Source organism: Schistocerca gregaria, chromosome 3 (assembly GCF_023897955.1).
Source record: "Schistocerca gregaria isolate iqSchGreg1 chromosome 3, iqSchGreg1.2, whole genome shotgun sequence".
Taxonomy (NCBI): Eukaryota; Metazoa; Arthropoda; class Insecta; order Orthoptera; family Acrididae; genus Schistocerca; species Schistocerca gregaria.
Genome location: NC_064922.1, coordinates 955,278,640 through 955,422,818, shown reverse-complemented (window position 1 = coordinate 955,422,818; position 144,179 = coordinate 955,278,640). Strand labels below are relative to the sequence as shown.

General features: G+C 39.3%; 1 protein-coding gene and 1 long non-coding RNA gene across 5 annotated transcripts in view; one reads left to right on the top strand and one right to left on the bottom strand.

The window, feature by feature from the left end:
• Positions 1–47,233: 47,233 nt before the first annotated feature.
• LOC126355931 (uncharacterized) lies at positions 47,234–68,452 on the bottom strand. 4 transcript variants are annotated; one of them, XR_007565554.1, is made up of 5 exons: positions 67,741–68,452; positions 66,236–66,538; positions 61,256–61,428; positions 57,937–60,143; positions 47,234–50,349 (listed from the first exon to the last, which is right to left on the bottom strand). It is a non-coding gene; the product is annotated as an uncharacterized LOC126355931 (long non-coding RNA). The 4 variants fall into 4 exon arrangements; XR_007565555.1 differs by lacking the exon at positions 66,236–66,538 and having other exon boundaries at positions 67,741–68,441; XR_007565553.1 differs by lacking the exons at positions 61,256–61,428; positions 66,236–66,538 and having other exon boundaries at positions 67,741–68,421.
• Positions 68,453–132,921: 64,469 nt separating this feature from the next.
• The window catches only part of LOC126355725 (WD repeat-containing protein 91), a 219,661-nt gene continuing 208,403 nt past the window's right edge, over positions 132,922–144,179 (top strand). The window contains exon 1 of the mRNA XM_050006093.1: positions 132,922–133,213. Within this exon, the coding sequence (XP_049862050.1) occupies positions 133,094–133,213 (120 nt within the window). The 5' untranslated portion in view covers positions 132,922–133,093. The remainder of the gene's footprint in view (positions 133,214–144,179) is intronic.

Genomic DNA, 144,179 nt, shown 5'->3' with positions numbered 1-144,179 from the left:
CTGCAACATATTAAGTAATCTGCACCAATTGCAAAATCATAGTAACCTCTATTTTTCATTAGAAACATTTTCAAATTTCATGCAGTGTCTTAATTCCACATAAATATCACAATAACTATGACCACTAACAAAGTGATTGGCACACCATAATGAACCTGACATATAAAGCTGTAAGTAATGCAAAAATGAATTCTTTTCACCAAATAGTTTTTGTGAAATCATCCGAGAAAGATTGGAGGGCATGCACCTCCATTCTGTCATCACTGACTGGCCGAAAGGTTTCAGACACTGTCGGACTCCCAATCTGAACAAACAAATGAACTCGCCCAGTGCTTTGGATGAAAATTGGTAACTATGCATCAGCCACTGTATCCTGCATGGGCTATATCAATCTTCAAATGCAGTGTTGATGTGACCTCCCAGTTCTGGTATGGAGGAGGTGTAAACAGTGAATCTCCCACACAACACTAGGCAAAAATATCGCATGGAGTTATACTGGTAGGTCATGGAAGCCACGACAAATTGCTGCTCATCAACCCCACCACAACCAATCCATCGGTTTTTCTGTTTCCTGTTTAAGAATCCCCAAACATCATGATGAAAGTGGGGTGGAGCACCATCCTGCTGGTAGATGTACGAGGTGGAATCCAAAATTTTCGAGACTGATACTGCCATCTGAAAAGTAGGAGTAGAAGATCTTTGCACCGCCAGGTGGCAAGAGCTGCATATGTGATGAGTCAGTGTGCAGAGTGGCGTTCAGATGGAGCATGTGTTGTGTGTCCACAGTGATTTCCGTAGTACTCTGTGTTTGGTGTGTGGCGATTTTACGATGGATCCGTGAACAGAACAGTGCAAGTGTATCAAATTCTGTGTAAATCTTGGGAAGAGGGCTAAGGAGACCCTTGCAATGATTCAACAAGTGTTTGGGGGACAGAGAATGAGCCATACGAGTATGTTTGAGTGGTATACAGAAGTCAAAGATGATGCTCACACTGGAAGGCCCTTTAGCAGCACAATGCCAGACATTGTTACCAAACTTCAACAATTGGTTCCTGCGGATCGACATCGAACCATTCAAGACCTTGCGGATGAAATTAGTATTGTTTATGGGACATGTCAACAAACGTTGACTGATGAATAGGGCATGTATCATGTCGCACAAAATTTGTGCCAAGGATCTTGAGTGTCGATCAGAAGGCACAGCGTGTTGAAGTGTGCACGTACCTTTGTCAGACCGCATTTGGTGATCCGACCTTCTTTTCACGGGTTATCACTGGCAACGAGAGCTGGATTTATGGTTATGACCAAGAGACAAAGCAACAATCATCTCAGTGGAAGAGCCTGGGCTCTCCAAGACCCAAAATAGCGAGACAGGTGAAGAGCAAAGTGAACAACATGATCATCTTTTTTTTTGATACCAAAGGAATTGTGCACAAAGAATTCATCCCACCCAACCAAACAGTGAATTCTGCATACTGCTGTGACGTTTTGCGATGCTCCCGTGAAAATGTGCAGTGACAACGCCCAGAACTTTGGCGTCGAGGGAACTGGCTCCTGCATCTCACCAACGTGCTCTGTCACATGACCTTGCGCACCATGGCCCTTTTGGCAAAAAACAACATGGCGGTTGTATCTCACTCATCGTACTCACCAGATTTGGCACCTTGCAACTTAGCACTATTCCTAAAACTGAAACTCAAGTTGAAAGGTCGTCAGTTCGACACTGTAGAGAGAATTCAAGAAGCATTTCTGGCGGTGATAAACATCACCAAAGAACAGGACTTCCAGAAAACGTCTGACCAGTGGCAGAAATGCTGGAACCGGTGTGTACGTGCAGATGGGAACTACTTCGAGGGTGATGGTGACCATTAGTCCAATGGTAAAGTTTTCAACAGATGGCAGCACCAGTCCCAAAAATTTTGGATAGCACCTCATAGTCTACGCTGTTGTTCTCCATTTGTGGCATGAGCCAATTTTCCATCATGTACAGATAGATGTTTCCTGTAACGGTCTTTTTGCAAAAGAAAAAGCAACTGTAAACAGTAAACTGTGAGACTGCACAGAACACATTAACTTTTGGTGAATCTAGAATGTGGTGCACAACAGCATGGGGATTCTATCCCAGTGAATCATACACTGTGCTTGTTCACTGTGTCAGTCACAAGGCTCCATATTAGACTAAGTCCTACTTCTACATCTACATCTACATCTACATCCATAATCCGCAAGCCACCTGTCGGTGTGTGGCGGAGGGTACCCTGAGTACCTCTATCGGTTCTCCCTTCTATTCCAGTCTCGTATTGTACGTGGAAAGAAGGATTGTCGGTATGCTTCTGTGTGGGCTCTAATCTCTCTGATTTTATCCTCATGGTCTCTCTGTGAAATATGCGTAGGAGGGAGCAATATACTGCTTGACTCTTCGGTGAAGGTATGTTCTCGAAACTTTAACAAAAGCCCGTACCGAGCTACTGAGCGTCTCTCCTGAAGAGTCTTCCACTGGAGTTTATCTATCATCTCCGTAACGCTTTCGTGATTACTAAATGATCCTGTAACGAAGCGCGCTGCTCTCCGTTGGATCTTCTCTATCTCTTCTATCAACCCTATCTGGTGCGGATCCCACACTGCTGAGCAGTATTCAAGCAGTGGGCGAACAAGCATATTGTAACCTACTTCCTTTGTTGTCGGATTGCATTTCCTTAGGATTCTTCCAATGAATCTCAGTCTGGTATCTGCTTTACCGACGATCAACTTTATATGATCATTCCATTTTAAATCACTCCTAATGCGTACTCCCAGATAATTTATGGAATTAACTGCTTCCAGTTGCTGACCTGCTATTTTGTAGCTAAATGATAAGGGACCTATCTTTCTATGTATTCGCATTACATTACACTTGTCTACATTGAGATTCAATTGCTATTCCGTGCACCATGCGTTAATTCGCTGCAGATCCTCCTGCATGTCAGTACAATTTTCCATTGTTGCAACCTCTCGATACACCACAGCATCATCTGCAAAAAGCCTCAGTGAACTTCCGATGTCATCCACCAGGTCATTTCTGTATATTGTGAATAGCAACGGTCCTATGACACTTCCCTGCGGCACACCTGACATGCTGCGTTCTGTTATCTAGGAACTCCTCAATCCAATCACACAATTGATCTGATAGTCCGCATGCTCTTACTTTGTTCATTAAACGACTGTGGGGAACTGTGTCAAACGCCTTGCGGAAGTCAAGAAACACGGCATCTACCTGTGAACCCGTGTCTAAGGCCCTCTGAGTCTCGTGGACGAATAGTGCGAGCTGGGTTTCACACGACCGTCTTTTTCGAAACCCATTCTGATTCCTACAGAGTAGATTTCTAGTCTCCAGAAAAGCCATTATACTCAAACATAATATGTGTTCCAAAATTCTACAACTGATCGACGTTAGAGATATAGGTCTATAGTTCCGCACATCTGTTCGATGTCCCTTCTTGAAAACGGGGATGACCTGTGCCCTTTTCCAATCCTTTGGAACGCTTCGCTCTTCTAGAGACCTGAGGTACACCGCTGCAAGAAGGGGGCCAAGTTCCTTCGCGTACTCTGTGTAAAATCGAACTGGTATCCCATCAGGACCAGCGGCCTGTCCTCTTTTGAGCGATTTTAATTGTTTCTCTATCCCTCTGTCATCTATTTCAATATCAACCATTTTGTCAACTGTGTGACAATCTAGAGAAGGAAGCACAGTGCAGTCTTCCTCTGTGAAACAGCTTTGGAAGAAGACATTTAGTATTTCGGCCTTTAGTCTGTCATCCTCTGTTTCAGTACCATTTTGGTCACAGTGTCTGGACATTTTGTTTTGATCCACCTACCGCTTTGACATAGGACCAAAATTTCTTAGGATTTTCTGCGAAGTCAGTACATAGAACTTTACTTTCGAATTCATTGAAAGCCTCTCGCATAGCCCTCCTCACATTACATTTCGCTTCGCGTATTTTTTGTTTGTCTGCAAGGCTTTGGTTATGTTTATGTTTGCTGTGAAGTTCCCTTTGCTTCCGCAGCAGTTTTCTAACTCGGTTGTTGTACCACGGTGGCTCTTTCTCATCTCTTACGATCTTGCTTGGCACATACTCATCTAACGCATATTGTACGATGGTTTTGAACTTTGTCCACTGATCCTCAACACTATCTGTACTTGAGGCAAAACTTTTGTGTTGAGCCGTCAGGTACTCTGTAATCTGCTTTTTGTCACTTTTGCTAAACAGAAAAATCTTCCTATCTTTTTTAATATTTCTATTTACGTTTATGTTTATTGACTTGTCATTAAATATCAGCTCAGTTCTGTTTGCAGACGATACTTCTGTCTTAGCTGAACACCAGGATGCAGAAAAAATTCCCAAATCTGTGATCAGTACCCTCAGTACCTTAGAAACTTGGCTTCAGCTAAATTTTTTGAATCTGAACATATCTAGGACTCACATGATTGCAGTTCAAACCGAAACAGTCAAAATGTGATCGGATTAAGATTGTACACAACCACCAAGGTGTAGAAGAAGTTGACTCAGTCAGATTCTTAGGTTTGAATAAATATAGAAATTTGAACTGGTAGGAACACATTGAATACTTGGCAAACAAACTGAGCAGCTTTGCATTTGCAATGCAAATATTATCAACTGCAACTGACATGGACACATGAAAAGTAGCATATATAAGCTACTTTGTATCCATTATAGGTATGGTATTGTTTTTTGGGGTAACTCGACAAACATAGTGCGCATACTAAAAATACAGAAAACAATCATTCGAAATATGTGCACTGCAAATCGCAAAGAACCATGTCATTCATTATTTAGGCAACTTAAAATATTAACTCTGCCAACTTTATGCATACATGTCATTATTATATTTTTGTACACCAGACAGGAATTATTTAGTCCATTCACAAAATACTACAAACAAAGAAAATTTTTTGCTCCCCACCCACCACCTCAGACTGTATGTGTAGGGGCCTCAATACAATCGGAATGAAAATTCATAATAAATTAAAAGGGAACAAGTTGATGAAGATGAATTTAGGTTCACTTAAAAGAAAACTGTATGAGGTACTGACACTGAAGTTTAATTACTCAGTGGATGAATTCATGGAGGACAAACTGGAAATTTTAGCTGGATACAAAGTGTTACACATTCCAAGAAATACCCTTGTAGTGTTATTATTTATTGTAGTGCTATTATTTATTAATGTAAAAATCATTGTGACCACATTATAAATTTTTGACATGTCTCCTGTACACAAATCATATGGATTGCAAATGTACATCATGTTGTTGTTGTTGTTGTCTTCAGTCCTGAGACTGGTTTGATGCAGCTCTCCATGCTACTCTATCCTGTGCAAGCTTCTTCATCTCCCAGTATCTACTGCAACCTACATCCTTTTGAATCTGCTTAGAGTATTCATCTCTTGGTCTCCCTCTACGATTTTTACCCACCACGTTGCCCTCCAATACTAAATTGGTGATCCCTTGATGCCTCAGAACATGTCTTACCAACCGATCCCTTCTTCTGGTCAAGTTGTGCCACAAACTTCTCTTCTCCCCAATCCTATTTAATACCTCCTCGTTAGTTATGTGATCTACCCATCTAATCTTCAGCATTCTTCTGTAGCACCACATTTCAAAAGCTTCTATTCTCTTCTTGTCCAAACTAGTTATCGTCCATGTTTCACTTCCATACATGGCTACACCCCATACAAATACTTTCAGGAAAGACTTCCTGACACTTAAATCTATACTCGATGTTAACAAATTTCTCTTCTTCAGAAACGCTTTTCTTGCCATTGCCAGTCTACATTTTATGTCCTCTCTACTTTGACCTTCATCAGTTATTTTGCTCCCCAAATAGCAAAACTCCTTTACTACTTTAAGTGTCTCATTTCCTCTTCTAATTCCCTCAGCATCACCAGAGTTCATTCGACTACATTCCATTATCCCCGTTTTGCTTTTGTTGATGTTCATCTTATATACTACTCTCAAGACACTATCCATTCCATTCAACTGCTCTTCCAAGTCCTTTGCTGTCTCTGACAGAATTACAGTGTCATCGGTGAACCTCAAAGTTTTTATTTCTTCTCCATGGATTTTAATACCTACTCCGAATTTTTCTTTTGTTTCCTTTACTGCTTGCTCAATATACAGATTGAATAACATTGGGGAGAGGCTACAACCTTGTCTTACTCCCTTCCCAACCACTGCTTCCCTTTCATGTCCCTCAACTCTTATAACTGCCGTCTGGTTTCTGTACAAATTGTAAATAGCCTTTCGCCCCCTGTATTTTACCCCTGCCACCTTTAGAATTTGAAAGAGAGTATTCCAGTCAACATTGTCAAAAGCTTTCTCTAAGTCTACAAATGCTAGAAACGTAGGTTTTGCCTTTCCTTAATCTTTCTTCTAAGATAAGTCGTAAGGTCAGTATTACCTCACGTGTTCCAGTATTTCTACGGAATCCAAATTGATCTTCCCCGCGGTCGGCTTCTACTAGTTTTTCTATTTGTCTGTAAAGAATTCGTGTTAGTATTTTGCAGCTATGGGTTATTAAACAGATTGTTCAGTAATTTTCACATCTGTCAACACCTGCTTTCTTTGGGATTGGAATCATTATATTCTTCTTGAAGTCTGAGGGTATTTCGCCTGTTTCATACATCTTGCTCACCAGATGGTAGAGTTTTGTCAGGACTGGCTCTCCCAAGGCCGTCAGTAGTTCTAATGGAATGTTGTCTACTCCGGGGGCCTTGTTTCAACTTAGGTCTTTCAGTGTTCTGTCAAACTCTTCACGCAGTATCATATCTCCCATTTCATCTTCATCTACATCCTCTTCCATTTCCATAACATTGTCCTCAAGTACATCGCCCTTGTATAGACCCTCTATATACTCCTTCCACCTTTCTGCTTTCCCTTCTTTGCTTAGCACTGGGTTTCCATCTGAGCTCTTGGTGTTCATACAAGTGGTTCTCTTATCTCCAAAGGTCTCTCTAATTTTCCTGTAGGCAGTATCTATCTTACCTCTAGTGAGATAAGCCTCTATATCGTTACATTTGTCCTCTAGCCATCCCTGCTTAGCCATTTTGCTGTCGATCTCATTTTTGAGACGTTTATATTCCTTTTTGCCTGCTTCATTTAATGCATTTTTATATTTTCTCCTTTCATCAATTAAATTCAATATTTCTTCTGTTACCCAAGGATTTCTACTAGCCCTCATCTTTTTACCTACTTGATTCTCTGCTGCCTTCACTACTTCATCCCTCAAAGCTACACATTCTTCTTCTGCTGTATTTCTTTCCCCCATTCCTGTCAAATGTTCCCTTATGCTCTCCCTGAAACTCTGTACAACCTCTGGTTCTTTCAGTTTATCCAGGTCCCATCTCCTTAAATTCTCACCTTTTTGCAGTTTCTTCAGTTTTAATCTACAGGTCATAACCAATAGATTGTGGTCAGAGTCCACATTTGCCCCTGGAAATGTCTTACAATTTAAAACCTGGTTCCTAAATCTCTGTCTTACCATTATATAATCTATCTGATACCTTTTAGTATCTCCAGGGTTCTTCCATGTATACAACCTTCTTTCATGATTCTTAAACCAAGTGTTAGCTATGATTAAGTTGTGCTCTGTGCAAAATTCTACCAGGCGGCTTCCTCTTTCATTTCTTATCCCCAATCCATATCCACCTACTAAGTTTCCTTTTCTCCCTTTTCCTACACTCGAATTCCAGTCACCCATGATTATTAAATTTTCATCTCCCTTCACTATCTGAATAATTTCTTTTATTTCATCATACACTTCTTCAATTTCTTCGTCATCTGCAGAGCTAGTTGGTGTATAAACTTGTACTACTGTAGTAGGTGTGGGCTTCGTATCTATCTTGGCCACAATAATGCGTTCACTATGCTGTTTGTAGTAGCTTACCCGCATTCCTATTTTCCTATTCATTATTAAACTTACTCCTGCATTACCCCTATTTGATTTTATGTTTATAACCCTGTAGTCACCTGACCAGAAGTCTTGTTCCTCCTGCCACCGAACGTTACTAATTCCCACTATATCTAACTTTAACCTATCCATTTCCCTTTTTAAATTTTCTAACCTACCTGCCCGATTAAGGGATCTGACATTCCACGCTCCGATCCGTAGTACAGAACAAATTGGATCGCAAGGCTCCATAAATCAAGCCACTAGTTTTCTGCAAGCCAGCGTACCTGGCACAGTACCACAAATCAAAATAACAACAGTCACTATTCCAGAAATTGAAAGAATAATTAGATCCCTGAAAAGTAAAAACTCCACTGGAGTTGACAACATATCTAGCAAATTATTAAAATACTGCTGCGGCCACTTAAGTAGAATCCTTTGCCACATTTTTGATGCGTCACTTAAGCAAGGAATAGTGCCCGAAAGACTTAAGTATGCAGTTGTGAAACCTCTGTATAAAAAGGGAGATAAGGCAGATACTGCTAACTATCGGCCAATCTCACTACTGACGAGTTTTTCTAAGGTTTTAGAAACTAATGCATGCCAGGATTGTTTATCACCTCATTGAATATAAGATCATCAGTAAAAGTCAGTTTGGATTTCAGAAGGGGTTATCAACAGAAGATGCAATATTTGCATTTGCTGCCAATGTTTTGGAGTCCATTAACAAAAAGATGAAGATAGTTGGAATATTTTGTGACCTCTCAAAAGCGTTTGACTGCGTTAGTCACCAAATACTTTTGCATAAAGCTTCATATCTAGGCATAAGTGGGGCAGCAGGGAAGTGGCTCCATTCTTATCTTTCAAACAGAAAACAGAAAGTTGTATTGGATAGTCAAGAAGGTGCATCAGCATCATCGGAATGGGGAACAATCACCTGTGGAGTGCCTCAAGGCTCCATTCTGGGCCCCCAACTTTTTATTATTTTTATTAATGATCTTCCTCTATGTACAGATTTTTGTAAATTCACCATCTTTGCTGATGACACTACGCTACTGGTTGATAACTCAGTGGATGAACTTGAGGTGACAGCTAATAAGGTTTTTAGTGATATTGTGAACTGGTTTAATGTAAATGGTCTTTCTATTTATCACAGTAAAACAAACTATGTCCAGTTTCAGACAGTCTCTAAAGAAGATGAACAAGAACAAAAACTAGGTGACATGCAGATAGCTAAGGTCGATAGTACAAAGTACCTTGGCTTACATATAGATAGCAAACTAAACTGGTCAAACCACATCTTGGATCTCTGCAAAAGGCTGAATTCGGCAACTTATGCTTTACGCATTATCTGCTCTTACAGAAATACGGAAACCAGTAAATCAGCTTATTATGGTTATTTTCATGCCATTATGGCATATGGAATCATATTCTGGGGAAATAAGCCACTTGCTAGGAAAGTGCTATCTGCACAGAAAAGAGCCATAAGAATTACGAGTGGAGCCCACCCTAGAGCCACATGCAGAAATCTTTTTAAAGAACTTCAAATCTTCACATCCATTGCACAATATATATTCTCCTTGATGTGTTTCATAAGGAAAAAAAAGCCCCTCTTCAAACCTAATAGTGTTTATCATAATCATGATACTAGAAGAAAAGATGATATCCACTATGAGCATGCAAACCTGAGTAAGGTACAGAAGGGGGTCCACTTCAGTGGTTGTAAGATTTTTAATGCCCTCCCTTCACAAATTAAGTGTTTAGTAGATGATGAGTTCTCGTTTAAGAAAAGCTTAAGGCAGTTCCTATTGCAAGGGTCATTTTATACTATAGAAGAGTTCCTGAACCACGATGAATAGTACCCTAGTACCTGTACGGATAAGTCTCAGATACATTTCCCACTCTTCATTTGTGATCCTGTATATCTATTACTTGTAAACATCTTAAGTTTTCAGTAGTATATTTTCTGTATGTACGTGTATAGAGTCTGTAATACTTAACTTTGTAACATTTTTTTTTTTTTTGTGATTTTAATTTGTAATGTTAATCTAAGCCATATAATTTTAATATGAATAATAGCAATGCTTACAAAATACCATAAAAAGTTTGTAAAACTGACACGTTCCATATCCTGTGATGTATTCACAACATGGATCACCGGAACACGAAATAAATAAATAAATAATAAATAAATTCACACAATCAACAGAACAGGCTCTGCTAACAGTTTACTACACCTTCCACATCGCTGGCAACGAGTTCTACACAACGCTGGTGACTACTTTGAAGGACAGTAGCAGGTGCAAATAGTGTTGCTAAAAATGAATTAAGTATTTTATTCTCGTAAAACAACATAATGAATCTTATTCACAAACATTTGTCAGGCATAGCTAGGCTGTTAAGCCTTCAACTGATTTCCTCCATAATAATGTGACACAGTTGGAGAGTTGATTGACTCCTGCGGCAGCCGAGTATGAGTTTATTATTTATTGATCATTTACACATATATACTACACAGTATAGATTTCAAATGAGAGCTTGTTTCAGGTTCTTCACTTACTGTTTTACTTCTTGCATGGATGGCCCAACTGCCCTCTACAGATTTATGAATCATGGCAACTGGCCCCACATAGCCCAGTTGCCTCCTACAGATTCATGAAATGAGGCAACTGGACAAGTGGAGCCAGTTGCCCCACAAAGGGTCCACACAAGAAGGGGCTGGATTTACTAACTGCAAGCATTAGATGATGTGAAAAATGGACATAAGGCTACCAGTGTTGTGGCAGTTTTGAATAACAAGCCCTGCTCCACATTTAAATGCTGCATTATCGATACACGAGGGAAGGGCACACACCACAAGGTGGCAGTGGCAGTGTGCTGTTATCTGTCTCCAAAAGATGAAGGAGAAGTGGCAAATGTAATCTGAACAATGGACAAAAATGGATTTCAGCTGCCATCAGATGTACTGGATATTGCGGAGTGTTAACCCAGACAAAACAACAACCACCACAATTCAAAAACAGAGTGGGTATGGTTTGGCTTTCTCTGACACGAAAAAGCATTCACTTTCTATAAATATTATGTGAAGAGGATAATGGCTTCTGAGGCAGGTGGATGCATTAATCTCAATGGAAAAGAAGCCAGATGAGTCATTTTCTCCTGGACGTGACACCTCCATGGTGATAAAGGTGGAGAGGATGGACCTCAGTACGTTGGACTGAGCAGAACAAAAGTCCACATTGTATCTGACTTGCAACAAGCAGCTATGTGGTCAGTGTCTGCCTACATGTTGATGGCTGCTGCAAAAATCAGAACATCTGTTACCAAATTGGATGGATACGAAAAGTGTGTGTTCCCATATTGGGCTGTATGCTATGTCCCATTTGGTGATTCTATCACATATGTAACATCCCATGAAGAGGATCACAATTCTACCTAACTTACTTTAAGCCAAGACAGGATGGTAAACACTGAAGGGAAAAGCACTCCAGGAGGTATACAATTAGTTGTAATCAATGGAAACAGTGATGCAACTAGGCCATCAGAGTCCGGAAAGACCAGAACATCATGTAAAGAAGAGCCAGAGTTTCCTGGAACTTCTCACATAAGGCCTATGAAAAAACATCTGCTGGCACATGGAACATCAACATTTTACTAAACACTAGGAAACTTACACAACTGACAGATGTATTAAATAGATGCTACATACTCATGCTAGCACATCAGGAAACCAGATAGAGAGACGTGAACACATTTGAATTTGAGGATAACAGCATTTGTAAATGGAAACCAGCCATAGAGAACAAACAGAAAGTCACTATGCTTGAAACAGCTTTCATGGTCAAATGGAATGTAACAGAAGCCATAACAGATGTTGTATACCCACTGGAGGAAATACCACTTCCCTCATTTGGATCACCAAACAATGTCCATACCACCATAAATGCACATGCACTTACCATCAGTGACGACAGGAAAAATCCAGAAAGAGTCAAAAAGTTTTGGAAACATTAGAAAATTGGACTATATGAAACTACTTGCAGGATTTTTCAACACACAGATTGGCAGAGAAGAGAAGTACAAGGCAACAGTAGGAAATTCTCTGGCACACAAACAAACCAATAATAATGGAGAAGGGCTCATCCACTTTTGGAGACAAATTGACTTAAAACTAATATCAGCAAAATTCTTCAAAAAACTTCTAAACTCTGACAAACCACCAACACAACCAATTTTCAGACAGCCTTAAAAGGAAAACCACCTTCTGAATCAAATGTCACTGCATCAAACTGAATGATACATTGGTCAGCTGAAAAACAACAGAGTGCCAGGTGAAGCTGGGATATTAACTGAGATGTGGAAACTGGGATGGAAGTGGGCAGCTTATACCAATTGTGAGGTTGTTAAAGATTTCTGGGAGAAAGAAAGAACACCAGATGACAATCCACAACCCATTTGTTTTGTAAGAAGGAAGACAGGACAGACACCAACAACTATTGAGACATATCTCTACTTCCAGTCGCCTACAAAAATTATATCTAAAGCTCAACTGCACAAGGTGCAAACAACAAATGAACTAGAACAACCACAAAAGAGAAAAACATATTGATCGTTGAATAAGATATGTGATGAAGTGATAGGATGTAGGTTAACAGTTTGGAAGAGATGGAACTCTTTCAAATAGGAAAAAAGACTGGACGATATTCACAGAGAGCAGAAAAGTGACAACAAAAATTATTTATCAGAGAAATGGAAATAAAGACAAAGCAAAACTACAGGAAGTAAGATACAAATTTCAGACAGAGAAACACTAGGCACTTCTAAAATGTTTTCAAAGAAGAAATAATAGGGTACAAGTCAGCAAGCCTTCACTTCAGAGATTCAACAGGGAAACTGATTACCAACAACAAAGAACATTGTTGGTCACTGGTAAAATACTTCAAAAATCTTCTAAACTGATAGAAACTAATACAATAACTAATTTTCAGACAGCCTCAAAAGAAAACCACCTCAAGAACCATTATCATTGCATCAAATTGAATGATACATTGGCCAGCTGAAAAACAACACAGCACCTGGTGAAAATGGGGTATTAACTGAGATGTGGAAACCAGGAGGGAAGTGGGCAGCCAAAATCATTTATGAGGTTATTAAAGATGCTGGGTGAAAGGAAAAATACCGGATGACTGGCATCAAGCCACAATCCATACACCACATTAAGAAGGAAGACAGGACTGATACCAACAATTACCAACACAATTCTGTACATATAGTCAATCAAAAGAATTATATCCAAAGCACTACTGAATAAGATATATGAGCACCACACAGAAACATGAAAACATTTGACAAATTTAAATATTTGGGAGAATGGATATAATTAAATGAATTAGATAACAACACAAGTAAGGAATGCTAAAAAAAATCAAACATCAGTATTATTCCAAATAAAAATTATGTACTATGCAACAGTACTTAAACTGACAAATCCTAAGTAATGTGTGCACAAGCAGGCACCTTGACAGGAAATTGGTCAGTAAATCAAGTATCAATCCTGATGTACTGAGAGATTCTAATTTAACACCCATAAACTGCAACTTTAAATCTGTACTGAAAGATAAATTCTGTATATTCCACAAAAATATTATGAGCCTTAGAGGAAAATTGGAGCTTTTGGGTCTCACATTAAATGAAAAGCAACCTCATATATTGTGCTTTACAGAAAACCATGTAAGGTCTGCCACGCTGATGCCCCATCTGGAAGGTTATGTTATAGCTGATAGTTAATGTAGATCAAACAGAGATAGGTGGATCTGTAACTTATGTCAAAGAGGGTATACCTCATAAATCACTTGACTTAAGTATGTATCGTGAAGATTTTAGTTTTGAAGCATGTGGATCTGAATTTTTTTCTGATAATAAGCCTATTATAGTGGTAGGGCTCCTGCAGGGGAAATCTGTATTTTCTTAAAACAGCTTGAATCGGTTTTGGTAAAAATATATTCAAAGGCTAAGCAGTTTGTCATGATGGTGACTTTAATGTAAACTTCCTTACAGGCAACACCAGTAGAAGAGAATTGGAACATTTATTGGAAACCTTTAATTTAACTCCAATAGTTCAATTTCCTACCCGAGTGACAGATACCAGTGTAAGCCTTATCTTTATTGATAAGTTTAGTAGTAGTCTTAATACTGTATGTCCAATTCTTAATGGTCTGTCAGACCATGATGGGCAGTTGCTAACTCTTAATGACTTATGTTCTGGCATTAAAAAAATATAAACCAGTTTTTAGATCCTTCAGAACAATCAGTGTGGACACTAGAAAAATGTCAATCAGCTCTTGCAGCAGACTGACTGGAGCCCAATATACAAAGAAAGAAATGTCAATTTTAAATTCAACCTATTCACAGATGAATTCATGTTCCTCTTTGAAGCAGTATTTCAGAAGAAAACTATTAAAATTAACCCCCAGAATTGCAAAATCAAACCCTGGATTACAAAAGGGATAAGAATTTCATGTAGTACAAAAAAATGGTTATATATGTCACAAAGATGTTCTGAAGATCCTGCAATGAAAGAACACTACAGATTATATTGTAAAATCCTAAAAAGAATTATAAAGTGCTCCAAAACCTTACACATTAAAAGTGAAATAGACAACTCTAACAACAAAATAAAAACCATCTGGAATGTCATCAAAAGGGAGCTGGAAAAAAAAGAGGAGAGTGTATCTAGCATAGAAATGAGACAGTGTGATAATTTAATTAAAGATACTTTGCCATATATTTAATGAATCCCTTCGACAATGTATTGTCCCTGATAGAAAGAAGTATGCCGCTGTGAAACCACTGTTCAAGAAGGGGGAAAAACTGATGCTTCTAACCACCGCCCTATATCCCTTTTAACATTCTTCTCCAAAGTTCTCGAGAAACTGGTGCATGGGAGAATTGTAGAACACCTGAATTTCCACAAGGCTCTTAGTCAATGCCAATTTGGTTTCCAATCAGGCCTGTCGACTGATGATGCTATATTCTGCTTTACTAATAATGTTCTAGAAGCACTGAACAATAAATTGGCTTCAGTTGGTATTTTTTGCGGCTTAACGCAAGTCTTTGACTGTGTGAGCCATGAAATCCTCCTTACAAAGCAGCCTATTATGGTTTAACTGACACAGTGGGAATGTGGCTCAGATTGTACCTGACTGACAGAAAGCAGAGGGTATTGCTGAATCATGAAGATGGCTCAATAGCTTCATCTGGCTGGGGAGCAGTTAGTGTAGGCATGCCGCAAGGTTCGGTGCTTGGCCCTTTGCTCTTTCTTATTTTTATTAATGACCTTCCTCACTTTTCTAAGGCTACCATCAAATTTACTCTTTTCACAGATGATACATCCCTTGTAATTGAAAAACACCTGAAAATGATATTGAATCATCTGCCAACTTGGTGTTCCATGACCTCCATAAGTGGTTCAGATGCAATGGCCCAACTTAAAAACAGTTCACACATTTCCATGGGTCCCACAAAGTTCAGGATGACATAAGTCTAAGCTGTAATGATCAAGATATACATGAAGTTAATTCAAAGAAGTTTTTAGGCCTCCACATTGACAATAAATTAAATTGGTCTTGCCATATTTTGAACTTGAGAAAAAGACTTAATTCAGCAACTTATGCTCTACTCATTATAGCAACAACTGCTAACAGTGATGCTGTTAAGGCTGCTTATTTTGGCTATTTCCATTCACTGTTATCCTATGGCTTAATATTCTGGGGTAACCAACCAATGGCAGATAAAGTATTTGTAACTCAGAAAAGAGCAATTCGAATTATAAGTGGAGTTAACAGCAATCATTCATGCAGAAATCTTTTTAAAACACACAAAATATTAAGAATGACCTTACGATATATCCTATCCCCTATGTGTTTTTCAGCAAAGAACCTACACATCTAAAAATGCAATACTTCTTATCATGACTATGACACAAGAACAAAACATGACTTTCAAGTTGACAGAAAAAAACTTGAGTCTGATACAAAAGGGAGTATACTACTCAAGCATAAAGGTGTTTAATGCACTCCCATCTGACACAAAAAATCTTACCAGTGAAATGCCAAAATTTAAGAGTAAATCGAAGCAATATCTTCTGGAAAAAGCATTTTACTCTCTCAATCAATTCTTTAATGTAATATTGTAACTCAGATGTAATACTTTACTTGTAATATTTGCTATTGCCACTTTGTAGCTTAATACATCTTACACCAGTATGGGTATTAGTGTTCAGGCAATTGGCACTATCAAATTCCTGCTAACGTATAGTTTGTAATATGGAAAATTTTAATTTATTATTTTATCATTTTATACCTCTGTTATACCATAGAAAATGCTTACGACTATAACTATTAACATACTTTGTTTCTTATACACCCATTGCAATTTACATTTGCAAGCATATATCCCCCACCCTCATGAACCATGGACCTTGCCGTTGATGTGGAGGCTTGCATGCCTCAGCGATACAGATGGCTGTACCGTAGGTGCAACCACAATGGAGGGGTGTCTGTTGAGAGGCCAGATAAACATGTGGTTCCTGAAGACGGACAGCACCCTTTTCAGTAGTTGCAGGGGCAACAGTCTAGATGACTGACTGATCTGGCCTTGTAACACTAACCAAAACGGCCTTGCTGTGCTGGTACTGTGAACGGCTGAAAGCAAGGGGAAAATACAGCTGTAATTTTTCTTGAGGGTATGCAGCTTTACTGTATGGTTAAATGATGATGGCGTCCTCTTGGGTAAAATATTCCGGAGGTAAAATAGTCCCCCATTCGGATCTCCTGGCGGGAACTACTCAGGAGGATGTCGTTATCAGGAAAAAGAAAAGTGGCGTTCTACAGATCGGAGTGAGGAATGTCAGATCCCTTAATTGGGCAGGTAGGTTAGAAAATGTAAAAAGGGAAATGGATAGGTTAAAGTTGGATATAGTGGGAGAAGGAACAAGACTTATGATCAGGTGAATACAGTGTTATAAATACAAAATCAAATAGGGGTAATGCAGGAGTAGGTTTAATAATGAATAAAAAAATAGGAGTGCGGGTAAGCTACTACAAACAGCATCGTCAACGCATTATTGTGGTCAAGATACACACGAAGCCCACACCCTACAGTAGTACAAATTTATATGCCAAGTAACACTGCAGATGACGAATAAATTGATGAAATGTATGATGAGATAAAAGAAATTATTCAGTTAGTGAAGGGACACACACACACACACACACACACACACACACACACACACACAAAGTGAATTTTATGCTGCAAACATACCAATTGAAATTACGGACAAAGACTCCACAGATCATGGGGATTCCACTGGGATTGCAAAGGCAACGTTAGACTAATTACAGCTTACACAAGGGCATTCGAGTGATAATTCTTCCTGCAAACCATACATACATGAATGGAATGGGAGAAAGCCCTAACAACTGGTACAATGAAATGTACTCGCTCCCACTTCAAAGAGGTTTTTTGAGTATACATGAAAACATACAGGGTGATTCAAAATTCCTATTACAGGCTTCTAGCGGCTGTCGAGGAGGCTTAGTAGATGAAGTTCTGATGAAGAACACATGTCCAGAAATGCCATTTTTATACAAAATAAGTTTGAATATTGGATCACTTTCAAATCCTCCACCTCACAGAATGCACACAAGCTGAGACGAATGTGTCATTGCCAGTCCCTGCTGTAACAATGACATGACACAAGACCTTTGGCTGACTACAACAATTGATGAGAAATCTGAATGTTTGAAACTATGAGGATTGGCTGTGGTGCTCCATGAACAAACATCACTCTTTGACTTAAAAGATAATATCCTTCATTACATGGAAGACAAAATGAGGACAAGTATTTGAAACATTGCCCATGCCATGTGCTCCTACAGCACACAAGTCAGAGCTCATTATCTCCACTGTGTGGATTCCATAAAAGGGGGGGGGGGGGGGGATTTCAAAGTGATCCAATCTTCAAACTGATTTTAAATCGAAAAAGTACATTTCCCCAGGTGGGTGCCAAATCGAAACTTCACCTACTAAGCCCCCATTGCAACCCCTAGACTCTGTAATACAAATTTTGAATCTTCCTGTATAATAAATTAATGAGCAAAAAAATACTTAGTATGAAGCCACAGATTACAAAATTTCACATTCTGTAGGAGAATTCATGGAGCATGAAATTATAATTTGAGCTAAGATTAACATAGTACCAGACATAACAACGGAAACCCTAAGTTGGAATATCAACAGTATAAGGAAAAGAGAGATTGCCACTTACCATAAAGGTGACACGTTAAGCTGCACGACAGGCTCAACAAAAAGACGTTCACACATTAGCTTTCAGGCAAAGCTTTCACCAGAAAAGGGAACACAAGCACACACATTCATTAACACAAGCAAGCACACTCACCGCACGCACACAACCACCATTTCTGGCAGTTCGGACCGGAATGGGTGTGTGTTTTTTGTTGTTGTTGCTGCTGTTGTAGAGACGATGGTCTTCAGTCTGAAGACTGGTTTCATGCAGCTCTCTACGCTACTCTACCCTGTGTAAGCCTCATCATCTCCAGTTCCATTCTTCTGAATCTGCTTACTGTATTCTCTTACTCTCCCTCTACCATTTTATCCACTACACTCTGCCCCCTTCCCCTTCCAATAATAAAGTGGTCATCTCTCAATGTCTCAGAATGTGTCCTATAAACCAATCCCATCTTCTAGTCAGGGCATGCCATAAATTTCTTCTCTCCCCAGTTCTGTTCAATACTCCCTCATTAGTAACATGATACACACATACAGTCTTCAGCATTCTTCTGTAGTGCCACATTTCAAAAGCCTTCAGTCTCTTCTTGCCTAAACTGTTTATTGTCCATGTTTGACTTCCATACATTGCTACGTTCCACACAAATACATTCAGATAAGACTGTTATCAAATTTCTCTTCTTCAGAAATGCTTTTTTTTACCATTGTCACTCTACATTTTATATTCTCTCTACTTTGGCCATTATCAGTTATTTTGCTGCCCAAATAACAAAACTCATCTATTACTTTAAGTGTCTCATTTCCTAATCTAATACCCTCAGCATTACATAATTTAATTCAACTACATTCCATTATTGTTGCTTTGCTTTCGTTGATGTTCATCTTATAAACTCCTTTCAAACCACTGTCCATTACATTCAGCTCCTCAGTCCTTTGCTGTCTCTGACTGAATTACAAAGCCATCAGCAAATTTGAAAGTGTATATTTCTCCTCCCTGAAATTTAATTCCGGCTCCAAATTTTTCTTTAGCTTCTATATCTATATCTACATCTGCGTCTACACGGATATCCTGTAAATCACACTCAAGCGCCCGGCAAAGTGTTCATCGAACCACCTTCACAATATTTCTCTATTATTCCAATCACGAACAGTGCACAGAGAAAACGAACACCTATATCTCTGTGTGAAAAATCTGATTTCCGTTATTTTATTGCCATTGTCATTTCTCCCTTCCTTTATTGTTTGCTCGATGTACAGATTGAATAACATCAGTGATAAGCTACAACCCTCTCTCACTCCCTTCTCAACCACTGCTTCACTTTCACGCTCCTCAAATCTTATGGCTGTCATCTATTTCTGTACACATTACAAATAGCCTTTTACTCCCTATATTTTATGCCTGATACCTTCCAGAATTTCAAAGAGAGTATTCTAGTCAACATTATAAAAAACTTTCTTTTAAGTCTACAAATGCTATAAACATAGGTTTGCCTTTCCTTAAACTATCTTCTAAGATAAGTTGCAGAGCCAGTATTGCCTGATGTGTTCTTATATTTCTCCAGAATCCAAACTGATCGTCCCCGAGGTCAGCTTCTACCTTAACATGATAGGTGTCCGATATAAACATGTCCCAACATACAACAACATTTTTTCATGTGTTTTGCAGAGTGGGTGCTGTGCAGGAGATATCTCTCCAGGGTCCAATGTCATATATCGAGTCTGAATTATTCAATACTGTGAGAAAATTAAATATGTCTCCATTTCAAAAACTGCAAATACAAAAGTTAATTCCTTCTTTTTTCTGTAAGGATGCATATATTTTGCTACTTTTAGTAATACATATATTTTAGAAAAATGTTTTCAATTTTACTGAAGATCATATACATTATGATTTTAAAGTTATGTAGTGGTGTCATGAAAATGAAAGGTATTGACAAATATTCAGGAATTATGTTTTATGACCTCTCATTATGTTGCTGTCCACAGCCAATAAAAAACATGGAATGGTTTACAAGATTTATTGCTATGAAAGTAGACACAATGCACCTAGAAATTATCACTATCATAATTAATTGTATTTTATGACCTCTCATTATGTTGCTGTCCATAACCAATAAAAGATAAAATGGTTTACAAGATTTACTGCTATGAAAGTAGACACAATGCACCCAGCAATTTACACTACAATAATTAAGCAGTACATTAAAAGTGATAACTGATTATGTAATACATAATTTTCCTACTAATGTACAAGCTCTCGTATGGTAATATATGTATTTTTAATTTGGCATTGTTAACTGACACCTTTTTTTGTGTACAAATGACCTGATTTTCCAATATTACACTATGTCACTCATCACACCTCTCAATAAATATCTAATACAATTGAATCAAAGATTCTGAATGGCTTTTAGTCACTAAATGAGAAAAACTGGGTTATGTTACTTAATGTGATATACATATTTAAATAAACATTTTCATATAGAAGAACAGAAGTCCATGGAATCTCTATGCAATTTATCACTGAACGAATGTTATAATTATTTTGAAATAGAGGCAAGCCATTGACATGTGTCAAACAAAGGTAAACATTGCCCCTCTGGTTGGAAATACACAACTATTAATGACTTGATTACCATTAAACTGAAGGTTCATTGTTTTTTATGGCACTATTTGTAGTACTCGTTTCTATGTGGATGCTTACAGTATTGTCACATATTAACATTGTACTGAAATAATGTTTTCAATTAGTGTTACTGAAACTGTCTCTTCAATAGGGTCTAATGATTTGTCGAAGGAAAGAAAGAGTTATTTGAAGACATAAGTCATAAGGTGGATAGATCACGTAACTAATGAGGAGGTATTGAATAGGATTGGGGAGAAGAGAAGTTTGTGGCACAACTTGACTAGAAGAAGGGATCGGTTGGTAGGACATGTTTTGAGGCATCAAGGGATCACAAATTTAGCATTGGAGGGCAGCGTGGAGGGTAAAAATCGTAGAGGGAGACCGAGAGATGGGTACACTAAGCAAATTCAGAAGGATGTAGGTTGCAGTAGGTACTGGGAGATGAAGCAGCTTGCACAGGATAGAGTAGCATGGAGAGCTGCATCAAACCAGTCTCAGGACTGAAGACAACAACAACAAGTCATATAAATAGCCTATTACTAATAAGGCTAAGCTTCAAGGTGAACCACAAATATCCTGTGACTTCTGAAATTTTCCCGGCGTATTTGTTCTTCTAATAATTTCCGGGTATGCAGCCGGATCCCGCCGACATTCTGCCACGATATTTCAGCCCAGAGACGTCCGGCCATCATCAGGTGAGTACACAACTACTGAAGAGCCCAGGTGCAGTCGCGGTATTTATACCGATTCTCGCGCACGTGCGCGAGAATCGGTATAAATACCGCGACTGCACCTGGGCTCTTCAGTAGTTGTGTACTCACCTGATGATGGCCGGACGTCTCTGGGCCGAAATATCGTGGCAGAATGTCGAAGGGATCCAGCTGCATACCCGGAAATTATTAGAAGCACAAATATCCTATTCAGGTACAACAGTTTGTGACAGAAGCTCAGACTTGTCAACAAGCATACCCCTGGAAAACCTGCAAAATATATGAGGCTGCTTGTACAGCAATCCTCATTAAAATCAACAAATTCAGAAGTAAAACCAAACAATGGAAAATCCAGGATGGAATAATGACAATACTGTGAAAAGTACGAGGTGGGATCCAAAATTTTCGGGACTGCTGCTGCCCTCTGGAAAGTAGGAGTAGTACACCTTTGCCCCGCTAGGTGGCGAGAGCTGCATATGTGATGAGTCAGTGTGCGGAGTGGCATTCACCTGAGAGGACGTGTTGTGTGTCCACAGTGATTTCCGCAATACTCTGTGCTTGGTGTGTGGCGATTTTAAGATGGATCCGCAAACAGAATAGCGCACACGTATCAATTTCTGCACGAATCTCAGGAAAAGTGCTACGGAGACCCTTGCAATGATTCGACAAGTGTTTGGGGGATTCAACAAGTGTTTGGGGGACAGAGCACGAGCCATACGAGTGTGTTTGAGTGGCATGCTCAGTTCAGGGCCGGCCGTACAGAAGTCAAAGATGATGCTAGCACTGGAAGGCCCGTTAGCTGCACAGCGCCAGACATTGTTGTCAAACTTCAATAATCGGTTCGTGCGGATTTACGTCGAACCATTCCATACCGTGCGTATGTAGTGGGTATTGGTTACGGGACATGTCAACGAATGTTTACTGATGAATTGGGCACGTATTGTGTCCCCACAAAATTTGTGCCAAAGACCTCGACTGCTGACCAGAAGGCACAGCATGTCGAATTGCGCACGGAACTTCGTCAGACTGCATTTGATGATCAAACCATCTTGCCACGGGTTATCAACAGCGACGAGAGCTGGATTCGCGGTTATGACCCGAGAGACAAATCAACAATCGTCCCAGTGCAAGAGCCTGGGCTCTCCGAGACCCAAAAAAGCGAGACAGATGAGGAGTAAAGTGAAGAGCACGATCATAGTTTTCTTTGATATCGAGGGAATTGTGCACAAAGAATTCATCCCACACAAACAAACAGTGAATTCCACGTACTACTGTGACGTTTTGCGACGGCTCCGTGAAAACGTACAGCGGTGAAGGCCCGAACTTTGGCATCAAGGGAACTGGTTGCCGCATCATGACAACGTGCCCTGTCACACGCCCTTCCTCACCAGGACCTTTTTGGCGTAAAACAACACGGCAGTTGTACACCACCCACCGTACTCGCCAGATTTGGCACCTTGTGACTTCGCACTATTTCCAAAACTGAAACTCGAGTTGAATGGCCGTCGGTTTGACATTCTAGAGAGGGTTCGAGAAGCACCTCTGGCGGTGATGAACACCCACAAAGAACAGGACTTGCAGAAAACGTCTGACCAGTGGCAGAAGTGCTGGAACCGGTGTGTACGTGGGGATGGGAACAACTTCGAGGGTGATGGTGACCACCAGTCCAAAGGTGAGGTTTTCAACAGGTAGTAGCGCCAGTACCGAATGGCTACTCAACTCACCACATAGTGGGAATGTTGAGTTGCAGACAGGAACAGCAAAAAGACTGTACACACACACACACACACACGACCCGCAAATGCAGCTCATTTGTGTGGGAGTTGTGTTTGGTGTGTGTGTGTGTGTGTCTACGTAACCTAATTCAGAAGCAAGTCTTTTGGCTGAAAGCTTACTTATTTAGCAGTCTTTCTGTTGTGCCTATATGCAACTTAGCACCTTCACTATATGATGAGTAGCTCTCTATCCCTTTAATAATACTGTCAACTTGGGAAGTAAAAACTAGCAATGCCTATCTTCATGCTTTGGTTCAATGAGTATCATTTAAAAGACAAAAGCCAAACTAAGAAGAAGAGTCAATACCCAGAACATTTTCAGTATTTTACTGTACCAAGAAAGATGTTAAAAAAGTTCAAAGGTGTAATAAAGTTTTGCATTCACCTTGCAGTACCAACAGAAATGCAAAGACTAACATCAGTATTGAAAGTTGCAGATGTACCTAACAACAGATGAGCGGAACAATGTAAATTATAGAACTGCGGCTACACCTGCAGAAGTACGTGAATAAGTAGCTCAGCATTTATAGTCGTCTGAAGTTATGCACTGTATGGCAATGGAGTTCCAAAAGAAATGTGGATGCCATTTCAAATTTATAATTATTATATGTTTGAACACGACAGCTTGATTCCAGGTGTTGTAAAAACTTGAGACTTCAGCAACAGGCTAAAAGACTTCAGACTCACCTCCTTAGCAGGAAGAGTACCATCCCTGGCAATATAGAAATGCTATGGTGATAAACCTCAGTGATATGACTACAAAGCAGATACACCATCAAGCTCCTGCAGTATGTCCGCAATGAGTACATGACATTCTACAGAAACGTCATTAAATGGAAAACTGTTGAACGAATGAACCACATTAACCTTATTAAATAGAAGGTATGTTGTCAGAGATTCATTATAGCTGGAAGAGTCACTTCTTATACAGTTAATGTATTATTTAGTGTGGTTACGATGAAACTTGTACTGTTTAAAGCTTAGTTAAGTGGGTAAAATTACAAACTTAAGCTGTTTAAAATGAGCATTATTTAAAATACTACCAATAGTGTGATGATCTTGTATGTTTGGTGCTCTGCAGCTTGTAAGTATTTGTTAAAATATATATTACTGCTCACCATGCGCTGAATGTACAAATATTTCATGGCCAGACTGGGATGCGGGTATATAGCAGGGAAGCTGGTTATCAATGAAATTACCAGTCTATGGTTACACTGGTTCTTTTAATCTCCAGTTTAACTCCAGTGTCAAAACTGCTCATAATAAATGGCTCTTGAATTTTTTTTTTTTTTTTTTTTTTTTTTTTTTGTTTCTATTACTTCAAATAATAAACTAGGACCTAGAGCAAAATTCTAATGAAGGTGAAGGAGTAGGAATCACAACTGATTTAGGATTCAGACTGCAGCAGAAATTGGTCTCATGACTCCTGCAAAGATGGCAAAGGTGAAGGAGATGGGCATGACAACAGCGTGAGTTGGAAGTCACAAGCTGATGATTTCCCTGCTTCGTCACTTTTGGATGGTGTCAATTTGTCACCCTGAAACAACCATAAAATGAAGGGTTCAGTTATTGTCCAGAGTTTTTAGCACATCAATGAAATTGTAGGTACATCAATAAAATTAACTTCTCTTCCAAGGTTCATTGTGGATGTTTTCACCTTTCCTGCTGTTGCAAGTTTGTTGGGTCATCATGTTTTTAATCTTTTAAAGCAAATGGAGCACTGTACTTCAGATCTACCGCACTTTGTAGAGTAGTTCCAAACTTGGGATAGAACCCTTCCACAATACAACTGACGTGTAAGAACGGCACTGAGAAAATACTTTATGGAGCAGGTAGGAAGGAGGTAGTCTTGCACACTACATGTACTCTTGCACCATCTTGGGCCATGCCACATGGCAGCTGGCGCATTACTGTCTCTGCAATGCTGTACTGATTCTCATGTCATGTGTTTGCTGCTAGTTTCTTAAGGCAACGAGAATTTTACAAATAAACATTACTCACTCATTTAAAAAATGTTTTATTTAAAAACCAAACATTTTATCACTACTGCTATGGCAAATTGATGAGCCAGTTTTTGCCACACTTATTAGCAAAAATGAAAGAAATTAACTGTTATAACCATGATCGAACAAATACTGATTATCAGTTTTAACCAGTCAGTTTTTTCCACCACTAACATATAGACTATCATCAGGAGTGTACATTTTGTACGTCTGTATCAAATAACGTGTGTCCAGTATGTAATCTTTCTGATGTCAAAATAGATGTGGATCTTTTAGTACACACAGTTGTGTGCACGTGTTATAGCTGTTTTCATCCTGTGACAGTAGTGTCCAACATGAGCAAGTATTACGGTTGTTTAGTATTTGGTGGCTATAAAATGTACACAGAACAACCTGTGTACCACAAAGATCCATATCAATTTTAACATCACAAAGATTTCACACTTGACACACACATCATTTGGTATCCAACACTTACAGCATATGTCACTGGTGATGTGCTATAGGCCCAAACACTTGTCTGGCAATTACATATTTTCACATTCAGGTCACGATGTATTGCAAGAAGCCTTTTTTATAAAACAGATGTACTTATCAGTTTCCTGTATTGTTTTTTTTTCTCCACAACAATTTGACGAATGTACTGATTCTTTGTTACCTCTCGGCAGTTTCTTAAGGGTGCTGCAAAAAATCTTTTTTGTGAATCTGAAAATAATGTAATTGATATTGTTTGCCAGATATCTGTATTCTATGGCAAATTCAAATATAGGGTGGTGCACGATAAGTCATCCAATTGAATTTTGATACTGCAAATATACTATCAGGGTAATAGCTTTCATATTGTGCACTCAACTCCATACAATTCATTGAAATTACACCAGATGTCATAGCACGTTCATCGCTTTTGTTGTGAGTCTGCCATTTAAGTTTGCCGCAATGGCGGACAAAGGACGGTTGACCTTTGCACAAAAGCCGAAGATGGTGTTACTGTTCACAGTGACAAACAGCGTTACACTGACACAGAGAAGATTTCGTGCTCATTTCGGCACACAGTGGGCTCACAGTCCACACACAATATGCAGATTACATCAAAAATTTGAAGGTACTGGATCTGTTTTGGAGGGTTAGCAGCCACATGCACGTAACGTACGTTTGCCGCAAAACAATGAAGCAGTTTGAGTGGCTTTGACTCGTAGTCCGAGTAAATCAACAAGAAGGCCCAGTGCCGAGGTGGGAATTTCACGCTAATCTGTACACAGAATTATTCTATCCAACCTTCATTTCTATCCATACAAGATGACTGTAGCGCATAAGCTTACTGCGAGAGATAATGAGCGGATACTGCTGTCTTCAAGGTGGGCAATCTAGCAAGACCAAGAGGCAGTGCTACACAACCCATGGTTTCCTGACGAAGCTTATTTTTACGTGAACGGTGCTGTGAACAAACAGGAGGTTCGACTGGGGCATATGAACCTCCAAGAATAATTCATATGAAAGACACCAACGAGGAGAAAGTGTGCATGTGGGTTGTGATGTCAATCCACGAAATCAGCAGTTCATTCTTCTTTCCTCAGTTCATGGCCTCATGTCTTCCATTGCAGACACAATGGTTCATGTCGTAGTGTGTATGTGTGAGAGTTCAACTTTAGAGGAGAAACGACTTTGTACTTCTAGTATTGTTCTTTGTTATGCCTGTCTGACACTCAACACATCTTCTATGTGATGAGTAGCAATATTTTTAAACTAAGAAGGAAGGGGGGTGGGGTGTTGTCTGATTTCTCAGCAACACAGAATGTGCAGACATGGACAATAAAGATATGTGCAACAACATTTCTTCAATCTGAGTGGCATTAGATGCACAGATGCCAATTTATTAATAATATAATTGAAATGAAGACACACACTCTTCTCTGGTCAGTTTGAGTTACACAGAATCATGTCCAACACATGATGTTATCTTTAACAATTACTTTTGCCCAGATGTGCAAAGCAGACGACTAATTCAATCTCCACCAGGTTATTATGCCAGCCATTTCTTCTCAAAAATATTTTTCCTTGAATTTATAAAGAAAGAACTAACATAGCTTGACATTACAAGAAATATACTGACACACAGAATGATACTTTTTCACAGCTTTCTGTTACATGTATTAAAAAAAATTGCACAAACTCACTATATTAATGCTCCTAAAATCATTTACACTATTTAACTGTTATCCAGCTGTGTGGATGAAAGGTGAACTTTACGCTGATGTCGCATTAAAATGTGATTCCGAAGTGTACCCCTTTGCTTTGCTCTGTATGGACATTTAGGACAAGCAAACTGTGGCTCTTTGCCACATTCAAATGCAGTGTGCCGATAAAGACTGCTGTAGTAACGGTATGATTTACCACAGACATTGCATGGATAGTGACCTGGTTGTATCCAGTGGTTTCTTGCATATGCAGTGCCTGGAAAAAAAGGGCAGATCAGCTATTAACGACAAACAATATGGTATGGATTACTGTTTCTTGCTGAATTATTAGAATCATAAAGTGAACAAGACATGACTAAGAATTTGGGACTCACGAGAAAAATGAAATTAACAACTATGATAATCAAGTATTACGAGGCATTTACTGAATAAAATTACATAACTTCAACACAGTGAGTGCCAGCTAAATTTGTACATGAAACCAGGTACAAAAACAATCACCGAAAATATAAGCTACTTATAAAGATAGTGCCTGCCCGATACGAGTGTTGCACATTAAGTAAGTGTCATATGACAGCTTTATTATTTATATACTGAGGATAAAGCAATTATTTTTTACAAAAAGTATATTACTAACAGTAGTAACAGTAACACATTTTATTGAGAAGATACAGAGTGAATATAATTGAAATGAAAAATTAAAAAACTGTAAACTAGTTGCAAACTACAGCATGCACACACTTCATTCAACATGTAAACATAACTACAGATATTCAGATTTAGGTTATGACATGTCTGACATGCCTGCCATCATTGGCGATGATGTAGCGCAGATGAATACCAAAATTTTGCATGACCCGCTGAAGTGCTGGGACATCGATGATGTCGATGACCTCCTGAAAGGCTGTTTTCAGCTAAGCAATGGTTTTGGGGTTATTGCGTACACCGTGTCTTTAACATAGCCTCACAAAAAGGAGTCACATGTGTTCAGATCCAGAAAATATGGCAGCCAGTCGATGCCCATGCCAGTATGCTCTTGTTAGCCCTGAGCCAGAATGCAGTCCCCAATGTGTTCCTTCCAATCTACGACAATTTTTTTAACAGAAGGCTACAGGTTTTACAGCTGATGCAGATCTTAAAAGTAAACAATCATGTTGATCACTGACAACACACTTGATAAATTTATACCACTCAAATTTATTCATGTTAGCAAAGCCTACAGCACTCAACTTGTACTAATTATTAATCATTTCATGAAAAAATTAACACCATTCACAACTGATTGAAAGACAATACTAAAAATTCTCCTACCCCTTTCTTTGTAAAGTTTCCCACCAGCCAAATAAATTTATTAATTAAAGGGTATGAATCATTTAGCATCCTTTGGCATCAAAACTCTTATTTTGCACATGGTAGTGAGGGCTGTACAAGAACTGCATCATATGAATCTCATAAATTTCTCTCGTTATACAACTAGAACCATTCTGGAGTGAATAATGTCATGTCAAGCTCAGAAAACATTCTTTCTCAAGAGAATGACATGTAAGCCTCCTTCACTTCAGAGACATATTTAATACACAATTATCTTTGGAGTAACAAAAGTTTTACAACATTAAAGATGATAACAGCCTGCCAAGCACTGACAGAAAATTCAGTTAATGTTAAATAGTTTTATATATTAAACACATTTAGCATTTTATGGAATCAAAATGTAGATGAACTGTGGGTTTGTGTTGACACAGTATAAGTGACAACAAGCAAATTTCTATGGAGCTGTTGCCATTAAAACAGCATCAAAAAGATAAAACTGAAATGACAATATATTCAGTGCAACAGTAGTAATAACTTTTCAGCATTTGGTTTAGTACCACCTGCACATGATATTGATAAATTCAATACACTTAGTTGGTAGAGAGGGCTCGTTCTGCATTGCAATGACTCTGTCAATGTGTAATCTTGTCTGCAATGGATAACATATGGCAAAATATCATTATTGTTGCAAGTTATGGATGAATTTTTGGCTGAGATGAGAACATGATGGGTTCAATAAGATGATACTTGCAGAAGGGTATGTGTCATGCAGGATAGAGAAATGAGTGGCCTGAAATTGATGATGATCTGGAGTTTGGCAGTAAAACGTGAGAACAGGAAAAGATGGTAGCGTGGGTGGGTATTTAATTCCTGCTATGTTTCTAGAATGAATTAAGTATCTTAGTTTTGTGAAACAATACAGTGAATCTTATTCACAAGCATTTGTCAAACACAGCTAGGGTGTTAAGTTTTCATCTGATTTCCTCCATAATAATGTGGTGCAGTGGGAGATAAAATTGATTCCACATAGCTCAGTAAGTCTCCATTTATTATTGATTGTTTATTTATTTTCGTGTTCTATAGATCCTTGATGCGAGTGTATCATTACGGTGTAGAACGTATCAGATTATTACAATAACAACCATATTTAAATGGTCAAGAGGCTTACAAACTAAATCATATATAAACAGATACATGAGGTTCAAGTGTTTAAACAATGACACAGATAATAGTAGTAATAATCATTACATAAACAAATTATAAGTCTTACATTCTAATACATAAAAAAGCACTCTGTCATCAATTGATACATTCTGAGTTCTTATGGGAATGCTTAAAATTAAACACATAGTATTAATTTTTAAACACTGTCAAAAAATTCCTGTGCAGAATAGAAAGAACTAATCAAGAGATAAAGTTTCAACTGTTTTTTGAATCTAGTTATATCCCCAATGACCGATTTAACATGAAATGGAAGTTTATTGTATACTTTTATGCTTGAATAATGCACTCCTTTCTGTACCAAGCTCAGATTTTTTTAATATTTTTGTAAAGATCATGTTTACTTCTTGTATCATGATCATGGTATTTACCGTTTGTTTTGTAAATTGTATGATTATTGTTCACAAAGCACATTAGTGAAAAAATGTACCATGGTGAGGATATCGAGCTGTTTGAATAAGTTTCTGCAAAAGCATCTCAGGTGCACTCTAGCCATAATTCTGAAGACTGTTTTCTGTGCAATAAAGACTTTGTTTGCTCGTGACTGGTTACCGCAAAATATGATGCCATATGTCATAAGTGAATGGAAATATCCTAGGTTGTTGTTGTTGTTTTTGTTGTGGTCTTCATTCCAGAGAATGGTTTGATACAGCTTTCCATGCTACTCTATCCTGTGCAAGCTGCTTCATCACCCCGTACCCACTGCAACCTACATCCTTCTGAATCTGTTTAGTGTATTCATCTCTTGGTCTCCCTCTATGATTTTTACCCTCCAATACTAAATTGGCGATCCCTTGATGCCTCAAAATATGTCCTACCAACCGATCCCCTATTCTAGTCAAGTTGTGCCACAAATTTCTCTTCTCCCCAATTCTATTCAATACCTCCTCATTAGTTATGTGATCTACCCATCTAATCTTCAGCATTCTTCTGTAGCACCACATTTCGAAAGCTTCTATTCTCTTCTTGTCCAAACTATTTATCGTCCATGTTTCACTTCCATACATGCCTACACTCCATACAAATACTTTCAGAAACGACTTCCTGACACTTAAATCTATACTCCATGTTAACAAATTTCTCTTCTTCAGAAATGTTTTCCTTGCCATTGCCAGTCTGTATTTTGTATCCTCTCTACTTCGACCATCATCAGTTATTTTGCTCCCCAAGTAATAAAACTCATTTACTACTTTAAGAGTCTCATTTCCTAATCTAATATCCTCAGCATCACCAGAGTTCATTCGACTACATTCCATTATCCTCGTTTTGCTTTTGTTGATGTTCATCTTATATCCTCCTTTCAAGACACTGCTTTATTTCCAAGTCACGAACAGATGAAACTGAGCAACTGTAGGACTAGTTATTCTGAGCAAGAAAATGCTACAGTCTCACTGTGTCAAGCTGATGATGAAATTACACTGAATGCTTAGAATATTTAGAGAAAAGTACACAATGCGTAACTGGATGCCAGAAAGGTGCTTACACAGACTCAATGCTAGTAACTGAATATGGCTGGAAGGAGAAAATGCTATTTGTCAACTGATGCACAGATGGCTTTTTAAAAAATATTGGCTCATAGAGGCCAGCATTATTAATTTATGACGGACATTTCAATTAAACTGGGTATCACGGGAACATAATGTTGCCAGAACAAAGATGTCACCTCACACTATCCATATTTTACAACTCCTGTATTTTTTATTGCTACATACATCTTTCAATAACACAACTCACCTGACATTGGCAATAATGGAACTACTGAAGTAAATGTGAATTTTCTGTGTGACTTTAATGTTCATCGACAAGCACAGACACTTCAAATCAGACTAACAGAGCTTATGTGAAGTACAAACCGAAATGGATGAACCCGTTACTACATCTACATATTCTGCAAGAAACTGTGAAGTGGATCCGAAGTATTGCACCACATACAAGGGTTTCCTCCTGTTCCAATTACACATGGAGTATGAGAGGAATGGCTGCTTAGTTATCTCTCTGTGCACTGTAATTAGACCAATCTTGTCTTCGCACACCCTTCAGGAACAGGACCTTGGGGCTGAGATGTATCTCTAGATTCTTCACTTAACCCAATAAGTTCATATCTAAATACCCTAATGGCTGCTGTGAAACCAGATTTAATAAATCTGAAATATAATTGATGACATGAATATAATAGAGGGAAACATTGCACGTGGGAAAAATATATCTAAAAACAAAGATGATGTAACTTACCAAAAAAAAGTGCTGGCAGGTTGATAGACACATAAATAAACACACACACACACACACACACACACACACACACACACACACACACAAAATTTAAGATTTCGCAACCCATGGTTGCTTCATCAGGAAAGAGGGAAGGAGAGGGAAAGATGAAAGGATGCAGGTTTTAAGGGAGAGGGTAAGGAGTCATTCCCATCCCGGGAGCAGAAAGACTTACCTTAGGGGGAAAAAAAGGACAGGTATAGACTCGCACACACACACATATCCATCCGCACATACACAGACACAAGCAGACATTTGTAAAGGCAAAGAGTTCGGGCAGAGATGTCAGCTGAGGTGGAAGTACAGAGGCAAAGATGTTGTTGAGTGACAGGTGAGGAATTAGTGGTGGCAACTTGAAATTAGCGGAGGTTGAGGCCTGGTGGGTAACGGGAAGAGAGGATATACTGAAGGGCAAGTTCCCATCTCCAGAGTTCTGATAGGTTGGTGTTAGTGGGAAGTATCCAGATAACCTGGACAGTGCAAAAAAAACCACTCCCTGGGCAGCAGCAGCAGGAGAACACACACACACACACACACACACACACAAGGTTTTACTTATGCAAGCTCACAGAGCCAGTGACTCCTTCTTCCAGCAGAAGGGCTGAAGGTGAAGGAAGAGTGGTGAAGGAAACATACTGGAGAGGTTTAGGAAAAGGGATAGAGTTTGGAAAAGTCAGCTTTGGGTCAGGGGAGATTCACCAAACAGAATGAGAAGGAAACATTGGTTGTTGAAGAATCAGTGTTTCCTTCTCACCCGTCCAGTAAGTCTCCCCTGACCCGGGGTCCTGAATGACTTCTACACATTCTATCCCTTTTCCTAAACCTCTCTAGTCATTTCCCTTCACCCATCTTACTCCCCCTTCAATCCTTCTGCCAGAAGAGGGGGCCACTGACTCCAAAATCTTGCACACATAAAATAGTTTTTTATGTGTGTGTTCTCCTGCTGCCACTTAGTGAGTAGATTTTTTTTATCTATCCAATTACATTTCACATAAGCTAGCATGATTGTTGGGTATGGTAGAACTCAAAACAGCAAAGTCTCCCTGAGAGCCAAACAAAGCACTTTGGTGAACAACAAAATAAGACTATTTATAAAACAACAAAGAAGATCAAAGAATGTTTCAGACGGGAAAGGGATCCACCTGCAGTGTCAGGAATAAGCTGTATACCGTGTACATGCACAAAAGTCTATGTTGGAATGCCTGAATGATCAGTCCATGCCAGGATCACTGAACATAAGCAGCATTGCAGGCTGGGGCAGGTGGAGTAATCAGTCACGGTGCAGCATACACTGTGTGAGACCCAGTACACAGAAAAATTTGCTGATACAGAAGTTCTTGCTGAAGAGGAGAGCTATCACATCCACGTGTTCATAGCAGCTGTAGAAACACAGCATAGCTTCAGCAAGAAAAAAGAAAGCCTCTGGGTGAACGAATCCATGGTTCCCATGCTGCAGTGAATGGCTGTTGCACGCAGCAATGGGAGAACCACAATGGAAATAACCACAGAAAAGCCCTTGGACGTTGGCGTGCCAGGTACATACTATCTGCGGCCGCAAGTTCGACTCCAGTCCACCAAGAGCAGTGGAAGGTGAAGCTTTGACAATGCAAGCCACTTGTGCTGGTGAAGCGCCAGAAAAATTAATCAAACTATGTCGGTTGCAGAAAACAAGACAGAAGCCAACAGGCAGTTTGTCACCCTCTTGCCGCAAAATTAGATTTAGCACATATCAGCTAGTATGTTTGTTATACGTATCAGACAGTACGACTGTTGGGTATGGTAGATCTCAAAACAGCTATCTGAATGTAGAGCAACACAACATTTTTAGTGTCATGTGCTTTCACCTTTTGAGAAGCACGCAACACACATTTTTGTGAAATATTCTTTCTGCTCAGTTGGGGCATTACAAAATGAACAGAGTTATCGGGTAGCTGTGAACTCTTTAATATGTGCTGTATAACATTGGCCCTGAAGAGGTAAGAGGTTTTTTCTTTCCATGTGACACACACGGCCTGTGCTTCTTTTTACAAAGCATTTAAGAGCTTTTTTTTTTTTTTTTTACAAATTGATCTCCTTGCATTCGTATAGCAAAGGGTGCACTTCTGAGCTGAGCTTGTCGCATAATCTTATAGCAATTGCAGGCAACTACAACTCGTTGTTCGATACCATCGGGTTATTATAAATTCTTGAATTTTTTTAAAATACATTATCACAGGGTAATTGGCATCAACCTTCAAGCATCTACCAGTTTAAGTCACTCAGGATTTCTGTGACAGTCTCCAGAGAGGCAAACAAACCTGTGAACATTCATGCTGCTCATGTTTGTACACATATAATATCCCCAGTTATTCCTATACGGTATATGGCTCACATACCTGAACAATATTCTAAATTGGGATGCACAACTGTTTTATAAGCAATCTCCGCTATAGACTGACAGCATTTTCTCCGTATTCTCACAACGAACCAAAGTCTGCACCCTGCTTTTGCTATGACTAAGCTTATGTGATCATTCCATTTAATACGCTCAGATATTTGTAAGAGTTGACCGATTCCAACTATGACTCACTGACAGCGTAGTCACCTTTTTGCATTTTGTGAGAATCTTTGCACCACTTTCAAACCTTATAAATATTGGATACTTGTGCAGCTTTCTTCAGACAGTACTCCCTTACAAACAACTGCACCTTTTGCAAAAGAGTGAGTTTACCAATAACATTGTCCACCAGGTCCTTGATATAGAACACAAACAGCAAAGATCTCAGTTCACCTCCCTGGACCACCCTTGATGTTACTTCTACTTCTGTCGACAACTCCATGCAAGACAATATTCTGGATTCTTCAAACCAGGAAATCGGTGCACCCACAAATTTTGTTTGATGTCCCATACAGTCGTACTCTTGTTAATAAACTGACTCAAATGCTTTTTGAAAGTCAAGTAATACCGCATCCATCTGACTACCTCGATCGTAGTTTTCGCGATCTCATGTGAGGAAAGTGCAAGTTGCATTTAGTATGACCACTGTTTTCGGACTCAATGCAGTTTGGCATGGAGAAGATCATTCTGTCTGAGATAACTTGCACTCTTTTACAAAAACTTTGAAACTTGCACTATATGACGAGTATATTCAGAAACATGTGAAAAGCAAAATAAGAAACAAAAGATGTGAAAAACAAAATAAGAAATACAAATTACTGCAAGTTAACATATTCCTAGAGAGGCCTTAGGAGTACTGACATTTCATACATCAGCGAAGCAGATACAGAAGTAAAAGTAAGTTATATGCTTTATCAGTGCCCTTCACCTTGGGCGGTATACTTCACCTGCAGGGTGACACTATCCTGTGAGATACATCAAATGCAAATCTCCAGTGAGACAGCCCCTGCACCCAGACCACAGCCTACCAGTGCTAACACTGAGACCAATATGACAGGCACAAACAAAGAGATACGGCTCTCAATGAAGAAGCCCTTGTATTTGATCCCTCACATGCTGACACAAAGTTCATGCAGAACACTCACGCACAACACAAAAACACTAATTTCTGATACAAAACATATTCCAGCACTGAACACGGAGCCTATAAATCCAGACATTGCATTGAAATAGTCACACATTAATGACTCAGCAAATTAGAGCCTACAGACATGTAACAAACAGTACAGAGGCATATCTGACTGGAAAAACAGACAAAATGACAAGTAGGGTGAAAAAAAAAGTCATAATGGCTAACGTTAATGCCTACTTCAGGATCTCGCACTCGCCACAAGATAAACACGCTACTTGATGAATCATACTTATTCACTGTGAACAAAGAGGGGCTACTGCTAACATACAACTGCAGAGCAGATTTTCAATAAGAACCCCGTCGATCAACAAAAAGTGTGAGAAATACTATCAAATATGACACTAAGTGACTGCAATGCAATGCACATAATCAGTAGACACAGATGGACACATAACAAAAGATAGATTGCTCCTCCTACTACCTAAAGCAAACTTGCTCAAATTTAGAGACAGAATTGAGCAGTTTCATCACTGCAACATACATGGAAGTGTAGACTTCAAAATTCATGTACTTACTGATGTTATACAAAAAGCCCAAGATGTAATGCTATGGACCAAAGCCACATGTAAACAAAAAATCCCTGGGGGCAGAGACTTAAAAGACATGAGGCAAATATTAACTGGACCGAAAAGAATTAACTGCGAGAGACAGAGAAATCAGACTACAACAATGTAGAAACAGTAAAGCAAGAGACCAGATACCTTTACTGACCAGAAGAAAAACAATATTAGTCTGATGATATACAGACACAATATCCGGGGGTTTCACACACAGTGCCAGCTTGACAGTATGACGATGCAGAGATGGTGGACAGAAGAATATATGCAGTTTAAACTCCTGCTTGATGATGACCAACAAACTGACTCTCAAGAACACAAGTGTCTGTGCTTAGAGCTGATCAGGGAACATACAAGAGGGATTGTGACCTGCCCCTTCGCAAATGAAGAGGTTGCACTTGCAATTGCTACACTAAAACATAAAAAAATCATACAGACCTGATGGTATCTATGCTGAAACCCAACAAAAGGTATCACCAAAGACAATCCCATACTTAATGAAGTGATAAATGGAGCCTTACAACTGGGACAGGTGCATGCAAATTGGAAAACTGAGAGCACAGTTATACTTAAGAAATCTGTAGATAATATTAAGTCAGACCCAAATGTCAATAGGCCTTTTAAATATCCTAGTTAAAGCTCACGGGTAGCTCCTGTGCATCCCACAGGCTCACATGGGAACTCCTACACCTTAATCCAAATCAGTCTAACTTTAGGAAAAACAAATTGATAGAGGACATGATAAATCAGCTCCAATGAAATATTCAAAACTCTAACTGAAAATATGCAATTACTATAATGATTGACATAGTGAGCGTCTTCTGTAATAGGCTATAAATGATGCTGATATATCTAGAAAGCAAATAACTAGTTATATTGGAGTATATATTGGCCAGAAATTATCATTTAATGAACGTATCGGAGAGACGACAGGAAAAGCAAGAAAACTGTTTCACAAAATAGTCAGAATTAGATTACATTAGCTTAGATTAGATTCAGTTTTCGTTCCATCGACCCAAAAAATGAGATGATTCTCGTGGGTGTGGAACCTGTCAGAAAGTATAACATAAAACATTTGAATATAATACTTACTACCCTGATCATCTGTCACAAGATTGTCGAAACAGGTGAATACAATGCAGTAAACTGGAACAGCTAATATTTACAGAATTAACATGCTATCAGAATGATACATTGTTGTGCACTATTAATACATTTATCATACACAAAATACCTAATCTTGACTGTTGTGACCACATGGTGTCAAAACTGTAAACTAACAGGATTTTTTTTTTTTTTTTTTTTTTCTGGCTTAGCAGTCTCTCTTAAGGTATTCATCTATAGAATAGGAGAAGTTGCCAATCAAAAAGGCTTTCAACCTCTGTTTAAACTGTGCTTTATCTGAAACCAAGTTTTCAATGGTTGCTGGCAATTTATTGAAAATGTGTGTTCTTGAATATTGGAGCCCTTTTTGGACCAAGGTAAGTGATTTTGGATCTTTATGAAGATTGTTCTTTTTCCTGGTATTAATACTATGTAGTAGCACTGATGAATACCAACAGCCATTACAAACACTAATGAACTACTGTGTGCAGCCGGTACATGGGAATGCTGTCTTCGTATCTTGACCGGCACCACAACTGTTAGAAGGGGACAGAGGGGGCATCCTATTACATATTTCAGGGGTTTCCAGGCCTACAACAGGGGATGCACTACAAGTGGTGCTCAGAATATCCTTGGAAAAAGAAATGGCATTCCACTTAACGAGATCAGTGACTGACTCATTATAAAGTTCTATATTTTTTTAACAATCTCTTTTTTATGACGCAATTATAATTGTGTTGCGACAATGATGAAAAAAAAATTGTGCCCAAGGAGTTGTACATGTAAGGGACACACAAAACTGTACACAAGAATAAATAGGATACGATATTGGCAATGCAATGTTGGAACTCCAAAAATAAAAAAGCTTATATTAAGACTTTCAACCAAGTAAAAATAATTTTATTAGCTCAACCTTGATTCAAGCAAACTGCAATCAAATAGCAAGAGGATCAATACCACCCACTGATATGTCCCACATGTATTTTAATTGCATATTACTTAACTCACAAGAAATATAGTAAAAATATATTTACTTGCTTTGAGGTCGTAATACAAGCTTTTGTTTATTTTATCCTATTGTAGCCTCTAAAGACGGCGACTGCGCGCAAAAAGCCGTTATGACTGTGTTATGAAAAGTTATTAAGTCATAAACAAAGAGAACTTTACAAGGAATCTTTCCTTGTTTAATGCTGTTAAAAAAGTTAATAAACTAATTTGCCCCATATATCTGGTACCTCTTGGGGCAGAATTGAAGAGGCCTGGTTGATGTCAAGTGCTTTGTCCTGCACTAAGAGTTGAATAACGCAGGAAACAAAACTCTAGGGAATACATAGGTTGATTTGATAAGGGCCCTAAAAGATATCTCTCATAAACACTGAGACTGGAAATCTTCTAAAATCTTAAATCATGTTTCATTGGTCCAAATTACTCTGACCTAGGCCAGACTAGTGCACTTGTCCACTCTATGTACCCAAAAACACTCAAGGTACAAACAAAGTGGCATCTCTAGATGCCTTTCAAAACCTGTAAGCTAAATCCTTTGACTCCATACTCATAGCTTCCCATTCCCTTTAATTTCAAAGATGCAGCTCCTTCAATGCAGTAAGTCTGGCTTTCCTAAAGGGAGGAAGATTTGAATTTCACACCTTGTTGATGATTAGCTGGAGCACAAGCTCCGGTTGGGGAAGCACGAGGAAGAAAATTAGTGTCCTTTTCACAGAAACTATCATTGCATTAGTATTCTTGTCATGTTTGATGCCGAATATGAAATCAACTGACACCAACTTGTAACTTATTATGTAAATAACACAAAAACAATTTTATATAGCAGTTACTGTCTTAGCATGTGAAGTGCCTTTGTGAACAAGTCAAAATAGTGTGTTCGCAGCTGGAGAAGACACGACACATGTGCTTACACAACACAACATCTATCACAGCTCTGTCTACACTATACTTACTATGAACTAGTCAGTCTTGTAATGATGCATACATAAGAGCATCAGCTCCATGTAAATGTGTAGTGCCTTTGTGAACAAGTCAAAATAGTGTGTTCGCAGCTGGAGAAGACACGACACATGTGCTTACACAACACAACATCTATCACAGCTCTGTCTACACTATACTTACTATGAACTAGTCAGTCTTGTAATGATGCATACATAAGAGCATCAGCTCCATGTAAATCTAAGTTTCAAGTCATATAACATTCAATGAATTCTCTATGCTGTGTCCCAGAACATACTTATTGATGTAACCTACATCATAATTTACATATATTCTGTCTGCCAGAATGCCCATAAAAATATACGTGGTAAGTAGTCTTTGTATTTAACTCAATGTGCACAGTGGAAGATTTAAATTCTGATTCTTTTCTCCTGAAATTCACATGTTGATAAATGTTGCTGGAACAGAAATAAGATTTACTGCAAGCACTGCATGTATAGCACCCTAGCTCACATACTTTTCTCAATGGCACTTTATTAATGCAGAATCTGAAAATACAGTATTATCTTGGTTTCTTGCAAAAGACAATTAATTCTTACAGAGGCATTTCAATACAATATTAAAAGCTGTTGAATATGAAAACAGAAAACAAAAAAGGACACAGTGTAGGATCATTTTTACATTATACAACAAGGATAACCAGGTCTGTTTATCTGCAACATTTTCCCTTCTTTTCAACATACCTGAAAGACTTTGCACACCATGAATTAAAAATCTTAATACAATAAAACACACTTACTTAAAAATTTCTATGCTACTGATATGTCAAATTTTGCTGCACAAAATTCCTGAATGTATTCTTGGATCGCTGCAAAAGATTGTGGTAGTGTTATATTTGCCAAAGCAGATTCCCCAAGCATTTTGGGTAAGTCAGCCAACTATTTTGTTCTACAATTACAGGATGCTGTTGGTCTTTACATACCAGTCTAGTATGATAATTATACAGGATATGACAGTCTTAAACTGTTTTCCACTTTCCAATAATATCCAGGCTGAAAATGGACAAGCAGTAAATACTGATCAGGTTGGAAGCCAAAACTGTAGATTTTCTCTAACAACTGAGCCCAACCCAGCACCTTGAAAATAAAGATTATACAGGAATAGAGAAAATGGCTACTTTAAAAAGAGAGAGAGAGAGAGAGAGAGAGAGAGAGAGAGAGAGAGAGAGAGAGAGAGAGAGAGGTGCTCAGGCAAAAACAAAACATGTCGCAAATATGTAGAAGGGGGGTGGGGGAATGTAAAATGGAGATCAGCGACATTTTGAGAAGGCCAGAGTTTCAGGTAAGTAATAACACATTAAATGATAGAATATTCTGAACTATGCAAAACTATTCAGAAATGTCTAAGAGAGAATGCGACGATATGAAAAACAAATGGAGATCATAAGCGTATAAAGAAAACAAAACAGATGATTGTGCTGAGTAAGACTTCACATTTCAACAGTTAACAAGTCAGATCCCATCATGACTTAAGATGTACTAGTATTTTAGGATTTGACTAAGTATTCTTACAGCCTAAGACATTAATCAGACACACAAACAATTAAAGAAAACAACCATGTTCTTAAAGTATTATTAATAAATAATGGAAGGAGTAATGATAATAGCTATCACATAGAGGCAGTGAGTGGTCGGTAGGCACATAAACTAGGCTGAAAGCATTGCTTAGCTTTCAAACATGTCCTTCAGCAAGTTACATAGTACAGAACATGTGTGCACATCCCCCCCCCCCCCCCCCTCCACACACACACACAGATGAATAAATTTAAATGTGCTCCACACTTTTCTAGCCAACTCATTGTGCTGGCACTACAGCTTGACTGGTCGAGAGTGACACTGTAGCTGTACAGGTGAATGTTATTCTTTACGAGTTAGCTCTGAAGGGGACACTGTCCAAAAGCTCAGAAGCATTTTCAGTCTTGTTTACGTGCCTATCGATCACTCAATGCCTCAACTATAGGGTGAGTTACATGTGCTCCAATTATTTATATTCCGCCAAAGATTTTCCATTATCACATAAAAGCAATATTAGATGAGTAAAGCTACACAATGTAGTTACATCTACATACACTGCAAACTACTGTGCAATGTGTTGCAGACTGCAGACAATTCCTCACGCCAATAATGAAAACTTTCATATTACATTAACATTCTCATTAACCCAAAACAAAACATACAATGATGGCACCAGAAAAGTTACACAGTACTCATCGAAAACCAGTTTTCTAAATTTACCCTTCAAAAAAATTCCTATTTAAGGTCCCTCACATCTCTCTTATAGTTTCAAACAGACTGCTTGACCTGTTACAAGGTCCTCACAGCACAGCTCTAAATGCTGGAGTAGTACTCAAGAATTGTTTTCCTGGCATCTGATATTTGATTTCATTTACAAATGCTTTACACTTCACCATAGCCCTTCCCACTAACGTAACTCTTTCTTTTGCCATGCAAACTACAGATTTCCATGTTCTAAGCATCTCATCCAACTTCTTAATGTTATCCCTAAACATCTGAACAACACAGTGTGCTCCAGGTGCTCACCACTAATTTTGTAACTGGATATTATTGGATTCTTTCTCTTTGTTCTGGGCATTATCATATAATTATCTGCATTTGAAACAAGTTGGTGTTCATTACAAGTGAACATTTTTGTCATAATCTTTTTGCATTTGCTTCCTATCATCAAACCTCAATATTTTTCAGTAGGCAACAGAATCATCAAAGAACATTATAGTGCTACTGATGCTATATGATATATTATTTGCCTGAAGCAATTTAGGACAATCACGGGAAACCTAAATAAGGATGGTCCTCCCGAATGTAAGTCCAGTGTGTTTACCACTGCACCACCTTGCTCGGTAAAGATAACCTGTATTATGGTATATTGAGGTGTAACAGATCAATTTGGCTTAAAGTTATTTGTTAAACCTTGGTCTTTCAAGCCAACGAATGATGTCTGAGGTTTTTAAAAGGAATTTTCTAGTTAACTTAGAAGACTGTAAAGAAGAAGATTTCAAGATCACTGAGTAGTAGCTGGTTTTCTAAAAAGTGTACAACTTTGCTTCCGCTGTTTGCCGATAGGTGGTGACAACGGTAAGTAGCGGTCGAAACGCACAGATCGCAGACATCAGGCAGTTAGCCTGGACCTCGGTCGACATAACCTCATTCAAACATTAGCCGATTTGTGTCTGCATCAGAAAGTTGTCCTTGATTGAAAATGTCAGTTTACGAGCCTAATTCTCATCATTTTGGGGGGGGGGGGGGGGAGGAGGTTACTGTTTTGTTTTAATATGAAGAAAACAGCGGCTGAGTCTCATCGAATGCTCTCAAGTATGTATGCTAAGGACGCTATTAATGAAAGAATGTATCGTAAGTGGTATCAACACTTCAAGAACAGTGATTTGAACGTCGTAGACCAGCATAGTGGTGGAAGAGAGAATATTTTTGGAGATGCAGAATAGGAGACATTGTAAAGTGAAGACTCGCGTCAAACTCAAGAAGAATTGGCACGATTAATGGGAGTGACACAGCAAGCCATTTCAAAATGTCTCGAGGCTATGAGCATGATTCAGAAAGAAGGAACTTGGGTCCCGTGTGAGCTGAAACCAAGAGACGTTGAACGGCGTTTGTGTGTTTGTGAATAGTTGCTTCAGAAGGGATTTCTGCATCACATTGTGACTGGGGATGAAAAATGGGTTCATTAAGATAATCCTAAATGCAAAAAACCATGAGGATATCCCGGTCTTGCTTCCACGTCAACGGCCAAGATCATACTCTGCATTTGGTGGGACCATCTCGGCATCGTGTACTATGAGGTGTTAAAACCAAGTGAAACAATCACAGGTGCTCGTTATCGAACACAATTAATGCATTTGAGCAGAACATTAAAAGACAAATGGCCGCAATACAGTGAGAGGCACAATAAAGTGATTTTGCAGCATGACAATGACAATTCGTATGTCTCCCAGTACCTGCAAAAAGATAATCCATTTGTAATATGTCAGTATCACCATCTCATCAACTGACATTGACAGTGCCATCATGAGTGATAACTTGGACCCTACTGTAGACGTACTCTAACCAAATCTCAGGATCTGGTGGACTATTTCTCCCAAGGTACACACCAAATGCCCATTTCACTTGTTCCTCTCTTATGATACCATCATTATCCTGATGCATAAATTGATTACAGCCCCCGCCCCTCCCTCTTCTCCTCTGTGGTGGACTGAACATTGACAGAGGAGAGACCACTATTAGAGCTGCGAAGTCAGGTCCACTCACTGTCTCATTGTCTGTGGAAGACACCACCTCAGACCCATCCACAGTAAATAAAACTGCTATCCTATGTCTCTCAGAATCTGCAAAGATAATGTATTTGTAATATGTCAGTATCACCATCTCATCATGTTTCGAGGTGAAGATGAATGATGACATTCATGTGATTGCTATTTAATTTCAGCTTACAAATAAAGTTCTAACTTATTTGGATTATTTAGTAGTTGGCAAATGAACATTTCCGCTTCTCCCATTTATGTGGCCAGGTCTTTATGTTAACATGTGACACACAGCTGTCAGATAAGTAGGCATCAGCCATCCCAAGTCCAAGCAAATATTCAACCACTTCTTTATGGCTATCTGTTGCAGTACAAAGACGTCTTCTGTAATGTTATTGAGCAGTCTTTCACAGCTACTTTCAAACTCCTTTGCCCATTTTGCAACGATACATAACAGTACAGCTGTTGTGCATTTCATGTAACAACCATGAAAACAAGGTAAGCGAAATTAGGGCTCATACACAGGGATGCAGACAGTCATTTTTTCCCTTGCTCCATTTGTGAGTGGAACAGGAAAAGAAATGACTAGCAGTGATGCAAGGTGCACTCTGCAACACACTGTACAGTTGCTCACGGAGTATGTAATAGATGTAGATGCATTATCAAATGCCTCCTCAATTCCTAGAAAATTTAACTTGCATATTTTCCAAGTTGAACTTACAACACTGTGCATATTCTCTTTTTCTGATTTGAAAGTTTGTGTCTATCATCAACACAAACCTCATTAACCTCGTTCTATGTGCTTCTTATACACTGAAATAGTATAAATAACCATAAATTGTAACATAAACGCCATCACAGAACTCTTTATAACAAACTAAGTTCGTAATTTGTGATGCATCAATGAGATGAACATTTTCTACGAGTTTTGTCAATCACAATGTATTCCCATTTTTAAATGCAACTATTCATGATGGCGGACACCTCATACAACAACAATGTAACCAGTTGCACTTCAAAATGGGAACAAATTCCTAAAATGTGCCTGCTATGCATGGAAAAACTAACTGGTGTAGTATTATGTACGCCATTAATGACACAGTTGCAGGCTTAAAAATAACATTGATTATGATGAATGAAATTATTTTTTTTGGAAGCTTTAGATTTTCACCTACATACAGTGTCACTATTTGTGACAATGGTGGAAAATGACTGTTTGTTTGATATTCCACAATCTGTGAATGGGTTTGTTATAAAGACTTCCATGATTGCATCTAACTATATTACTCCACTGTAACTGAAACACTTAGAAAGAGGTTTATGTTGATGTCAGTCACAAAAATTGTTACATCAGGAAAGAGAATATACATAATAATTTCTACTTAGAAAATATGCAAGTTAAATTTTCAAGAAATTGCAAGAGGCTTGTGATGTCACAGCTCTATTGTTCTGCATCATTACAAAATGGGTGATGGGAGTTCAAAAATGACTGTGGAACAAGTGCTCAATAGAACAACATAAGATATCTTTGTACAGCAACTGATATGGTCATGTCAATGCTATCACATTGTTGAAAATAGCTGTTTAGCACTCTAAGGTACTAATTTGAGGAATGGAAATAAATGAGTCATACACAGTCAACATTTCACTGTAAAAACTTCAATATTTTAATGTGATTTCTTTGCACAAGTTTTGTATATTGAACAATGCATCAATTTTCCCACATTTGTGGTCTTTCTGTTCTTTCAAATCAATGTGTGTGTGTGTGTGTGTGTGTGTGTGTGTGTGTGTGTGTGTTACAATTTATTCATTTAAACTTCCTATGGCACATACACATATGTCGCAAAAGATTGCATTCTCGTTTTGCAGCATATGGGCACTCAGGGCAATAGTATGCTGTCTCCATGTGACATTCCACTTTACTGTCTCTGGGAGTTTGAGGATCTTTGGTTGTTCTAGACACTGAACCCTGTGATAACCTTGGCAAATTTGTGGGAAGAACACAAGGCACCTGTGACACTGGAATGAGTGTGTGTGACTCAGTGGAGTGTATATATGCTTTGTGAGACATATGAGGTTGGCTAGAAATACCAGCAGTCTCTGTACAAACAGGTTGTGGCTGGTTACTTAATCCAGTGGATGTAGTGTACAAAGGTTGTGGCAAAGAGGAGTTGCTTGGCAAGTCAGCAGACTGTCCGACTGAAGGCTGTAGCACAGTAAAGTACCACAGCTTTCCAGCACCTGAAAAACACAGAAAAGATTAACAGAGCATCATGTATACTGTCTTTCAAAATCAGTAACCTTTTTATAATTACTTTGAAGCAAATTACTGCCTCACGACTGAGAACATGTGATAATATAACAACTAGTACAATATTATTCTATAAAAGCAATACACGAATTGTGTCAGGAAATCCAAATTATAAACATGTTTTACATATAATTATATATTAATCATATATAGAAACTCACATTATACAATTCAAAATCATCCTTTATAAGCCCTAATCTTATATAATAGTCAAAAAGCACACTTCACGCTGTCTTTTTGCAGACTGCAACAGATCCTGCTGGAAATGCTGCCTGTGTAAGCCAAAGATGGTATAGATTTAGGTGCTACCTCATTATTTTCATCACTCACCCAGTTTACAGTTGGCTGACAGCTGAACATGCACCTGATACATTTCATTATAGCCACTCTGGCAAAAAGTTACTTTGAGGAGGACTAGATCAGATGACACACTTCCAGGGCCCTGAGATTATGTCAGCCCTATGAACCAAAGTCAAAGCACCCCATCATATTGATCCAGATGGTGACAAGTATCACCTTGAAGATACAAATCAGCAAGAGCTGTCTTCCTATAAATGGCATGTCCCAACATTAAACTTCCTCCTGAACAAAACATCAAGGAAAGGATGGGGATCATCTTTTCCCACCTCTATAGTGACACAAACATTCCGATGGATTAAATTCAAATGTTACAGAAAGCTATCACACAACATTGCCTTTGTGCCAGACATCCTATAGGATGTAACAACACACAGATTCTGGTGCCACTTCCAGCTAATGAGATAGTGTTATTGGGGAAATAGTTACTGGAGAATTAAATTAGCAAGTAACCCTATAAAAAGAGGAGGTGGTTTTTGCTTTTTTTATGCTTGGAATTCTGTCCTCTCCCCCTAACCAAACAACAAAATGACATCGTTAATGCTATTTGCTCACCCATTGGAGGCTAACACTCATATTGATAAATTCTGATGTTTGTCATCTGAGGTTGCATAGTTTCACTAGTTGTTTAGTGTGTGTGTGTGTGTGTGTGTGTGTGTGTGTGTGTGTGTGAGAGAGAGAGAGAGAGAGAGAGAGAGAGAGAGAGAGAGAGAGACTGGACTTTGTATAATAGAAATGTTGTGTCAAAGAAGAGTCACTAGGCATTTCAGCAGGCTGTCCGTGGGAAGTCTGCAGCGTGGCAGAGTTGCATAACCTTCCAGCATCTGAAAAACAAGGAAAACATTAAAAGGGCATCATGTACACTATCTTTGAAAATCAGTAACCTTTTTTACAGACAGTATGGTATGCAAGTGAAGTCAGAGCTGCGAGAAACTTACATGCCTAACGCACCACGAAGAGCTGCCGCTGGATGGTGAGAGGCAGCTCCCCAACCTCGGCACAGAGACTGTGTATGGGGCTGGTCCTGTGAGCATCTGCTCCCCAAGGCATGTGGCAAAGGCACTTTACGATATTTAGTGCCTTCTGAGTTCTGGCTTTCAGGTCTCTCAGGTATGGGAACCATGACAGTTTGAAGTAAAAAATGATGTCTAAAAACTTCACTGAGTTTTCCAAATGTATAATAATGTCCTTCATACGCAAGCCAGGTAAATTAAAAGTATGAAAGGAACTTATCTGCAAAAAACTGAGAATACGTCTTTGCAACCCACTCCTCTAACCTCCGCACTGTAAGTTGCAACTGATGAGTCGCCATTGCAATTCTGGACGAGGAACAGAAAAAAGCAAAATCACCCACAAATAAAGAGAACTGTACAGGATTCCTTGCTGTAGACCTGATGTATGGCCATGGCAAAGAGGTTAACACTTAAAACACTGCCTTGAGGAATATCACTGTCTTACTCAAAACAATCCAACACAAGTCTCTAATTCGGGACATAAAAAAAGGACTTAGACAGAAAGGACCGTATGAAGATGGGGAGAAAGCCTCCAAAGCCCCATTGACTGAGTTGCATGAGAATACTGTGTCTCCAAGTATGTCATAAACCTTAATGATATAAAAGAATATACCGAGACAGTGATGTTTACACACGAAAGGCCTCTAGTAGGATCAGTTTGTCAACAATGACCGAAGTCGTCGGAATCCACACTGAGAGCAGCTAAGGAGTTGCCTGGCTTCTATCAACCAGACCAAACAACAATTAACCACTTGTTCCAAAAGACTTTCCTACACAGTTCGTCAAGGAGACACTCCAGTAACTACTGGGGCATGTGCAGTCCTTCCATTGCTTGAGGAGAGATATCAGGATTGCCTCTCTCCACGAGTTGGGGAAGTTGTCCATCTGCCAAATAACATTAAAACATTTGAGGAGGATTCCCTTTGATGCTGTCGGGAAATGTCTAAGCTTGCAGTACCGCTACTGGTTGTGACCAGGTGCAGTATCAAGAGTCTCAGACAGCGCCAATTCAAGCTCCTGTATGGAGAAAGAGTGGTTGCAAGACAAAGAACGTGGGATCTGAAGTCCAACTTGCCCCTCTCTGCAGTTGCACGGCAGCAGCGGAACACCAGATCCTTGTTGACATTGGCTTTAGTTGTTGCTGCCATCATCTGAGCAACATCTCTGAGCATTGTTTGGAGACACCCCTATTTCAGCACTGCTGCTATTGGTTAACAACTGTGTTCACCGGAAATTCTCTGGATGACTTCAAATACTTTTGTAGAACAAGTAGGTCAATTGATAGAGGCCAGGCACCCTTGCCATGAACTTTTCTTGCTCTCCTTAACAACACATTGAGCCTTGGCCCTCACGAAAGATCATATCAGAATCTAGGAGTGTAGAGGGATAGTGTCAAATAGCATGGCAAAACTTTTATTTGAGTCTAGATCCTCGCAATTCTAAGTGAAACATTTTCTTACTTCAGGCCATTAAGCCTAAAATCTTTCGTTTCCTCGTTAAAAACAATCAAAATGTCAACCTGTTTCAACTAGCTGAGAGAAGAAAAATGTAGACCCAATCCCACCCCCAACAACACTCAAACTGGATTATAAAAGTGCTGAATGTACTAATTCACAGTTCACTTTATGTAAATCCTACTCAGAGTGAACAAGTTACACTGAAAATAATTTAGACCATAAGTTAATGTGACCAATGTTTATGTAGCATCAAGTATTATTTGAATCAATTTATCAACAAACACATTTTACACAAATAAATAACATACTTAACACCAGTTATAAGTGTATTTCATTGCTATCATATACGCACCACTTCAAAAATTATGCAATGTATGTTAGCTAAATAAACCAGTCCAGTCTGCCTGGCATTTTCTATCCACCAACTCAACCACATGCAAAATGAATGAGTCATTTCATCTGAGATTTTAATTTTTCAACTTTATGCCATGGAAAGAAGAAAAGAAATCAAACCAAACAGGAATGCTGTTTAACTTCTTGCTCTAAAAAGATGAAATTAAGTGCATAAATTATGATAAAAAAACTGAATAAATGTACATAATGTACTTCACTTTAATAACCATCCAAAACAGAACATCAGACACATTTACTTTTAAGACTCCAACAACAAAAGATAGTTCAAGCATACAAGGTTTCAATTATTTTAATTTTTATTTAGTACTATAGAACATACACAATTCTGTGCTTTTCATTTCTAATTATGAAGTCGTTCTACCAACAAGTAATAGAATATCAGTTAACATAATCAAACATTATTTTAGAGTCTATTTCTGATGAACACTTAAGGTTTATCCTTATCATGAATCACACTAAATAATATACAAATAAAATCAGATCTGCCTTTCACAGGAGCCTAATATTAACAGTATTTTTGTAACTGTGACAGAAAAAAGGAAACTGAACTGAATGTCGTAAACAAAACTAGAAACAGTATGCAACAAAATTTGAAAATGATGTCACATCACAATTAATTTGTGAGTGTTCTAAGGCTAATTTAGTGTATAAGCTGTTTTGAACATGGGCCTACAGTCAAAGGCCAGTATGCCTAGCAATTATGTGCTGCTGCAGATTACTTTTTTGTTTAGACCGATGTGGGCAATACGGACAGCTAAACTGCGGCTTTTTATCACACTCTAATTTCACATGTCTATTGAGAGTTTTCTTCTGCATGTAAGATTTTCCACACTTTGTGCATTCAAATCTGCGAGTATATGGAGACTTAGATCCTGCAGTTTGTGTCCATGGATCACGAAAACACATTTGAGACAGCAGGAGGTCTGAAATATACACATACAAAGTAAGTAGATTTTCTGGCACAATTAAGAAATAATTCAGTTCTCTATGCTATAAATATTTTGCCAGCACTCATGAAAATTTTTACACTTCACAGCTTGTCACCTTTTTATGCATCAACATTGAAAATTAGCTATCTCAAATAAGTGTGACAAACAAATCTGTTCTGTAAAATTCTCTCTGGAACAGGAAATACATTGCGTAAAGGGGCATGTTCATTACATGACTAAATTATAACAGCATCTTCTCCATCCAGTTCTTTTTTAAAGTTACTACAGATATGTACTCAAAAGCTGGCTTTTTATACTATATAATTTTTAGTTGCAATATGTTTCCTAACCTTGCTGACACACACAATTACTCTACAATCTAGAGCTTACTGTAACCACTTCTCACCTATCCTCACACTGTTATCATCTTCTGATAATATGATATTCTGTCACAATTATCACACTCAACATCGAACGAAATGCTTTTTTTTTTTAAAAAAAAAAAAAAATAGGAAATGCACATATTAAAGATTAAGCAATCTTCCTCAACAAACAAATTTTGCTCTGGGTATGAAATGCTCTATCTTCAACAATCAAGTGAACATTAACTCTGACACGCCTGTAACAAAGTGGACAAATCTTTTCAATAAGCTATGAAAATGCATATAACATTTTTAAATTAGATTTACTAATTATATGACTGCGCACTATTATTTCACCATAAACTTACAGAATCATCACTCACATACTTTATGACAATCTTAACAGGCATGGGGAGTGGTGAAAGTATCACAAAAGATTTCATACACATTCTAAGAGTAAAATGCCCACACAAATATTTCCTAATAGGACTCAGCAGTTTATGAAAAGGTAAATACTCTCTATGAAAGATTCTGAACAATTAAACCTATATACCAGATCTTGACTGAAATGTGTATCCTTGTCTTTTGTGAGTCACGTTCTCCCAGAATGTTCACACAGACAGAAAATGCATGACCTCTGTACACTGTACAAATCATCTAGACGTCACATTTTCAGAGAAAATTATACCAGTACAGAACAAAGATTGATTCACTAGGATAGTCAGCAAATGTGGGCTGCACTTTCTGGAATCTCATTAATAAATAGCATACGTCATGTATGAACACAGAAGGGGAAGAAATAAATATCAGACATGAAGGTCAACTGACACAAGATCAAAAACTGTAACATTCTTAACAAGCATTTTGTTTTCCCGAGTGGCACCATAATTCCAGACACAGATCCAACACAATATACTGCAATACAACAGGTAACTCCTCTGAATTTGAGGAAGCAAAGGAATGAGATAAGCAAGATAGCTCTAAGGCTCAAAAAATTAAACACTCAAATTGTTGGAACGGCCTTTCCATCTCAGCAATTAAAAAATGCATTAATGTTGTGGTTAAACTAATTGGATATAGCAATCAACTGTAGCATCAAAAATACAGCAAATGCACTGAAAAGGAAGTCAGACAAATTCATAAAAAAAGGTCAAAGGAGGAAGTATCAAATTACAGACCAATATCACTGAGTCCTACATGCTGGCACTGCCTAGTGCCTTTTTTTTTTAAATAAAAAAAATAGATTTCAAAAAAGATCACAACACCACAACAGCTGTCACAGAATTTCTGCACGAAGTCTATAGCTATACATATGAAGAAAAGAATATTGTGGGCATATTTATAGACCTCACAAAGGCATTTGGTCCAGACAAGCAACTACTTCTGCAGAAACTGAAGGCATGCAATATCACATAAATATCTCTTGAACTTCTATCTACATAATCAGAATGCCATAAACAGAACACAAATATAAATTACCAAGGTGGCACAACAAAAATTAACATTCAGTGACAACAAACGGCAACGTAAAGGTGTGCCACAGGGGTCAATATTGGGATTATTTCTTTTTCTTGTATATGTAAATGATTTTTGAACAAGTTTCCTATTCCCATATAATTACTTAACACTGATGACAGCTCTCTGATGTTTTATGGTGACAATGATCATGAGTGACTAAATATTTTAGTGACCTAGGCCTAAAAGTGAGTACCACAACATCACAGTTCCTGGAGTTCAAAGCAGGTAGATATGTACAAAATATTTGTGGAATTTCATGTACTAACAATCAAGACTGTAAATTTCTTGGTCTGCACTCAGATGGCAATCTTTGATAGAAAAACCATATTAACTTTGTATGCAGAAAAATAAGTGTACTGTAACTGCTTAGCCAAAAGTCTGACATTGTATGTAACAAAATCCTGAAAACGGTGTACTATAGGACAATTTTCTGATTTGTTAAGTTCACTAAGCTATTTACAGAATAGAGATGTGGGGTTAGGCTGATACATGGTCTGGGATACAGGGACATCTGTTGCATTGTTCTTATCAAAAATAAATATCTCACTGTATACTCAAGTGTGTGGGTGTGTCTGTGTGTTTTGACAGGGTGATAAATCCAAATGTTATGATGTACATAATCATAACACAAGAAATTAGCATAGTTAATACAGCAAGGAATAAAGTTTAAAGCAACAGACCACAGTATACATATCTGTGGTTTCAATGTGGTACAACAAACTGCCACAGTCCATAAGAGCACATACTGAGGACCCATTTAAAACAAAATTAAAATCTTTTCTTGCATATAAATGTCTTTAGTCACTGAAAGAACTCTTAAGCTGCAGTGTGTGTTAACATTTGTAACTAGTTATGTTGTGTATTAACATTTGTACACAAATGTGATACATACTATTTCTTTGTAAACTACATGATACTTGCAAAAGTCATCATTACACACAAAAATAAAAATAAACACCAAGTTCAGAAGGCACAGCACACAGTTTCAGTTTGTTAGAAAAGAAGCACTGGCAGACAGAAGATGTGAGGCACAGTAGGACACATCTCTGGATAGTATTATACTGTGTAGACCCTGTGAAAGACAGGTGTCCAGGTCCAAGTCTCAGACCAGCACCTAGTTTCAATCTGCTGGGAAACTTTGAAATTCTACCTGTTTACTTACCCATTCAATTCACCAGCATTTTGCAAATTACCTTGAAAGTGTATTATATATAAGACACATCTTATCAACTAACTTAGTACTATAACGATGAGAAACTTATGAGCTGAACTGCCACATCATGATGGATGACGTTACAATCTGAGTATAGAATAAAAGTGTCAAATGTCACTCGGGACACCTAAACTCCAAATTAAGAAACACTGATGAAGAAACAACAAATGCACCAAACTGATGCAGAAAACATGAGATTACAAATAATTTAATAATTTTCTTTTGCCAAAATCAGCTCTCTAACTTCACAAATGATGTACAAGTTGTATAAATGAAAATGTATTGGGGGGAGGGACTGTGAGTGACTTTTGTTTGCTTTAAGTATCCAGTGATGACTCTCAATGTGAGAAATTTAAGGTGTTGATAACATTTGTATTAAAAGATAGATAGATAGATAGATAGATAGAGAGAGAGAGAGAGAGAGAGAGAGAGAGAGAGAGAGAACCCACACATAGCTTGACCAAGCAAGTCCCATTTCCCTTAAACAGCACCATAATACAGCACAGTACTGCCCTCACATACTAATGCCTTCCGCGACGACATTATAGCCACTTTACTTTTGAAACTACATCTTTTATATCTCTTGACGGATACAGCAACTTATTCCAAATATTATTCTGAAATGAGTTACAGGTCATTTAAACAGTTTCACCACTGCCACATATACATATAACTGACTTTTTATTACAAATGATTCCAGTTTGATAATATATGGCACGTAAACACTTGTTTTTTTTTTCCCCAATTATCATGAAAGGGTATTAGGTTACATGTGACATTAGAAGTATAACCTGTTTATATTAACAGGGCTGAATTGTACCTCAATCAAGTGAAACTGAAATATGTGACTGTTGCGCATTGCTACACCAGTTTACTTAGATGGTACGGAATGTTAGAGTTTACAGCTTTGTCAACATGATCACTGGTCAACTGGATTACCTGAGCCTGAACATAGCGAGAGGTGGCTTGGGAAAGAAATCAGATGTGGAGGGAAAAAAAAATCATACAAAACTTAAATATTGATTACTTGATAAGGGTTTGTACCATTCACTTTGTCAAGGAACTTTAGAAATTGCAGGTCAATGGAAAGTGTGACATAAGGAACAAAATTTGACAATCAACAACCTTTTCCGAAAAATTTATACAATAAGAAACAAAAATATGATTAATCCATGTAGCACCAACTGGCAGTAACTCCAGAAATTCAATGCAATAATCCTTAGTTGAATTATTTACCTAGTTATTTAAACATTAATAACAACAGAAATCTTAAATGATATAATGAAATGAAATTAATTTAATTATGAATTCAAGCACCACTGTAGATACTCTTCATTCCTCTCATGTGAAATTTGAGATGCACTAGATATTCTTCATGTGCTTGCAAACAAATCTTCAGGCAGAAAGCTGGTTATGATATGGACCTTGGAACAGGGTTTCGCTCACCCTCTCTAGCAACTGATTCCCATGTACTCAATTCATTTAGAGATTTCAGTTGGGTTGGAGAGAGCAAGCCTGTTGCCACAGGCAATGGAATAGATTGGCACATTATATGACTGGCGCACTGTCAGACCTGCTATTGGAAATCCGCACCACGTGTGAAGACAGGACGGACATGATGTATGATGATATATTTTGTTGCACCACTATCAGGTTGAGGAAGCAGTGTTTTTACACTACACATTGCCAAGGACGTACTACAAATATCTCAACACACAGAAAAATGTAATGGCTCAAGTCAAAGACAAGGGGCAACAATGTGTTGTTGACAGGGGTTGCCACTGAATACTATAGATTGTCATAGCCGATAACATGGGCCACAGTGCAGTTATTCGCTCAGCATTTCAATACGAGACAACAGCAATTGGTGAGAAACTGTACCATCCACAACCGCATAGCGGTGGGTGTCCCAACAGATGCTTAACATTTACAAACCTTGACACAACTTCCAGAAATTCTACAGGGCACATAGATTGGAATGGGCAAAGGAAAACAGCCACTGGAGGCATGAAGCATAGAAAAGACCATGTAGACAGTGGAATTGTGGTACAGGTTCATAAATGTCAAGTACAAAGTGCTTAGAAACCACATGAGCTGATGCACCTTGACTGCCAGTCAGGTACACCTTTCAGGCAGATGGCGGGGGTATTTTTGTGTGAGTAGTGATTACACAGGAGTAAAAGTGGGCTTGATTCATCTGCCAATGTATTTCACCAGCAAAGGACACATCACTTTGCTATCTGATCTGCAAAAACATTTGTTCACTTACAGAACCATTTTGGTGACTTCCACTTTCAGCAAGCAAGTGCTCCATTCTAACAGTCCACGATTGTGTGAGAATAGTTTTAGAAACCCTCCGTGGATATGGGGGTGCTTGTGTGGCCCCTCACTTTAACAGACCTTACTTCTGTTGAGAATATTCTAGGATGCCATCATGTGATATGTCTGTGACTTGTAGATGGCAGTTGAATGGTTTTGGAATCAAGATGGCTACCCATGGCTATCAGTCTTTCACAGAGTCCGCAACATAATATGTCGTGAATCCATTAAGACAAAAGGGAGGGGAAGTTAGTAGCTATGTCTAATTTAATTGCTCATGAGTGTTTATGTTCTACAGATCTGATAGCATCCGCTATAGAGTATTTCATCGAAACAAATGAAAATTTATGCCAAACTGGGACTAAAAACCGTTATTTCCCACCTGTCAAGAGCAGTCCCCTTAACCATTTCGGCTATCCAAGCACACTTTCAGGAACAGCCCAAATCTCCATTTGTCTCAGGTCTACTCTCCCTTGTGCTCACACAATGTTACCACGATTACCACTCAGGGTGAGACACTGTTTTCTCTCGTCATTGTCTTGCTAGTGCAAAATACTGCAGTGCAGCCAGCAACAGACCTGGCACATTCATCTATTCTGAAATATTCTACAGCTTATTTGGAAATATAACTACATTTTGCAAGTTCAATATTATCAAATCCAACTGTCAATCAGCAACGCAGTGTCTCAGACACTGCGCTGCGGTACCGTGTTTTTGCCTGCAACCACCAGAGCTTAACAATTGACAGCCAGCAAGAGCTCCATTACCTGTCAGGGATCTTCTGTTGCTGCCTCTGCTATACCAGAATAACAAAGTAATTGACATTTAGTTGTTTACCGTCAGCTACCACAGCAACAACAAATCGGAGCACGAGTTTGGTTGCAGCATCTGTTCTGTGCACAGTTGTCATATTGTTCTGCTAACTGCCACCTAGCAGTAAGTTGCAGACAATGATCACGGTACATAATTGTTGTGATTTATTCTTACATTTGTTTCTCGTGCAGTATGTTTCTTTTCCAGAATGCAGTACACAAGCTGTGAAATGGCTTAAGAAAGTGATAAGGCTGCTGGGATCCTGCAAAGTGAACTCAATAGTGCACATTTAGAGGGAATGTATGAACCTACTCAGTGCATATCCACATAGCCGCTGCTACCAAAACCATACTGCAACTGTGTGTAATGGCAAATCAACATGTCCCCCTTCCTTGCTCAACTGCCAATATCTTTGTTATTCTGATTCAGGTATCTTGGTAAAAGTGCAGTGGTGCATCATGCCTCTTTGTGTCAGGAGGGCATTCTACGAAAGGAATGGGATGTTCTGGAGAACGTAATATGCTGCTACATTCACAATGTTTAGGACAATGATAGGTTCCAGCAGGTGGTCAACAACTGCAAGCTCTGTTTCAAGAACTACACAAGTCCACAACAAAAATGAAAAAACAAACTTGGACTCTAGTCACAGGGATCACTTGTTTGAAATCTTTAAAACAAATTGTGTTCATTAACATGGCATGTTTTGACTGACTTGTTAGAAAAGGACATATTGCACTGATTAATTTCGGCTCAAAATCACAAAGAGATGGAATGGCTGGTAAGTCTGCCATCAGAAGTTGCAATTCCTATTTCTGCCAATAGCACATTTAGAATAGAAAACAGAGGAGATGTTGAATTGCACACAAGCACAACAAAAAGACTGGTATAAATATGAGCTTTTGGTCGAAAGACCACCTACTAATGTAGAGAACACACATACATTCATCAAGCCACAACTCACACACATATGACCACCATCTCTGGTCACCAAGGTTGGATAGCAAAACACAAGAAATTGTCAGAAGTTGGGGTTTAAAGTTAGTCCACTGATATATATTGTGTCAGTTTAAGTTTAGAGATGATGGAAGGTACAGAATGATTAAATGCAGGTCTGCAACTGAAAAAAATTAATGAAATTAAGAAACAGAAATAGAGAGAGAATGGTGGGGGGGACACTTGAAAAGTCTGAATGCTATGCCTACGGACCAGGAAAAAGGAGAGGTAAGACAATAGATGAGAAAGTAAGTTCCCATTTCCATGGTTCACTAATTAGTACTGGGTAAGAAGATACAAATGGTTCTCATTGTATAATAAAGTCTCACACGTATTTTGAATCATACTGAAGAGTATGCTCACCAAATTGATTCTTGGTGGTCCCAAGACAAACCCTTCTTCTGCATGCATTGATGCATTGGTCCAATTCAGTGAAGTTGTTGCTCTGTAAACAACCATGCAGTGAACACATTCAACTGGTGAACAACACGGGTGGTTTCACATGTGTTTAAATATTCCAGTATTTATCAGCTGTGGGGCTGGAGTACGAGGCAGTTTTCCCAGTTGTAATGATTCTGGGATAGGAACTGTGGAGTAGGGGTAATGGTGTGGGAATGTGAGATAAACAAAGTTTATTGTGAAGGATTGGAAAATGAAGAAAGAGGATAGTGGGGAACGTGGAAAGGATACCAAGGAGAGATGATCACATCTGAGAGTTTAACTTGAAAAAAGTTATATCCCGTGTGCAGTATTCAAGGCCTGGGTTGTGCTGGGTGACATGGTAGGCCCTACAAGGGTTAGAGGGTCAAATGAAGAGACTGCCCAGGAGATTTATTTGTGGTTAAGATCTGTGTGGTACTTGCGCAAGGGGCAAGGTGAGAGATGTACACATTCACAATTTTGGTGTTGGAGTGGATAGGTTTACCACAGATGGCTAGACTGTAGAGTAGGGAGTAGTTGACATGTCTTTAATGTCATACTAACAAAGAGCATATAAAATGTACATTATTTTTTGTATTAAAGCCACATGACGTTAACAGTAGCCCATTGTATAGTTTGAACAAATACAAACTCATGTTGCCACATAGCTCTCATTTTATTAAATAAATAGTCAATCATTTCAAAATATATTTTAATCAAATACTCCGTAAGATATATAACAGTCAAATGTTATAAAGATTCAAATTACCATAACTAAAAGTTATAAGTGGGTTCATCTCATTGCTTTAACTTACTGTTTTACTCTGATTTTCCTGAACTAACTTCATTTTTTGAGTTGTTGTTTCTCATAGAAATCTGTGTCTCCTATCACAATACACTTCATGTCTTCATATTTAGCTTCCTTGACAAGTAAAAGCATATAACAGTATACAGTAATTCCTCCCGAAAACCGAGACGCACTATTTTTCTTGCTCTTGCAGTATATATTTCTTTCAGGGGTACAAGCACAGATAAAACAGTTGTTTGTTGATCATTTCTTACCTTAAAAACGTATTTGCCATCACAAGTGCGCTGCTCAACATTATACCAAGAAATTTTAATAACATTTGGATTAGTCTTCATAGGTGTGAAATAGTCTTTATAGTTCTTGAACATGTTCACATCACTAGAACAACTTAAAAAAAATTAGATGATTTCATGACTACAGAATACAATTTCTCGTGAATATAAAATATGCTTGGGGGCACCAAGCGGAGATGGGTGCTAGAGGAATTGCAACTGAAAGATTTCTATACAGTTTGTTGTATTACAATAATTAGTGGCCGTTTGGGGCATCAATCAAGAGCAAGATTTGTGTACAGCTTGAATCACAATTAGCAGTGAAAACTGACTTAGCTGAAAGTGTATGAGGGAGAAACAAGTGAGGGGGGGGGGGGGGGGGACAAATGATAAGTTTCTTGTGTGGAAAACATTTTCAAAGAGGTCCTGTATGCAAGGGTATACGGTTAGTAACTCTATTTTTATTTGGTGAAACAAAAAAAATGACAAAAAATCAGATTCTGAAAAGCACAAAAGAGTGAAAGGAGGACACAAAATTTATCTGACATCTGGTAGTTCATCCTCCATTATGAATCCCATCTGCCACCAAATTGTTCAACTGTGTACGTGAAAAAATTATGCAGACTTCATTTCATGATTATGTTACAAGTTATGAAAGTGCACATCATAACCATAATTTCTTAAGAAGTCATTGTTTTTTAAGATACAACTGCATAAGCAAAAAGATCTGACACATTCTTTCCAATTACAATCACTTTTCCAGAACAACTGTATCAAATTAATGCAGCAATACAAGAAATGGCAGAGGATACCACAATTTTAATGTTTCATATGTTTTTTAAGAAAGTGTCTCTTTACATCATGTTTCTGTTTTGATTTGTACGAACATAACGAACAACTGAATAGTGGTTCTTTTCCACATTCTAATCTAAGATGTCGACTGAGAGAACCTTTATGCTGATACCAATTTCCACACTGACAACACTGGAAATGGAGAAAAGCTTGACGAGGCTTCAAAATGTTTAATTCTCTGGAACGGAATGGTAGTTGTTCCAAATGATGTATGGTATCTGGAAAGAATAAAAACCAAATATTTGTTTTAACTGAAAACACAGTTAATACACGTTTATTTATTTAATTTGGTCCATCATCTGAATACATAAGGTTTCAATCTATAATAGCCTTATTATTGAATGCCGAAACTTTTCAGTTGGACAGCTATGCCTGAAGTAACATATATTCAGGACCACAATTGAGTGTAATTTACACATTCAAAAAAACTATACATTTAACTTTTGTCACACTAAATGTAAGCAAAATTATAAAAAACATCAATACATACGGCTAAATACTTTTCTGTCATTCGTACAATAAACCATTTTTATCATCACATTACTACACCCTGAGAAATTTAGCATGCGTTTACTGTCATAGATGTAATAAAAAGATCTTAAAAAATTGTGATCTGTTTAAAAAATAATGAATATTTAAGCAAATATGTCTTTTACTTCATTCTCTCTTTTCGAAGAATTTCAAGTTTTTTTTTTTTTTTTTAATTTGTTTTTACACATGATATTCACAAGTGAGGTCACAAACATGTTCACAGGGACAATAAATGTAGGGTGAATTCTAAATGTTTCTTGGGTAGTGGTAGGGCGAACAAAACAAAATTTGCGTGCTGTAAATTAGCATGAAAAATTACTGTAGATAAGACACATCAAAACACATATTTATTATAAATGTTAGCAACACAACAATGACAATAATACTAAACAGCTCTAGTGACTTTTAACTGTTATCAACAAATAATGGCAGTTGTTTTTCACCAAAAATTTGAAGACTTTTTCTCACATATTATTTGTTAAATATGCAACATGAGATATAAAAAACATTGATCACCTAAATTCCTCATATACAAGTAGTTAACTATGAAACATTCTCTATAACAATCAATTTCAATTTATAATGAAATGACGAGAAGCAATCACTCACCTTGTAGAAAGTGCACCAATTAGCCTATATGTACATACACAAGAATTTGAAAATTATGGTTCAGGTTTCAAGCTTTTACTCTTCTGCAGTCACGGGATTGGGAGAATGTGTGCATGCATATTTTTTTCTGTTTAGGACCAGAAATTTCAAGATGGGTCAAGATTCATCACTGCTTTTTTTATATATTTACCTACTTGCCTAGACTTCCTTTGTGATGCGAATAGTTGTCTGTCTCCAAGCCATTATTTTATCTTCTGTTCATGATATTTTAATGACAATAAACAAGTAGATTGTACAGCATTCTTTGCGCAGCTATGAGTTCTCACTGAAGCTGTGTAGACTGTCTGTGCAACACTAAGTTATCTGATGATGGAAAAAGAAGCCAAAAGCCAGTTCATAATGAACTAGTAAATATTATTGTGGAACATCAACATGTTGCATTCAAGTTATTAACTTGTGATAAATGTTGATCGCCCTCTTGTCAGAAGGCTGTGGAAAAAGTACGAAATGCAGTAAACACTAACCTAATGGTAAATGAAGTATTTAGTTTTTCCATTTCCTGCATAGCACCTGAAAATGGTTACTAAGTCCAACATAACCATCAACAAATGAATTTAAAATGTATTAAGCAACCTATGAAACCCTGTATATTCAACATAACAAATATTTTAAACAATGAAAACTGTAAATGAGATGTATCAATTTAAGAAAAAAGATAGTAACATGTAATAATGAAAACAATAATGAGATTCTCCTATGCTGAATAAAATAATTACTTGTTAGTCCTAGATACAGTAGAGATAGAAATTGAAACTCAACAGTTTTGATAATGCTTAATGAAGAAACAAAGACAGAGATAATAAATTACAAAAAATCAGTACTCACATATCCACCAATGCTATATTAGATTGTATATTGTTGTAACAACTACAAAAAATGTAAGTATGGTAAATGAGCATATCTTAAGTTATCTACATAGAGTTTACAACCAAAAGTTACATTTTCTGACGACAGAGAGAGAGTGTGAGTGTGTGTGTGTGTGTGTGTGTGTGTGTGTGTGTGTGTGTGTGTGAGAGAGAGAGAGAGAGAGAGAGAGAGAGAGAGAGAGAGAGAGAGAGAGAGAGAGACAAATTTACGTACTCTTATGGAAGCATATGCAGATTTTCAGCTCATACATTAAGTAATCACCTTTTCACCTAATGAAGGAAGTTGTTTGCCACATAATGCTTACTGAATGTATAAACCAATTAGTTGATCTTTTTATTATTTACTGATAACATTCACAGCACAAAATTGTTAAATTACATGATTAACTTCTTACTAATTTAACTGTTAAAAATCGAAGTGCTGTCTTTACGTCCTTACAGGACACTGTCCACATACAAAACATTTACCTGATTAAACCTGCAATACTAAATATTAGTGTAGCTTAATTATATTAACAATTATGGCATTCTTTACTAAATAAGATCCTTCAAAAAATAAACAGTCCTAATACATTTTAGCAAGATTTTCCTATTAACAGATGTCAGAGTCACAAATAAAATATTTTTTCAGTGTTTGACCTGAACATAATTTGAGGCCAGGTATTAGAAATACTTAATATGTGGAATATCCACTTTATTACTTAATTCATACCAATGTTAGGCCCTTTATATCAGGGGACCAGTAGGGGATATTTCCACACACATCCAGCAGCACTGGAAGTGAAGCTACTGCTTTATCTCTATACCTGCTTTACTGATGATGCTTCATGGAGAGCAATAAATTACAGGTGAAACAGACCTGATGAACCACAGATTTCATGAATAGAGAACAGATGCTGCCCACAAAGTGGAGTAACTTGTTTTAAACAATTGAATTAGTGAAAGTGCATCCGCACTAACAACAAGCTACCACATAATTACAGCACCCCTTTTTAATATAGATCAACATTTTGTAACATATTTTCAATAACTGACCAGTATAAAAGAGATGGTGATGATGATGATATTTAATTTTATTTACAGCCCACAGAACCAAGAGCAGGACAGCAATTCTTGAAAACAAAAACTTCAATAATAAAACAGCAAATCTGATTCAGTAGTCAAACCACATTAAAAAATTTGCGCTACACAACATATACATGAACTCGTCTATGATGTGTATGACATATTTACCACATTAGTGTTTTTCATATCTTAATAGTTTTCACTGTTTTACTCTTGTTAAATAGGACTCAAAACAAGCAAACAAAACACTTCAGGCAATTTGCTGACGATAACAGAACTGCTTGGGTGTTTGAGATATATGCATTTAGCATCAGTACACAAATATCATGAAACAAGTGTGATATAAGACTAAATTACAAAAACTTCAAAGAAAATAAAATAAAAGTATTTGTCTAAAATGTACAAAAACTTAATCACACATGCAACACTAGAAACTCCATAAACTGGAGTACCATTCTCTAGTGTATGACGCTACCCAGTTAAACATGAACATAACTAATCTGGTACACAGTGTTAATCTGCAGGAAGCACCACATTAGTTTTAAGTGTACTGCGTAATGGGTATATATCACTAGTTTCTTTTAAGTATTTGAGCTACTGTAAAATACACTCCTGGAAATGGAAAAAAGAAGACATTGACACCGGTGTGTTAGACCCACCATACTTGCTCCGGACACTGCGAGAGGGCTGTACAAGCAATGATCACACGCACGGCACAGCGGACACACCAGGAACCGCGGTGTTGGCCATCGAATGGCGCTAGCTGCACAGCATTTGTGCACCGCCGCCGTCAGTGTCAGCCAGTTTGCCGTGGCATACGGAGCTCCATCGCAGTCTTTAACACTGGTAGCATGCCGCGACAGCGTGGACGTGAACCGTATGTGCAGTTGACGGACTTTGAGTGAGGGCGTATAGTGGGCATGCGGGAGGCCGGGTGGACGTACCGCCGAATTGCTCAACACGTGGGGTGTGAGGTCTCCACAGTACATCGATGTTGTCGCCAGTGGTCGGCAGAAGCTGCACGTGCCTGTCGACCTTGGACCGGACCGCAGCGACGCACGCCAAGACCGTAGGATCCTACGCATTGCCGTAGGGGACCGCACCGCCACTTCCCAGCAAATTAGGGACACTGTTGCTCCTGGGGTATCGGCGAGGACCATTCGCAACCGTCTCCATGAAGCTGGGCTGCGGTCCCGCACACCGTTAGGCCGTCTTCCGCTCACGCCCCAACATCGTGCAGCCCGACTCCAGTGGTGTCGCGACAGGCGTGAATGGAGGGACAAATGGAAACGTGTCGTCTTCAGCGATGAGAGTCGCTTCTGCCTTGGTGCCAATGATGGTCGTATGCGTGTTTGGCGCCGTGCAGGTGAGCGCCACAATCAGGACTGCATACAACCGAGGCACACAGGGCCAACACCCGGCATCATGGTGTGGGGAGCGATCTCCTACACTGGCCGTACACCTCTGGTGATCGTCGAGGGGACACTGAATAGTGCACGGTACATCAAACCGTCATCGAACCCATCGTTCTACCATTCCTAGACCAGCAAGGGAACTTGCTGTTCCAACAGGACAATGCACGTCCGCATGTATCCCGTGCCACCCAACGTGCTCTAGAAGGTGTAAGTCAACTACCCTGGCCAGCAAGATCTCCGGATCTGTCCCCCATTGAGCATGTTTGGGACTTGATGAAGCGTCGTCTCACGCGGTCTGCACGTCCAGTACGAACGCTGGTCCAACTGAGGCGCCAGGTGGAAATGGCATGGCAAGCCGTTCCACAGGACTACATCCAGCATCTCTACGATCGTCTCCATGGGAGAATAGCAGCCTGCATTGCTGCGAAAGGTGGATATACACTGTACTAGTTCCGACATTGTGCATGCTCTGTTGCCTGTGTCTATGTGCCTGTGGTTCTGTCAGTATGATCATGTGATATATCTGACCCCAGTAATGTGTCAATAAAGTTTCCCCTTCCTGGGACAATGAATTCACGGTGTTCTTATTTCAATTTCCAGGAGTGTAGAACTGAACAGTTCGTTTCACCAACTAAAATATTAAGAATATCAAAACTAATATATATGTATACAAATGTTTTTAGTATAAATATGCAGGCATTATGGTGGTTCTAAATTTGAATAACTGGGGCATCAGACCAAACTTTTTTTTTTTTTAACTAAATATGAGTTACGAACAAAAAGCAAGAATTTTCAGAATGGATTGTCCAGTTGCCTGAGACGATGGGGTTATGTGAGCACATAGTCAGTCATAGCTTGTGCTACTCTAGAGGGTAATTGGCAGGCAGCAACAAATCAACAACTTGCTTCCAGCAGCTAGATATCTGAACCACACAATCAAACAGTTTGCTTTTTGTCAAAAGTTTTCATTTAGTTGTATAGAATAATGTAGCATAATTCCCAATATGATTTTATTCAAAAAGTTCTACAGTATTTCAACTGCTTAAGAAAACTGATGATATATGCCAGTACACAACTAGGAGAATGGCTTATGCAGCATTTCCTAAGAGATTAACACTCTGTACCAGATCAGACTTGAAGTCAGAATCTTGATTTTCATTGGTAATACTCTTACTGAGTCATTTCATGGAATTGGGTGTACTGCCGGTGGTCAGCATCTTCCCAAATCAGCTATTTCCAGCAGCTGTAAACACATGCAAAGAAGCCATGTTACGACGTTAAAATATTGTGTTGGGAACAGGCAGATCACCAGCGGGACACCTGATTCCATGAGATGACACTGAATCACCGGAAAGTCTAAGAAATTAGAATGCTCTTACTAACTGAGCTCACAGCTTCAGTTCTTCCATTACCTCTCTCTTACTTTTCAAGTTTCTAACAAACTCTAACACTTTGCAGAACATACACTTCAGGATGGAAGTGCTAATCTTGAAAGGCATGCAGGAGACCTGCAAAGTTCAGAATGCTGGAAAGAGGTCCTGGCAAAGTTGAAGGATGGGTTTTGAGTGATACCTGGATAGTTATGCACGGATCTACATCTGCTTACATACTCTGCAAGCTACCATATGGTGATTGGCGGAGGGTACCTTGTACCACTAAGTCATTTCCTTAGCTGTTCCACTCGCATACAGAGCCCGGGAGAAACCGAACATCTATATGTCTCTGTAAGAGCCTTAATTTATATCTTATATTTGTGGCCCTTACATGAAATGTAGGTGGCAGTAAAATTGTTCTGCAGTGAGCATCAAATTCTGGTTCTCTAAATTTCCTCAATAATGTTTCATGAAGAGATCTTCGTCTTCCCTCCAGGGATTCCCTTTGAGTTCAGAAAGTATCTCCATACTACCTGTGTGCTGATCACATCTACTGGTAACAATTCTAATGGCTTGCTTCAGAATTCCATTGGTATGCCCAGAAGCCACAAAAAGAAAGTTCTCATTTTCAAGTCATTGTCTGTCACACAGTTTTAATCTCCTGGGAAGAGCCAAAGCAATGCATATGCCACTGCTGTAACAAGGATTCATTCTGTAACTGAAGGGGTATTTTTGCAAACATGAGACCTACAAATTAATGACCATTAGTGACGCTACACAACAAAATTCAAAGAACTGCAGAAAGTCATTAATTTAACCAAACAATAAACTGACATTCTATTCAAATTGCATTCAAAGGTAAGAGATATGTAGTAACCCTCCTTACATCTCATAGTTTATGTACGATATGTGTACAAAATATGCAATAAAATACAATCTTGTCCACAAAAAAATAAAAGATTATTCCAAGTGCATTACATAAGGATTAAATGTAGATATCAGACTATCCTTCAGATCAATTATCTTACATAAACATTTGCTAGTTTCATCAACTAACAGTCAAACCGTCACATTTGAATAAAACCAAGACCCAGAGCTGTACTACTGACCAGTATCCCCATGACCAATATCTACAACTGAAACATACAAACAAAAATATTCCAGATGCAATCTACATAATATATGTAATCACACTTCAAACAATAAACCAATGGCTCCGTTTTTTCACTAGACCCAATCAATTTGGAATCATGACAGCTTTCCCGCAAAAATGAGTTTACAATTTGACTGGTGCCATAACGTTAAGCAATGAAAATGTTTGTACAACACATCTACTGAAACAAATCAGAGAGCACAGTTTTATATCCCAGCTAAAAGCGTACCATCCTTTAAGCAAACAAACTCAGAAACCTGGATAACAATTGTACAATGAAAAGTATCAACAATCACAAGCTGGTTTAAGCTTTGCATGAATTCATTTAGATTTGGAGTAATTTTAAGGACGTGTACTTGAGTAAATGTTTCATTCAATGTAATTATCGCCGACCACGGTCGGTGGTCATCATTTGGAATAAATGCAGCAAGTTTCATTCATTTACCTCGTTAAAATGTCGATACGATAATCACATGTTCCAAAAACATTGTGCTTGTTACAGCTAAAGAAAGGAAAAAAAAAACTGAAGTTGGTTTCTATTAAATTTCTACTTACATCACACATTTTTATTGGCATTTACCATCAAAACACTCATATTTGCTATTATTATATAACTCCTAGCATCCCTACTGAACGCTAGTACAATGGGATTTTTTTCTTTCATCATGCTTCCAAAATACACAATTGTTTCAAACAATTCACTCTAAACAATCATAAAAACATCAACAACAAATAACACTTACCATGTGATGTTAGGTTCTCACAGTACATGTCAGATTGTAGACAATAGATATAGAGTGGTGCATCAAAACTTAGTAAAATGAGTTTTCTTTTATTTATCGGCTTCTCACTATGGCACTAAAAGACTCACTCTTGTCCATCGCTTTATTTAGATGTCACACAAGTGTAAGCAAATTCAAATACACATTACTATACAAGATGAAACTACCAACACTTCGTTTCTGAAAGAAATTGGTGTCATCAAGTCTTTAAGTTCATCACGCAATAATAAAAAAATCATTTAATTGAGACGGCCGTAAAAACTCTGACGAAAATGTCGAAAAGAGAATGGACGCACTAGTAGACTCTGAACTTACTATAAAAACTGTCAAACCAGCGACAAACAAAATAAAGTAAATCAATAAATAAATGGGTTCATTACAAAGACGTTGTAAAAAATTACAATGACTATTCTTAATATAATGCATCAACAACACTATAAATAATATTGTGCGAAACTACAGAAAATAAAATTTATATATGTTTCGCCGGTTAGTCCTGCAACGATAAACATGGGCAGCTTTGGAGTTCTATACATTCTAGTCATTCAAACACAAACAAAACTTCTTGTTTGAAAACTTCATGGCAATATAAACAAACGGCTACAAACAAACAAAGTTAAGAAACATCTGAGATCTGATAGTATACACGCTGCCAACCTATCAATACAAAAATACGCAGCTTACGAGTAGTACCAATCTACCTCCTTGCTAGTACCGGATGAAGAGAAATTTATTAACAGTAACGTAGCAAAACTGACAATCGTGGGGTGAGGCAGCTTGTGGGAAGGTTAACTACATGTGTCAGATTGCTTGATGTAGCCTAATTTAAATTAAAAAAAAAATACGGATTAGTAACTCTTAAAATGCTCTCTTCGGAAATACTTATAACAGCAAGCGAAAACGCATCTAACAATGCTGTATAACAGACGGCACAACATGACATAAAGGTAGTCACGATATTAGAGGGGACATTGTGCTGATAAACAATAAGTGTCAAGAAAAAAATTGGCTATGTTGCTCCGTTTCTGAGTTACTTAAGTTTGAAGTTAGCCAATGGGATCGCTGCCCCCGCAAATTCAAGCACTTGCACGCTCTAAAATGTGATAACACACAGTCAGTGAGTTACCACTTGTTTAAATGCTCATTACCAGCTGAGAAGTGCCTCTTTGGGAAGTGACAAATTTGAGCTACGTGAGGAAAAGCTAAACGAAGAACAAGTTTAGCGACAATGTCTCTGGCAATCTGCTTAAATATGCGGTCGCGTCAACCTGATTGGCTAACGTCAATCCTAAAAGACTATGAAACGGCGGAACGTATCGCATTTTTCTTAACAATTACTGCACCAGCACAACTTCCCCTGCAACACGCTTACAAGCTTTTCAGACTGTTTCTGCCCACCCTCACACTGCATGTTGCGTTGTGTCGTCTGTTGTATAGGGTTGTTAGGTGTTGTGTGTTTGCTTGCTGTCTTAAGTATTTCTGGAGAGAACATTAACAGTTACTAATCGATATTTAACTTTTATAAATTTAAATTAGGCTACAATCGTACGCTCTCACTCACGAAGTTCACCCTACCCACTTTTTCCCTGAAAAACAGGTTAGAAGTGGCAGCGAACTGTCGAGTTGTTATCTGTGTACCAAGCTGAGGACTGCTGGCGGAATATACGAAGCAATCGGAACACATACAAAAAAAAAAAAAAAAGCAAAAAAAAAACAGAAGCTATTCAGAGAGTTGATGCTAAATTTGGTAGAGTACTGCAAATATGCATAGAAACTAGAAACGGTTGGTGGTCTTAGCTTGCTTCTTAACTATGAACATCATTTTAGCATGGCGGCAGCTAGTGATAATTTCAGCGAGACTAGTGAAACAACGCTGTTAAACAGTAAAAAATGGAAAAAGCGCAAGAAAACAGTAAAGAATGGCGTATTGTGCGTAATATGTAACAGCACATATCACTTTCGTTGTGGCGGTTTTGACCTTTCCGTGAAAGATCACTGCTTCGTAACGAGTAACTGGAAATGTAAACAGTATTGCTTCGTAACAACAGCGAAAAATGTGAACACCAAAACTTGTGAATGTAAATGTAAACTACCTTCTTTAGCTCAATATTGAATCAGTGAAAATGGATGTCTCAAGAGAGAAGTAAGTGATCTACAGATCAGACTAGACCACTTGGAACAGTCAAGTGCCGACAAAGTGACCAAATAAAATGAAAACACATTAATTATGGCATGCAACGAAACCTTTTGTTAAACTGACACGTACCACATCATTACGAAATATCGTATTCATGATCTGTGGGCCAAGTATTAATCTAACCTAACCTACTAAATAACCAGGAAAACAAAGTAAATTAGAACAATGCAATCTGTTGCAAGTGTATTTAGACAACAAAGAAGTGAATATTGTGATTCAAACATAAAAACAGCGACAAATAGAGAACATTTTTATCCAAGTGTCAAAACAGAAACTAATAGTGTGAAGTAAACAATCACCAGTACAATGCATCATTCTCGCCGAATCGCTTGGGCAAACGTAATGAAGAAGGTATGGAGAGCTGCACTAAGTGGACTGTTCTAAGGACATATACATGTTAGATCACTAAAGGTGATGTATACGGGAATCAAAAATGTTACTGATAATCCTTATAAATGAGCTTACCCCTCTAAAGAAAATTGGCAACAAGAAAAAGTGAAGACTTACCATAACGTCTCAAACGAACAATAATACCAAAATGACAATTAGTCTATGGCAAGTTTTCACAGTCTAGGTGATACGATTGTGAATTATTATCAACCACGTTAGATTTATTTATTTATTTATTCTTTGCTTATGGACTCCAGCTGAGAGTATTGGGTGTGTTATACAATAGGCTATTAACATCAAACTTTATTTCATTATATATAAATGCAACAATAATTAAACAGAAATAGTCTACAAGCATACAGGTATTACATGTTTCACATTATACATACACACAATCCAAACAACATACAGAAATGATAATTTTAAAGGTACATTTCAGTAATGATATAACATATTTAAACACCATCTTAGTATTCACTCAAACTGTATATACATTTCCCTGTGAGATATAGTTTCAAATGATTTTTAAAACATTTTAGGTCTGTTTCTTTTTTAATGATTTTGGGCAGTTTATTAAAGAACCTTTTGCATGCTTCTTCAGGGGCAGTCATGGACCGTTTTAGATTTCTGTTTATCATGTAGTAATTTTCATTTCCACTTGTATCATATTTGTGTAGATCTTTATTCAGGAGGTGTTTATCGCTTGACCTTACCGCCATTATGCTTTGGTATATGTACAGTGAATATACTGTCATAATATTATAGTATACAAAAGCTTGCCTACAGGTCTGTCTTGGTGGTATTTTTGCAATGCATCTCACTGCCCTTTTCTAAATTGTGAATATTCTTTTTAAGTAGCCAGCTTGTGCACTTCCCCATATATGGACTGAATAAGACAAATGTGGGAAGACAAGTCCATAATACATTGATCTGAGGACTTTATCATCCACAGTCTTAGCTGTTTTATGCATGATGAAGATCTGTTTGTTTATCTTTTTACACAGTGCATCTATGTGCTCCCCCCATGCCAAATGTTTGTCTATTATAGTACCTAGAAAGTTTGTGCTGGTTACTTCTTTAATAGTCTTTCCATTTATATTAACATTTATATTATAGTTTTCACTATGCTTGGTTTGAAATACTACATTCATTGTTTTAGACTGATTCATAAACAGGTTGTTTTGTGTTAAATATTTATTTGCATTTTCGATATTCAGGAGTACTTCCTTCTCAAGTTCCTCCTTTGTGTCAGCTGTGCAAATGATTGTTGTGTCATCAGCATACATTATAAGTTTCTGATTTACGTAGCTAGGGAAGTCATTTACATAGAGTATAAATAGTATTGGCCCAAGTACCGACCCTTGCGGCACACCGTGTTTAACTGTTTGCAATTCTGATCTGTAGTTTGTTATATTTCCCCCACTAGTATGTCTGATGTCCGTGCATTGTTTCCTATTTGTAATGTATGATTTAAGTATGTCATAGCATTTTCCTCTAATTCCATACTGATATAATTTCATCATTAATTTTGAGTGGTCCACACAATCAAATGCCTTAGATAGGTCCATAAAAATCCCACAAGTCTTTTGTTGCCTATCAAGTAAATAAAGAATGTGCTCAATTATATCTGTTGATGCTGTTTTTGTTGACTTCTCTTCTCTGAAACCATGTTGTGATGAATGCAGTATACTGTACTTTGTTATAAAACTTACAATTATGTTCTTTATTATCATTTCATAGATTTTAGCAAAAGTTGAGAGCAATGATATTGGCCTGTGATTTCCTAATTCATCCCTGTTCCCTTTCTTAAATATTGGCTTCACTTTACTTACTTTCAGTGAATCTAGAAATATACCTTCTTCTATCGCAGCATTCAGCATGTGTGTCAATGGTTTTAATATACATTCTCTGCATTCCTTTATGAGATGTGATGTGACACCATCCAAGCCAGATGAATGTTTAATTCTAAGTTGTTTTACAAGGTTTGACACTTCTGTATCTGTTGTAGGTATGAAAACCATAGTATGGTTTGTATGTGGGGGTTTAACAATTTACTTACTGCATTTGTTTTATTTTGTCTTATTAATTCGTCTGCTACAGTAATATAATATCTGTTAAAAGTATTGGCTATTTCAAGAGGGTTTGCGTTGCTTTTCCCACTAATCAGTGGGCAGATGTCCTCTGCCTGATTAGTTACTTTTCCTCTCTCTTCATTAATGAAAGACCATAAACCTTGTGAGTAGTTCTTTCCCTTATCTATAGACATCCTGATGAATGATGCTTTAGTTTCTCTGATAAAACTACAGTACTCTTTCTTTTTTATTTTATACAGTGTGTTGTAGGCCTCAGTATTTTTTTGTTTGGAGGGGTCATAATACACTCTAAGATTATTTCTGGCGTGTATTACTTTTCCAGTCACCCAGCTTTTCTTTTTTGTTGCTTTTTGACAAGCCTCTTACTAACAGGACATGTAACATAATAATAATAATTGAATAAAGAAAAAACTGGTTCTATTTTGTGTCTGCATCTTTCGCTGCATATATTGTTTCCCAGTTTTCTGCCTCAAACATCTTTTTTAGCAGATTTATGTTATGTGGGTCGTTCTGTCTTCTCATCTCCCATATCTTCTGCACTGAATCACTAGTCTTTATATTTATGTCTATCATGATTGCAAAATGGTCTGCTAATGTGTAGTTTATTACCTGTGTGTCACAATAGCATGTAGGAATATTTGTTATTACATGATCAATTATAGTTTCACTATGCTTTGTTACTCTGGTTGGTTTGTCTAATTTTATTTTTAGATTGTATATGCACAATAAGTCTAGTAGGGTATTAGTATTGTCTGTATTTTTACTTGTGTCTATGTTCAGATCTCCTATAATGATCAGATAATCATATGTTTTTGAGAGGTATTGGGTTATATCTTCCAGCTGTTCAAAGAAGGTTTTAAATACACCATTTGGTGATCGATACAAACCTAATACACAACATAAATTCCCAGCAATTTTGGTTTCCAGTGCTGTAGGTTCAAAGCTCAATTCTATAGAATATTTTTTTTATATTTATGGCTTTAGTTGGTTTATGGTTAGAAAAAATAGCAACCCCAACACCTTAATAGGAAGTTCTGCTAAAACTGACTACTTTCATATAATTCTTCAAGTTTTACATTCCTATGTGATTTTCTTTTAGCCCATGTTCTGTAACTACTAGAATGTTTGGCCTATATTCCTGTAATATTACCTCTAATTCCTCTGTTTTATTGTTTATGTATTGAACATTTTGGTGAAGTATTCTAACAGTTGGCTTTAAATTTAATAGTTCCCCTTCCTGTAATATACTAAGCACTTCACTTGCTCCCTTTGCTTCTGGTGCTATGCAGTGATTTTTTTCAGTGTGTGACATTAAACCTGGATGATATCTTTGTCCTATGTTTATATTCCTCTCACTATTGTCACACTGGTATTTAAGATGAACAGTTTTACTTACTTCTTTTTCCATGTTCTCTTTCTGCTTACTCGATACCATAAAAAATCCTCACTTAGTGTAGCAGGTCTCCTAGTTCTCAGGCATCTGTCTTGATTGGAAGCTGCTTCTGCTGTTGATCTCCCAGGCCTCAGGTACCTCTTCTGTGTGGTTGCTGTCTCTGGTGGCTCCTGTGCTCTCCGACTTCGTGACTGCCCTTCTTTGTTAGCTGCTGCAGCTAATGACCCTTGTATGTTTTCCTCACAAGCATTTTCATTGCTCTGAGATAGTATTATGGGGTCTGCTGTTCTGGTTGCTGTTGCTGATGACTACAGCTGTGCTGATGATTGTGGTGATTGTGCTGCTACTGGTTTATCTGACACTGCTGCTGAGAATATCAGAGCCTTTGCTGCTGCTACTGGTGTTTGTTGTACCTCTCCTGCAGATAATGATGGTTCCACAGTTACAGACGATTCTTGTTTTGGCGGTATTGGGATTGGAGACCCTTCCATTACAGATGACTCATTAATAAATTTAAGTATTTTGGCACTAATAACCTTTGTCCCTTTTACCTTCATGTGGAGACCATGTCTTGTGAAATGCTCTCTGTGAACACTGTTTATCTCTACGAAAGTCGTATTCTGAAAACCTCTACATATTTTCTCAAACAGCCTGTTTGCTGTAACAATCTCGATGTTTACACACGAGTTTTCCATCAGATCGTGTCTCCTGGGGATACTAACAGTGTAGAAATGCACTCGAGGCATCCTTTTGATTGTTTCCTTTAGGATTCTCGTTGCACGCCAAGTTTCATTACAGTAAACGTCATTTGCGCCTGCAGCTGTTACCGGTCGTCAATATGTTGTCACTGTTCTTCAAATTTTCGAGTAGTGGCGCGCCTGGTTTGATGATGCCTGTTACATTAAGGACTGGGTGATTTCTTCTCATAATTTCTGTAACTCCTCTCCCATGACTATCTGCAAAAATATATGTCTGTTGCTTGTATCCTTGCTTATGCATAACATGGTTGTTTACTTTTCTTTCTTTACGAATATTTACCTTGTGTTTTTCTCCATTTAATCCACTTGCATCTTTTTGTGTGGGTAGTTTGTTCGTATTTTTATCCATAGTCGCACTATTAACACCTTCTTTTCTTGCGTTTAATTCACATGTGTCTCGTTGAATGATCAGTTCGTTCATATTTCTAGTTACAGTCGTACTGTTTACACTTTGTGCATTCGGTTGTGCAGAATTACGAATTTTATGGCTAGTATTAATGAGATCTTGTTGCCTTGATGATGCAGACAGTTCCCGTATGGTTAGTGCCACATTTTCCATTGTTTTTATATATATTTTTTTAAATTGTCAAGTTCTTTTTGAAGTTCGTCATGCACGTTGTCTTCTAATCCCGCGTAGCGCATTTCACTCGCGATCTCGCGGCCGTTACACTCTATGTCACATTTACACCGTATTTGTAAATCTTCCTGAGCAAATCAGTGTGAAAGGCACCATTTATGTTTGAACACGCATATTCTAATTCCATTTAGCACTGTTTCGTCACATACAATACACTTGACTGAAATTAAGTCCTCAAAATCTGTAGAGCGATTTAAAGTTACGTGTACACTTGCCGCCATCTTGATTTATCTCATTCTGTACACACCATTTCGTTTCCGCTTAGTACAGTACATTGCGTCCATTTGATACGACAGCACAGAGCGTACTAACTATGGCTCCAGAAGACAACATATACATCGTACGCCAGCAATATTAATGTTCAGAGCCCCTCCCCCCCCCCCCCCCCCCTGATGTGCCAAGCAGGTTTGGAGCCGCCGCTATCACTGTAATGAATGACCGCTGAGAGTAATGTGGGTTCGTAGTCACTGAGGGTCGTGGGAGGTGTCGTGGTCAACCAAACACCGAGGTGGGAGCTGGCGCCTCGTATGACGCCAGTCTTTCAGAGAACATGGGCGGCGACGACATAACTCGTGTGGAGTCAGTGGAGAAATCTCCCACGGTCCACACCAGCTTCAAACGGTTGATGGCCGCTGTTGTCACTTTGCTGTTGAAATCGATTCGGAGGTGTTGTCATTGCAGCTGATGGCTCGATATGGATTTTTGTAGGAGTGTGTGAGTGCAGGTCAGGCTGTGTCGTCACACAGCTTGACGTCGTGGCAAGCACCTTGTGAATGAGGGTAGGCGGTGCTTCGTGGGGCCGTGGTGATGGAATGGCGATGTACCCTTTCTTCTCGCTTTTAGTAGTTACGGTAATAGTTGCTCGTCGTCGTACGTGGGTGGCGTGAAAACGTCAACTGGTAGTTGCAGTGTCTCTCCACATAGCAACGCTTCAAGTAACGCCTGTAAATTGTCTTTTGCAGTGGTGTGCAACCCTAGCAAGACCCAAGGGAGCACATCTGCTCATTCACCGCATGTCACATGAGTGCTGCTTTCATTTTTCTGTGCCACCTCTCGACCAGACCATTATTCTGCAGGTAGCACTCTGCCATATGTCAGCGGTCGATGCTCCACATGTTGCATAATGCTTCAAACAGGTAGGCCTCAAACTGTTGTCCTCGGTCCATCGTTATCGTGAGTTGGTAGCCGAACCAGGTGACTCGTGTATGCACAAACGCTGTATCTGTGGCTTCCGCCATCGTACCAGTCACTGGTGTCGCCTCAACCCATTGAGTCACACAATCAGTTATGGAAAGGATGCATTTCTCTCCTGGCGATTCCAGTGAAAGGCCAATGAGGTCCAAATGAATGTGACAGAATCCCCTCCACAGAACTGTGAAGAGTCCTAGTGGCGGTTTGTTGACAGGCATTGCATGTGATGTTCATATTTTGTAGTTGCTTTTAACGTTTCGCCGTATGAAGCAGTCAGTGACATGGTTCGTTGTGGGCTGTATCCTTTGTGATATTCGCTATTTTTGGCTTAATTAAGACAGCAAATAGTTAATACTTTGAGCCAGAAGGCAAACACTTGTTTATAAAGAATGATTAATTTCTAATAAGGCGTCGTATAGCAACGGTGGAATTTCCTAAATAATGTAATTCGTCGTCTTTGGGTGGCAACTAAATAGTAGAATACGGATGGATATGCGATCCTTCACTATTTTCTTCGCTGGAGAACAAATGAAGCCTTGAGTGCTAAACACTTGTACAGCTTCTGTTAAGTAAGACGGACACAGATTTGTGGCGGTCTGACCTAATTTTTTACTAAATAAATAAAAACGTGCTCCGTCTAAGTTTAAGTGAAGTGTAAAAAAAGAAGAACTGTTATAATTTATCGTGACGACGCACGGGCGACTCAAAAGGACAATGGCAATATAAAAGAGCGCTCAATGGACACGAAATGGACATCAAAATCTACCGCCATTGTAGTACTCAGATTAAGGTACGATGTATGTTTTAGTTATAATAAATAATTGTTCTGGAAATACTGAATCATTTATAAGTGCTCATTCCTATCATCTCCTCAGTATTATTTTCATTTTAATTATGCATTTTGCTAAGATTACAGACGCCAAGATCAGCAGTCCAATGTGTGTGTTACATTGACAAAAAGAAAACTGTTTTATCGTCTTCTTGCATCAGCTTTAATACTGAATTTTCCTTTTGTGTGATGTTACAGTTGTTTTTGCGCCCCTAAAAACTTTCTGATCCCTTAGGAAATTGTTTTGTCATAACAATAACTTCGCGACCGGGTGTGGTCGTATCTACGATCAGGAAGTAATTAGAAAGAGGATAATGCAATTTCTTAATCAATAGCACGCTAGCTGTTAACGCTTCAAGCCACGCGTAACTGCAAGTAAAGACTATTCACATTTCATAATGCAATATTTTAAGACAATGGTCACTCCATGATTCTTACGCCAATTGTGACTGATAAAACAATAAGCGAAATCTGAAATTCCAACTTTTCCACTGAATAACAACATCACTTTTATTTTGTTACATCACACCCTGGACGGGAGAGATTGTGCAATGACTGAAAAGTGGCTTCGCAAAAGGATGCTGGAACCAGTGGCTGTAGTTTTCCAAGTGAAGTATCACAGAGCAGAGCTGCATCCATCTCTGGTACCTGACATGGTTCAGTGTCAGAAGCGAGCACAGTAGTTGACGGATCCAATGTCTGTTCCCATGCCTTTTGGAGACAATCTAGTTGAAGTGATATGGCACTGACCCATGAAAGGTAGTCTGCCACAATTTTATCCGTTCCCCTTAAGTAGCAGATGTCCATAGTAAATTGAGACATATATAGTCCAAATAACTAAACTGTCTTGGGGTATCTCATGTTGATGGATGTCGAATTGCGTCCATGACCGGTTTATGGTCTGTGAAAATCGCAATTGCTCACATGTCAATATCTTCATTGAAGTTGTGGATGGCTTTGTAGAGCGTTAAAAGTTCTCGGTCAAAGCTAGAATAATACATATGGGCTTTTGAGAGATTTTTGAAAAAAAAAAACAAGAGCAGTTGCAATTGCTCATCGATGGTTTGTTGGAGTACTGCCGCCAGCTGCAGTGGCTCAGCGGTTCTAGGAACTTCAGTCCGGAACAGCGCGAATGCTATGGTCGCAGGTTCGAATCCTGCCTCAGGCATGGATGTGTGTGATGTCCTTACGTTAGTTAGGTTTAAGTAGTTCTAAGTTCCAGGGGACTGATGACCTCAGATCTTAAGTCCCATAGTGCTCAGAGCCATTTGAACCATTTGCAATACTGCCCCTATTGTTACCTTACTGGCATCGGTAGTGACTGTAAGAAGAGCACATGACACTGGAAGGGCTAAAGCTACCGCTAAAAACTGAAAATCTAAAAGCCACTTGCTTGTCTCCAGTCCATGTGATCTGGCGATGTTCATGTCTGTTTAGTCCTTTTAATGGGTCAGTGAGGGGATCCTCTATGTCCACTGCATGTGGGATGCTTCTTCAATGAAGGTTTAAGATGCCAAGGTATTGCCAAAGGTTGTCAAATGTTTGTGATCCTGAAAGATTTGATACAATGAGCAACAAGATGACCGTTGGACATATTCCTGAAGTGGAGAAGGTGTATCCTAGATATGTGACTTGTTGCTGTCGAAGCTGTAGTTTGTTCTTGGTGATTTTGATGCCTGCTTCATGTAGGGAGCCGAGAACGTGTTTGAGGTGTCTACCATGCGCTTGTTTTTGGAGAACACTAATACTGTATATCGCCTATGTAGTCATTGCAATTGGGGACTTTAAGAAGCACGCTGTTGATAAAATGCTGACAGGTCTTTGCGGCGTTTTTGAGTCCATATGGCATTACCAAGAACTCGAACAAACTGAAAGGCCTGATGATGACAGTTTTTTGAATATTGTCCAGGTGCATGGGAATCTGGTAGTATGCTTTCTTGCATACAGTGATGGAAAACACAGTAGCCCCTGCTAGTTTGTGGGTAAGGTTTTGAATCATCAGCAGTGGGTAGGAATCGTGCACAGTTCGTGCATTCAATGCATGATAATCACTGCTTGTGTGGACCGATCCGTCTTTCTCTGGAAGCACTTTTATTTGCGAGGCCCACAGGCTGTCAGATTATCAAAGCACACCACATGAAATCATTTGATCGACTGCTTCTATTGAAGAGTTGAGTTTTTGAGGTTCTAGTCTATGTGCCTTGTGTCATACCGCAGGTCCCAGTGTAATGACGACCCTATGGATCATTCCATTCCATTCCATATAGCACACGAATACTCTGCTGAGGGACACCGGTGCAGGCTGTGGTTGCAGGCGGGGCATAGTGCAAAGTACATACCTGTGTTGACTTGTCTGCCCAGGTTGGCTATGGGAGTGGTTCTGGTGAGGCCGACAAGGAAAGTGAGGATCCCATAGATTGACGTGTGCGTTACTGTTTTAATGACTCGATTGTGGTGCAGGTCGTGTTGAGCTCCTGTGTAAGTGACTGAAATTGTTGGCGCAATGAGTGGTTTTCTTCATGTGAATACAGGAGCTGTAAATTGTTTGTAGTCAGCTACCATCAGTGGTACATTCTGAAGTTGTAGTATCAGCATCTGGCGTCCTGAAGATGGTGTGTGTGTGTGTGTGTGTGTGTGTGTGTTGTTGTGATACAATTCAGATATTTGCAAATCAGGGGAAAGTCTGAAGTGTTGCAAGAAGTCCTCCCTGAGAAATGGTTGCATGACATCAGCTACGTAGAAAGTTCACGCACGTTGTACTCCATCAGCGAAAGTTGCTGTTCCGGTTCGGTTGCATTACCACATACCCATATAGGAACATCACTGGTGTCTAGGCAGTGCAGAAGGTACGAGGTGGATCACACTGAGGCAAGGTGCTGGAGGAGTAAACTGACATCAGACCCCGTGCAAGTCAAGAAGCAGTGTTGCTTATGATGCCTGTGACGAAACTACGTCCACTTCCTGTCAGGGTGATAGTGGCCAGAAAGCGATTTATTGTAGCGTGGCGAGTTAGTGCACTTAGTCCTGCCGGCCAGCAGCGTTTGGCTGCTGGAGCAGAGATCAATATTTTTGTGCCTTATCACCAAATGTACGGTGATACCAGCAAGCAGCGTTGGCGTTGTCCGATTTGGCCATGATTGTGACGGCTGAATGTCGGTAGTGCCGGGGTGGCTCAGACGTCATGTTGTAGTGAGATGTGGTGCACCAATGTTGCAGTGTGGCGTGTTGTTGTGGGGTGGTCCATCGTCGTGGCGGATGTCCTGACACATGAGGGCATATGTTCTGTCTGCCAGTGACAGTCGGTCTTCTATCTATTGCTGCTCATGGACTACCAGTGTTGTCTGGATTGCAGTCAACAACTTTGCAAGTCAGATAGTCCACAACATGCGATCGTTGATGAACACTGTGTCAGTCAAATGCCGGATGCGTCGCCACAGCTGTGACGGAATGCCGTCATCAAGACACGCCTCTTATAGCTTTTGATGTAGTTGTTGTTCCAGTGGGCGTGAAAATCTTCTCAGAATCGTTCGTTTCTCCATGTCACGTATGTTGGAGGGTGGTGGTCATAAGATGACATCACTCGCTAGTTTGGCATGCTCGTCTAAGTGACATAGCGGAGCAATGAATTTTTCTGAATCGTCTGTAATGCCTCGATGTGCGAAAAAACATTAAGCTGAAGTAAACCATACATCGTGTCATCCATGTGGAACAGCGGGAGCTTAATGATCAGCCTGGTGATGGGCATGGCATGCTGACAGCTTGTGTGCTCATTGCATGTTGTGGTGTGCAGTTGCTATGCTTTCTGACGAATGGCGACTGTGGTGGTAATGGCAACATTGCACTGTGATAGTTTGCCTGTTGCTGTTGTGTTGGTCTGTCCCGATACCGAATGCCTCTGAGGCGAGTCCATGGAAGCTTGGTGTGGGGTTCTGCCCAGTTGTCGCTTATAGGATGTCTAAAGGATGCTGTGTTCCTGGAATGCTATACTACAATTCAAGCAAATAACATTAATAGTTTTTATTGCAATAAAGAAGATAGATAATCCTTAACTTTGAATTTACAATGGCGTCGCAAGTGATGGGCAACATGCAAACAAGTAATGTTCTTTGCCACAGACAGTGTTCATCTAAACAATTGATATGGACTACTAGTAACTGTAATCGTAGCACTCTCTGCTACGCCATGTCATGTGCCGGGCTAATACTGTCCAGTTGAGGCTGGCAGGGGTGTTGCTCATATTCTCTTCTTGCAGAGGACGCTCCTGTCGTGGCGCAGTCCTTGTGAGTGGGCTATTGGCTAGTGTCACCTCACCACCCCCTCTGCTCTTGCTCTCGTCGTCTTCGTGCTGGCACTTGTAGATACGGTGGAACACTTGGGATGCAGGACAATCCGCACGGTTGACTGGTGAAATTGTGCCGTTGAATCGGCGCTACTTGGTAGTATCCGTCGGAAGGAGGCCAGTTGACTATGTGGGGGCAGAAGCTCATGGCTGTTGTTGTGTGGTCTGCACTGGCGACATGGTGGTTGGTCTAAGTGCGGTATGTCACGTGAAAGTTTCAATACAGTGAGGGAACTGCGTTGAGCCATACATGGAGCGCTGATGTAGTGTTCCTACTGTCGGACCTATAGCGTAACTATTGTTGCAAGTCGTCAGTATCGAAATACAGGATACACTCGCAATTTGAAGTTTATCAAAATTTTCACGGTGTTCATTATGTCTGTAGTCACTGTAGCTTTTCACATCCATGGAGATCACAAAGGTGCACGTCGAATATTCGGAGCAGACGTGGATATTTATGATCAGATATGCGAATCACGTATTCACGATTCAGGGTCACCAATGCGATTAGTTATCACAGTTCATACGATTCGATAGTGAATTATTACCAATCTCTTAGTACAATACATAGCATCTGTTTGGTACGAAAGCACCGAACATACTAACTATGAAACTTCCTGGCCGGACCGAGACTCGAACTAGGGACCTCTGTGACTCCAGAAGAGAGCATATACATCTTTTCAATCTATCCCAGGCATATTCAATAGGGTTCATGTCCGGAGAACATGCTGGCCACTCTAGTCGAGCGACGTCGTCGTCCTGAAGGAAGCCATTCACAAGGTGTGTACGATGGGGGTGCGAATTGTCGTCCATGAAGACGAGTGCCGCGCCAATATGCTGCAGATATGGTTGCACTATCTGTCGGAGGACGGCATTCACGTATCGTACAGCCGTTACGGCGCCTTCCATGACCACCAGTGGCGCACGTCGGCCCCACATAATGCCACCCCAAAACAGCAGGGAACCTCCACCTTGCTGCATTCGCTGGACTGTGTGTGTAAGGCGTTAAGATGACCGGGTTGCCTCTAAACACGTCTCCGACGATTGTCTGGTTGAAGGCATACGTGACACTCATCAGTGAAGAGAACGTGATGCCAATCCTGAGCGATCCATTCGACATGTTGTTGGTCCCTTCTGTACCGTGCAGCATGGTGTCGGGGTTTCAAAGATGGACCTCGCCATGGACGTCGCGAGCGAAGTTGCGCATTATGCAGCACATTGCGCACAGTTTGAGTCGTAACACGACGTCCTGTGGCTCCACGAAAAGCATTATTCAACATGGCTCCTCCAAGTCATAATCCGTAGGCAGCGGTCATCCACTGCCGTGGTAGCCCTCGGGTGCCCTGGGCGAGGCATGTCACCGACAGTTCCTGTCTCTCCGTATCTCCTCCATGTCCGAACAACATTGCTTTGGTTCTCTCCGAGACGCCTGGACGCTTCCCTTGTTGAGAGCCCTTCCAGGCACAAAGTAACAATGCGGACTCGATCGTACCGCGGTATTGAGCGCCTAGGAGTGGTTGAACCACAGGCAACACGAGCCGTGTACCTCGTTCCTGGTGTAACGACTGGAACTGATCGGTTGTCGGACCCCCTCTGTGTAATAGGCGCTTTGGGCGGGTTTAGTGACATCTCTGAACAGTCAGACGGACATTTCCAGTGATACAACATCCACAATCGACGTCTATTTTCAGGAGTTCTGGTAATTGGGGTGATGCAAAACTTTTTTTATATGTGTATTAATAGTAACGGAAATGTGAAACAACTACGTAAGGCTCTGGAATGACTCTTCTGTTGCCGAAACGAAGAGTAACTGCATGGTTGGTTGACAGTAATTGCTTTCCTGATATTTGTTATTTTTGTTAAACAAAGAGTGTTACAATATTTGCCAGAAATTCAAAGTCGATAGAGGATATCAGAGTGAAATTATAGAAACTGGGCCGTCTTCAATATCAATCTCCTGTGGTAAGTTATTCTCTCGAGTTCTTCCATAGACTGTTTTCGTGAACCTGGTCATATATATATATATATATATATATATATATATATATATATATATATATATATGTGTGTGTGTGTGTGTGTGTGTGTGTGTGTGTGTGTGTGTGTGTGTGCGTAAGTTGATCTAAAGATGACAAACAGCTTTGCCGATTTGCAGACAATGTGAACACTCTACAAAAATATTTGTCACCATTGTGGACAGAAACAGAGAGAAGGGACAAAGTCAGAAACATATTGCAAAATATTACAGGAAACTTGTTTTCAACAGAAACATTTTTTCTGTGGCATTGTGTACACAAGTTCCAGTTATGGCTTCACATAAAAAGATCAGAAGTGTAAGGCCATTGTTCCCCCAATGAGCCATGCGTCCATGCGTCTTGCCGTCGGTGGGGTGCCTTGTCTGCCACAATGATACAGGTAGCCGAATCGTAGGTACATCCACAATGCAGGGGTATCTGTTGAGAGACCAGACGAACATATGATTCCTGAAGAGCGGCAGCAGCCTTTTCAGTGGTTGCAGGGGCAGCTGTCTGGACGATTGACTGGTCTGGCCTTATAACATCAAACCTAGTTGTACAGGTACTGCGAATGACTGAAAGGTAGGGGAAAGTACAGCCATAATTCTTTCAGAGGACAAGCAGCTCTACTATATGGCTAAATGATGATTCCATCATCCTGAGTAAAATATCCTATAGGTAAAAATGTCCCCCATTCAGATCTAGGGGAGAAGATTACTTAGGAGGCTACTGTCAGTAAGAGAAATAGAACTGGCATTCTACAGACCAGAGTGTCGAACATTAGATCTGTAATCAGGCAAGTGGGTTACAAAAATTAGATAGGGAGATGGATAGGCTGAAGTTAGATATAATGGTAATTAGTGAATTTCAGTGGCGGAAGGAATGGGCCAAGTGAATACCAGTTGTAAGTACAAAGGCAAATAGGGATAATGCAGGAGTTGGTTTAATAATGTAGAAAGATAAAGGAATATGGTTAAGGTACTACGAACAGCATTGTGAACGCATTATCGTATCCGAGAAAGACATAAAGCTCATACTCACAACAGTAACATAAGTTTATATGCCACTAGCTCTGCAGAGGATTAAGAGATTGAAGAAATGTATGACAAGATAAAAGAAATTATTCAGATAGTTAACAGAGAAGAAGATTTAATTGTGATGGGGACTGGAAGTAGATAGTAGGAGAATGAAGAGAATGAAAAATAGTATGTAAATGTGGACTGGGGGAAAGAAATTGATGAGGAAGTAGCCTGGAGGAATTTTGCAGAGAGCATAATTTAATCATTACTAACACTTGGTCTAAGAATCATTAAGAAAGAGACCTGGAGACAATATAAGGTTTCAGACTGATTGTGTAAGGTTAGACAGATACAATTACTATGAAGCTGCTTGCGGTGATGTGTTGGGGGGTGTGTGCCAAGATGGTGGAGAGGGTGGAGGAGACACTCTGTAATCGTGCCAGTGAGAACAGTCCTGCTGGTGCAGTCCTGACGCACTTGCCAGAGGGAGTGTCGCCTGTGGATGCCAGTGCTGGGCTGGTGTGCTGGCAGTGGCGGCCAACTAGCGGCTCCCTTGCTGGCGAAGTATGCCGTACCAGACCCCACCAAGACGTTATAGGCTTCTCCGCTCCAGTATTCGAGCCACGCCGTATTGCGGAAATTGTTCGCTTGAGGCAGTCGCTGTAGAAGAGAGAAAGAATAACGAACACAATTAAGTGCGACCTTCTAGGCATTGCCTGCTGCTGCTGGTGCAAGGAAAGAAAGATCACTGATTGTTCTAATCATACGAGGTCGCGGCAATAAAGTAATGAGAGTGATTTTCTTTGCAAGATGTGGCAACCGTGCAGGCTTGCGTAGGCACAATACCTTTGACCTTGGTCTATAAGCAGTTTCTAGTCCAAGCAGCACATCGATGAAACTGCTCAGTCGTGAGTTGTGCTGCAATAAGTTAACACGTGTTTGTGTCTCTCATCATGGAAATGGAACCACATTATATTGCGGAACGGTATGCCATTTCTTTTTGCGTAAAATTGGGTAAAAACGCGGCGATAACTTACGGTAGCCTTCAGAAGGCTTCTGGAGAGGAGGTTATGTCAAAATCTCAAGACTTTCATTGGCATAAAATGTTTAATGAAGGCAGAACGAATGTTGAACATGAAGACTGCAGTGGACGACCATCAGTCTCACGGACAGATGTCAACTTGCCCAGGGTGTGTGAACTCATATGATCTCATGAAAGATTATTCGTGCAAATGATTGCAGAAGAATTGAACATCAATCGAGAAACGATTCGTCTAATAATAACTGATGATCTTGGTATGAGAAAGATTCGTGCAGAAATGGTCCCCAAAAATCTCACACCACAACAGCGAGAGACACGGAAAAGTGTGGCAATCGATCTGTTAGAGCAATTGGAAATCAATCCAGAATTGTTGAGCTGTGTTATCACTGTTGATGAAAGTTGTTTTTTTTTTTCAGTAGGATCCAGAGACAAAACGCCAAAGTTCGCAATGGTGCTTAAAGAGATCACCCAGACCAAAAAAAATCTCACATGTCAAAGTCAAAAGTGAAATGCATACTTGTGTGCGTCTTTGATTCCTAGGGAAATTTTCATAAAGAGTGGGTTTCTCCTGGACAAACAGTTAACCAATATGACTACAAAGAATAAGCCTCTACATCCTTACATTTGTCCTCTAGCCATCCCTGCCTAACCATTTTGCACTTCCTGTCAATCTCATTTTTGAGACGTTGCAGTGTGGAGGGTAAAAATCGTAGAGGGAGACCAAGAAATGACTACACTAAAGAGATTCAGAATTATGTAGGTTGCAGTAGGTACTGGGAGAGGAAGAAGCTTGCACAGGATAGAGTAGCATGGAGAGCTGCATCAAACCAGTCCCAGAACTGAAGACCACAACAACATTACAAAGAAATTTTAGAAAGACTTCGTAAAAGAGTTCTTTGTGTCTATGCCAACATTGCTGATAGTTGGATTGTGCATCACGATAATGCGCCATCCCATACTGCTCTGTCAGCACAGCAATTTTTAACCTCAAAACAAATTTCAGTACTTTCACAACCTCCTTATTCACCAGATATCGCTCTGTGCGACTTTTTTCTGTTTCCAAGAGTCAAAACGGCGGTCAAGGGACACAATTTTCAAACAAAACATTTTCCGAAAAACTTTGACGAGGGTCTTGGAGGATATTACAGAAGATGAGTTCCAGAAATATTACCATCAATGGCAGAAGCGCTGGAAAAAGTGTGTGCAATCAGAAGGGAACTACTTTGAAGGAGACAACACTAAACTTAACTAAAACGGTAAGCAACATTTTTTTCACATCAGTCTCATTACTTTATTGTCACACCTTGTATTTCGCTCTAGCTCCTTGGCATCTCCTAATGACAACGAAGGTCTCTATCCATCTCCTCCACCCACTAGGGCATTTCATCCTCACCTGAATCACTGTGGATTCTTCGATCCAGACTCCCCTATATAGCCTACAATATAGTGATCTAATAATAAGGACATGCACGCACAAAAATTTCGGAAAATAAAAATATTGTTTTAGAATATCCACTTACATGAGATATGCAAAGGCACATATCCCTACCTGTTCCCCTTCTTCGTCTGCCAGGAAATCAGCTACAACAAGGTATGGACCTGATTATGCATTGTGATGAAATTTAATTACGTTTATACAGTACTATGGAGATGAAAAGAATTAATGGATATATACACTGAAAAATTACGAAATTCCTAGTGAAAAGAAAAGAAGTCACGTTTAATCGATTTTGATCCTCGAAATTATCTACTACAACAACAAGAACAACATATCACGTAAACGATGAAATATTTGTGAAGAAACTACGTGTATACGACATTTACTGCAATGATACGAAATTTCTAGTGAAAAAGTAATGTTTATCGGTTTGCGTCCCTCGAAAGCATCTACAATAACCTGAGACTCGTTTTGTTACAACATATGTATTCGATGAAAAATATGTATCCTATTTACGATGATACTGCAGCTGCTTCCGTTGCTGCCACTGCTCCTGCTGGTGCAGCTGCTGCCCCTGCTGTTACTGTTGCTGCAGCTGTTGACTCTCCGCCTTCACTGATTTCAAAGACCTGATGATGTTTAATGGTATGACACCACATTCCTAATTTCGCTGCTGCTATTAACTGACCCTGTTTGAATGAATTTGAAACAAAGTAACTGTCCATTTTTTAAAGTGCTTCCAGAGAACACTTTTTATTTGTGCTTTAAATTAGCTAAGCGATCCTTAATATCTGCTTCTCCCCCACCCTCAACGATAATACCACAACTTTTAAAATTATGCGTCCTGCTTCATTGTCATGCCTCCCTCATTTTATTAAGAACTATTAACCTGAATATTTTTCTTGGAATGAACACATCCTCTTCGACATTATGAGTTCACGTGAAACAACAAAAGACTTTAATGACAAATTACCCGTGATACGACTCAGAGAAACAGAGAACAACGTTGCTGCAAAGCTTAAACTAAAGTGAGGTAGGGGACATTGATGGTGGTACATCAGTCTGGCATCGCACATTCGAGTAATAGTGCTTAAAGCAGGGTTCAAACTTTGAAATGAGTTCACCTCTTTTAAATACGTCAGATGGCAAATAAAATCTGTGTGATATATATCACATAGTAATGGCACAAGTTGTGTGGGGAGTATGTAGTCATCAAAAGTGTTCACGTGGCGACGACTCTTAATCAGTGTCATATATACATCCAAGAGCGCATTACTCACGTTCCTTGATTTCATCTGCCGAAACTCGTTGTAAGCAGCAATATTCTCTTTTCCCAGCGAATCCGTGGTCCTCAAGGCTCATTGTCATAACATTTTGAGGAAGTGAGTGCTCTAGCATATTTTTTCCAATGTGAGGGGACAGCTCTGTTCTCGAATAAGCAGAGTTGTGCAGTCACTATCCTCCTTTAATAGCGACGACCAAGCATGACCGTACTTTGTACAGTACACTCACTACCACTCCTCGGGTTCACTATTAGACTTACGGCTTTAACTTATTCATAGACATCCTGCACTCACTTGAAGCTGAATAACTGAATGACAATGGATTCTTAGTGATTATTCACTTACATACAGCAGATGCGCTGAAAGGGAGAAGCAGAAATCTATTGCACCTTTGGAATAAAGCATTCTTTGCATTCAAGCATATTGCAGAATTCTACATAACATGGTATTCCTTTTTGAAAAATTAAGCACCCACATATACATGTTATAGGATCGAAACAGGTGTGTATAAATGAGACGCCGTTTCTTGCACATGTAACAAACAAAATCTTTGAATGACACTCTAATCGGCGTCTGTGTTTTTTCGTAACAAACTCAATTTTGCCAGCTACAACAACAGACCCGTCTCGCCGTGATCCACCTCCTGCTCCAAAGCGTTAAACAGGTATGCTGCTTAGCAACAGGAATTTAAAATGTGCTTGGACTCAATACGGATCAGTTTTGTGATTTCTCCACCTATCTACTTGACCCCGAAAATTAACTCCGATGGACGTTCCCTAGCATATACTGCACTCGGAATGACTTTTTAGACAGGGGAAATTTGTATAATCTAGATGGTAGGTGGATCAACAGTAGCTTTGCATGGACTGTACTGACTTCAAAAAGGCATTTCCAAAAGTATACATGTCTCTATCAACATCTCACAGAAACAGATGCATAACAGCAGGTATTAAGAAGTCCTCCCAAACACGTAAACACCCCAGTTCCACGAAAAACGTTCACAATGATCCAAAATTCTTAAGTTTCTATCATAGATACAAAAAGATCTATAAGAAAGATGCTGATTGCTGTAAAAGAGCCACTTAATGACAAAATAATATATAATGCATAGGATAAAAGCAAAGCAGTCTGGGATGTTATTAAAAAGGAAACAGGAAGAGGCAAACAAACACAGAATAACATACTGCTAAGGGAGTGGGAAAAGGTAATAAATGATCCACAACATTTAGCAAACTATGTAAACGAGCATTTTTCAAGTACTGCAGAGAAGTTACACCAAAAAATTCCCCAAAACAAATATAACACCTGTAAATAATGATGTACTAAATACAATGATGTTACTAAAAAGTAGACTTTCACAGCTGGAAATATCATGTCCATCCATGGAAATGATGTTACTTCCAGCCACAGAGAATGAAATCAATAAAACTGTTAAAAAACTAAAAAATAAAAAGTCTGCAGGCTTAGATGAAGTACCAATGTGTGTACCAAAACAATGCATAGGGATTATACAAGGCCCCTTAACAAATATAACAAATGAATCTTTCACACCAGGGACATTTCCAGAGCAGTTAAAACAGGCAAGAGTTGTACCTTTGCTTAAGAAAGGTAATACAGAAGACATAGAAAATTACCTGCCCATTTCCCTGATGTCGGCATTCTCAAAAGTAATATAAGCAATTATGAAAGACAAATTAATGTATTACCTGAATAAATACAGTCTTTTAAGCGAATTACAGTTTGAGTTCAAGAGTGGCAAATATACGGAGTCAGTAGTAGTAGAATTTAGGAAAGTTGTACTTGATATTCTTGATAGAGATGAGTGTGTCACAGGCATATTTTTGGAACTTTCTAAGGTGTTTGATACAGCCGACCACAAATTTCTATTAAATAAATTAGAAGCATTAGGAATAAGAGGGGTAGCCAATGACTGGTTTCGATCATACCTAACAGATAGCGTAAAAAGAGTCGAGATAACATTACTTCAAATAGATCTAGGCATTTAGTAAAACACTTACCAGAATCAAACTACATTAATATAGGGGTTCAGCAAGGTAGCATATTAGGACCAATACTGTTCCTGATATACACCAATGACATTCCCAGTAGTGTTACTCATGGTGAAAAAATTCTCTTTGCTGATGACAGCAATATTATATTCACTGAGGAAACAACAGAACTTGTTGACGAGAAAGGAAATGAAACTCTCGAGGAATTTTATGATTGGTCAATAAGCAACAAAGTGGCATTGAACATAAAGGAAACTAATACCATGAATTTCAGTTTGAATAGGAAAAATGACAATGTTAAAGTAAATGTAGATGGAACCTCTATAGACTGTGTAACAAAAGCAAAATTTCTAGGACTGAATATTGATTCTCAGTTGAAGTGGTGCACAGTATAATATATTCTAACGTCTGAAACAGTTTAATTTAATAAGGTTTCATTTCAAAATAACAATTTGCATCTGTTTTCAATGTAAGCATTGAGGTGTGTGTAACAACGCAATTAGTTATCAAAAGAACATGAAAATGTTTATTTGAAAACAACAACCTAAATAATAAGCATATACAAACAGTAATTTAGTGACAAACTGCAAACAAAATTGAAACAAAGAACATATTATTTGAAAACACAGTTTACACATGTCTTTCAGATGATCTACATATATCCAGTTGTTGCATGTACTGCACCATCTACGAGTTGTTTTATTACGCGTTCTTCAACACATATATAACACCTTCCACATGATCCAGCTGATTTTTCTGGCTGTTCAACGATTTCTTGAGCGCCTGACAGCCCTCATCCGAATTTCACATGGAAGGCTTTCCAAAAGGGAATGTCGCTCTATTTGAGGCTTTATTAGTTCTCTCAGGTTGAGAGGCAGACAGGCGCGATAGTTTTTCCATAGTGCAGTGCATATTACTGTAATCATCTCTCTCACCAGCCTATATATACAGAAGCTCTTGAAAGTTTCGCCTGTACCTGCCATCATTCAGTTTTCTTCTGTCGTCGATAACGAGAAACCCATAATGTGAATGATTCCAGCGATCAGCACATATCTTTCCAGACCCATTGAACGACACGTCAGTTGCTACATGTAATTGGTAAATGTATTTTAAATTCAGATTATCTTGTCTGAAGAGGTTTCCATTATCTCTAACCAACTGTTTTGGTATCCTGGAAAACGTTTGGCTTAGATAAAATACTTCAGCACTTACATGACGACCGAAACAGAAATATTTTCTAATTTACTCTTGGGTTTCTGCAGCAACATCGTCAAATACAAACATTATTTTTCAGTTGAAACAGTATTTTTGAAAATACATACATGTTCAAATCATACTCCACCACATGTGTTAGCAGCGTCATGAGAACATTAATCTTGCCACAATTGGATGGACCTACAATAATTCGTTTATATTATCAGGAAGGAGTTTTTCATTCTTTTTCTGTTTCATCCAACCTACCACTATGAAAGGTACTGACAAGTAGTGGGTATATACAGAAAGACACAACACACACACACACACACACACACACACACACACACACACACACACACACACACACATACACACTTGTAAAGATGGTGTGTAGCTACTATAGCTCCATCACTTAACCATCTGAGTTGCATTGGGCACACAGAGGATTCTGCTACATATATATGTAGACACTCATGAAAAGTAACTTCATCATTCAGTTTGAAAATGACTAGTGGTGAGGTGTTTTAGGCAACTGTCTGCTGCTGCATGATTGTAGGTGAAGCATTGCAAATGATGATATTAATAAGTGTAATACTTACTATAATGAGAGAAGTATGAAATAAAACACAAACACAGTTTGAGAGCATATATACATGTTATTTATTTAAATATCCAACATTGGATGTAGTATTTTGAAAACATTGTCAGACTATTTGTTTAACTTGTATCCATCTGTACAATATTTCCCAAATGAAGCTTTTCGATACTCACTAAATTTCGCTCATATCTCTTTCCAATTGATAGGCACCTCACAGTACTCTGGTTTTCCCATGCGCATTTGATGCAGAACGATACATCATCATTGAATGTTGGATCTATGCTTGGCAACCAATGACTCAGTCTCCCCAATGCAAGGTATAGTGCAATATCCACATCAAATAAATTCATAACTGAGATAAACTACATAAACATACTTGTCACCGAATTACACACATACGGCAGAGTCATCATATACTGTTGTAATAGACAGTATCACACCAGTAAGGCGAATTTCGGGTGGGGTATGAGCTGGATAATACTCTGTGGTCATCTGCTGATTGATGTAATGCTCTGCACATGTTTTGTCCTACTTAAACTTAGAAATAGTCGCTTTAACACTGTTCAATGCACTTTCAATTTCTATCCTTACATGCAAGCACTAGTCATGTTATGCATCTGTATCCACATTTATACATTTCGTTCCACTAGAAAATAAATTATATATAGAACTAAAAAGCATGGGCACACTTCATATCTTCTCATCCACAGCATCTGCAATCTGTTCCTGTACTACCACAGGGACATACTGCTGTGACAGGTCGTATGTTGGTGACCAGTATTGTTCTCCATTTTGTTGTTTAAGACCACCAGCAGAACTCGAGGCAGTGGGAACAGATCGCCCTCCTCATCGTCCAAATCGATGAGTGGGGCTGACAGTATGTGATGATACAATTAAATTAAAATTGCAATATCTAAAAAGTTTTGTTTATTTAAAACAGTGTCGAGGAAAACTGACAGAGCAAAATGATCGATCTTGTACAAAAGATTAGTGTTAAGGAAACCTCTGTAACTATTTCAATATGCACAAGTGTAACATCTGTGATAAGTGATCATTGGAAGGAGAGAGAACGTTGTGGAAAATTAATAATTTATCTAAAATAAAATATAAAAATGAATGTAAATTATAAATGTACTGGCTGTAGCATTCTAAGGGTATTAGATATGCAGTTCAGTTAAACCAATTGAAATCATAAAGGCAGGAAATCGACTATGGTTTTTCGACTGCTAGTCTTTTGGATAACCTCGATGTGAGCACTGCAAGGGAGGAAAGAATGGAAAACCAGGGATTTCCAGTCCAGCCTTGACAGTGTATATATCGTGGCGTGCCATTTATGGCGATGTGATCCTTAAGCAGTAACAATTAGGAGTGAAAGTACTTAATATTTGGTGTAGCAGTGCTTTATATCCCCCCTACAAATGTCTTCTGCAGATGCATACAAAACGTCGAGATTTCTAATGATTTCCCTTCGACGACGTCATAATAGTCTGGAATATTTTATTATTTGTGACAATTCTGACTATAAAAGTTTACATTTTAAAAGTGGTTTATAGTTTCTGAAGACATCTCCAGTTTATTTCATGCGGAAAGCAAAAATATCCGATTGATTTTAATGACGAAATATGGATCTGATTATGCAGCAAGTTAATATGGCTACTGCAGGTGGGTGGTAGTTATTAATTAATTCCATCAATGGAGAGGTGAAGAGTCTACAAGTTTTGATACAGTAAGCACCAACTTCAACACCAATATGACTGCAACGAACCACACAAGAATTTTCGTATTAACAGTCTGTAGCAGTGTATCAGAATGTTACAGTCAACACCATGGTTTGTTAAAGTTCTAAGACAGTTTTTTAAAAGTATTTGTTAGCACCATTGTTCAAAAATCATATACTGATGCAAAGTTCCCTGTCCATTTTTGTGAATGTAAATTTTGTGTCACTCTGTATGGCCAAAAGATCGTAACGATCGGTGTTATGACATTCTTGCAATGTTATATAAAAGTAACATCCAATAATAATTGTTTACTTTCAAATTGAAGAGACGAGAAGTATAGTCAGTTTGATATATCATAGTAAAGTTCATTTTACTGAGATTTCGTAGCTTTAAATTTGTTTTATCAGAATATCAATGTTATTTAATCAATCAAATTAAAGATCGCACCCATTAAGTCATGTAAAAATATCTGGTTCTGCTACCATCTTGTTTCCAAGTGAAGTCATTGCCACAAAAGTCGTTAAACTAAATTTACTTCAGGCACTTTTAAATATAAACTGAAATAAAGTATTGAAATTCCTCCTTCAAAACTGGCCACCAAAACAATGTTCATAGATATAATTTTCTTTCAGTGGATATGTCATAAGGTAAGGCTATATATCTGCAAGCTGTTTGCTACAGGGGTGTGGATAAAATCAAATCTAGGTAGGCCATATAAAGTTTTGTGTGTATAATAACTTGTGTGGCATACCGGTCCTGAAAATCGAACTCCATTATCCTCATCTCGCTTTGGTGAGAAGTTTAAAACATGCCTTGCTAGTAATAGTATTCTGTTAGGTATCACAAGTCAAAATTTGTGTTAGAGGTTGTTGTTAATGTTGATAATAACAGTGTTATTTTGTGCAGTTTTAATCAAAATGCTCTACTGTACAAACCGAAAGCTGGATTTTTCTGAGGAGTGACACATAGTCAGAGCGGGAGGGACGAAGGTTTTTCTGTTTTGTAGGGCAGTCCCAGCAGGTATCAGTTAGATTAGATTAATACTAGTTCCATGGATCATGAATACGATATTTCATAATGATGTGGAACGAGTCAAATTTTCCAATACATGACATAATTAAATTAATTTAACAACGTAATTAAGTTAATATAACAACTGGAATGAGATTTTCACTCTGCAGCGGAGTGTGCGCTGATATGAAACTTCCTGGCAGATTAAAACTATGTGCCCAACCGAGACTCGAACTCGGGACCTTTGCCTTTCGCGGGCAAGTGCTCTACCATCTGAGCTACCGAAGCACAACTCACGCCCGGTACTCAAAGCTTTACTTCTGCCAGTATCTCGTCTCCTACCTTCCAAACTTTACAGAAGCTCTTCTGCGAACCTTGAAGAACTAGCACTCCAGAAAGAAAGGATATAGCGGACACATGGCTTAGCCACAGCCTGGGGATTGTTTCCAGAGTGAGATTTTCACTCTGCAACGGAGTGTGCGCTGATATGAAACTTTCTGGCAGATTAAATCTGTGTGCCCGACCGAGACTCGAACTCGGGACCTTTGCCTTTCTTTCAGGAGTGCTACTTCTGCAAGGTTCGCAGAAGAGCTTCTGTAAAGTTTGGAAGGTAGGAGACGAAATACTGGCAGAAGTAAGGCTGTGAGTACCGGGCATGAGTCGTGCTTCGGTAGCTCAGATGGTAGAGCACTTGCCCGCGAAAGGCAAATGTCCCGAGTTCGAATCTCGGTCGGGCACACAGTTTTAATCTGCCAGGAAGTTTCAATATAACAACTGTTTTATTTTTTGTGTTTTTTTTATAATTTTTTCTTTGTTTGTTTTTTCTTTTTTTCTTAATTTATATCTAAAAATTCCTCTGTGGAGTAGGAGTTGTCATTCAGAAATTGTTTTAATTTCTTCTTAAATACTTGTTGGTTATCTGTCAGACTTTTGATACTATTTAGTAAGTGACCAAAGACTTTAGTGGCAGTATAATTCTCCCCTTTCTGTGCCAAAGTTAGATTTAATCTTGAATAGTGAGGGTCACCCTTTCTCCTAGTATTGTAGTTATGCACACTGCTATTACTTTTGAATTGGGTTTTGTTGTTAATAACAAATTTCATAAGAGAGTATATATACTGAGAAGCTACTGTGAATATCTATAGATCCTTAAATAAATGTCTGCAGGATGATCTTGGGTGGACTCCAGCTATTATTCTGATTACACGCTTTTGTGCAATAAATACTTTATTCCTGAGTGATTAATTACCCCAAAATATGAGGCTATATGCAAACAATGAGTGAAAATAGGCGTAGTAAGCTAATTTTTCTAAGATGTACATGAGCAGGGGTCCCATAAATCCGACGACTAATCAGATTCACTTTCTGTAGTGTGGCCAATACTACTCAACGATACACATTATTACTTTCATATTAAGCAATATTAGTGAGTCATCCAGCTAAATATTGTCACATTCGCAGATAAAAAGCATTCATTTCCCTACTATGTAACATTAAAAACGGTTCGATTACACGCGATTCGGACATTTGAAGGACAAAGGTGAATCAGTCACACATGGCATTGGCGGATTACGAGTAACAGCCTCTTGTTCTGTTCCAGCACGTGGGCAATGTGTGCTACAGGATCCCAAGTGGTCACTGCGTGTTCGAACATGCTGCAGATTGTTGTTGCTGTTGCAGCTGGTCCAATGGTCAGTGCAGGATGCGACAAGATAGTGACTGAAGTTGCTGCTGGTCTGGATGCAGCAGAGGTCAACATGTATGTGCTCGCACCTGCAGGCCTCAGTAGGTTGGAGGCTATTCCTAAACGAGATGAAAGAAGCGGGACATACAGGCCAAGACACGAAACAATCAATAAAATGCTAACTATGGACAAGGTGGTGTTTTAATAAACAATATTACACAATTTATACAAAATAAAGACTTACATCCATCCTATCCTGCATTGCAACACAGGCTGAGTTCTTTTCATGCCAATTTCCAGATGGGGCAGGGGAGGGGGAGGGGTGGGGAGTGGTGTGGAGTTAGTTTAGTGAAAAATTTTAACTTCACGCCATGGTGTCAGTGTGACATTGCCACATCTATGACCGCAATCTTGGATATGCCACATTGAATACGTTTGGAAACAGTGCAGTGTGGGGTTGTTGCCCTCTTTGTCCCACTACTCTTACTTTTCAAAGTCATAATATGTCAGTAGTATCTTAACACACAGATGAAGCTAGAACTAGGTAATTGCATCTTTAAAACGTTATAATGATACATTAGCATTGTGCTGGTGTGTTTTGTGGTAGATTCATGCTATTTTGTAAAACCAGTCTAATGTCAAAGTGTCTGATGTCATTCTTTGGCTCATAAATCATAGTAATCGAAGTAATCATAGTAATCAAAGCAATCCCAATACTCTTACATTCTTCTCAAAAGTATAATATGTCAGTAGTATCTTAACACACAGACGAAGCTAGAACCAGTTTATTGCATCTTTAAAACGTTATAACGATACATTAGCGCTGTACTGGCATGTTTGTGGTAGATCCATGCTATTATCATAAATCCAATATAATGTCAAAGAGTCTGATGTCATTCTTTCGCTCATAAATCATAGTAATCAAAGTAATTCAGCCAATGAGATAACTCCCATTTGAATTTCCCACAGTTATTGTACTTTCAAAGTGGCTGATGTCATCCTGCTATGCCATTTATACATCACCCAGTTGGCTTAGTAGAAGTTGGGAAGGAGGGAGAGGAGTGGAGGAGGGTGGTGGCAGCTTGAAAGAACACAGTTTGATTGCGTTATGGTCATAAATTAGACTTGTATAAACAAAACTTTAGAGCAACTGTGCATTGTTTGTTTAAATAAGGGTCAAAGAATGAGATCGCCATTTTGTTTAAAGAAGTGGCTATTTTGTTTACATTAGTGATGTTGTTATTTACATTTGGTGCTAAGCCAAGTAAGCAGTTTGTTTACAAACGGCAAAGTTAAATTACATCATTGTTTACATAAGCAGACCAATGCGCCATCCATACCAGGTCGCCCCCCACTACTGTGTCTTGTTCTCTTCTGCAGTGACACCACGGATAGATGCATTGCTGTCTGTTACACTTCATACTGATGTAAGTTCCTGCTTAACATGAACTAGAATCTTTCTCATATCTTCAAAGTATTCACCAAGCCGCTAGAGAGGTACTGTGCACTAAAAAGTTTGTACTCGTCTGCTATGCCGGTTTCTCCATAAACCAACCTGCTTTATCTAAACTATTCAAGTCAGATTTTGATATGTATTTCACATGTATTGCGCTCCATGTGAATTCTTTTGTTGATGTGATACTTGCATTAATCGTGCTGTCAGTCTGAACACAATTAAGTTCATATTTTCTTTAGTGAAACAGGAAAATGAATGTGTTAGGTGTAAGATGAAATGTAGCTGTAGGAGTTCAATCCTTCTTCATGAATTTCCCATCCAAGCATAAGAAACTACTTCTTGGAATGGTCAAAGCATGATGCTGCTGCATGATTATGCGGACCTCATCAGTGTTCTCGAAAGTCGCTGAAGCAGAAGGTTTGTGCCAGAGCATTCCTGGCAAATGATTCGTTCATCTTTTTCGGCTGAAGCGTTTCTGTGTAGTCATATAATGATTTCTTCACTGTGAAAGACAGTCACTGGAATATCAATGATGTTGTTTGATGTTTTACACTTGAACTGACTGGAGGGAATGTTCAATAGATTGCATGAATAAGTTTTTCATTGAGAATAAATTCATCACAATATTGCACTCCATGTGAATTCTTCTAACTGGTGCGTATAACTACTGCATGAAATGAATCAAAATTTATGTGGATTAGTATCTCGAATTTGGTCCTTCGAGAGTCCTGGTAGAGATCCCACTGAATTTTCTTTTATAAAATGTGTTAGTTGCTCGCTCATTCTTGTTTAAGTTCACTTGTAATTCGAAATCTGGTATTACCTGTTTTAAATATTCGTTGAAATCATCATTGTCGTTCGTGTTGTGGACACTTGAACAACTTTACCAGTTACAAGGGGCAGATTGCAGTTTGGTGTTGTGGTATCAGGAATAATGTACTATTTTTCTAAACTGATCAACGCAATACTCGAACCTGCTTCGCTTAATATGATTGGTGAACAGTAATTCACACTTAGTATTGATGATCTATATTTTGAAGTGAAAGAGTATGACATCGCTCCTCAAGGTCAACTGATGAACAGCTATGGATGACTATTGTTTTTATATCTTCTTTTTTGTAGCTGACAGGATAAGTGTGAGACATAAGTTTGCATAGGGATATGTAGTAAACTTTTGGTAGCGTAGATCATTGTTGAAAATGTGGTTTCTGGTAAAGTTGTGGTCTAGTTCTTCCATCAGCTGTAAGTCACTGAAAGACTCAAAGTAGAAACGTCATTTCAGCTTCTTTTTCTGACATCTTCCACCCATCGATTTCCAGATTCTTTTTTAATGTTAAATATACAAGTCCAGATTCATTAAATAGTATTGATAGATAGATCATTAGATAGTATAGGATGGTGTAATCTGTAAACACTCCATGAAGTTTTAGTAAGGAGCGTTTCTTTTTACTAAATTAAGAAGATCGATATTTGCAAGTGGTATTTCAGGCATTGGGTGGTATCTTTTTTTTTTTTTAATGAACAGTCTGAGCCCCTTCCTGTCGAATTTTCGTGGAGTACTTTCCCAGCAGCCTCAGATTCCATGAATCTGTCATGCCCCTGCAGTTCTTTGAGCTCAAAAACCAATTGCCGAAAGTCTTGCCAAGCCTGGAATTGTGAAAGAAAGTATTCCATCTGACGTGCTAGACACCCGTAAGACTCTAGACCAGGCTCATCCAAGAATTGCGCCCAGCGGGCGCGTCCGCACCCCGCGGGCGCAAGACAATGTAGTTCAGCGCCCCATCCGCGACCGTGTGTCGCTAGTGTCGCCATAGGAACGAGAGAGAGAGAGAGAGAGAGAGAGATAGAGAGAGAGAGAGAGAGAGATCCAGAGCGAGTGAGACCGCACAGCACTGCTCTACGCTGGACTGTCTCGTGGTCAAATCTAACGTGAACAAAATATTCTATCTTAGAATTAATTTTATGTAAGGGATATAGAGTCTCATTCTTACTGTTAGTAGTAACAAGTAAGTATTTTTTGTTATACTTCCTGCTACAATTTTTTGTATCCGTTTTTCAGAGTTTAGAAATCGGATCCTTGGTTTGCTGTTTTGTACGTCATAATTTTAACTGACCAAGTTTGAATACTTATTAAAATAGAATTAAGGTTATAAAGCTCTTTAATTCTCACAGTCAACATTGTTAAAGAAGACAATTAACATTTTAAACGTTTTACTTTTCGAGGAAACGATTTTGTCTAGGCTCGGTACAATATTCTGTGAGTCTGCTAACCTCAAAGAATTGGTCAAAGCCAAGGGGTGAACGGTTCTTAGTTTAAGCAAACTTTAAAAGAGAGAAAAAGAGCTCACAAATATACGTGGAACCAAACATTGAGAGAACTTTGGCCGCCTACTTGTGCAAAAGAGGATATTTCTCTCGTGGTAGACACCTGTAAAAGTCATCCAAAGTTTTACAAATAAGAAAGCGGTCCTTCAGGCGGATATTGCACTGTAGGTCAATCAGCTCTAGTTGAAGCACTTGTGAGACGTCCTCTGCCCGAAGGAAAACCGGGCGAACAAATGTATCTATCGGCTGGCGTTCGGGCGGTCCGCGCGGCCAGCTAAGCGGCACGGCTCGGCCACTGCGGCAACATACGAATTCGCCCGGGGCGCTGGCCGCGGGCGATCGCGGGCGCTGGCGCCCCAGGGGCACCGTTTGGACGAGCCTGCTCTAGACGTTCTAACCAGTGTTCCTTCTGAGGGTCTTCTAGCTTCCACCAACGATAACTACATGCATTTTTGAGCATACTGATGTGCTCGTCCTCATCTTCTTATTCTTCAGCAAACGACGAGTGTCAGTCACGACTCGACTGAAATTCAGCCCATACCTAATTTACGTTTTTTGCCCATTGCTTTATCAACTAAAAGTGCGATAAATTGCTGTTCAATACCGACATCTCTTCTTGTACCTATCTCTTTGGCTCGACTGGCTTAAAACCATCCTCCAGTGTGACATCCTCTGACATTCATATTTACTGCATACATGTAATATCATGCTTTTCAGAAGGCCTCATATAAAACATTCACATGAGTCGTTTCTGAAGCTAGGTTTCTGGTGCACAGTAGGTATATGTAGGGATGTGAAGTTTTATAGGTAACTTGTCGTGAATACCACTACCTCTGCACTTGCACATTTCATATTGTGCAGATTATACTAAGATGCTGTTTGAAGTTTGTGTGCCTTGTTATACAGCAAACCATCGGCACCAACAAAAGTGTTGCGTTATGAGGATAAACCATGCCATTTAACAAGAGTTTTTTCCCCATCACCTTATGAGACTTTCTACAAGGAAGATGTTTGGTTTACTGTCTGCCTGTAATTCTTCCATATTAAAAAATATTGGGAATTTCCTCACCATGGCTGTCCTTTAAGAAGCATGTTCTAGGGTTTGTTTGTTGCACTTCGGAAACTGTAAATATCTCCATTGATCAGTTTGGAAAGTATGATTTCTCAAATTCTGTCTTGTGTTTTGAAATATGAACTAAATCACATACGTTAAATTCCTGTTTGCATTGGTCTAACATTATAATATGACTGTAAATGGCATTAAAAAGATCATTATCAAGAACATCAATTGGCTTCAATTTTATTGTCCAGAGACCAGTCCAATTATGAATGTCAACTATTTGTGTGGAAGATATCAGTTGATTTATAAGAAGCATGAATGATAAAGACACATCCATGTACATGCATTTATCATTTGCTACGTATGCTCCACAATACATAAAATTTAATCTGAGAGAATATCTGATAGCGGTGTGTTCCATATTGCTCCATTACCATCTTGAAATATTTGTATTAGAACTCGTCACTGCGATCTATTTGAAGATGTGATTTGTTCCTGTCTGCAGCGACTGATCAAATACCTGTGTAACTGCCTTCCCTGTCTTTGTTTTCATAAGTACGTATCAATAAGTATTAAAATATATTTGAAACCCTTATTTTCCCATAAATATTGTCTCGTATCTACAAGATCCATCTGTCATTGGTTGTCCAAACCTCGAAATATAACTTGCCTGTGTGGGAATGCCATGCATTCTGGTTTATGGAGCTATTAAATTACTGTCTCCACAGTTTTCCGATGAAACCTCTTTCTCTAACTACTGAGATTATACCTATGATGTCATTGGAATGTGCTGTTTTCCCAGCTGCAGACGATTCTGTGAGCAGCAGTAATCATTCAACTACTTCATTAGGTTGCTCATAATAGATGTGCTGGGGCAACCAGTTGTTAATTTGCTTGTTCTGAATGTCAACAACGCCACTGCCAGGTATGTCTGGTAATGCATTTTTAATTATGTTTTGGTATTTAAAATGGTTGCAACATTTTGCTCCCACTACATTAGCTTTCTTATATACTTCTGCCATACGTAATATCTGACCAAACATTTCTATATCAGTGAAACCTGAGTTTGTTCTGACACGTACTATGCCTGAATAACTTATGGGGATGCAGCTGGGTGACGCCTTCGAAAATTAACTATATTTCGACTGTTAACACCCTGTCATTTTCAAAGCACAAATGCAGTAAGAAAGCTCTGTCCAGGTGAATCTCAAATCTTTTCATGCAGAGCATTTGTCGTAGACATCAGGCTGCTGCATTCCCGGAACTTATGTCAACAATTTTATACCTTTTAGTGACAATCTGTAGAGTTTCTCGGTTTTTTACGAGTATTAGTTTCAGAAAACGAGGCACTCTTTGAATTTCTCTATCACTGATCTGTGCTGAATTCTTGGTTAAACGTATAGATTGCGCACCCAGCATATATTGTTCTTTTATCTACTTTCTTTGTACATCGTATATGACTACCACTGTGATGTTGAATGAAATCACTAATAGCATTTTTTTCTTTAGCCTTCAAGAGTGGTTCAGGAGATTGTGTGACAAGCCTGAATCTGTCTCTCGGTGACTGGTCTCTTTTCAAATGCTCTAACCTCAGCTTTCATGGTTTCTCTTGAATAGCCTTACATGATTCCACAATTTTATGTTTTACTGGAATGTTGTTATAGTGTTTGGGGAAGGAGGAAGACTCAGTGAAGCAGAGAACTTCAGATGCAATGGAAAACCACTTAAAATAATTAACAATTTCAAATATCTAGGCCTCACAATCCTAACAACAGGAAAACGTTTCAGACTACCCAGCTATGGACCTGTTTAGGCTAAAGATACTACCTGTTCTGACATATGGCTTAGAATCAGTAGGAGAGTACGTCACATACAGACAGCTGGAATAATTGGAAAGAGTAAACGCTAGATGCCTGATGAGAATTTTAGGAGTCCTGCACAACTCTAGATTGAGGCTAGCGTACGAGCATACCAGGGAGATCTTTCTGATACAGAATCTTAGTTGCGAGATCATACTCCCAGCTAGTGCCGACTTCAAACGGCTTCTGCAAGATCTGAATGAGAAGAAAAACAACATACCAGAGGACTTCTATGCAACGTCTTCTATGCAAGTTGGACCTCGATGGAAGATAATCATGAAATGCGATACGTGACGACGAGACTGTTAACCCATGGTTTTTACAACATGGTGTGTTGCAACTAATTATTTCACGAACCAAATGACGAGGGTGTGTGTGAGTTATGCTTGGAATTTTGTGACCGATACCATATTATCAAATGCAGAAATAGACAGAAATCCATCGTAGCTTATAGCAAAGACAAGTAATGTGAATGTAATTAATGTGAATCTTATCCTTTGCATGGCATGAGTGCGTTTCGAACAAATAAAATAAAATATAATAAGTAGACTTGGTACAGTATACATCTTACATACACTCCAGTTTACCTACATCAACTCTTTCAGTTAACCCGTTTGCCTTCTTTTCAGTTACATCAATCCTTGAGTTAACTCATCGATTAACCTCAAAATTGTCAGAGAATAATTATTTAATTACCTAATATTATGCTGAGTCTTCAAGTATAGTAGTATGACGTTTTTAGTACCATAAAGCGCCTGAAATTTCATGTCAATGCACGGTCGAATGTTCTGTCTTCCCTTCTCAGACTAATTGTGGGTGGATGTACTCACAAACTTGTTCATTGGGTAAACTATAGTGATGTGGTTAGCCTGTTGTTTCACTGCATATATGCCCATTATCTTTTAAAAACTACCTGAAAGTTCCACTGACATCGATAATCATTCAAGCACCTCATTTTATCGGTAACTAAGAAGCTGTAGTAATGTGAAGGATTCCAGAAATCTCTGCATAAAGTTTTCAATTCATTGAATGTTATGTCAGTTCCTTCATGCACCTGGTAAATGTGTTTTAAATTCATATTATCTGGTTTGAAGGCAATCATAAGGTTCGAATTATCTCTTGATGGTTGCTTTGGGATCATAGAATTAGTGTGACTTAGAAGACATCAACAAATACTTTTATCAAAGCCAAAATATAAGTGTTTCGGTATTTGATACTGGTTTTCCACCTAAATATTGCCGAATATGAATACTGTACTAGCGTTTACTTCTTCAGGCAGCGTGAAATAGTCACTGTCAGTGAAAGTATTACACATGATACCGCAATGCCTGAAAGTATTTCCTCAAGGAGATGTTATTTGGGTTGGAACTGTGTTACTGAAAATACACATTCCATGAGCGAACACTGCCTGGATGCAATAGCAGGAACAGGAAAACATTCCTCTACCCTCCATCAGATGGACTAATAGTGATACTGTCCAGCAGTAGTGATCTGTTTTTCTAAAGTATTCACAGATCAGTCAGTTACAATGAAATCCACGTGATGAGGATGGTTAATCCCTTAGCTCTTGTTGAATACTATATAACTACAACAGCAGGGAAAAAATACAAATGTTCTTCACATTTCATTTATTTTTACAGATAGCTGGGTATGTACAGATACTTAATGCAGTTCTACATGTGTGTGAAGTGTTATAAACATATACATAGTTCTGGGTATTGATGTGCAAGATGCGAATTATTGAGCCACATCTTCTTCAATGAGATTGGAAGTTTGCTGTGACATTTCCTATAAACTTGCTTACAGTATTTCGTAAAGAATTTAAACGGAACTTTGCCAGCTCAGTATATGGTTGAGTGCATGCTGTATGTCGGTTCTGCCATACATTAAATTCTCTAAGGTATGTTCTTTCATTTGAGTCGATTTCGTTTTGTTAAAAAGTTTGATTGCTAGTGAGAAGACTCTCACATTGATCTTATGATCTCCCAGTAATACTACAGGTGTCGTTTGAGTATTTCGACTAAACATGCCTGCAATTGCGATTTCTTTATCACACAGTCAACACAACACTATAGAGGATCACATGACAGTAAGCTGACTTTCAAAAGTCGCTGCTGGCTTCAATTCATGACCAGAGAACATTCAGACACTGACACGTTTACTTGCACTAAACTTCAGGATGAGAGACTTATTGAAAATGGGTATGTTCTCTTGCCGAGACATATTCGTCATGGGATAATCTACAACATCGCCTGGAAATAACAAAATAAAATAAGTTTAATCATTCAGCACACTTATTTACTTAAAAACATTGATGATACTTACAGTGTGTCAATTGTTTAGGCTGAGCCTGGAACTTCATGGCAGCGATGTTAACTCGTCGATCGCATATTGCTAACTGAAATCATTACCTATTGGCGGTATATATATTACTTTGCAATATAGTGCGGATACTTTTACGTAAAAAACGTTTGATCGCTGTATTGCAATTATGTGTGGGGGAACCCAATGTTTCTATCTCTGCTTGAATAGAACATCTGCTGCATGAATTTATATGGAACGAACCTAGTGCCATAACTCTGTGTGGCACCCAATAAAACTGTTGCAACTGCGTCTAAATCAATTATCATGCTATGAATCGTCTTGCCCTGATTGCACCCAAATTCATCCATTGTGTAGAGTAACTTGAAAGTAGCTCTTCAGGTTCCTGATGAGTAAATTTTAGTGGGTCCGCTATAAACAATTCTTCAGGCTCCTATAGGACTGCGTGCTTTCTACCTCAGGGGAAAAAATACGTTTATCCCTTCTAAGTGGTTTATCACGTCACTGAAAGTATGACAGCTGTATATAGTAGGTTGGTTACTACCTGTAGGATGAAACAAAATGTTTACGTATCCTAAGTAGATTGTTGGAAATAGTTGACAGATTTCCTAGAGGCAGTGGGAAAAAGTCTACTGCCTTGGCTATAAATAGCAAACCTTCAAAGTGTGTTTTCGAGTTGGAATGTGCTTCAGCTATCGTTTTGGCTGGGAGAAAATACCATTGTCTGACAGTACGAACAATACGTCAGTCTGCACCTGCAGCAGAAAACCTCTTTTGTCTTCGCTATGAGTAGCAACCCTTGCTGGTTTTAACGTGCCTAGAAGAAACTATCTTGTGTCTCAACCATGAACGGAATAAAATTGGTTTGATCACACCCAATCAACCGCCTGTACGTGTTCGTGGCTCTGGACTGGGTATACCTGGGCATGGGAAAGGAGTGTTAGCATGCCAGCCGTAGGTTGGGAGAGCGACAAAGTGGCTTATATTGTGACATCAAATGTTCTTCAGTACTGTTGGGTCAGTCCACAAAGGTGACAGCAATAATGCTGTGGCAGTGGGTGCCTGTACTGCTTAGTATCGACCAAGCCAGCAGACTGTGGACAGCAATAGGGCAGCTGATGGCTTGTGGCGTGTGACACTGTGGTGCACTGCCTGACATACCAGAGAACTATGGTGCAGAAGCTGCATCTTGTTGTCCCAGCTCTGTCCTGCTGCTGGTGGATATTGCAACTGATATATCCAGAGACTGCGGAATGGGCCCTCGACAGCATGGTTTCTGTTTAAATACAGACATGACTGTTACTGTCCTGTCCCAGTAGTTGTTTAAACATAGTGCAAGTCAACTTAAACTTAGGGAAAGTGAACCGTAACGGCAACAAATGAGGACAAGAAATGATTTTTCGGATGTTCCAATATTTTAAACTTAGGACCAGATTATATACTTGACACAAGTGACCAAGCAACCATGTAAGCTGTGTTCGTATCCTCAGGTGCACCATCTTATTTTTTTGTTTAATTTTACAACAGCAGGACAATCCCCCTTCTTGAATATTTTGAATTTCCCGTTACTTTACACTCAGAACAACTGCCATACTTCTTCAGTTACATCATATAGTAGGGGCGAAAATGTCTGTAGTGCAATTTGGCTATTTTTGAAATTCTCATCATTTTTTGAATTTCCCAACTTTTTTTGTGTTTCCAGCCAATTTTTTGAATTTCCCTCCATTTAATACATAGAGCAATTATCATATGTCAGAGCGTTGGGTATGTGGTGACCTTGGGAGACAATACCCCTGATTCCAGATCTGCAATACTGAGGGGGAAAGGGGTAGTGCCCTTTGTCCCAGAAATGGGGAATGCTGCTCAAACTTCATTGCTGTTCCCTAATATAATTTCATAAATAAATATAAATTTGCAGATACGGTTCAGAGAAAGACACAGGACCCTTTTAGCTGCTACACCCACATACATTCCTATATAGTGTTGCTCTAGAACGACCACGAATTTTTAGTCATTACTATGTGCTAAAAATATTTCGCCAGGGAGGGCTTTTTTTGCATTTTATATAACCAACAAATTAAACTCTAACATCATATATACAGTATATCATACTTTTCAAATAGTCTTTGCAGATCACAGATACATTATGACAAATAATAAATGCAAAAAAATTTTATAAGATGACTGAATAATAGTGTTATAAATTCTCTTCAAATTTGACTTTTGCTGTGCTTACCTGGACTGTTTCCTGAAATTTTCTGTCGCCTTTTACGATTATGAACAGAATTTTGAGCTATATGAAATGTATTTGCAGTTTCTAATATGGACGACCGTCAGCTGTATGATGGAATGAATGCAGTGACCATTTGTGCCAGACAAGGACCCAAACCGGTGTCTCCTGCTTACTGCAAGTTGTCGCCTTACCATTTGGTTATCCAAGCACGACTGACAGCCATATTCAAAATTCAATATGTCGTGAACCATGTGTCTACAACTTGTACTTGTATATCCATTATGTATATTCCCATACAGCAAAGACATTTTACTTGAAAGTCGCTCCCCCGGTGTCAGCGGGTAATACGATATATCCACATTAATCCACATTATGATACAAAGTTCCAAAGGAACAGGCACTGTGCCACTACAGCCGCCATGAAATGTATTTGCAGTTGGGAATACGGAATGCCATCAGCTGTGTAACTGAATGACAACAAAGAAAATTTGTGCCGGACTGGGGCTCGAACCTGGATTTTCTGTTTATCACGAGCAATTGCCTTAACGGCATCCGTTACCCAAGCAAGCTTGCTGTCTACGCCAGATCCCCACATTTTGCTCACTACAGACGTAGAGTTCCCTGTCCACTATTGCTCCCACACACACTTGATTCCCACAAGGGATCGACCAATCAGTGCTTCCGCTCTAAATGTATCACTGTTTTGCCACCAAGGCACATAAATTTATGTTGTGTGATTATAATTAATGTGCAGATACTTGTGGATGTCCAGCGTGGGTTGTAATTATAGTATGGCAGCATGCCCAAAGGAACAATGCATTGTAATCCGGAATGACACAGGCACAGCAATATCATATTCCCCTCAGACAGTGGGCAAGCAACTTTCTAATAAAATATCTCCCATGTTCAGAAATATACATAATGGATGTACGAATACAGGTTGTAGACACATGGTTCACGACGAAGTTTGGGTCTGGCTGTGAGTTGTGTTCGGATACCCAAATGGTAAGGCAACTGTTCGCGAAAAGCGGGAAATCAGAGTTCCAGTCCAGCTTCGAAACAAATTTTCACTGTCGTGATTCAGCTATATAGCTGATGGTAATTATATTTTCACAATGGTTGCAGCCGCTGCAGTGGCTTTTCCTTTGGACATGCATGCATGCCCAAAGGAACTTTGCATCGTAACAGAATAATACAGGCACTGCACTAGTTCTCACTGCACTGCAGGATGCGGGCATGATCATAAACGAAGGTAAATCGCCATTGTGGAAAGCCAAAGTGACTTTCCTCAGACATATCCTAAATGTCCCAGGGAAAACTAACCTCAGAACGAACACATCAAATTTATCATCTCTGCAGAATTACCATCACCTATGATGCTGTTTAGACACTGTAAATTTTTATCGGCGTCTTCTATCATAGGCGGCAGCAATATATGCCCTCCTCACTGACACTCCTGATTTGCCACATGCACTAACGGGAAGAATGTTAGAGTTGACTAACAAAATGCAAGAAGGATTCAAACTAGCCAAAGACTGCCTCACAAAAGCGACCACTTTGGCTCATCCACTACAGGATATACAGCTCACTGTCCCAACCGATGCTAGAGATTCAGCCATCGGAGCAGTGTAACAAGTCGTGGTGGGTGAGCACTTTGCTTCTTCTAAAACTATTCTTGAGACCTCACAGTCGAAATGATTCATTTCGACCGTGAATTACTCGCTATCTGTGAGACAATCAAATATTTTAGAGATAATATTGAAGGAAGACATGTCGTTAACTATGAGGATCACAAGACACTTACAGACACTATTTGGGACCCCTCAAAAGACATTACTCCTCGTTGCTAAAGTCATCTCGATCTTACTCGGCAATACACGGCACACATCCATCATCTACATGACACCAAGAACATAGTCGCACACTATCTGTCACAGATAAAGTTCTTTCTCTACAACTAGGTCATGACCATCTAATAGAAGAGCAAAACCATTACATGACCACTGTGGACTTACTTAACAGTGATTCCACCAATCTCCACCTAAAGTGTGGAAAATCCCTGGAATTAACGGAAAAAACTGGAAATTTGTGGTAAGATTTTATGGGACCAAACTGCTGAGGTCATCGCTCCCTAAGCTTACACACTACTTAATCTAACTTAAACTAACTTACTCTAAGGACAACACACACACCCATGCCCAAGGGAGAGCTCAAACCTCCGATGGAGGTAGCCACACGAACCGTGACAAGACGCCTAAGACCGTATGGCTACCCCATTCGATACTTGCTTAGACCTTGGCGGCGCCCTCCCAGAATTGAAAGGTTACAGATACTTTCTGTAATTGTTGATGGAATTTCTCCTTGGCAGGGACCAGTCTCAATTAAAGGCATTACAGCAAAGTCAAGAGCTCATGCATTAATTGACGCTTGAATGGTCAAATTTGGCTATCCTGAAACGATAACGACAGGCCAGGGAAGACAATTTGAGTCTGCTCTGTTTGAGACATTCTACATCCTCTGTGACATAACGCGTAATTGTATGACCATATACCATCTTCAGAGTAACAGTCTTGTGGAGCTGTGGCACAGAATCCTGAGAGCTGCACATATGTCCCATGGAGGACTGTGGACAGAAACATTTCCATGGCTGTTATTAGGTGTTAGTACAGCTTTCAAGGAAGACCTACATGAATTACTAGCAGAAATCTTGCAAGATGAATCACTCACACTCTTGGCACAGTTCGTTCTACTGACCCAGCCCCTTGAACCAACAGACTTGCCAGCGTTGGTTTAACGAGTGAAGAGCCATATTAACCAAACGCAGGTGCCATCACCTATCTCGCATACTAATCCGAGCGTTTTCATGCCTAAGGCACTGAGTAATTATGAATTCGTAATAGTATGAGACGATGCAATCTGGCCAGCTAATGGCTATCTTACCCAGGACTGTATGAAGTTTTAAAAAGCGACACTCACACATTCGAAATTTTACTGAATGGAAGAGCAGCGACACTCTCATTAAGACACCTGAAACCAGAGTGGATACTGCGAAAAACGCACAGCTATATGCGGCACATAACCAGAAGAAGTGGACAATTACTCTGCGGATCCATTTGTCATCAAACTTGACATGAGAGACTTTGATCTAGGGAACATGCGTGTGAAATTTGTAGACAATGGTCTGATGGTGGACGCCTGCCATAACAATCGTTTATCTAATAATTGACCAATAGCATGACAATTCACACACACATATCAGTTACCTATGTACGTCGATTATGCCATTACATCTTCGCATTTGTCAGCAATTAGAGTACACACTATTAAAGCCCCAACGGAACCGCAACATCTACCGTTACCAGCAAATTCAGAATCTCTTACCGATGCGCCATCTCTTGCGGTTCTAGGCGCGCAGTCCGGAACCGTGCGACTGCTACGGTCGCAGGTTCGAATCCTGCCTCAGGCATGGATGTGTGTGATGTCCTTAGGTTAGTTAGGTTTAAGTAGTTCTAAGTTCTAGGGGACTAATGACCACAGCAGTTGAGTCCCATAGTGCTCAGAGCCATTTGAACCATTTTGATGCGCCATCCCAGATGCCCCATCCTCTGCTGCCAACCGCGCCAACCGAATCTTGGTACTGTCGCCCCTGACCTCCTCAACATTTAGCACCGTATCCTCTGCTCATGTGTAACACCACTGCTGCGGGGCAGTCCAACATGAGAAACAGTCCAACCATGTGCTGACTTGCAGCCAAGCATGGCACGATCATGACTGGTCACTTTCTTGACAGACACAGAGAAATGGTCCTGCTGTGTGCTGCTCAGCATCTGGCCATTAAATGGCTGGTCAATTGCCTCTGCATATGACTCACCTGCTCATTGACGTCCATGAACCACCGCTATCCCTAGTACTTCGAGCTAAGGGGTTGGGAGGGGGGGGGGGAAGAGGACCTCTTTGGGTAATGCCCCTGAATAGACAATACATTCAGCCAGTTCGGTTAAGGGCATTGTACATAAGGTTACAAGCTATATAGCAGCACTATCATATCAATGCATCACCTCCTCTACTGTGCAATCCCTGCACGTAATAGGGAAAGCTATCACAAAGTCTTATTGTGCGCTACTTTGAGCAAGCAAGTTATTCAATTAAATGTTTATAACGTCATGTCTCCTGAACTATAGTCTGCGTGCTTATCCGAGTGGTAGTGTGCTTGCCTACCATTTTGTGGGCCCAGTTTCGATTCCTGGCCAGTTTCGAAATTTTTTCCACGTGTGGACTGGGTGTTGTGTTGTCCTAATCATCATTTCATCTTCATCACCGACACGCAAGTCGCCCAATATGACATCGACTGAAATAAGACTTGCAAACAGCAGCCGAACTTCCCCGGATGGGACATCCCGGCCAACAATGCCACATGCTCATTTCATTTTTCCTCAACTATGGGTCATACAGTGAAATAATTTTGCAAGAACATCCAACAGTATATGTGAATAATGCCTGCAAACTGTGTTGAGAATAGGGTTGGTAGTAAGGAAGTAGTAAATTGAAATGTGATGTCTGAAGCTGAAATTTTAGTGCATGAACAGCGATATTGTAGTAAGCGACAAACTTTTTTCCTTTCGCCGTCTTGAGGAGTGTGTCAGTGAGAAAAAGTTTCAAAAAGGTTTTAAATTATGTGTAAAGTCTTCTGGATGTCATTAAGGCCACTCTGTCTCAAATACTAGATGAATAAACTCATATTTGCGTGTTGCCAGTTACACTCCCTTAAGACAAACAGTTTCTAAAAGCTGTAATATTTGTCTTATTGTGTTAAACTTATAACATAAGATTTCATCTCTTTCAGTTTTTAAATTCAGTCAATAATAACACAAAGTAAGGAAAAAATTTTGTTGCCCCTGGGAGTCATTAAATAGGAAACCTGCAACTGGTATTGTGTTCTGGGATAGAGATTCAGTAATACAGATAATATATTCGTAACAACAAATACTTAGAACCACAGAATGTAATGTTTCATTAACTTTCAAAAATGATTGTGAAAATTGATGAAGATAAAATATTTTGAAAACAAATTTTGATGAAAAAGGTAGAATTTTAGAAGTGGCGACAATCTGTGTGGGCACCTAGCAAATACAGGTAAAAACCACCATGAAATGCCATGGAGGTTTGCTCACTGTCTGTCGACTGTCTGGGCATCGGAAACCAACAGCCAGACTGTGTCTGTGGTCTCTTTGTCATGGCATGTGAACAGGTCCTTGCTCTCTTCATATTTAGACCTAAGAAATTCCTATCGACTATTCCCACTTAAGACAGTGCCTGCTGACTTATGGCTTTGAACCCCACTACCTTCAGACTATAATGAGATGAATCATGCACACTTATGTGTCTGCAGAAGGCAGTGCAGGAAGAATGTCCAGGTATAAAATGCATATGAAGTTTATTGTAAAACAAACAAAGAATTTTCCGTGATAGGAGTTAGTCTGTAACACATCTCAAAACAAGTCAAGTCTTGAATACTGAAACAACAACAATAATATCTGAACCATCAATGCCTGATAGTGTCAAAGTAAATTAACAGTTTCAAAATCCAATGTCCATACACTAAACATACGCAATCCAAATCCGGAAGGCATGTGCAAGAGTCAAATTCCCAAGAAAACAAGCAAAAGCTAAAGTCCAGAAGGGACTCACGAAATCTTAAGTCCAGTGTACTGCCGATTCAAAATAAAGATAAATATTACGAAGTCCAATTTATTGCTTGTCAAAGGACCGATGGCCATATCTCTATAGTGTAGAGGCCATGAACGGTGTAGGTCTGTAGATAGCAGCTCCTAGAGGCAAAAGGCTGCTATGGTATCATCATAGTGATGGCTCCATTGTGAGATCCTGATTGTGGGAATGCTTTCGAAATTGGCACCTGCTATCGGAAACTCACCCAGAGAGATCTGCCAGAGAATGTCCCAGGTGCCGGCCTAAATACTGTGCAGGCAGCAGGATACTGCAGGTACTATATTCGGTCAAATGACCCACAGAGGAGAGAAGGTGTGTGGGGCCAGTGACTTCTTGCAGTGCTTCAGTTGGCAACTACTGGCAGAGTGTGGTCATCTCTTGTCTGTCGTCTGAAGAGTTGTCCCCTGCGAGGTCCATGCCCACATAACCCATCTGTGGTGTTGGTTGCTGGCTGAGTAATCATAAGGCCTCGACACAGCACACACGAAATCCAATATTACTGTTAGTCAGTGCCACAAATCTTTCATAGTCTTCCACAGACGTCTAAGATGAGGATTCATCTGTAGGTGACACTGTGTGCGTTTGACATTTAACAACTCCTGAAATGCCTCCATTCTAACCTGGAGTGCTTCACATTACTTGGAAATAAATATGCAGTTCAGGCATACTTAGATGACGTGAAAATCATCCTTGCTGACGAAGCACATCTTTGTCTCACGCATCAACTGAGACAGGAATATGAAGAAGGTAGCGATGCCATCTTCAATCACCAATACTGAGTCCTTCTAAAGGTGTTTAGCGAACAAGCCATGCACCAAGTCTATTTCGACTATGCTCAGAAGTTTCACTGAAAGGCCCTTACATATCCTCCATACATCCTGTCCTCTCCACACGCGATTTCTGTATGTTTGGAGTCCTCATAAAAGACAAAAAGGTGTACAACTGGGTACAATGATAGTTTCACAGATAACCTCAAATATGAGCGTCTTCATGTTTTCGTGGCGTAAACACTGTTCCATGAAATTTTGGGCGTGCAGCCGCATAAATTCAGTTTCTTCTTCTAATATTTCGGCTAAATACCGTCGAGCCATCTTCAGAGTGAGCCGAGGTGACAAATCATGGAATCTGGCAGTTTGTGTAATTCAATCACAAAGACATCGCGACGGTACAGCACTCCATGACACATTGATATCACCATGTGGATCGACTGCGCAGCCATAGATTTAATTTCCATGCATATGTTACATCTCTTTGCCGCCTATCAACGTCTCTGGCGCCTTGTGTATCTTTGGCCGCCTACACAGTGGTTTGGACCTCAAGTTTAAAAGGACAGAGCAAGTGCTGGAGCATTAGTCACCGTGGCCCACTCTGAAGATGGCTGGACAGTGATCAAGCGAAATATTACAAGACGAAACTGAATTTATGCTGCTGCACGCCAGAAATTTTATGGAACAACCTCAAATATTATTCCATAAAGGAATTGTCCATCTTGTCTCACAGTGGGATAAATGTATTACAGTTATGTCGATTATTTTTGAAATAGCAAATATTTTACTTACTTTTTTCCATATATTCCTTTTCATTTCGCTGCCTCTTGTATTTTAATTGATGCAATTATGCTGATTTAAAATTTGAAACATACGAAATACCTGATTGTTCTCATTACTTATGTGCATTGTAGCTGTAATTAAATTATCAATCAATGTATCATTGTTACTTTACAATGTTTTTAATGTAATAATCAAATAAATAATATCATTTTCTCAAGATCACACTATCTGTGCTCCAACGAACTTTACAGTAGATTTTATCAAGCAGCTTATGTGACAGATAATATATACACTGGCATTTCATTAATCATACTTTATTAACTTTTAAGAACTTTAAATGCACTTGAATAAAATTGTGAAGTGCTTTGCATATGTTACTGTAGCCATCAGTAGTATACCTGTGCTGTTTCTAGCGCACATAATGCCACCAACCACCTCCCCCTTCTTCTTATATTGTTCTCGAGGTCAAGGTCATCCCTCCCATTCCTCTTTCCATTCTTCTGGAACAGAGGGCTCTCAAGCTCACCCTCCCCCCTCCACCATTCCGTAACAAAGGACATTACTCACAAGGTCACCACTCTCCCTCCACAGTTCATAGGACACCACTACCGTCTTTCCCTGGGGATCTACTACAAAATAAACGTGTCTATAGCTACAACACAATATGTAATATCTACATGTCTCATCCTAGTACAGTAATATATCACTAAAGTGTTTCGCAGATAACAGTAAATTCTTGTAAATACAAGGTGCGACCAGAAAACAGACTATATTAATTCACATATATCAACATGAGATGTCACTGTCAGGTGTATGGGCTTAGAGAGGCTCTCTTCGTGGGTTTGGTTATGGTTGGGGATGTTGTGACATTTAGTCACAGTTTGTGCCTCCCCTAAAAAACATTTTCCCTTGCAAAGTGCAGGCAAGACCGTGTGCAGCAGCGAATCTTTGGAAAAGCCTTTTCTAATAACCTAAATTTACTCAACTACTCCTCAGACTCTACAGTGCCTATTTTTAAAAGCATGGCAATTTCACTCATTTTGTTGGATGTGGTGCTTGGAGAAAGAATTAAATCGAGGTACCTTACAAATTGCTACATTCAAATATGGCTCTTGCCAGTACGTTCACTATACATACAGGGTGAATCACCTAAAACTTCCACTACAAATATTAAGCTAATGGAAACTGATATTAATGTTTGGTTTTCCAGTATGGATTAGTAGTCAGAAACTTGTAAGGGTAGCTAATAAACGGATTGTATTAATACCTACAAAGTGTATATATTGCACAAACATACACTTTTTAAAAATGAAACAATGGCTATTGACATTAACAAGGTATAAGGTCCAGTCCTATGTCAAATCGCTAAGCGAGTCTGAAAGGTAACTCTGGTGGGACTATTTAAATGATTGAGAATGAAAGCAAAATTTAGTATACTAACAACATTTATTTTCCCAAAACAGACATAAATCACGCTTAACAAGTTATTGATTGAATACTGTAAGCAACTAACAGGTGATTTAAGACTATATTGGGTGGATCCTGGGTGGCAGAGATAGTTTAACTAGGTGAACAGTGAGTCAAGTACACTGGCCCTAAAAATGTGAAGAACGCAAGCTGAATTGATCTGACTCTGAGCAGACTTTGTTTGATCAAATCTACTGAAGTTTCTCTATATCGGTGCAGCTGAGAGTAAGTAGTGATTGAGATCTGTACTGTACTCGAATTTCATTCGAGATCTTTACTCCCTGACAATATTGGAGCGGCAGGACGTTACTCTGTTTGCTTTGTGTGGTGATGTAACTTGCAGTTGGCGAGATGTGTGCGGAGGAGGTGAGACATGGAGGCGGCACCTGTGACTCCATCGCAGGCATGGAAGGAATTCAAAAATCTCACGGTCTAGCGATCAGGCAGACAGATCGCAATTTCCTCTCTACCAGAGCCCTGAAGTCATGGTAGATTTCAGTGTGTGACACACCCGTTCACTAGTCATACCAAGGACCAATTTGGCTCACTTATACAACAGAGAGCACAAGGATACCAAACGTTAAGACTTGTAAACCAGAAACGAATAAGTGGGCGCTTGGCGTTTGAAGTCACACTGTCAGTACAGTAAGAACTTCACCACAAGCTCCCCAGTCTAAACTACTCGTAAGTGAAGTCAGTCTCAGGCCAGGTCCCAAGTACCAACCACAAGTGCCAGAGCTTCGACTAGCAGTGCTTACCAGATCAAAGTCCCACACCATAGTTCTTCCCAACTCTCATGAAAAAATTCCGTTTTCCTGCAAAGTGCACGAGCGACACAGCCTTCACTCCATCTTGAACCAATCACAGGGCTCTAGACGCGCCAACTCTCCACTCCCACACAACAGGACAAACTCTTGTCGAACCAGGGCAGGAGTTAAGAAACCTGCATCTCTGGAAAAAAAAGCCAATTTATGGCTTTTTTAAGTTTACTCAGAGGGAGAAGGGATGATTTTTTTCTGAAGTTGTGCATCTTTCCAAGCCAACAAGCGAACAGATACAATCTCAAAGATATTTATCAAAAGGGGCCTGTGCCTTGGAGCTTGTTAGACCTAGGTATGAGGTTTCTCAGGCACTGGATTTTTGTTATACAACAGAGGCAGCCAGGGAAGTGGTTCACTGGCCTATTTGCACTATCAGTCAACACGAAAACGACTGAATTTTTATTACAGGTGGCTCTGGACATAATGCCCAGTTTACGACTCCAATGTGTAGATGCACCCCAGCCTTTGCTTCTCAAATGGTTCAAATGGCTATAGGACTTAACTTTTGAGGTCATAAGCCCCCTAGAACTTAGAACTACTTAAACCTAACTAACCTAAGGACATCACACACATCCATGCCCGAGGCAGGATTCGAACCTGCGACCGTAGCGACCTCGCGGTTCCAGACTGCATTGCCTAGAACCGCTTGGTCACTCCGGCCGGCCATAGGCTTCTACTGGTGCCGCAGAAGGTAGTGCAGCATTGTTCTGCTGGAGGCCTGCCTCAATGAGGGGCTACCTAGTTGCCTTGTATGGTTGCGGGCCTGTATGGCAAGATTTACTAAGGAATGGGCTCACTGCCAATTGCTTTCAACTCCCAACAAGCCGTTTCTACAAGCTAACAATAATAAAAAATACCACATGTTTTTAGCGACCTGCCGGACTCCATCAACATCTAATCAGGCCATTAATTTCCTAGAGTCTCGCTCAAGGTGTGTCAGCTTGTAATAAAATCTTTAATGATTTTGCGGATGCGAAAAATATGTGAGAGTTACTTCTCCTCTCTCAGGTCTGATGTTCCTATTCAGTTCCTTGTTGATCAGCCTGGTGTGGCTGTTGAAGATAGTAAAACGAAAGCTGAAGTTTAAATTTCACATTCAATAAATCGTTCACACAGGAGAATTGTGCAAACATACCATTATTTGACCATTGGACAACAGACTTCATATGGAAGACATAGTAATATTTATTTAGTTCTTATTTATATACACATCAAGTTCCACAGGACCATATTGAGGAGCAAATCTCCTAGGTCATGGAAAGTATCGGTACATGAAATTACAACATAAAAGTAATACCAGATAAAAATAAAATGTTTATGAACCTAGAAAAAGTCAAGCCATAAGTTTAAGTACATGCAGTCAACAATGTAATGTAAGAATCAGCTTAATTTTTTAAGGAACTTCTCAACGAAGAGAAGCAGTGACCCAATAGGTAACTGTTCAGTTTCGATTACAAAGCCACTGGATTACTGCTAAGATTTTTGAATTCTTGTGGTATCTTATTGAAAATGTATGCAGCAGTATACTGCACACCATTCTGCACAAGAGTTAAGGAGGTCTGATCCACATGCAGGTTGGATTTATGCCGAGTATTAACTGAGTGAAAGATTCTTGTTCTTGGGAATAAGCTAATATTGTTAACAAGAAATGATAGTAAGGAATACATATTGAGTGTCCAATGTTAAATAGCCATACTAGTGAACAGGGGTCGACAAGAGGATCATGCACTTAATCCACCTATTACCCGAAACACCTGTTTCTGAGCCAAAACTATCCATTTAGAATGGGAAGTTACCGTAAAATATAATATCATATGACATAAGCAAATGATAATACGCAAAGTAGACTAATTTTCGTGTCGAATGATCACTCATTCAGATACCATTGGAATAGTAAAAATGGCAGCATTAAGTCTTTGAACAAGATCCTAAACATGGGCTTTCCATGACAGTTTGCTATCTACTGTATCTGAACACCTAGAAATCTGAACTGTTCAGTTTCACTAATATTGAGCTCATTCTGTGAAATTAAAACATTAGGTTTTGTTGAATTGTGTGTTAGAAACTGTAAAAACTGTGTCTTACTGTGTTTTAGGATTAGTTTATTTTCTACAACCAATGAACTTAGAACATGGTCTGCGCTATTTGAAACAGTCAATGTTGCACACAACATCCTTTACTACCAAGCTAGTGTCATCACCAAACAGAAATATTTTATAGGTACCCGTGAAACTAGAGGGCATATCATTTATATAATAAGGAAAAAGAGAGCCACCAACACTGATCCCTGTGGCATCTCCCATTTGACCGAACCCCACTCAGACCCCACATCACAGCCATTCTCAACACTTAGATTAGATTAGATTAATACTTGTTCCATAGATCATGAATACAACACTTCGTAATGATGTGGAACGTGTCAGGTTAATAGAAGATGTCTGTACAAGAAATTACATTACACAAAATATTGCATGACACTAATGATTAAGGTTTTATATATTTTCAATTGATTTTTAAGTGTTAGTTGGCTATCTGTCAGGCTTTTGATGCTGTTTGGTAGGTGCCCAAAGACTTTTGTGGCAGCATAATTTACCCCTTTCTGTGCCAAAGTCAGATTTAACCCTGCATAGTGAAGATCATCCTTTCTCCTGGTGTTATAGGTATGCACACTGCTATTACTTTTGAATTGGGTTGGATTATTATCAACAAATTTCATAAGGGAATATATATACTGTGAGGTTACTGTGAGGATCCCTAGATCCTTAAATAGATGTCTGCAGGATGACCGTGGGTGGGCTCCAGCAATTATTCTGATTACACGTTTTTGTGCAATGAACACTTTTCTACTCAACGATGAATTACCCCAGAATATGATGCCATACGAAAGCAGTGAATGAAAGTAGGCATAGTAAGCTAATTTACTGAGATTCTTATCACCAAAATTTGCAATAACCCTAATAGCATACGTAGCTTAACTCAGACGTTTCAGCAGACCATCAATGTGTTGCTTCCAGTTTAACCTCTCATCAATGGACACACCTAAAAATTTTGAAAATTCTACCTTAGCTACAGACTTCTATTCAAATTCTATATTTATTACTGGAGTTGTGCCATTTACTGTACGGAACTGTATATACTGTGTTTTATCAAAATTTAAAGAGAGTCCGTTTGCTGAGAACCACTTAATAATTTTGTGAAAAACATCATTTACAATTACATCACTTAGTTCTTGGTTTTTGGATGTTATTACTATACTTGTATCATCAGCAAAAAGAACTAACTTTGCATCTTCATCAATGTGGAATGGTAAGTCATTAATGTATATCAAGAACAGTAAAGGACCTAAGACCGAACCCTGTGGGACCCCGTGCTTGATAGCACCCTAGTTTGAGGAATCAGCTGTTGTTTTAACATTACACGAACCACTTATTTCAACTTTCTGCATTCTTCCAGTTAAGTATGAATTAAACCATTTGTGCACTGCCCCACTCAAACCATAATGATTTAGCTTATCTAAAAGAATTCCATGATTTACACAATCAAAGGCCTTTGAGAGATCACAAAAAATACCAATGGGTGATGTCCGGTTATTCAGAACATTTAATATTTGATCAGTGAAAGCATATATAGCATTTTCTGTTGAAAAGCCTTTCTGAAAACCAAACTGACATTTTGTTAGTACTTTATTTTTACAAATATGGGAGGCTACTCTTGAATACATTACTTTCTCAAAAATTTTTGATAGAGCTGTCAGAAGAGAGATTGGGCGGTAGTTGTTGACATCCGACGTATCCCCCTTTTTATGCTATGGTTTTACAATGGCATATTTCAGTCTATCAGGGAAAACACCCTGCTCCAAAGAGCTATTACATATGTGGCTGAGAATCCTACTTATCTGTGGGGAACAAGCTTTAAGTACTTTGCTGGAAATGCCATCAATTTCGTAAGAGCTTTTACTTTTCAGTGAGTTTATTATTTTACTGATTTCAGAGGGAGAGGTTGGTGGAATTACAGTTGTTTCAAACTGCGCAGGTATGGCCTCTTCTATTAATAGCCTTGCCTCTTCTAGTGAAGATCTAGATCCTATTTTCTCCACAACATTTAAAAAATGATTATTCAAAATATTTTCAATCTCTGATTGTTTGTTAGTGCACTTGTCATTCAGTTTTATTGCACTAAAGTCTTCCTGTGCTCTTGGTTGCCCTGTTTCCCTTTCAATAATATTCCAAATTGCTTTAATTTTATTATCAGAGTTACTGATCTCAGACATGATACACATGCTTCTGGACTTTTTAATAACTTTTCTTAGTACCGCACAATAGTTTTTATAATATTGAACAATTTCGGGGTCAGTACTCCCTCTTGCTGTTAGATACAGTTCTCTTTTACGGTTGCAAGATATTCTTATTCCTTTAGTTAGCCAAGGTTTTTTATATGTTTTCTTGGAATTATGTTTAACTATTTTCTTGGGAAAACAATTTTCAAATACCCTTAAAAATGTATTGTAAACTAAGTTATATTTCTAGTTTGCATCGGGTTCCTTATACACTTCATCCCAGTCTAGCTGCTGTAGGCTTTCCCTAAAGTTTGCAATATTTATATTGTTAATTGAACGCACTGCTTTGAAAGTCTGATTTATTATACTGCATGGAGCTATGTCATGTACTGTAACAAACTGTGCACTATGATCTGAAAGAGCATTCTCAACAGGATAAGCATTTATGTCCTTAAACTTATCTTGGTCTATAAAAAAGTTATCTATCAATGTACTGCTGTTCTTTGTTATCCGAGTAGGAAAATCAATGACGGAGCTCAAATTGAAAGAACTGAGTAATACTAAAAGGTCATTCTTCCTATTACAATCTTTCAGGGAATCAACATTGAAATCCCCACAAATGATAATTTGCTTCCCCCTGTCTGACAGATAGCACAACAAAGCATCCAAGTTTTCTAGAAATAGCTGGAAATTCCCTGAGGGGGACCTATACACTGTTACAATTATGAAAGTGCCATCATTTAGTTTAAGTTCAGTGGCACATGCTTCCATATGTTGCTCTACACAAAAATTTTTAGTTTCTAAATTTTTTGCACTGTGGAAGCTTTTGACATATATGGCAACTCCTCCTCTCATCATATTATCTCTACTTACATGTGCAGCTAATTTGTACCCATTGATGCTAACCTTTTGCATATCCGTGACAATGTGATGCTCAGACAGGCATAGTATGTCTATTACATTCTTGGTTCCTATATCTTCTAAACAAAGCAGAAGCTCATCAATTTTATTCTTCAATCCCCCAATATTTTGATGAAATATACTAACAGTATTTTTCACTTTACTTTTGTGAGTATCTTGAACTTTTTTAACATCTTTAGTACTTGCCTGGCTGAGTTTCCCACTGGACACTGATCTTACACTAAAAAAGAGTTTTCACCATGAGATGTAGTTCCTCCCCCCTTTTAAATTTCCTGCTATCAGCCCAGCCAGTTTACCCTTCCCTTTCCTGTTGAGGTGTAGGCCATGTCTAGTATAGTCCCACCTACAGAGTGAATCAACAGGAACCACACCAATGTGAGACCCTGCACCAGATCCAAGTAGCCGTTCCAACTCCAAATTAACTGTGAATAATGACCTTTTGCTGTCTGTTGTTAAAGTAAGAGGCGAACCAATTGTGTGCTACACTCTTTATTCTGTAATGGTACAGCTTCTGGAGCAATATTTTGTGGTCAACACGATCAAACGCCATAGTAAAAAAAAAATATGTCTAGCGTTCGAAACCTTTTGTTTAATCTATCCAGTACAATATGCATTCCTGGTGTAGAGAAGGAACTGAAAGATTTGAAAGCAGATAAATCACTAGGTCTTGATGGTATCTCGTTTTGTTAATCTCTCACCCAGCACAAAGTCCAAAGTGTCCGGAAAGAAAGTGCAGGTGACTCCAGTATGTAAGAAAAGTAAAAGAATGGACCTGAAAAATTACAGAAGAATATCCCTAACTATGGTTTGCTGCAGAATCATTGAACATATTCTCAGTTTCAATACCTTAACTTTCTTGAGTCTCAGAAGCTTGTGTCAACGACTCAGCATGGTTTTAGAAAGCACTGTTCATGCGAAACTGAGCTTGCCCACTTCTCACATGATATACTGTGAACTATGGATGAAGGGCAATAGACAGATTTCATATTTCTAAATTTCCAGACAGCATTTGACATGGTGCCCCATTGCTGTTAATGAGGGTAAGAGCATATTAGTAAGTTCACAGATATGTGAGTAGCTCCAAGACTTTTTAAGCATAGAATCCAATGTATTGTCCTCAGCTGCTAGTGTTCATCAGAGACAACAGTATCGTCAGGAGCGCCCCTGGGGAGCAAGATAGAATCACTATTGTTTTAAATATACATAAATGATTTGGCGGACAAGGTGGGCAGTAATCTGCGGTTGTTTTCTGACAATTTTGTGGTGTATGGTAAGGTGTTGAACTTGACTGACTGCAGAAACATACAAGACGACTTAGCAAAAATTTTTAGTTGGTGTGATGAATGACAGTTACCTCTAAATGTGGGAAAATGTAGGTTAATGCAGATAAGTAGGAAGAACATTTCTGTAACGTTCGGATACAGCATTACTAGTGTCCTGCTCGACACAGTCAAGTCGTTTTAATATCTGGGTATAGCGTTGCAAAGCAGTATGAAATGGAACGAGCACGTGTGAACTGTGGTAAGGAAGGTGAATAGTGAACTTCGGTTCATTAGAAGAGAGTGGTTCACCTGTAAAGGAGACTGTATATGCGACGCTAATGAGACTATTCTTGAGTACTGCTCGAGTGTTTGGGAGCTGTACCAGGTCGGACTGAAGGAACACATCGAAGCAACTCAGAGGTGGTCTGCTAGACTTGTTACCAGTAGGTTCGAGCAACATGTACGTGTAGTGTAAAACTTAGATGGGAATCTTTTGAGCGAATGCGATGGGTTTTTTGAGAAACGCTACTGACAAAATGTGGAGAACAGGTAACACTATTGAGAAAATTTAGAGAACAGGCATTTGAAGCCAACTGCCACATGATTCTACTGATAGTCCGCCCCCAATAGCTGAGTGGTCAGTGCAACAGAATGTCAATCCTAAGGCCCTGGGTTCGATTCCCGGCTGGGTCGGAGATTTTCTCCGCTCAGGGACTGGGTGTTCTGTTCTCCTAATCATCATCATTTCATCCCCATCGACGCGCAAGTCGCCGAAGTGGCGTCAAATCAAAAGACTTGCACCCGGCGAACAGTCTACCTGACGGGAGGCCATAGTCACACTTTTTTTTAATTCTACTGCTACAACATACATTGCCTCTAAGGACGACGAAGATAAGATGTGGGAAATAAGGGCCCTTTTGGACGCATATAGACAGTATTTTCTTCCTCACTCAATACGTGAGTGGAAAAGGAAATGAAATGACTAGCAGTGGTACAGGGCACCCTATGCCATGCACCGTATGGTGGCTTATGGAGTGTCTATGTAGATGTAGATGCAACAAACTAAAAGTAGATTAAATTGGAACATCAATGGAGTTTATTGCAGGGATCTAATGCGAGTCCAAATTCACTGACATAGTAAAAAGTTTTGGCTTCAAAGTAAGCTTTAAGCAAGCCAATAGGGTAAATGGACAGTCAGCCACCTGTATTGATAATATTCTAACCAACTATGTTTTTGAAGATGTCCATAAATTTTACATCTAGGAATCTTCGAGCACTCTGCACAAAGAAATTCCATGTAACAGAAGCTCTATGAAAAGGAACTTCAATGAAAAAATTTAACTCTATTTATAAATAAGTTCAGAGAGGCTGAATTGCTTTATACAGCTGTATTTCAAGTAATAATAACTATGACAAATTTTTAAGCAGTTTTCTTGGGGTGTTTCATGAAGCTTTTCCACTTAGAACAACACGTAACAAAATCACTAGCAAAGTTAAATGTATAACTCAGGGTATAAAAATTTCTAGTGCTAGGAACAGCCAACTACATAATGAACTGAAATAAAATAAAAACAAGTATTTTACTGAATATATTAGATGTTGTAAAGCTACCTTCAAAAAAGTTGTGAAAGCAGCAAAAACAAATGGCAAACAATAAGTTCATTTCACAACATAAAAGTAGAACAAAGGGAGTGTGGTCTGTTGACAAAACAGAGTTAGGTGTTAGAATCAACAGAAATGAAATATCTAGGATTGAAGTAAATGATAGCCTTATTGTAAACCCAGATCAAATATCAGAGTGTTTAAATGAATTCTTCATAAATGTGTCATGTCAGATGTTGGTATAGTAGAGTATCAGAGTAAAGTAAACCCCTTTGGATTCCAGCAGGGAGCTACGTATCTCACAGATTTTAAAAAAGTGTCAATAAAGCAAGTGGAAAATATTATGTAATCATTAAAGAATAAAAACTCTGCTGGGTGGGATGGGATACTGACTAATGTGATTAAAGCAGTGTACCACATAATAGCACCTCCACTAACTAAAATAATTAATCAATCTTTTGAGCAGGGATGCTTTCCTGATGTGTTGCAGTATGCCAAAGTCAGGCCTCTGTTCAAGAAAGGGTCGAGGGGACACATGGGAAACTATCGCCCTATTTCTATTCTGCCAGTCTTGTCGAAAGTGTTTGAGAAAGTAGCTGCAAACCAGATACCAAATTTTATTGCAAAAAGTGATATTACTATAAATAATCAATTTGGATTCTAACAAGGAAATACACCCTGGATGCAGTAGATTACTTTTTTGAAAAGATATGCAAAGCACTGCACCAGAGGAGAAATGTTGTTTGTATTTTCTGTGATCTTACTAAAGCTTTCATCTCTGTAACCATGACTTGCTTATCTACAAATTAGATAAATATGGGATTTAAGCCAATACTCTCAAATGGCTTACATTGTACCTACAGAACAAAGGGTAACTATGACTTCAGATGTGGTGAATTATTTTTCGAAGTGAAGTACTGTATCACAAGGTGTGCCTCAAGGCTTCATTTTGGAGCCAATCTTGTTCCTATTCTATGTAAATGACTGATCCACAAATTTCAATTCCCCATCAGTTCTGTTTGCAGACGATACTTCCGTTTAAATTGAATATGGTGATGCAGAAAAATTCCAAGCTTCTCTGTGAGCTGGCTGGATACCATAGAAAACTGGTTCCAGTTAAATTGGTTGAAACTGAACATTACAAAACCCCATATAGTTCATTTCCAAACCAAACACTCAAAATGTGCAGAGCTTAAAATACAACACGATAATCAACTTATGAAAGAAGTTGACACTGTGAAATTTCGAGGACAAAATGTGGACAAGAACTTGAACTGGAACACACATATAGACTCCTTATCAAATAAAATAAGCAGTTTTTCATTTGCAATGCAGATACTTGCAAATTCTGCCAACATGAGTAAACTAAAAATAGCATACCATAGTTATTTTGAATCCGTCATTAGGTATGGTTTAATTTTCTGGGAAATTTCACGTAGAGTATCTCGTATTCTGAAACGTCAGAAAAAATTATCAGATATGTGTGTATCGCAAAGAAAACAGAATCTTGTCACCCATTATTTCGACAACTACAAATCCTAACTGTACCCTCCGTATAAATTTATGAAATTATTATCTTCCTACACAGCAGGCAAAAATTATTTGAGGAAAATCATTTTAACCACACATACAACACAAGAAAAAAAAATAATTTTATGCTTCCCACACACAAATTGAAATAGTATGAATAGGCTCTACAGTATATGTGGATGACAATGTATAACAAATTAATGAGCAAAAATATATTTAATATTAAGCTAGAGATCCTAAAAATAAAGCTACATCAGATTGGGGGGGGGAGAAATGGTACCATTCGATAGATGAATTTTTAGAGGATGACATGATAATTTGAGCTATAGTAATTTAGTGGTAGATTTATAGATACTATTTTATTATTGTTGTTATTATTATTTCCGCCTTTTGTGTATATGAAACAAAATTGTATTATTATTATTATGCTGTATGTAAACATCAGCTTTGTATGTTTGCAGTAAATGTTACCAAACTTTTGACATGGCTCCTGTACCTGAATCAAACGATTTTGATTATGTATATTATGAGACTAATAAACCGCAATTCACAATTCACAAAGTAGTTTACAAGATACATCACTTTGAAAAGTTTCCACACCGACACTTGTTTGTGACATTTAACAAGCATAGTTGCTAGGTGTGATGTTGCATTTGCTTACAGTGTGCTTGGGTGTTCCTTGAATGCAATGGAACATGCTAGTCAGTTAGTGCATGACAGTCCAAGCAATAAGTCGTGAGCAGACGATGGGAATTGCCAACACAGAAAAAGCCGACGTGCGCAAGGTTTATGGATAGTATAGGAAGAATACACTTCTCGTATGGTGTCTGTGACAAGATATGTCAACCATCTCGACAGTTATTTATCGGCCTCTGCAACTAGTTACATGAAAGTGGTAGTGCAACACCTAGACAACATAACAGAAGAAAACAAGTGATGACAGAAAAGAGGAAAAATAATGTTCTTGCTGCTGTTGCAGTTGATCACATGTTAGTTCCCGCGGAATCGCATAAGAAAGTGGCGTGAGTTTGGAACTGTTTTGTGAATTTTCTGTCAACAAAGGTTCCATCTCTGTAACATCTCTCTCGATCAAGAGCTTGGAAACGATTTTGTGAATCATGTTCACTCCTGTATGTGTGCATTAAGACAACCTACTCCAGGTGTATCATGGCCAGATAAACCACCGAAACATGCACTGTTCGTCTGTTGACAATCCCTGTTGACTTCCTCAGCTGGAACATCAGCATCTATGGTGTGGGAACGTGTGGTGTGGGCTAGTGAAACATCGGGTCTTAGGCCTGCGTTTCATAGAAGGAACACTGAAGATGCAGTGTATTGCAGGCTGCTGGCAGACCATCTTCCTTGGATGCTAGAAAATTTCGTCTAGGAGGAACCTGCGATGCCATCATGGTGGCTGTCCAGCCCATATTGCATGAAGTACTACAGCATGTCTTCATTAATTGTTTCCAAGATTGGACGCAGGAGACCAGTATCTTGGCCAGCTGTAGATTTTTTTCTGTGGAGAAAGCGGGATGACTGTTTACAAGGGCATATCAACTACACCCGATGATACGCAGAGGCGTCTTACTGCAGCCTGCTCAGACATCCACGCTGAAATGCTATCATGTGTGCAGCAGTCGTTCCATACCAGACTGGAAGCTTGTATTGTCAGTGCCAGTGGTCATTTTGAACACAACCTGTGATGATCAGTTGTCTCGTTACTGGTCAGAGGATGCGCTTCTGTTCTTCTTTAGTGTCCGCTATCACAGTTATCCCCCCCATGAACCATGGACCTTGCCGTTGGTGGGGAGGCTTGCGTGCCTCAGCGATAAAGATGGCCGTACGTAGGTGCAACCACAACGGAGGGGTATCTGTTGAGAGGCCAGACAAACATGTGGTTCCTGAAGAGGGGCAGCAGCCTTTTCAGTAGTTGCAGGGGCAACAGTCTGGATGATTGACTGATCTGGCCTTGCAACATTAACCAAAACGGCCTAGCTGTGCTGGTACTGCGAACGGCTGAAAGCAAGGGGAAACTACAGCCATAATTTATCCCGAGGACATGCAGCTTTACTGTATGATTAAATGATGATAGCGTCCTCTTGGGTAAAATATTCCGGAGGTAAAATAGTCCCCCATTCGGATCTCCGGGAGGGATTACTCAAGAGGATGTCGTTATCAGGAGGAAGAAAACTGGCATTCTACGGATCGGAGTGTGGAATGTCAGATCCCTTAATCGGGCTGGCAGGTTAGAAAATTTAAAAAGGGAAATGGATAGGTTAAAGTTAGATATAGTGGGAATTAGTGAAGTTCGGTGGCAGGAGGAACAAGACTTTTGGTCAGGTGAATACAGGGTTATAAAATACAAAATCAAATTGGATAATGCAGGAGTAGGTTTAACAATGAATAGGAAAATAGGAATGCGGGTAAGCTACTGCAAACAGCATAGTGAACGCATTATTGTGGCCAAGATAGACGCAAAGCCCATGCCTACGACAGTACTACAAGTTTATATGCCAACTAGCTCTGCAGATGATGAAAAAATTGATGAAATATATGATGAGATAAAAGAAATTATTCAGGTAGTGAAGGGAGACGAAAATTTAATAGTCATGGGTGACTGGAATTCGTCAGTAGGACAAGGGAGAGAAGGAAACATAGTAGGTGATTATGGATTGGGGCTAAGAAATGAAAGAGGAAGCTGGTAGAATTTTGCACAGAGCATAACTTAATCATAGCTAACACTTGGTTCAAGAATCATAAAAGAAGGTTGTATACATGGAAGAATCCTGGAGATACTAAAAGGTATCAGATAGATTATATAATGGTAAGACAGAGATTTAGGAATCAGGTTTTAAATTGTAGGAGATTTCCAGGGGCAGATGTGGACTCTGACCACAATCTATTGGTTATGACCTGTAGGTTAAAACTGAAGAAACTGCAAAAAGGTGGGAATTTAAGGACATGGGGTCTGGATAAGCTGAAAGAACCAGAGGTTGTACAGAGTTTCAAGGAGAGCATAAGGGAACAATTGGCAGCAATGGGGGAAAGAAACAGAGTTGAAGAAGAATGGGTAGCTCTGAGGGATGAAGTAGTGAAGGCAGCAGAGGATAAAGTACGTAAAAAGACGAGGGTTGTTAGAAATGCTTGGGTAACAGAAGAAATATTGAATTTAATTGATGAAAGGAGAAAATATAAAAATGCAGAAAATGAACCAGGCAAAAAGGAATACAAACATCTCAAAAATGAGATCGACAGGAAGTGCAAAATGGCTAAGAAGGGATGGCTAGAGGACAAATGTAAGGATGTAGAAGCTTATCTCACTAGGGGTAAGATAGATACTGCCTACAGGAAAATTAAAGAGACCTTTGGAGAGAAGAGAACCACGTGTATGAATATCAAGAGCTCAGATGGCAATCCAGTTCTAAGCAAAGAAGGGAAGGCAGAAAGGTGGAAGGAGTATATAGAAGTTTTATACAAAGGCGATGTACTTGAGGACAATATTATGGAAATGGAAGAGGATGTAGATGAAGACGAAATGGGAGGTAAGATACTGCGTGAAGAGTTTGACAGAGCACTGAAAGACCTGAGTCGAAACAAGGCCCCCGGAGTAGACAACATTCCATTAGAACTACTGACGGCCTTGGGAGAGCCAGTCATGACAAAACTCTACCAGCTGGTGAGCAAGATGTATGAGACAGGTGAAATACCCTCAGACTTCAAGAAGAATATAATAATTCCAATCCTAAAGAAAGCAGGTGCTGACAGATGTGAAAATTACCGAACTATCAGTTTAATAAGTCACAGCTGCAAAATACTAACGCGAATTCTTTACAGACGAATGGAAAAACTGGTAGATGCGGACCTCGGGGAGGATCAGTTTGGATTCCGTCGAAATGTTGGAACACAGGAGGCAATACTGACCTTACGACTTATCTTAGAAGAAAGATTAAGAAAAGGCAAACCTACGTTTCTAGCATTTGTAGGCTTAGAGAAAGCTTTTGACAATGTTGATTGGAATACTCTCTTTCAAATTCTGAAGGTGGCAGGGGTAAAATACAGGGAGTGAAAGGCTATTTAGAATTTGTACAGAAACCAGATGGCAGTCATAAGAGTCGAGGGGCATGAAAGGGAAGCAGTGGTTGGAAAAGGAGTGAGACAGGGTTGTAGCCTCTCCCCAATGTTATTCAATCTGTATATTGAGCAAGCAGTAAAGGAAACAAAAGAAAAATTTGGAGTAGGTATTAAAATTCATAGAGAAGAAATAAAAACTTTGAGGTTCGCCGATGACATTGTAATTCTGTCAGAGACGGCAAAGGACTTGGAAGAGCAGTTGAACGGAATGGACAGTGTCTTGAAAGGAGGATATAAGATGAACATCAACAAAAGCAAAACGAGGATAATGGAATGTAGTCAAATTAAGTCGGGTGATGCTGAGGGAATTAGATTAGGAAATGAGACACTTAAAGGAGTTTTGCTATTTGGGGAGCAAAATAACTGATAATGGTCGAAGTAGAGAGGATATAAAATGTAGACTGGCAATGGCAAGGAAAGCGTTTCTGAAGAAGAGAAATTTGTTAACATCGAGTATAGATTTAAGTGTCAGGAAGTCATTTCTGAAAGTATTTGTATGGAGTGTAGCCATGTATGGAAGTGAAACATGGACGATAACTAGTTTGGACAAGAAGAGAATAGAAGCTTTCGAAATGTGGTGCTACAGATGAATGCTGAAGATTAGATGGGTAGATCACGTAACTAATGAGGAGGTATTGAATAGGATTGGGGAGAAGAGAAGTTTGTGGCACAACTTGACTAGAAGAAGGGATCGGTTGGTAGGACATGTTTTGAGGCATCAAGGGATCACAAATTTAGCATTGGAGGGCAGTGTGGAGGGTAAAAATCGTAGAGGGAGACCAAGAGATGAATACACTAAGCAGATTCAGAAGGATGTAGGTTGCAGTAGGTACTGGGAGATGAAGCAGATTGCACAGGATAGAGTAGCATGGAGATCTGCATCAAACCAGTCTCAGGACTGAAGACAACAACAACAACATCACAGTTATTGTACAAGAGTCAGTGTGGGAACTTTTCAAAATACGATATCTTGAAAACGACTCGCACTAGAATCCTGCAACAAACACCACTGACATTCTAATTTGCCCTACTTTTAGTCTGCTTATGTCACTAGGCACTGTTCCATTTGAAAAAGCGTATGTTTGCACAAAAATACACTTTCTAAATACTATTAAAATCTATTACAAGCTAACAATAAGAGCCTTTGAATACCATTCCATTTTGTGAAGACCGCACCTTCTATTTCTGCAATATTTCCGGTTCAAGATTTAAGTGTCACACACTATACACTCCCCCATATATATGAGTGAGTGTGTGTGTGTATTTTGCACTCATCACTGCCTTTGCAATACATCGTACTGCCCACACAAACCAAGCTGACGCTAGGTGCTGTGACTAGTATCTAAATGAAATGATGGTTGCTTTTTGACTATCCAGTTATTTATTTGTACAACCAACTGTTGCCATTTTGGCCGTGTGTCTATTATAAAGTGAAGATAATTGCTCTGTAGTATATGTCAACACCTTAATGGAAGCAACCGCAAATGGAAAACGCAAAATGCAACTAACTTAACTAAAATCATAACGAAGCTGCCTTACTCAACACTAAATCAGCTTTTTAGGCCTTAAACACGTTTAATGCAAAGATTCTCGCATAACTGAATCATTTAAAATTGAAGCTGTATCAAAAATGTTCCCTGTGTACGACTTTGAGTGTTGAATAGCTATAACCACAGTCTAACATGTTACACTGTGCTATAACTGGCTATCGTGCTGGCTGTAGCTCGAATCCTGTATCGATTAATCAGATGACTGTCAGAAAATTTTAGCATATACACATCTCTGGCTTTGTTTATGTAAACTGCGTCAGTTGTCAAAAGCGTAGTAGGTGTTGTGTTGTGTGTATGTAGATACGGAGTTGGATGCGCTATCTTCGAAGAGCATGTGAAGACGTTTGTTGTTGTTCGCACTGAAACCAAATTACTCAGAAAATGTCGCATGTACAGTACTTGGATGAATTAATCAGAGAATATCTCGTGTTTAGAGGATTCAGCAGCACATTAAAAGCCTTTGACTCTGATCTGAAGATCGAAAAGGATAAAGGTTTTCGGGTAAGAGGTGTTTTCATATCATGCTTATTCAGTTCCTCATGAAATGTTTCTCAACTCGTGTTATAGCTGTGTTGTAATTCATAGGTCCTGCTAGTAACTATTTGGTATATAAATTTTGCTGGAATAACTTGTGGTGAACTATCAGCCTGACCAGCGGAACGCACTTTAAGTTTTATAAAATGCCATTCTAATTGTCAAAATCAACGTAAATAATTCGTATTTCCGTAAATACGGTGCATTGTGTAGTGTGATTTCATTTTTCACTTATTTTTATGACATAATATGCATGAAGGTTTTCTTATATCAGCAGTAAGTTTAATAAAAGAATACATTGTCCGATGTAAGCTGTATTGTGCTTTATTAAAATCGTGCTTTAAGCTAATGTCGTCCGTGAGCCGTTATGAAGCACATTCCTTATCTCATTTATTACATATCGTTCTCATCGCATTATTTTATGTCGCATAGGTCTATATAAAACCAGAAGCTGTACTCCATCGCAAATGTTGTGGTTGCCGTAGAAATTTGAAAGAGTGGGTGTTCTGTGTAGACTGTAAGTTATGGTATCATTAGAGCGAAGGTAGCGGCGAGGAAACGAGGGTACAAATTGAGGCTCTTCCATGGCAGTGTAGGTTATGTAGAAAAGACAGAAAATCGCTGAACAGAAGGCAAAAATTTGTGACATTAAGGTTGATTTAGAAAACGCAAACTTGGAATTATGTAGACTAAGGGAGGAAAAAGACACTGAGAACTGGAATAAGGTAGCAAGCAAAAGGCGAAAAAGGGAAACACTTGAAAAAACTCCAGAAATTCAATTAGTAAATCAGTTTGGCTTGCTATCTGAAGTGGAGGAAGGGCCTATTCCAGATGTATTTAAAACTAGGTTGAAACAGAATATTAGCTTCAGGAAAAAAGACAGGTCGCGATCAAACGAGAATAGGAAAAGAACAGTGCTGCTTTTAGTCAGCAGTCATGGGAGGGGTGTGGGCCAGCAGCTTCAGGAGAAATTAGGTGTTAGGGTACCAGGTCACAAGTTTTGTGAAACCAAGTGCTAGCCTTAGCCAAGTGACAGAAAACTTCGGCAGCTATGCAAGGACTTTGAGAAGGAAGATCAGGTAATTATAGTTGGGGGAGCAGGAAACAGCCTGGCTATGAATCCAAGGTACAGTATTAGGAGTGACCTGGATAAAATAGGAGCAGAAACTGAGCACATAAATGTGGGGTTTGTGGAGGTCTTTCAGCGCCATGATCAGCCATAGGTAAACACTGCTGTAAGGCATGTTAACACTGAGCTGAACAGGATGCTCCAGACACCGGCAAAATCTCACTTAAGTGTTGTTCCAGTGAATGCTATTGGTAGGTGGGGATACACTACACATGGCCTGCACCTATACCACACATGGCATGCACCTGAGTAGGATGGGGCAAAATAAGTTAGCTTCTCTATTTGCAGAAACTGTAAGGGGGCCCACAGTCACAAGGGGTGATCCCTGTGGTTAATGGGACCAGGCAGACGAATTTTTTAGGTTAAAGCCAAAGTCCAGACAGATGACAATCAAGATAAATAGAATAAAAGAAACTTCATGTAAAGTAAATAGTGGTAAAGCTAAGGGCAGTATCAACTTACTTCGTCAAAATATCAGGGGAATAAAAAATATAGTAGGTGATATTAGTGTGTTTAGAGCACCTCAAAAATAAGAATGAGATTGATATACTCTGTCTGTCTGAACACCATGTAACTGTGAGCATGGATAGAGGCAGTATAAGTGGGTATATTTTAGCATCTCACACTTGTAGATCTAGGATGGATAAAGGAGGAGTTGCCATTTTCATAAAACAAGGGTATAAATTCAAAACTGTAGACGTAGGTAAATCTTGGGTTGATCAGCACTTTGAGTGATTCTTAAGTTTCTCCCGGTATATTTGATAATCAAAATATCCACGGGTGTACTGCCAGTCTACTGTGTCCAACGGACACAATATTTCGGCAATCAAACATGTTGCCATCATCAGGTGAACCGACGGACTGAGGTCCTGTGAACGTGCCGGCACGGAGATCCGTACGCTATGGCTGCTGAGAGGGAACTGGGTTTGGTCACAGCGGCGGCCGATTTAAATACCCTTTGCCCGCGGCGCACTCCCTCGGCTGTCAGCAACCCATGCCATGGTCGGGCAGTGGAACAGATTGCGACGGCGTCTGAGATGACGTCAGAGTGATGGTTCTATCCGCCATGGTCGTCACAACTATGATTGCTCGATTTACTCTTGATTAACCCAATCGCTGGTTCCCAAGCCTTGCTAACATTATAGCCACAATCACGGTTTATGAGGTCGTCATTGGTGCAAATTTCGATGGCCTCTCTAACAACGCTGTCCCAGTATCTCAATGTCTGTACCTGAATTCTCGTGTGTTCATATTCCATAGTGTGATTTTCCGACAAACAATGTTCAGCGACCGCCGAATTGCTCGGATACATCAGTCGAGTGTGCATCTGGTGTTCACGGCATCGATCCTCGATGGTATGCATCGGCTGACCAATATACGACTTGCCTCATTGATACGGAATCTGGTACACGCCGGCCTTCCTTAAACCGAAATCATCTTCGGCACTCCCCACCAGCGCACGAGTTTTATTCGGAGGACGAAACACAGTTCCGACCCGGTGTTTCTTCAAAATGCGGGCGATTTTCCCCCAGAGTGCGCCTGTATATGGAATAAACACAGTCCTACCTCCTCCCTCATGAATTTGATGTTGGGGTGTATGGAGTTTAGATGTGTAAGGTAGTCAAGAAGTTTATCCATACCATGTGGCCAGATGACGAACGTGTCGTCCACGTAACGGAAAAAGCAAGTAGGTTTCCATTCGAATGATGATAGGACCTCCTCCTCGAAGTTCTTCATGTACAAATTCGCTACCACCGGTGAGAGTGGGCTACCCATGGCGACTCCCTCCGTTTGTTCGTAGTATTCTCAATTGAAAATAAAATATGTGGAAGTCAAGACATGTCTAAAAAGTTCAGTGGTCTTCTTGTCAAACTTCTGACTAATCAATTCTAGTGACTCTCGCAGGGGTACCCTCGTAAACAAGGAAACGACGTCAAAACTCACCATGATATCTGACTCATCCAACCCGAAGCCATCAAGGCGTTTAACAAAATCTACGGAATTACAGATGTCATGAGGGCATTTACCCACATACGGACTTAATATTTCTGTCAGGTATTTGGCCAACAAATATGTAGGTGCCCTGATGTTGCTGACAACGGGGCATAATGGTACCCCCCTCTTTGTGAACCTTTGGGAGTCCATATTGTCTAGGCGGTACCGGCCGGCGCTGCGAATGAACCCAGTTTCCCCTGAGCAGCCATAGCGTACGGATCTCCGTGCCGGCACGTTCACAGGAGCTCAGTCTGTCAGTTCAGCTGATGACGGTGACATGTATGATCGCCAAAATAATGTACCCGTTGAACACTGTAGACCGGCAGTACACCTTTGGATATTTTGATTATCATATACGCCGGGAGAAACTCAAGAATCTCATCATACACCTTTACGGGGAGGAGATGTACCACAGCATGAAGAAATTTGAAAAGTTGCGCCACCGTAGATGTCATTTGCTAAGTACTCTTGCCTTTCTAAAGAGATGTCGTTCTGAGAATGTTGTTCCAAATTTTGCTAAGGTTATGCATCACATCAATTCTGCAGCAGCTAAGAGAATCAAGAAACAAGCCAGCCTCGCATTGGTATGTGAGAAAGTGCAATTCACCCGTCGGAGCCTTGAGTTTATCTCACAGGAATTACTCAAACTACATTTGCAACTGGCTAGTAATTTCACTTCCTTTTCCTGGGATTGGATTGATGGTGTCACCTGGGTTGTAGCTGATTCCACCCATAAGAAGGCAACGGGACGTCAAACAGCTAAGTTCTCATGTCTCCTTGACAAACCATTTCTGCAGGTTCCGTGCAAGACTGTCGTCAATTAGAGTGGTATGGTGTGTTGAGTGATGATGCGGTCTTGACTTTGCAGAAAGGTCTCAACTTTGCTCCCACCTGCAAGTTCACTCCGGTTGCAGAAATTGTTAGTGCTGTTGAACAGGTTGCAGCTCGACTTCCGCCTGAATCAGCTGAGGAAATACGTCGTGAAACTTGTCGTGCATTGCCGAAATCCAAGCCGATGAAGTCAAATATCACCAGTAAACAGAGGATGGCCATTCGTGATCTGAGGGAGCAGTCTGAAATTGGTGTCTTACTGGCTGACAAAGGCAGTGCTACAGTTGTCTCCCATAAGGACTACACTGATAAGGTGCAGAGCCTGCTAAATGACAATTCCTACCGGAAGATCAGCGTTGACCCCACAAAGAAGGTGGAGAAGAAGACAAGGTCGCTTCTCAAGGACGCAGATTTACCAAAGGGTGACGCTAAGAAATTGTTACCCCAAGGTCCGGTACTGCCTAAAGTATATGGACACCCGAAGTTTCACAAAGAGGTGGTACCATTATGCCCCATTGTCAGCAATATCAGGGCACCTACATATTTGTTGGCCAAATACCTGACGGGAATATTAAGTCCGTATGTGGGTAAATGCCCTCATCACATCCGTAATTCAGTGGATTTTGTTAAACGCCTTGATAGCTTCAGGTTGGATAAGTCCGATATCATGGTGAGTTTTGATGTCGTTTCCTTGTTTACGAGGGTACCCCTGCGAGAGTCACTAGAATTGATTAGTCAGAAGTTTGACGAGAAGACCACTGAACTTTTTAGACATGTCTTGACTTCCACATATTTTCTTTTCAATGGAGAATACTACGAACAAACGGAGGGAGTCGCCATGGGTAGCCCACTCTCACCAGTGGTAGCGAATTTGTACATGGAGAACTTCGAGGAGGAGGTCCTACCATCATCCGAATGGAAACCTACTTGCTTTTTCCGTTACATGGATGACACGTTCATCATCTGGCCACATGGTATGGATAAACTTCTTGACTTCCTTACACATCTAAACTCCATACACCCCAACATCAAATTCACTATGGAGACTGCAACGGAGGGTAAATTACCTTTCCTTGACGTCTTGGTCAAGAGAAGTGCTGACGGCACCCTAGGTCATGGGGTGTATCGGAAGACAACGCACACTGATCTGTGTTTGCATGCAGACAGCTGCCACCACCCTTCACAGAGGAATGGGGTACTTAAAACTCTAGTGCATAGGGAGCGCACTATCTCTATGCAGAGAGTCTAACTCGTGCACTGGTGGTTTCCCAAAGAAAATTACTAAATATAACACCACACACTTTTCAAAGAAACCTTGGATTACTACAGGTATTAAAGAGTCTTCAGAAAGAAAAAGAAAACTGTATGAGACAGCAAGAACTAGTAAAGATCCAGTAGTAGTTTTACACTATAAAAATTATTGTAACATACTGAGAAAAGTTGTAAGGAAATCAAGAAATGTGTATGTTACAGAAGAAATTAACAACTCCGGCTATAAAATCAAATCAATATGGAATGTTGTTAGAAGGGAGACAGGAAAAGTAACCACTGGGGTAGATAGTATTACTATTAAAGAGAATGAGGCCATTCTAACCAACAGTACACAAGTAGCTAATGTATTTAACAACCATTTCTTAAGTGTAGGGGAAAAAATGATGAGAACAGTTCAAAAGAAAAAGCCAGGCAGTACATGGAAGAGTCTGTTTTGAAAAAAATTTAGTCAGATTAAATTTCACCTAACAATCTCTTGTCAAATAAGTAAAATTATTAAATCTTTGAAAAATAAATGTTCTGTTGGAGTAAATGACATCTCTAATAGGATATTAAAACAATTTGGAGCAATTACAGCTGATGTTCTGAGTCACATATGTAATGCATTGCTAACTCAAGGTATTTTCCCAGACAGGTTTAGACATGCCATTGTCAGGCCTCTCTACAAAAAGGGGGACACCACAGATGTCAATAATTATCAGCCAGTAACCTTGCTTACAGCATGTTCAAAAATCTTCAAGAAAGTAATGACGTCAAGAGTGGTTGGTTAGCCATCTCAACAGTAATGGGTTATTTAGTAAAGCACAGTTCGGATTTCAAAAATGCTGTTCCTCTGAGACAGCAATATACAGTTTCACTGTCCACATAATAGAATCTTTAAATAGTAAAATGTCACCAATGGGAATTTTCTGTGACTTGTGCAAATCATTTGATTGTGTAGACTATGACATTATGTTACAGAAACTACAATTCTATGGTATAAATGGAATAACATATAAGTGGTTTAAGCCATACCTACAGAACAGAAAGCAAAAAGTTTCCTTATATGGGCCAAGTGATTTAAATTGGGGTGAAATAACATTAGGTATTCCATAGGGTTCAATCATGGGTCCCCTTCTGTTCTTGTGATGACTCATCTATTCCCTAGTTTCTGCTATTCCTTTTCACTCTCCCGATTTCCAATTTTGTTTGCTTTTTCACATCGTCTTTGAGGTTTGACCCCTGTTCATTTCTAAATTTTGTTTCCAAAGTGTGAGCCATTTCGGGACGAACTCTCTGCCTAGTGTCTCCGGCATGGGTTTCTCCCCTCCCCCACCCCTAACCTTCCCCCTTCCTTACCTCCTGTATCCCACCTACCCTCCCCCCTCCCCACCCCTCTTCCACACTAGGTCACCAGCACTGTAGGTAGTCCGTGCGGTGGTGCTGTTATGCACCCTTCTGTCTGAGCCCCCTGAATATACAGGGGTCATACTTCTGGTCCCTGAGCTGTCACTGCCTTGTGTATGGCTCGGACTGGCCCTGATTGAGAGGACGGGGGCAACACCCCCTGGGACGTCAGTGTATGTGTGTTGCTCGCCTTTTGGTGCGTAGAAACTCCTGGCAACGGCGGCCGTGCCCAACAGCCCTTGCTGCAGCTGGATGGTGCCCGAGGGGTGGGCCCATGATCACAGTGGGTGGTACCGAGGCAGATGCTCTGCACATGAAATATGCTGGGCTCCATATTTCTGGCCACTATTCCTAGGCTGTCTCTTTGACAGGAACGGTTCTCTCCCTGCTTTTGGTTCCTCAGCTTTTCCCTCCCTGGTCACTCTCTGGTACGAAACCATTTCCCTGTTACTTGGTTTGTTCCAAGACTGACAAGGGGGCTACTAAACCACTCCTTTTTTTTGTATAACATACCAAAGATAAGTTTAGTGAAAGTGACTCACTTAGCAAGATGCAATCTGGTTGCCTACTGATTAAAACGTCTAGTCATTTGGCTTCCCTTTGTACACGCAAGCATTTAGAAAAAAGTGAGCATTACTCCTCACTTTCCGTAAATATGACCCACGCATTGTTTTCCAAAGAGAGCTTCAATATGACATGCAACTAATAATAATAATAATAATAATAATAATAATAATTCTCCTTTTCTTTTAACTGTGGAAAATTTCTCGCAACATAATTTTTCACTTCCTTTACAACTTCATCTTTTTCGGCACTGCTAAGAAATTTTAGGTTTTTATATTTTGGATTCAAAAACGTTGCAAGTTCATGGGTTACTGTTATGTCCCATTTGCTGATTAAAACAGATTTGGCTGTACTCTTTAAATCTATCAAAAATGGGCTGTTGCCATTATTTTTTTCAAGGAAGGAGAGAAGTTTTAACTTCCACAACACACATAAATAAAGCGTAGGGGTTTTGGAGGCTTCGAGATCACAAGAAGCTATTTTAAATGGTGTCAGAAAGGTTATTATATCTTCCAACATATTCTTGTGTATAGAATCAATCAAATTATCTTGATTTTTCTTTGACAAAATTGACGGGACTTCTCGTTTGTCCACCACTCCTTTCAATGACTTCTGAAGGCAATTATGAAGACCAGATCTTTTAAAGAAAGTTGTGATAGCACGACAGGAATTTATTAGTCGCTGCACGTCACTCTTCTCATCATTCGCGTCTCCTAGAGTCGTGTGGTCCAGCACAGTATTAAGAATGTGTGCTGAGCACAAGAGCCTCTTGTATTGGCGAAGTGCTGCCCAATATTTGGACCTCTATCCGTAACAAACATGATGTTATTCACAGCACTGAATAAATTGAACGACCGTAGTATCTTAATTAATTCCAGTTTAATGTATTCTCCTGTTTTTTTAATCTCACTCTCAAAATTTCTGGTGCACAACACTCGATCCTCAAGTTTCACTTCTTCATAATTAACATAATGTGCAGTCACTCCCATATAGTTTATTTTATGGTATGAATTGGTCCATAAATCAACAGTTAGTGCTACACCTATATCTCTGAATATATTCTTCACTTCTGCGGTGACAGTTTCACACAGACGATCATCCGTTTCCTTCAAATTTCTGGATATGGTGGATGGATGAGGTAGCAGTTCCTTAGCACTCCATGCACTTTACTTGGGCCCCACATCAATAAGAAACTGTGCCATCTCAAGAAACCCAGATCCACACACAACTTCGAATGGTAAAATGTCTTTGCTGACAAGATTGATAAGTTTTTCTGTCACGGCTGTCTTCAAATTTGGCGGAACTTCAGGAACTTTCACGTCTCTCGTGGTATTTAAATAAGTAGTTATGCTACTTTGTCCAGCCTCACATGAATGTTTTAGCAAATTTGAAGTTCCACTTTTGTGTCCAGTGTAGGAATATCCTTTTTTACATGCAGAACAAGCCACTATATCTTTTAACTTTTTGTTGTTGTCAAATACGTATCCGACTTTTTTTCCAAATTGACGATTTCAATCTGTCTTCCTTCACTAATGTAAAATCACCTTTTTTCACCTTACACGAAATTGTATCCATCGATATGGTGTTCATTTGAAGAAAGAACTCTTACTGATATTTGCTATGATGCATGTTGTCACTCGGTCACTACAGAACGCTAACTGAAGGCAGCGGAAAATTGTAACGGGCACCTGTCTGGTAGAAAGTGGGCACGTTAGCCACCCAGAGAGCACTTCAAAAGACACGGTCACGGAAACAAATTAGGCGCAGCTCTCTTGGGTACAGCTACGTCGGTCGTAGCCAGGGGCTGAGGACAACAGACATCTGCCCCACCCGGGCCCTGCAAGATTCCAAGAACGTCAACAGACTTGAAGTTTTCAACTATCATTGCAACATACGTACTGGGCAGATGCCTGCTCATTATCCGCAGATGACCCACGGATAACTGCGCCAGTCACGATTTTGTCCGCCAAGTAGCAAATACCGCAGATATCTGCAACTGCGCAGACTTCTAATGATGACTTTTGTATTTATTTTTGTTCTTTTGTGACCGCATGGAGTAATACACTGAACACAATCTTGAGCTCTTACTCATGTCTCCCATTTTTCAGTTGCCAAGATCCGCATTATGCATTTGTGATGTCACCATACAGTCAATACCTATCTGGATCTGTACCTTGACAGCCAGTCCCTCAATGCGGTGGCCTCTCATCATTTTTTGGGACTGGTCTTTGAAGCCCAGTTGACGTGGTTTCCCCATCTTTGTCATCTAAAGCAGACATGTTGGTTCCACTGCTCTTCAATTCCTCAACAAGACCAGCTGGGTTGGGGACCACTCTTCTCCAATATGGCTCTACACGGCATTAGTCCAGTTCTGTCTAGATTACAGGAGTCTCGCATACAACTCAGCATCACCTTCATTGGTACAGATGCTGCACACGATTCACCATTGTGGGGTATGATTGGCAACTGATGTCTTTCAGACTAGCTCCATGCTCGGAATTGTAAGGGAGGCAGGGGTTCCATCATTGCGGGCTCTGTGCTGACAACAGTTAATCGCTCATGCATTATGCATCCACTGCTCCTTTTTTTTAAAACTCCAGCATTTCCCTATATCACCTCTTTTCTGGACCCACTCACATACACCTTTGTGGTGCATTCCCCATCCTCAACTCTGTTTTGACTTTTTACAAGGTCTGAAAGACTCGAGTCATCCTGAGGCACACTACTGCCACTTCTTCCCTGTTTGTGGCTCCTTCTGAGGTTCGGTAGTAGTGTACACTGATGACGCGACGGTTGCCATTTACACTAGCTTTGGTTACGTTTGTGTGGGATGTAATGAACTCCGTTCCTTGGCAGATACCTGCAGTATTTTCACTGTGGAGTTGGTAGCCATCTTTCATGCTCTTTAGTGTATCCATACCTGCACTGGTGAGTCTTTCTTCACCTGCAGTGACTCTTTGAGCAGTTTAGAAGCTCTTGACCAGTGGTACCCTTGCCCTCCCTTATTTCTGTCTACCCAGGATTCCCTTTTTGCCGTCAAACAAGTGGACACTCAGTGATCTTCGTCTGGTCCCCAGGATCATGTTGGGATCTCGGGGAATGAACTTCCTGACAGGCTGGCCAAGTTGACTGCTAGAAAGTCACCTCTTGAGATTAGTATTCAAGAATTGGACCATCAATTTGTATTATACCATCAAATTCTAAGGATTTGGTATACGGACTAGCATTCTTTGACTTTTTCAAACAAACTGCAAGTTATAAAGCACACCACGAATTTGTGGAGGTCCTCCATGCAGGCATCTCACAAGGACTCCATCATCCTTTGCCGGCTCTGCATTGGCCGTACTTGGCTGGCTCATTGTCATCTTCTCTGTCGCAAGGATCTGCCTCACTTTTGTTTTGGTGTATTTGACTGTGGTCCACATCTTGCTGGACTTCACCTATATGCCCTGCAGTGGACTCTTAATCTTCCTGACTCACTACCACTTTTGTTAGCCGACGATGCCTCAGCAGCTGACCTTGTTTTATGGCTTATTCATGAAGGGTGTTTTTTACCACTCTCTGTAAGGGAGGGTGCCTCAACCTTGTCGGTCCGTTGAGGCTTTGGCAGGACACCCCGTTGCCTTCTTTGCCCCAAACAGGAAACAACTGTCTGGGCTTGGTGGTCTGCCTCAGCCCTCGCTCTAACCACTCTTTTGCTCTTTGTCCCCCTTCTCACATGTTCTGCATGACTTGTTCTTCTTTGTTTCCTTTACG